Source organism: Prionailurus viverrinus, chromosome B1 (assembly GCF_022837055.1).
Source record: "Prionailurus viverrinus isolate Anna chromosome B1, UM_Priviv_1.0, whole genome shotgun sequence".
Lineage (NCBI taxonomy): Eukaryota > Metazoa > Chordata > Mammalia > Carnivora > Felidae > Prionailurus > Prionailurus viverrinus.
Window position 1 is genome coordinate 25,492,334 of NC_062564.1, and position 144,179 is coordinate 25,636,512.

At 42.7% G+C, this 144,179-nt stretch overlaps 1 protein-coding gene and 1 long non-coding RNA gene across 7 annotated transcripts; one reads left to right on the plus strand and one right to left on the minus strand.

Annotated features, from left to right (window-relative positions):
* Positions 1-424: 424 nt before the first annotated feature.
* LOC125163983 (uncharacterized) lies at positions 425-31,841 on the plus strand. The gene is made up of 3 exons (XR_007151607.1): positions 425-926; positions 2,583-2,675; positions 31,169-31,841. It is a non-coding gene; the product is annotated as an uncharacterized LOC125163983 (long non-coding RNA).
* Positions 31,842-33,938: 2,097 nt separating this feature from the next.
* Positions 33,939-109,766, minus strand: TRMT9B (tRNA methyltransferase 9B (putative)). 6 transcript variants are annotated; one of them, XR_007151763.1, is made up of 6 exons: positions 109,146-109,766; positions 65,415-65,614; positions 53,364-53,572; positions 47,388-47,561; positions 39,868-40,956; positions 33,939-36,246 (listed from the first exon to the last, which is right to left on the minus strand). XR_007151763.1 is itself a non-coding variant. In XM_047857154.1 (5 exons), the coding sequence occupies exons 3-5, from the start codon at positions 53,515-53,517 to the stop codon at positions 39,926-39,928; spliced, it is 1,359 nt and encodes a 452-aa protein (XP_047713110.1). In that variant the 5' UTR covers positions 53,518-53,572; positions 65,446-65,614; positions 109,146-109,766; the 3' UTR covers positions 39,591-39,925. The 6 variants fall into 6 exon arrangements, 5 of the variants coding, with proteins under 5 accessions (XP_047713110.1, XP_047713108.1, XP_047713109.1 ...); XM_047857154.1 differs by lacking the exon at positions 33,939-36,246 and having other exon boundaries at positions 39,591-40,956; positions 65,446-65,614; XM_047857152.1 differs by lacking the exon at positions 33,939-36,246 and having other exon boundaries at positions 39,591-40,956.
* Positions 109,767-144,179: the final 34,413 nt, after the last annotated feature.

A 144,179-nucleotide genomic window follows, 5' to 3' on the forward strand; every position in this document is an offset into this window, starting at 1 on the left:
TTCTAAAGTGGCATTTTAGTGGATTTCATAAGCAATGGGTGGCAAACTTAAGTCACCACTGTTATCCCAAGGAACTCGCGGCGCTTTGCAGACAGGGGCACAGAAAAGCGACATTCAGGACAACACAGCCTCAGACCTGAGAGCTGTAAGGGCCCCGGGATGGCGCCAGCCCCTAGCGTAAGAACGAGGAAGCAGGGCTCGGAGCGCGGCGGTGACCTTGCGCGCCCTGGGTGGAGAAAGGAGACGGAATTCCGCACCTGGCTGCGAGCGCGTCTGCTCCGGAGCTTCCCCGACCCGGGCGCGTGGAGGGCGTGGGAGGCCGGAGGGGAGGCCCCGCCCCGCTTCGCCTAGGAGACCCCGCCCCCCGGGACGCCCGGCGGCCAAGCGCGCGGACAGGGGCGCCGGCGGGGCGGCGAGGGGCGCGGCGAGCGCGCAGTCACGTAGCAGCCCGAGGATCCGTTCGCTCTGCGCCACGTAGCGCGCCTCCCGAAGGTGAGCGCTTTAAGATGTAAGCGTGTTACAGAACGGGAAGGATCCTCCTCTCCTCCCTTGAATTGCACCGTTCTAGAAACTGACAGAAAACGGGAAGCTGGCACATTTGAACACGTTAGACTTTTTTGAAAACCAGCGCCACGGCATGAGAGACAGCAGGGGGCTCAGAGAGCACGACTTTCTCTTGCTTGGCACAGAAGGAACCAGATTCGGGCAAACCCGACAGGCTGGGATGCCTCTCTTCACTTTACCTGCGCCCTTCCCTGGGCCTCGCTTCCCACGACTCACCCGCCCCCATCCGCCCGTGCCTCGAACAGCCCTGCTGTTCCACAATTTTCATCTGGTGGTTGAAGACTTTAAACAATAGTTCAAAGTCCGAGTCCGAGTCCGGGGAGCTAACCCCGCCTCTGCAGCTGGGTGAGGATGTATGTTTGGTGAGTTGCTTCATCCCCTGGGAAGCAGAGATTGAAACAGGAGCTAATGACAGGTGTGCCACGGGGAAGCGTGACTCAGGAAGGGCCGCACTGCGGCAGTGTCGTCCTTTGCGGGGCCTTGGTAAGGTTTGAGCCCTCGCCGAAGCCCAAGGTCCCTTTCTATTCCACGTTGCCACTGAAGCTGATCCAGAAAACCTGCACGTTTTTGCAGGTGGCCCTCAGGGCCTTGCCCGCCCTCCTGTGTGGTGAGAGGACGTGATCCCCTCTCCTTGAGCCTGGCGCTTCTCTAAGGCCACGGCTTCCATCGCCAACACGGCTGGTTTTCAGAATTCTGGCCGTGGAATACAGCCTCCGAAGGAAGGACGAATCAGAAGCACAATGGGTTTGAAAAAGGGAGTGGGAAGGTGGAGGCTAGAACCCACCTCACCATCCCGCCCGCCCTCCGCCATCAAGCAGCCTGGCAGGTGGGAAGCCCTTGGGCTCTTCAGGGGACAGTTCAAAAATCACCCTCTTGCAGGTTAAAGTTGCGGATCTTTCAGGGCGTTTTGGTGGCTGAGTCCGTTAAGCGTGGGACTCTTGGTTTCAGCTCAGGTCGTGATCTCAGGGTTTATGAGTTGGAGCCCCGCACTCTCAGTGCAGAGCCTGCTTGGGATTCTCTCCCCGCCCCCCCCCCCCCAAAATAAACTGAATTTTTTTAAAGGCTCTTTAGCATGCTCTCCCTAAAACCTTTTGCCATCCGGCCTCACCATTGCCCACCTCCACTCCCATCCCACGGTCCAGACACACCTGGATGTGAAATCCCTTTCACTTGTCCACTTCCCCAGCTCCTGGAGTCTCCACTCAAATGTGGCTCGTTTTTCCTGCCTTCTGGGGCACTTTCCCTGGCACTTTGTGCACACCTCACTGTAGTCCACGGTGACAATTCCAGTACCTGTTTCTCAGGCCTTGCTTGACTTCTTTGCTGCCTTTGAGAGAGAGAGAGAGGCCACCCCCTCTTTTTTGAAACTCTTCCTTTAACTTTTAGAACTCCATGACACTCTTTCCTAGACTTCTGTAGTTTTCATCCTCTGCTCACCCTTTCAGGGTTTTCTCTCAGCCAAGGCTTTCCCATCAGCCTGTTGTTTTATTTAATTTATTTTATTTTATTTTTATTTTATTTTATTTTATTTATTTTAGAGACAGAGCACAAGCAGGGCAGGGTGGGGGCAGGGAGAGAAAGAGAATCTTAAGAAGGCTCCATGTTCAGTGAGGAACCCGGTGTAAGGCTTGATCACATGACCCTGGGATCGTGACCTGAGCCAAAATCAAGAGTCGGATGCTCAACCAGCTGTGGAGACTGCTGTTTTTCTTAAGAGACACATTCTTCCTGCGTGACCTCATCCAGATATTCCCCTAATACGTGAACGGTATTGGTTCTGTTGGCAAAGACGAAGGAGTATCTGGCCCAGGCATTCCTCTCTGTTTCCAGCTACTTCTGTTCCCCCACATGTTACCTTCTCTGAGGTCACTCCAAATATCTCCCATATTTAAAAATTTTCACCCATGCTTAGATATAGTGTGTTAAATTAACTATTGTTGAGAAACAGATCACCCCAAAACTTTTTAGTGGCTTACAAAAACAGTCATCACTTATTACGTCTCTTGGTTCTGGTTTAGGCTCCCTCATGAGACCTCAGTTAAGGTGTTGGCCGGAGCTACCTCCCCCTGGGTTGAAGGATCCACGTCTCAGGTGCCTTATTCATGTGGTTGGTAAGTTAGCACTGACTCTTGGTGGGAGGCCTCAGTTCCTCTTCATGTGTGTTGCTTGAATATCCTCATAGCCTAGGAACCAGCTTCCTCCAGGACAAGTAATCCAAGAGGACAAAGTAAAAGCTTCAGTGCTTTCTGTAATCTAGCCTCGGAGTTCAGACAGTGTTATCTCTACCATTCTCTCTTGGTGACTCAGAACAGCCCCAATCCTGTGGGAGAGATTGGCTACACAAGGGTGTGAATACCAAGAGGTAGGGATCGTTGGGGGCCATCTTGGATTGGGCTACCCCATTTAGTTACCCACTTTCTTAAGTGTAACTTAACTCTGACTCCTGTCAAAACTCAGCTCACTGACATATGGCCACTTCCTTTAAGAAGTCTTCCCCGTTGGTGAATTTCCTCTTCTCCCATTAGACCTGAGGCATAGCTCCATTCCCTTCTGCACTAAGCTGCACTGAAATGTTGATTTACTTGCTTCTGTCTTTCCTAGTCTTTGGGTTTCCTGAGGGATAAGAGAGTATCTAAGTTCGAAATCAGTGTCCAGAACAATGGTGCATAGCAGAATCTTAGTATAATTTATATAAAGAATAAAGGCATAGGTAAAGAATAAAAAATAGGTAAAGAATATGTAAAGAATAAAGGAACAGGTAAAGAATAAAGAATAAGGGGCACCTGGGTGGCGCAGTCGGTTAAGCGTCCGACTTCAGCCAGGTCACGATCTCACGGTCCGTGAGTTCAAGCCCCGCGTCAGGCTCTGGGCTGATGGCTCAGAGCCTGGAGCCTGTTTCTGATTCTGTGTCTCCCTCTCTCTCTGGCCCTCCCCTGTTCATGCTCTGTCTCTCTCTGTCCCAAAAATAAATAAACGTTGAAAAAAAAATTAAAAAAAAAAAAGAATAAAGAATAAGAAATAGGTAAATAACATTTCCTTTCTCCAACTAGAAGCATTTTGCATAGCACTTAATTTTTATCACACCTCACTTCAGTTCCCTGCTGATTGGTTTTCATATTTCAGCTTTTGCATTACATTTCCCACCTGCTTCACCCCTGACAAGCTCTGTTCTCCTTTGATCTTATTCTTATTCTTATCTTAATCTTATTCTTAGGAAATAATTATACATTTGGCAGAGATGTAGCTATAGTGACGTCCATTGCAACTTGCTTATGATGTTTAGCTCTGTAGAAAACCGAATGTCCAAAAATAGATTTGACTAAGTAAGTGATACAAAAACAAAAACAAAAACAGACCGTGGTGTAGCAACTAAAATAATAATATAAAAAATGTTTATTGATATGAAAAGACGTTCACTTGGTATTCTTAAATGAAGTAAAACAAAATTATAAACATTTTAATGTGGAATTTTTAATTGCAGTAAAATACCTGTAACATAAAAGGTATCGTTTTAGCCAGTTTTTAAGCGTCTAGTTCAGTAGCATTGAATACATTCACCTTGTTGTACCGCCAATGTCCAGAATACCTCATCTTGCAAAAGTGAAAGCCCATACCAACGCACCTGGGTGGCGTTAAGCATCCGACTCTTGATTTCAACTCAGATCTTGATCTTGAAGATCATGGGATTGAGCCTCGCATCTAGCTCTGCACTGACAGCCAGGAGCCTGCTTGGGATTCTCTCTCTTCCTCTCTCTCTGCCCCTCCCCCACTCTCTCTCTCTCACCAAATAAATAAATAAATAATAAATAATTTTTAAAAACTCTGTACCAGTAAAGCAACATTCCTTCCTCCCCATTTTCTTTCCTTTCCTCAGCCCCTGGCCACAACCATTCTATTTTCTATCTTGATGAATGTGACTGCCCTGGTACTTTTTATAAGTGAAATCACACAGTATTTGTATTTTTGTGCCTGCTTGTTTCACTCGGCACAATACCCTCAAGGTTCGTCCGTGTTACAGCATGTGTCAGAATTCCACTCCTTTTCAAGGCTGAACAATATTTCATCGTATGTATATGTCACATTTCGTTTATCCACTCATCTGTCGGTAGAATGGGCTGCTTTTAACCTTTTGGCTGTTGTGAAGAATATTGTGATGACCATAGGAGTGCCAGTATCTGTTCGAGGCCCTGCGTTCAGTTCTTTTAGATATATACCCAGAAATAGAATTGCCAGGTAATATAGTAATTCTGCTTGTAATTTTTTGAGAGACTGCAGTACTGTTTTCTGTAGAGGCTGCGCCATTTTCCATCCCACCAACAGTGCGCAAGAATTCCAATTTCTACACATCCTTGCTGACGCTTATTGTTTTCTATACGCGTGTGTCCTTTTTTTTTTTTTTCCCCCATAGTAGCCATTCTGGTGGGTGGGGTGGTATCTCAGGGTGGTTTTGATTTACATTTTCCCTAATGATCAGTGATGTTCAACATAGTAGGAGATCTTTATATATTCTGGATGTTAACCTTCTATACATACATGATTTGCAAATGTTTTCTCCCATTCTGTGGTTGCTATTTCACTCTGTTGGTTGTGTGGAAAACATTTTTTAAAGAGAAATGTCTAGGCAGCCATACATGCACTCAGGAAAAAACTGAAAAAACATTCTAGAAACTTAGGGGTATGGATTATGCAATTAAGAGTGATTTTAATTTTCTTATATTATTAACAATTCTTTGGCATAAACATATTACTTTCACAGAAAATTTTTAAGTAAATAACATCTCGATTCTAATAAAGCATAAGTCATAGGTCTGTCCTTTGAAAGTCTAATCAAAAAGGTCTGAAATCAAGAGAATATTCAGATTGTCAGCATCCTCCCAAAGGGGTACTGATTCAAGGAGTGACAGGTTGTTTTACTTTCCTGAGTTTCACTTTCCTCTTGCTTAAAATGCAAGATTTTCCCGCTATTGGAATTCTTTGTTCCGAAGAATTGCTAGACACACCATATACATAACTGATTGTCCTTAGGTAACTTTTCCCAGTACCCTTTCTGCTTCAAAAGGCATTTGTTCCTATTTCTATCAGATCAGTCACCCCACAGAATGCCTGGTCCCATGTCAAGGTTGGGGTGTCCTCAGAATCCAGGGCTCACCCCTCTTTGGAACAGCCACAAGCACGGTGCTTGGCATAGTTGCTGAGCAACGTTGCCAAAGCCAGAGGCGCATTTCTGTTATCAGCTTCCAGGAGCATTTGACGCAGGAGGATGACTACCTCTTTCTGTTGTGCTCATCTCCTGTTGGCCCTTCTGTGACACCACACTATCTTGGTTCTCCTCCTTGGTTTCTGGCTACTTTTTTCCAGTCTCCTTTGCAAAGTCCTCTTTATTCTCCAGCTAAACTCTAATGTTTTTTTTTTTTTTTTTAATTGATTAAATTAGAGAGAGAGAGAGCAAGCATAGCAGGGGAGGGGCACAGAGAGAAGGGGACAGAGGATCCGAAGCCAGCTCTGCACTGAGAGGCTGACAGCAGACTGATTTGGGGCTCGAACTCACGAACCGCAAGATCGTGGCCTGAGCTACAGTTGGATGCTCAACCGACTGAGCCACCCAGGTGCCCCAGCTAAGCTGTAATAGCAGCGTTCTTCACTGCTCCTCATTTGCTCTCCTTCCACGATGCTCTCCTTCCATCTATGACCAAAACTTTAATTCCTGCCTATTTACCCACTCTTTCTAACCAGCTCACGCGTCTCTGTAGAGCTCTAACTTGTGTATCCAGCTGCCTTGTGGTGTGTGTATTCTGTTTGTCCTTCCAGACCCACTCTGTACTCTTGGTGACCCTCCTCTCTGCCCTAGCAGTTTGACTTTTGTGAACGACATCAGAAGGCTCTCTGACTTCCAGCTGGGCTTAGCCAATAGAAGTTTCCAGCAGAAGATTGAAAGGTAGGAGGGTGAGGTCAATAAGTCGATTAGCGCAGCTCCCTCTTTGTGGTTCACCTCAGACCGGCTGTGTCTCTCCACTGAAGGCCGCAGACACTTTCAGAAGGTCCTCTCCATCCACCTCTAGTCCCCCAGCCTCCTCTCCCAACCAGTCACTACCCCTTTCCCTTGCTTCTTCAGGCCCAGGCATGGGAACGCCTCCCCTCTGTCACTAGCTTCAGGGCACCGCACTGCCTCTTTGCTTTTCCTAAACTCTGCCCACACCTTTGTAAAGAGCCTTTTGATGAAGCTCTCTTCCCCTGGCCCTGGTTTCCTGCCAGGACCCTGACACGCACACGCCTACCCTACATCTCCCCTTGGAATTCTCGCGGTCGTCACAAACAGGACCTGTCCACAACGTAGCTTTTGATTTTCCTCCCCATCTCTCCTTCTCCCCACCGTCTGCCTTCTCTGTGAACGTCAGCACCAGCAGGCCAGGCGCGCGGGGCAGACGCCATGGGGGTGGCACGCGGTCCCCACAGCTCCTCAGCCACGCTGTTGTCCATCTTAACTGTCACTACTTCCGTGAAATCAGTTCCCCACGGCCGGCTGCTCCCGACTCTTCAGTTCTCAGCCTGGACGTTATCTTCTGAAAAAAGTCTTCCTTGGCACAACCAGTTAAGGGTCTCCCATCCCTTTATTGTCTCTCTTTGTGCCGGTTTGTTTGCTTCTTAGGAAATAATATCACTTCCTAATATCCCTCAGGGGGTGATTATGTATTTCATTTGAGAGCTATAGCTCTTTGGTAGAAAAGGATGAGCCTGAGATATAAACGGTAATGACTATGGCTCTTAAGGTCACCCGATTTGGAGGCTAGTGTTTTTTGAGCTTGATCCAACACAGCACAATAAATTTTTTAGGTTCCAGACCTATGTCCCTGTTAACCTCTTTACAGTTCAGTATCCCCTCAAAGCCTCATGGAATACAAACCATTGGCTTTATGCATCTATTCTACATTGGCAGAAATAAACTACATGACGTCCAGGGTTTCATCAGAGCCCAGTTCTACTGGCTCCAAGTCCAAGGACTTATCCTTGACTGTGCATTTGTTTCAAATAAACTCCACATATAAAAACAACTGTCAAGAGATGTAATCTAGATGCCTAAAATGCCAGATTCTTGAGTTGGTGACTTGGCTCAGTCAGTGAGCTGCAAATTCAGAAAACAAAACAAACAAACAAAAATCTAAATGAAAGAACGCGTTTCTAAAGCAAATTGCCTTCCTCATGTCAAAATCCTCATACACATGGAGTCAGACAGAAAACAGAAATAGGTCTATGTGTTATCTGAACTGAACTAAAGTATTTGCTTTTTTTCCTCCTTGTGGAACATTGCCTGAACGAAACGCCCATCCTATTTGATATATGGATTCAAAGCTGAGGCACCACGATGGTGTTTAGGGTCTCCAGTATATTGGTTTTATCTGCTTGAAGCCTTGGGGTTGAATCGAGCAAAAGGAATCATGACCCTGGATGCTGCCTCTGGGCAGGGGTTCAGGAAAATAGAGATGGAGAAAGGATAAAATGAGAGGATAACTGGTCCATTCCATGATTATTATTATTATTATTGAGAGAGAGCAAGCAAGGGAGGGGCAGAGAGAGAAGGGGAGAGAGAAGGGGAGAGAGAACCCCAAGCAGGCTCCATGCTCAGCACAGAGCCCAACATGGGGCTCAATCCCAGCACCCTGAGATCATGCCCTGAGCCAAAGTCAAGAGTCGGACTTCAACCAACTGAGCCACCCAGGTGCTCCTATTCCTTGAACATTACTGAGTGTTATGGACAAGGCACTGCTTTAGGGTTGTGTGTTGACTGTGGTTTGACTCTCATTCCTCCTCATGGACTCTTTTCCAGTGTCCAGTGACACTGGACATTATTTCCTTCCTCGGCTGGTTAAAAGAAAAAAACAACAAAGAGACCAGGAGTCAAGGATGGATCTCGGGCCTATTTTTCTAGAAGCTTCTCTGTGAGCCCCCAGTAACTTCAGAAGCATTTCCTTCACCCGTGCATTCTAAATTCTTAAGCAGCCTATTCACTGTTAGAGGAGGAGCCCTTTTCTTCTGGAGAACTGGTGATTTGGACCCCCTAAGCAGCTTGAGTCCTGCCCCTGGGTGTGGTGAGGCCTGAGAAAAACAGGACACCAAGAAGACAGCTCATGGGATTATAGAACTTTGTTCCGTAGCCCCCACCATCTGCGGTTTGCTTTTCACAGTTCCAGTTACGTGCCATCAACCATGATCCAGAAGCAGTGACCCTCCTGCTGACATGTCATCAGAAGGTCAGTAGTAGCCCAACATTAGTTACAGCGCCTACGTCATTCACCGCACTTCCTCTCATCACATAGGTATTTTATCATCTCACATCATCACAAAAAGAAGGGTGAGTGCTGGACAATAGGCTATTCTGAGAGAGACACCAGATTCACGTAACTTTCATTACAGTGTATTATTATAATTGTTCTATTTTATCGTCTATTAGTTATCATTGTTAATCCTTATTGCACGGAATTTCTAAATTAAATTTTATCATAGGTATGTATGTATAGTATATGTAGGGTTTGGTTCTATCTGTGGTTTCCAGCATCCACTAGGGGGCTTAGTATCACCTGAGGATAAGGGGGGAACCACCGTATAGGATTTATTCTATTGCTGCCAATACTGGGGGCAGCCACAATGGTGAGGGAAGGTGTTATCATCTCATTTAAAGCTGTTCAATTTGTGTGAAGGGACCAGAGGTCACACCTTGTCTACATTCTCAAGACTTACGTTTGTAACCTTGGCCTAGCAGAATTGGAGGAAGGAAGTCCAACCCCTATATCATTCAGCTGAAGAAGTAGTGGCTCAGGAGCATGTTTTGTCTGGGACTGCATATCAAATCAGATCATTTCGTTGAGCACTTACTATGTGCAGATGGTTAATTTTATGAGTCATCTTTGCTAGAGTGTGGGGTCCAGTTTGGCCAAATATCAGTCTGTATTTGCCCAGAAAGGTATCTTTTTAGATATGGTTAACATTTAAATTAGCAGACTCTGAGTAAAGCAGATATGTGCCACAATGTGGATGGGTCTCATCGATGGGTTGAGTTGAAGGCCTTAAGAGGAAAGAGTGAGGTCCCCCGACAGGGAGGGAATTATGCTTCCAGCCTGCAGCATCAGGTCTTGTTGGCCTTTCCAGCCTGCCAGCCTGCCCTACAGATTCTGAACTGGCCACCTCCCCCAAATTGTGTGAGCAGATCCCTAAAAATAAATCCCTTTCTCTAGATACATCTTCTTGGTTCCACTTGTCTGCAGAACCCTGACTAAATACATACGAAATGGGAAAGGTGGGGGAGGGCCAGGTGATGAACACCTGGCTTCCAGGCACCTGGGCTCTGCTTTGGGGGACACCTAACCAGACAAGAAACCAGAGTGGGTGTTCAGTTCATGGCCATGTAATCCATGACATTTTGGGGGAACAAGCACTTGTCTTCTTCACACATTCAGCTTCTAGAGTGACTATTTTATTTTATTTTATTTTATTTTATTTTTTATTTTATTTTATTTTTGAAAAATGTTTTACTTTTGAGAGAGAAAGAGACAGCATGAGTGGGGGAGGGGCAGAGAGAGAGGGACACAGAGAATCCGAAACAGGCTCCAGGCTGTCCGCAAAATGCCCAATGTGGGGCTTGAACTCACAAACCGCAAGATCACGACCTGAGCCAAAGTACGGGACGCTTAGCCAACTGAGCCACTCAGGTGCCCCTGGAGTAGCAATCTTAAAGCACCGTAAGCCAAAACCAAAATTAAATCCACCAAGATGCCTGTGAACGCACAGTGTTCCTCTTACGGAGGAAATGGCCTCACCAAACCCGGGCCGTGTATTGCTGAAGCCATCCGTCTGCTCTCCGCGCGGTAGCAGGGCCCTGTGTTTCTCAAGTACACACGCCATGTTCCTGCCACATGCTCGAACTCTACATTCTGGGAATTAAGCTGAGGACAATTTCCTCTTCCCTGACAGCAACCGCCAGAGCCTGCTTGCTTTCGTACACGGTATAAACGCAAAGTGGGTGTTTGCAGGAAAGCTGTCTGAATTCTTTGCCCTTTGGCTGTGCAGAGCCAAACAAAAATAAGCAAAATGTGAAATCTCAGCTTTTAACGAATGTTATCAATGCTTACTACCTTCCGTGGGGGCCTTAGGTGGGAGGTGACAAAGCGGGATACATTTCCATCTAAAAATAAATGAGCTGACATTCCACAATGGAAATTACATTAGTTACGACTTCGGCTCCCTTTATTTCTGCTCTCCGTGAGCTTAGTTATACTGAAAAGTAGAACTTGGAGGAAGATATTTGAACAGTTAAGATTTGGAGCACAAAGACAGCTTGCGCTGTGCCCCGGAGTTTCTTTCTGGTGGCAGTCTTCTCCCATGCCTGGTGCTGCTACCGGGTCAGCCACTGGTGATGGAGTCAGTGGTTCAACAGGTTCCCAGAGGATAAAAGGAGACGCTCAAAGCAAGGGTCGATCAGACTTAATGAGACAGAAGGAACATTTCAACAAGCTAAGAGGTGGCTCAGAGGCTTGCAGAAACCAAAGATCTGGAAGTAAGGAGAGAAGCTGGCTATAAAGCTGAGAATCTGGGATGGGCAGGGATCAAGTGGCCAGTTAGAATGCGCCCCGGTCTTCCTGCCTCACCCTGCAGTGTATAAATTTACCGTAAAGCACGAGGCTGTCGGGAAAACCGGACAGCTCTTCCTCCGCTTTCCTGTCTTCTCTAGGATTTCCTGCTAGTTGGGCCGCCACCCACCCCGACAGCTACCATGTACCCCCATCCTAGTATGGTCAATAGGCACGCAAGGCAAATTACTCATGCGTCACTTAGAGTGCGTGCTGGTGGCCTAGAATTGGGGTGGGCAGCTGTGAAAGCCTACTGGTTCCCTGTGACTGACACCCCCTTTCCTTATTAAAACGTGTTGTTCCCCCTCCAGGGTTCCCCAGGGCCCCAAGGGAAGGCTCACTGTGATTCGTGTGACTTTAAAATGGGAAAAATCGTCCTGTGGTGGAAATGCAGGACCCACTCGGTAAAGTTCATATGGGGGTCTATTTTCAGGAGTTCAAAGGCAAAACAACAATGATGAAGACGTGGTCGTCAGGACATGGCAGCCAGGAAACCTATGTATCTCATTCTTTTTTTTTTTTTTTAATTTCTTTTTAATGTTTACTGTTTTGAGAGACAGAATGAGAGTGGGCAAGGGGCAGAGAGCGAGGGAGACACGTAATCCGGAGCAGGCTCCAGGCTCTGAGCTGTCCGCACAGGGACCAACTGGGGCTCGAACTCATGAACTGCGAGATCATGACCTGAGCTGAAGTTGGACGCTTACTGACTGAGCCATTCAGGTGCCCCTGTATCTCATTCTTAAGACACTTGTGAGAAGATGCTGCAGAGTTGCTAAATGTGGCATATGTATTTGGCTTTAAACACCTCAGAGCCAACCCCAAAGGGACCGTGTCATAAGTTATGTGGTTGCGGGAGGGTGGGCACCATGGAAGTACTGTTGCTGTCAGAGTAGAGATTAGAGAAACCCTCGTGGTCCCACTACACGCATGCCCACCCCACCCCTGCCCCCAGCTGCTTCTGAGGAGTAGAGGGAACCACCTTTTCTAACACCCTTACAATCAAAGTGTCAACAGTCTGTAAAGGCTGTGGTTTTAGGGGTATGGTGACAGACAATAGTCCCTGCCCTCCAGAATTTTACGCTTTACTAAGAAGGGGGAATCTGCTCTGATTTAATGAGTAGAGGAGATTGAATGGATGGCCTTGGATGGGCACTTTGAGAGGAGAGACATTTGTCACATTGTAAGTCGACTTTACACTGTATTTACACAGTACTCTGCACCGAGACCTGTGACCTGTCCGGTATGTCCCTTCTGAAAACCATGAAGTGGTTGGAAAAAAGGACACACGGAAGAGGTAAATTATACCTGTTTTGGGGTTACAGTAATTCATACTTACAGGAAAAGGTGAAACTCAGGAAACAAAATTGCGGCTCTCCTGTGCAGCGTGGGGGAAGGGGCACTGACCCAGAGGAGCGGGCTCATGGGGAAGAGAAGGGAAAGGTGGAGCTCCAGGAGAGAAGAGACGCCTCCCCTGGACTAATGAGAGGAGCTTCAGCAGAAGAAAACACCGGAAACGTGCCCTGGAGAGGCAGAGGACACATTCCTTCAGTAGGAACAGCGGGGACACCTTTCTAGGGGAAAGGGGAGAGGAAAACAGGGCAAGAACTGATTCTTGCCATCTTGTAGAACTGATTCTACAGAGCTCTTTCAAGTGAGTGGCATAGAATTTCCTCCATCGCAAGGTGCTTTTTGCAACAAGACCTACAAGCCCTTCTTTTGAGTTTTGTGGGATTTCTATGTTTTTATTTTCATTCGTTCGGTTTTGCCCCCAGATAGCTGGCTTAGGTGAATACGGATACGAAAATTGTTAGTGTGCTCTAGTCGTGGATTTAGAATACCCTGAATCAGAAGTGACAGCCGTGGGTGCCTGGTGACTCGGTTAAGCATCCACTCTTGATTTCCGTTCAGGTCATGATCTCATGGTTCATGGGTTCAAGCCCTGCCTCAGTCTCTGTGCTGACAGTACGGAGTCTCTTGGGATTCTTTCTCTCTCCCTCTCTCTCTGTTCCTCCCTGCCTTGTGCTTGCTCTCTCTCAAAATAAATAAATAAACAACCACAACAAAAAGAGGTGAGAGCCAGCCTCTGGATGTCGATGTCGGCTGGGTATCACAACCAGGACAACCAAAATTTCATGTTACAGATAAATCCAGTTCCCTCCTTGGCCCCTTCTCCCACCAGCCTCTAGAAGGAACAAGCAGCAACCAGTAACCTCAGCAATCCTGTACCAGTCGCTGCCTGGCTATTTCCCCCAGAAGGCTGGTGAGGTACCGTCCTCCCCAGAAAGGATAACATGGCACTCCTTCAAACACAAAGAACCATGCCTTCTTCCCTCTTCCCTGTCCGAGCTTTTCAGGGGAATTCCAGTTTTACCCCAGCGAGTCTACTGGAAACTTCACCCGTCCTCATTTCTTCTCATGAATTACCGTTATTCACACCAGAGCACACACTTGACACCCCTCATTTTGGAGCCATCTCACTACAAGCTCGCCTTTGGTCACGTCAGTCTATTTTTAATCATTACAGGGCTTATGTCTCATGCATTCATTTATTTACAAGTTTATTGTCTATCTTAGAATATAAGGGCCATGAGAGCAATGACTTACCTGTCCTGTTGACTGCTGTATTTTTCATGTTTAGAATAGCGTTTGACATGCAATAGATATGCCAAATCATTTATTATTGTTAAAAATAGAGGGTAGAATCAATTACAAAGCAAGAACTTGGGGAACAAAAATATTCTAATATTAATACGAAAATAGTTTTTACCTCACAGACTCAGAGATACCCCCAATCTACTAAGTGCTGCAATAGAATTTGGAGTAGCCAGAGGTCACTGGGGTTGGAGAGCTGAGGAGAGAGGAACACTAAGGGGTGTCTCTGAGACCCTTTCAGAGAGTCTGTAAGGTAAAAACTATTTTCATAGTAATATTAAGATGTTGGCTTTTTCACTGTGGTGCCCCTTCTGATGATGCAAAAGCAATAGAGGGCAAAATGGCCGCCTTCTTGGCACATGGCACCAACTGTCACCACATACACACAGGAAAACAGATTCCAGTTTCACTTAAGAATGTCCTGGAAGGTTAGTATTCAAAATCTGTAAAGAACTTACCAGACTCAACACCCGAAAGACGAATAACCCACTTAAGAAATGGGCAGAAGACATGAATAGACACTTTTCCAAAGACATCCAGATGGCTAACAGACGTATGAAAAGATGCTCAACGTGACTCATCATCAGGGAAATACAAATCAAAACCATGATGAGACTCCACCTCACACCTGTCAGAATGGCTAAAATTAACAACACAAGAAACAACAAATGTTGGTGAGGATGCGGAGAAAGTGAAGCCCTCTTGCTCTGTGGGTGGGGATGCAAAGTGGTGCAGCCACTCTGGAGAACAGGATGGAGGTTTTTCAAAAGACTAAAAATAGAACTACCCTACAATCCAGCAATTTCACTGCTAGGTATTCACCCAAAGGATACAAAAATACAGATTCAAAGGGGTACCTGCACCCCAATGTTTATAGCAGCATTATCAATGATAGCCAAACTATAGAGAGAGCCCAAATGTCCATCGACTGATGAATGGGTAAAGAAGGTGTGGTATACACACACACACACACACACACACACACACACACACACACACAATGGTATATTACTCAGCCGTCAAAATGAACGAAATCTTGCCGTTTGCAATGACGTGGATGGAGCTAGAATGTATTATGCTAAGCGAAATAAGTCAATCAGAGAAAGACAAATACTGTATGATTTCACGCATATGTGGAATTTAAGAAACAAAACAGATTAACATAGGGGAAGGGGAGGGGGAAGAAGAGAGGGGAACAAACCACAGGAGACTCTTAATGATAGAGAACAAACTGAGTATTGCTGGAGGGAGGTGGGGGGGATGGGCTAGATGGGCGATGGGCATTAAGGAGGGCACTTGTTGGGATGAGCTGTGGGTGTTATAAAGAAATGAATCACTGAATTCTCCTGAAACCAATATTGCACTGTAGGTTAACTAACTAAAATTTAAATGAAAAAAGAAAAAAAAAGAATGTCCTTAAGGCGCTCCTCCTGGTTCATTTGGTGAAGCATGTGACTCTTCATCTCATGGTTGTAGGTCTAGCCCCCTATTGGGTGTAGAGATTACTTGAAAATAAAATCTTTTTTTAAAAAAAGAAATGTCCTTGGGGTGCCTGGGTGGCTCAGTCGGTTGAGTGTCCGACTTCGGTTCAGGTCATGATCTCATGGTCTATGAGTTCCAGCCCCGCGTCGGGCTCTGTGCTGACAGCTCGGAGCCTGGAGCCTGTTTTGGATTCTGTGTCTCCCTCTCTGCCCCTCCCCCACTCATGCTCTGTCTCTCTCTCTCTCTCTCTCTCTCTCTCTCTCTCTCTGTCAAAAATAAATAGACATTAAAAAAACTTTTTTAAAGAATGTCCTTGATAAATCAGTAAAAATTATTAATTTTGTTAAATCTTGACCTCTGAGTACATGTGCATTTAATATTCTCTGTGATAAAATGGAAAACACACAGAAGGCATTTCTGCTGAATAATGAAGGGTGTTGGTTTTCTTGAGGAAAAACGCTTGGCAATTGAATAGTGAGCCAAACTAGCCTTTCATTCCCCATGGAACATCATTATTCTTTGACACTCTAAAGAATGGAAGACAAACTATAGTTATTTAGAGTTGGATATCTGACAGGTATTTTCTCAAAATGAACAAAGTGAGCTTGTCCCCTCCAGTAAAACAACTGACAGTTGTTGCCAATGATAAAATTTTAACTTTCAAGAAAGAATTAGGATTATAGAAAGCCCATGTCCATCACAGTGAGCTTGACAGCTTCCTTATAGAAATCATTCTGATGAGATTGGTGGCAATATATTAATAATGTGATTTTTTTGCATGTGTAATAAACTGTTGAAATTTGGAAGATCTACGTAACTCAGTGAGTCAGTATTTTCCAAATGTTACAAAAGCATGCGTGCGTAAAAGAACCACTGAAAGTGCAAAATAGATGAATGGACCTCATGTAAGAGCATTTAAAAAGTTCATTGAAAACGTTCCAGATTCCACATTAAAATCAACTTAAAGAAATTAGCCCTTAGTGAGTTTGGGTGTACTACCAAAGAATGTGCGCACCTATCTTTAAAAACTATTAAAATACTCCTCCCTCATACAGAGGCTGATTTTTCTTCATAGGCTTCTACCAAAACAAGACATTACAAGAGACAATGTAGGAGCAGAGTAGATAGGAGAATCCAGCTGTTTTCTATCAAGACAGACATTAAGGAGATTTGTAAAATGTAAATGACATCACTCTCATTAAATATTTTCTGTTTTGGAAAATAGTTATTTGTCGTAATTTACATTAATATGTAATACATTATTATTGTCACTCTTAAATATTTTTAAAATTTCTCGGTGTTACTTTATAATATGGTAAATACTGATAGCCCACCTTTTATTTTTTTTAAGAAAAATTCAGAATCCTCAGTTTGTAAGGGGGTCAGTGGGTTTTGAGACCAAAATGTTCAGAGAGCCACTGGCCTGGATAAAACTTGAGAGAATTCAGCAGTGGCTCCAAAGAAAATGAGACGTTTTTCTTCTCTTTGCTGAAGGCCAGGTTCACAGTGTAAGTGACGAAGGGAATTCGAAAATTAAACTGAAGGAAAGAGGCTGATATTTAGGGAGGCTCCTCTGTGCCATAGGACATCTTCTCTCATGCCCTCCTCAGAACTGTCCTGTGAGGTAACAGTGATTCGGTCCCGTGTTGACAGAAGGAGGCTCAGAAGGGTTGGTTAGGGAACAGCTACTATAAGTGGGGGCGGAGCCACAGACCTGCCAGCACTTCCCATCCCACCAATACATCCGACAATCACCGGAGATGTTTAGGTCCAAAATACCTTCAGCTAAAATATCAGCACAACTGAGGTAAAACATGGCTTTGATGCATCTGAATTATCCCAGGGACCGCCTTGGTGTGCCACCTCCCCGGGGTTGGCGAAGACAATGGCATCACAGAATAGTCACTAGATTTCCTGCAAAACGCTGTAAACCAGATGGGCCTCTCTTGAAACTTCTTGGAGTCGTTCTTCTTCCCAAGGAAAAAGGTTGGGAGTATGTTTTTTGTTGTTTTGGGGGATTTTTTTTTTTTTTTTTTTTGCCTTCGGTTTTTGTTCTGGCATTCTTTTGTGAGCCTGGAACTGATTACTAAATAGGGTCAAACAGCTTGAGTTGGGGCTTCCTGTGTGAATGTGAACAGTGCTGATTTCCAGCTTTTCGTTTGATATGTTATCTGTGTTGGCCGCGGCCGCCGCTGAAGTTTCAGATGGCTTCCTTCAATTTCCTGTATTGTGAGGACGGTGGATGTGTGCACATGTGCATGCAGGGAGGTGGCGGGAGGGCGCTTCTGCGTGGATTTCCTTGGATTTTGTGAAAGGTTTTCAGTGAGCCGTTAAGAGGGCCACGCATTTTAGTGGAAAGAGTACTGGGTCGCACAAACGCAGGTCTGGTGCCTGTCTGCCATTCATGATCTGTGTGGTTTCCAGCAAGTTCTTTCTCAGGCCCAGTCCTGCTTCCTTACAAGGCTCCTTCCAGCCTTGAAATTTTGTTAACTCTGAGCTCCACTCCAAGCCACACACTGCCTGACTCTCCACACTTTGTTGGTGTGAAAGCATTTGTTTTTCTTCTTTCTTATAGACGTTCCACGTGTTGTCATCTTTCATTTCCCCGTCTTATCCCTGCATTATAGCCTCTTATATTTAAGTTCTTCTAGAAATGGCCCTCAATCACCAGCTCTCATTATTCAGCTCCCATGGTCTCTGAAATACTATGACAATGGTTGGCCTTTTCTTAGAAGATCCAGAATGTGTTTGCTTCCTGTTTCTGTTACTGGGGATGTCTAGAGCTTGGAGATTGCATTCTGTCAGGATCTTCCCTCGGCCTGAAATACAGGCCAGATTTGCTGGGCTGGCAGCCGCTTCTCCAGCTCTGCTCTATTTTTATCAAATCCAATTAGATTTAAGTATGCGGGATAATGGCAAATTTAATTCATCTGCTTTCATGTCTGGGTATGAACATTTAAAATGGAACCAGGACGTTAAACTCCTCTCTTCCACCAGCTTCCTCCTCCCGCGCACGCCATGGCTTCCCCGGAGTGGGTGTAGCGCCATCTAGTGGTGCGATGGGCTAAGGCTTTGCTGCCCGGTTCCTGCAATGCTTGAAGAAAACCTGTTGAGTGAAAGGCACGCAAGCAGGGATTGAAACAAAATACTGGGAACGCTTGCAGCAGATCACTTAGGACGCCGAAAGTTCAGATTTGCTATTCACCATGCAAATGTACATTAAGTTACAAGAATCCCTGGAACCGTGCAAAGCGGAGATTTGGGGGTGTGTTCACTTCAGATAGGAGTCCTGTTCGGTTTTTAACTTCTTAGTGAGGTTTTTGTGCCCTTCGTGTGGGATCCAAATACTGAGTGTTGGTAATTTATGCTCCTGTGAAAAACATGGGCAAATTGCTTCATTTTTTCTCAGCCTCCGTTTCTCTTTTTGTCATCCGTAAAAGAGAATTTCTAAGAACCTTTACAATCCTTTAAAAAATGTCAACCAGCTACAAATACTACGGTTCCGTGACTTACTCTAGTGACTGCACATGCTTAAGATCCATGACTTTTTCCATCTTCCAAGAGTGTGATGTTAACAGGAAGTGTGGAAATAATTCCAATAGCTGGCATTTAGTGAGTACTGCTACATCTCTGGCATTGTTTTCAGCACTTTACACACATTCACTTTTTTATTTGATGATTCCAAAATTCTGGCTGGCAAAATTCTGCAGGATAAATATGATTCTGCTTGCTTTACAGATAAGGCATCTAAGGCTACCACACCCTGCTCTCCATGTTCACAGACTAGTAAAGAAGATGAAAGAGAAATGAAAAATATGGTACTCTCATTGTAATTCCTCACACCAGTACTCGTGGCATAGAGCACAGTGCAATTTGCTGTGTTCCGACAATCCCAAATGTACTCAGGCCGTGTAAGAGGAGCTATTTCTCTGTCTTTCACATACTCATGAAGCTGCTGTCATAAGACGATTGTTAGAGAAGTAGTTAAGATGTATATTCCAAGGATTCAGGAGAAACTCACATTTGTTAAGCTCTAATATGGTGCCCAGACCTCTTCCTTGTGGGGCAAGCAGTGAGGAGAGGTGGAGAATCCGGTCCTCTAAGGATGGCAGGTGGCAGAGGCCCATCAGGACCGATGCAGGGAGGCCACCGGGGCGGGGGCAGGGGCAGACATGATGCAATAATAGCATTCTGTTGCTTTCATTGATGCACTTGAGTATTCCCTTTGAAAGCTCAAGAGCCTTTCCCAACGTGTATTGCTTAGGGTGCTAATACACTTGATGTGGAAAACAGAGCTTCTGGGTCAAATACGACAGCAACCACTGGCCTAAATAAAGTTAAATGGGTTTCAGGCTCTCTAGGAGGACTTCTTGAAGCATTTTGTATGTCCGTGTGTACTTTTTATGTAATATATACGTTAAATGTATTTTAATATGTACAATCAAATAACCTCCAATGGCTAGGGATTTAAGGCAGATAATAATTCTTGTCTCTATACCAGGAACCCTGTTGCCTAACTGCTGTTAATTCCTGTGTGTGTAAATTTCTGTATGTGCTACGTGGTAGTAGCATCATTTTGCAACCCTGGGCTGCAGTCCCACAGAGCAACCAGAAGCCCAGCAGCTGCTGCCCCCTGGAGGTGGGGTTGCAATGCCCATCTTGCAAGCTCCTCCCAGCATCCTGCCCTTAGGTGTTTCCTTTCAATGGTTTTGATTAATGATCAACTCCACCCTGGTCTGCTATCCCGATGGACTTTCCTATGTTACAGAAATAGTCATGAAATATTAGGACATAAATTGTATGTTTAAGAAGTCTGTTAGGGGCCCCTGGGTGGCTCATTTGGTTGAGCATCAAACTCTTGATTTCAGCTCAGGTCATGATCCCAGGGTCATAGGATCCAGCCCCACATTGGGTTCTGCACTGGGCATGGAGCCCACTTAAGATTTCTTCTCTCTCCGTCTACCTCTTTCCCCTGTTCACACGCTCTCTCTCCCTCAAAAAATATTAATTAATTAATTAAAAATAAAAGTCTGTTAAGGGGGTGCCTGGTTGGCTCGGTCGGTTAGAGCATGCAACTTTTTATCTCAGGGTTGTGGGTTCGAGCCCCACATTGGGTGTGCAGATTGCTTAAAGAAGAAGAAGAAGAAGAAGAAGAAGAAGAAGAAGAAGTAGTAGTCGTCATCGTCGTCTGGGGGTGCCTGGGTAGCTCAGTTGGTTAAGTATCTGACTCTTGATTTCAGCTCAGGTCATGATCTCACGGTTTGTGAGTTTGAGCCCCGTGTCGGGCTCTGCACTGGCAGGGTGAAGCTTGCTTGGGAATTCTCTCTCCCTCTATCTCTGCCCCTCCCCCACTAGTGCACACACACACACACACACACACACACACACACACTCTCTCTCTCTCTCTCTCTCTCTCTCTCTCTCTCCCAAAATAAATAAATAAACTTTAAAAAATTAAAAGAAAAAAGAAGTCTGTTAGGAATAACTAGGGTGCTGAACACTTTTTTGGAAATCCTATATCCTGACTCATGAAATCTTACCATTTTAATAATATCTTTTCTGTGTGCTGGGCACTTTACATATGCTAATTTGACTAACCTTTCTAGCAGCCCTATAACAGAAGGTGTATGCAACATGTATGATTTATAGAAGAGGAATTGAACTGAAGATTGATTAAGCACCTTTTGTCCCCAGACCACAACTTCCAGAATCTCTTAGCACCTCCTTGCTGTCTCCTTGCATTGGTCTCTGACACCCTGCAGGACCTCTGCTTCTGGGAACTTCAGCTGATCATGACACAGCATTGTTGAGCATTTACTGGCCCACGACTTCCCTCTTTCCACCAGCTCTCCCCTCCTGCCCCCTGCTCACTGCTCTGAGCGTGACACATGAACAAGCTTCTGTGTCAGACTTTGTAAGATGTTTCTGTATCAAGATAACAAGTGGAAGAAACAAAAAGCAGACTTTTATGTACACTCTGACTTCAGTGTGGGAAAAGTGCATAGAAAAGTCTCGAAGGAAAGATGGTGATTAAGTTAGAGCTGCAGGGTAACGTAGGACCTTTTCCTTTTGTGTTAGTTTTCGGAAATATGGTTATATGCATTATTAAATGAGAGAATGACCCTTTTCATACATTTATAAGCATCTCTTCAAAAACTGAAAGACATCTATCAGCTCAGATGGTTACCATAGAATATCATGAAATGTGAAATAATCTTTACAGTAGTTACTATTTATGAATTGGTTAATAATTGCTATTTACCTTACAAATACAAGGTTGAATTCCCATAAAAACTTATCAATGAATGGGGCACTTGAGTGGCTCAGTCGGTTGAGCATCTGACTCTTGATTTTGGTTCAGATCATGATCCCAGGGGCATGGGAGTCAGCCCCAGGTTGGGCTCTGTGCTGAGTGTGGAGCCTGCTTAAGATTCTCTCTCTCTCTCTCTCTCTCTCTCTCTCTCCCTCTCTCCCCCTCTCCCCCTCTGCCCCTCTCACCTGTTCACGCATGCATTCTCTCTCTCTAAAAACAAAAACAAAAACAAAAAACCTCATCAAAGAAGCTATTGTGGTTTTTTTAAAGCTTATTTCTTTATTTGGGGTGGGTAGGGGCAGAGAGAGAGGGAGAGAGACTCCCAAGCAGGCCCCACACTGTCAGCGCAGAGCCCGACATGGGGCTCAAACTCATGAACTGTGAGATCATGACCTGAGCCAAAATCAAGAGGAGGATGCTTAACTGACTCAGCCACCCAGGTGCCCCTATTATTGTGCTTTTTATGAGGTTGAGGAAACCGAGGTATAAAGAAATCCAGTGATTTTTCCAAGCCCACATTGCTGGAAGTAGAATTTACAATTGCCAGGCTCACAAAACTTCAGAGTGCCCTCTCAAATAGACATATGCCTGCAATGTCTGAATTTCTATAGGCTGTTTTCACACACAAACTCTCTTGGTCATTTTGCCAGTATATAATCATCATTCATCTGGTTGACATGGTTATTACCTAAGATCCTTATTTTCATGGTACCCAGAAATTTTGCTACTGTATAAAGATCATATGAAGAGTGGCAAAACAGACCAGAGTCTTCAGCTTCTGACAGTGAGCCTAAGTCCAGCCTCTGACATTAATTCATTAGCAGGTGGGTTGGCCTGTCTCCAAGATGGCCCCCAGTGAGATCTGCCTCCTGGATTCATGCTCTTGTGTAGTCCCCTCCCATGTCATATTAGAGTTGTCCTGTGAGACCAAATGAACACAGCAGAGGTGATGGGCTGTCACTTCTGAGATTGGGTCATAAAAAACATCATGGCTTCCATCTTGCTCACTCTTGGATCACTTACTGTGGGAGAAGCTAAGTTCTGTGACAATAGGACATTTAAACAGTCTATGGAGAGGTCTACATGGTGAGAAGCTGAGGCCTCCAGCCAACAACTACGTCACTCAGTGATCTTAGGAGCAGTTCCTCCAGCCTCCTCGAGCCTCCAGATGACTCAGACCCAGCTGATACTTTGACTGAAACCTCATGAAAGAAACTGACTCAGAACCACCCAGCAAAACGATTTCTGAATTGCTGACCCACCAAAATTGAGATGATAAATTTCCATTGCTTTAAACCAATAAGTTTTGGAATAACTTTCTACATAGTGATGAATAACTAATGGATATTTTGAGGTGTTGGGAGAGATGAGAGTGTTTTGCATATGGGAGGAATATGATGGTTCAAATTATGTCCACAAATATTTAATATTCCTTCAAAAAGGTGGAGCCTCATTCCCCTGTACTTGAGTGTAGGCTGGACTTAGTGACTCACTTCTAATAAATAGACTAAGGCAGAAGTGACAGTGTGTGACTTTAAAGGCCAGATCTAGGGGCGCCTGGGTGGCGCAGTCGGTTAAGCGTCCGACTTCAGCCAGGTCACGATCTCGCGGTCCGTGGGTTCGAGCCCCGCGTCAGGCTCTGGGCTGACGGCTCAGAGCCTGGAGTCTGTTTCCGATTCTGTGTCTCCCTCTCTCTCTGCCCCTCCCCCGTTCATGCTCTGTCTCTCTCTGTCCCCAAAATAAATAAACGTTGAAAAAAAATTTAAAAAAAAAAAAAAAAAAAAATAAAGGCCAGATCTTTTTTTTTTTTTAGTTTTTTTTTAATGTTTATTTTTGACAGAGAGAGAGACAGAGCTTGGGCGGGGGAGGGGCAGAGAGAGAGGGAAACACAGAATCCGAAGCAGGCTCCAGGCTCTGAGCTGTCAGCACAGAGCCCCACGCGGGGCTCGAACTCACGGACTGCAAGATCGTGACCTGAGCTGAAGTCGGACGCTCAACTGACTGAGCCACCCAGGTGCCCCATAAAGGCCAGATCTTAAAAGTCACTGTGCTCTTCCTTTTGGATGGCCTACTCTGGAAAAGGCGTGAGCAGTTTTATAGAGAGGCCCACATGACACCGAGACCTGCCAACAACGATTTGTGCGAACCTTATGGGAAGTGGCCCCTCCAGCCCCAGTCAGACCTTCAGATGACAGCATCCCCAGCCAGCATCCTGACTGCAACCTCTTGAGAGACCCAGAACCACTCAGCTAAGTCACTCTCAGAAACTAACGCTCAGAAACTGAATAAGAAAATAAATGTTGCCTTACATTACCAAGTTTGCAGGTAATTTGTTCACAATAGATAATCAATATATCACTGATAAAAAAAATTACCTGATAATATTTTCATATTTAGATTAGAAAGTTTTGGATAAATCTAACCAAATTTTCTTCATTCTCAGGTCATAGAAACTTGAAATGCTCTGCAATTATTCTTGCTCCTGTCCTTCCAATATACGCTCAAAAATTCCTTTTGTCCCTATTATCTAATTTTTACAGATTTTCTATGTCTTTGGTAGCTCTTGCAGAATTAGAGACAGAAAGAGAAACCCGATAAACATTGGAGAGATGGAAGCAATATTACACAAAGGTAGCCCAGCTGGTATGCATATATACTATATTTCATTACATACATATGCAGTTGAGGTCAAGTACAAGTAATCAATCTCTAAGAATATACAGAAGATACAAAATAGTCTTTAACTTTAGGTTCATATTAAATATTGCATCCTTGAAATTCACCCTGGCTGTCTGGATTTGAAAGTGGCTCCTGTAACGTATTCAATTCCATTGTGCTCAGCTTCTCCAAGGAGAAGGGCATGGGGGAAGGCCGAGTAGGAGCCCAGGAAGCCTGGGCAGGGGACTGTTTCTTTTCCTGATGGTGGAAGACCTCTCCTCACTGCCCTGTTCTCTCTTCCAACCCCTGGCCCTTCCTTCCCTTCTCTCTTTTTCCCACCCTTCTTGCCTCTGACTCAGATATTTGGCCCATTAGTTCTATTCCTTGATGCTTTGTGTGCGAGTTGTGTGTGTGTGTGTGTGTGTGTGTGTGTGTGTGCACGTGCACGCGCGTGCCCAGGAAGGAGGCAGGCAAGGTAGTGGCAAGGGTGATATCTGCTGCCCAAATAAATAATTGCAATCTTCTGTGATGAGTGTATTGCCTGTCGACTGTCTAAAAGGCCACCAGAAAAATTTGCTGATTCAACAAAGCCAAGTTTGTTAGATCTGCGAGGAGACGTCACCCTGATTGCCTTAGTCATGTCTCAAAAAAGGAAATTAGAGAAAGGTGTTCCTATGGCTCCAGGGTGTGGGCTGGGTGATTTTAAGGTGAGTCTTGCAAGGTGGAATCTATTGGGATTGGGCAGAGTCCTGCCTTCATAGCTTTCTCTGGATGGGCGGGCACGGAGAAGTAAGGGGTTTGAGGCTACTCTTCCTGCACAAGCCATGAGTTTTGTAAGTAAACTGTTCAGTTGGTTCACAGCCTTTTCTTCTGGGAACTTGTATTTCATGAAGCAAGCAGCGAGGTGGTTTTTGTTTGATCCTAATACTGTGTAATGCAGGTGCAAGGAATTATTGGTTTCAGCTCTTGGGTGCTATGAAAGTGGTAGCGTGAGGGAGGGAGGGATTCCTTCCTTCCGGGAGAGGGCTGGGCGCAAAGAGGGCGAGGTTGGGAAAGTCTTGGTGGAAGAGGCGCTCCCTGAGCTAAGGATCTAGGGATCCAAGCGTGAGTGTGGATTCCCCAGGGGTGCAAAGCAGGAAAGAATCTAGAGTGTTTCGCAAACTTGAACGTTTGTACAAGTCAGCTGGGATCTTGCTGAAATGTGCATTCTGCTTCTGTGGCTCTGGGTTCCCAGGTGAGGCTGACGCTGTCCATCTGCGGACACACTTTGAGGAGTTCGGTCCTAGACCCACAGAAGGACGTACAGAACCCTGAGGGCATGAAATGCTGAGGTGCCTTCAGGGAACACCAGCGCTGGGGCATTGGCGTGGGTGTGGGGAGAGTGTGGTGAGGGCTGAGGTGGGAGAGAGCACCCCACAGGGGGCTTTGTGTGCTGGAAAAGGAGTCGGGGGCTTTATAAGCCAGGCTTCAACCCCCCTGCACACTAGCCGGGCCCGTGTTAGTGGTTCTGGGTGGGTCTTGTTCACTAGCGTGTTCATTGTTCACTAGTGTGTTCAAAAAGCTGCACAGATGTTTCTCACCTGCAACCAGGCTGGGAAACACTTGTGTAAGCAAAGGAGCACCCTGGGAAGGTCTTTTTTTTTTTTTTTTGAAAGAGAGAGAGAGACAGAGCATGAGCAGGGGAGGAGCAGAGAGAGGGGGAGACAAAGAATCTGAATCAGGCTCCAGGCTCGGAGCTGTCAGCAGAGCCCGACGCAGGGCTCGAACCCACGAACTTTGAGATCATGACCTGAGCCTGAGTCAGAGGCTTAACCAACTGAGCCACCCAGGTGCCCCCGGGAGGGTCCTTAAAGCCGGTTTGCATCTAAGGTGGCTGATAGCTGTGTGGAGCTGCAGCTGGTGAAACAGCCCAGGAGAGCTGAGTTCAACCACAGGGGGGCTTTGGGGATCCCCAAGGACTATTGAGTCCATGTGGACTGAGAGGCTGTGCCTGAGGAAGCGAGATTGCCTGGTTTGGTGAGGTGAGGGGCCAGTTCTGGAAATTTGCCACCGTGGGCTTGACATGTCTCCCAGGAAGTTGGTCTACAGCCCAGTCCCAGTCTCCAGGCTTGTAGGAACACACAGGACACAGAGGAACTATGGTGGGCACGGCATGGGGGTGAGGGGAGCATGATGAAAATCGGAGACAGTTTCCAGGTTTACCTAAGCCTGGCCCTGACCTGGCCCTGACCTGGCCCTGACCTGGCCCTGACCATCTGGCAGTTAGTTCCTCGTTGGATGTGTTAGCAGAAAAATGCCTTTGTACAAATTAGAAATTTGGAACTTGACTTATTGGTGGTATAAGTGCCTGCTTCCTATCTGTTTCTTTCAACCTTAAGTTTTTTTCCTAACCAACAGAGGACTATGTGTTTCATTTTATAGTTAGAAAGAGAAAGGACAAATGTAATTTCATTACTTGACAGTCTTGTGGTCCTATCTGTCCCTCAAAACAATTTCTGTGTCACACATTTGGTCAACGTATTACATTTTGCCCTGCGTAAGTGGCCTTCTTTGATAGCTGTTTCCTTTCCTGACACTTTGAAACTCAGACTCCGTTTATGTCTTATTTGATTTGCCAGGACTGTTATCGTTAACCTGATTTTACAGCTGAAGAAACTGTACAGATGAGAAAATGGATGCTCAGGAGGGGTCAAGCAACTTGATCAAGTCAGTCAGCCTTTTTTTTTTTTTTTTAATGTTTATTTTTGAGAGAGAGAGAGAGAGAGATGGAGTGTGAGTGGGGGAGGGGCAGAGAGAGAGAGAGAGACAGACAGACAGACAGACAGACAGAATCCGAAGCAGGCTCCAGGCTCCGAGCTGTCAGCACTGAGCCCAACACAGGCCTCGAACGCACGAACCATGAGATTGTGACCTGAGCCGAAGTCAGATGCTTGACTGACTGAGCCACCCAGGCCAGTCAGTCTTAACAGCAGCAACAGAGCTCCCAGGAGAGGGGAGTAACACCAAAGAAAGGAAGCCATTTGCTTCCATTATCTCTTCCTGGTCCAGGCTCACCATGCTGTCTATAGGGGTTCACTTGGTCCCTGAGGACTTTCTCTCCAGGCAGAAAGCCATGGGGAACCACACTCACCTTTGGAGAAAGAGGTCCCTTCAAAACCTAAAATCCAAGGTGGTCAGGTCTTGGTTTTTCAACTCCAAAAACTCCTGTCTAGGTAAAAGGCCAAGTTTTTTTTTTTTTTCATCCCCACGCTAGACTCCCCAGTCTGGGAGGAAAGGCATAGGTCATTAAAGGCTGCAGAGATCCCCCTGGGCCTCGCCCCCCCACCCCCACCCAGTCAACTCAAGGCTGACCACATTGTCCCTGTGCGGGAGACACTGGATACTGCGAATCCAAGAACCAACAGTAACCCATCACGTATTTATTGTTTGCCTTATGCCCAGCACTGTTCTTGGTGTGAGAGACGGAGCAGTGGAGAAAAATGACAGACAAAATGCCTGTTCTCTTGGAGCTCTACATCTTGGGGATAAGGGGAGCCGATAACCTATACAAGTAAAATGTCATATTTAAAGATGATAAGGGCCATGGAGAAAAATGAAACATGCAAGGGGAACAGAGAATGTGGGGGGTGGGGGTTTGTGGGGGAGGAATGTGGTGTGCAATTTCCGATAGGTTCATCAAAGGAGGCCACTTTGATAACATGACATCTGAGCCAAGGCTGGGAGAAAGTGAGGGAACATTGTTTATACTTCAGGGAAGAGCACTTGCAGTAGAAGGAACAGTAAGTGCACAGTATCTGAGGTACCTGAATCCTGAAATGTTGGACGAACAGGACAGAAGGAGTAAATCTAGAGCTGAGGGAACAAGGGAAGCTAAGTAAGGGAGAGGATGAGAAGGTAGTGGGGCCAGTGCTGTAGGTCCTGGAGGGCCATTTTCAATTTTATTTTTTAATTTTATTTATTTTGAGAGAGAGAGAGAGAGAGAGGGAGGGAGAAAACGAGTGGGGGAGGGGCAGAGAGAGAGGGAGAGAGAGAATCCCAAACAGGCTCCGAACTGTCAGTATGGAGCCTGATGTGGGGCTCAAGCTCACAAACCCTGAGCATGTGGACAGCCACATTTAATGGCCCAGGCCAGGCATATGCCATGGGTGGATGTGGAGGTTGGGGGGGGGGCGCTGGGTGGGGAGGTAGACCCCTCGCTGCGTCGTGGTGCATAGGCTGCGAGAAAAGCCCTGGAGCCCTCCCACTGAGTGAGTCCCACCCATTCAGTCCTGTTTTCTTCTCCTGAGGTTGGTCATCTTTGCCAACTTCCACATGTAACAGTTTTGAGTTGTCTGAACCCTGCGCATCTCAACAGTTGGTAGTCTGAAGTATTCCAGGGTAGCTTCAGCAGCTGAAGATCCACCATGAGTTCAGTCCTTTAATTCTTCTAAACATATTTAGTATTCCCCGAAGAATTCTGCCTTCTCTTTTCCTCCACAAATAAATATCTACTTTCAGGCAAGTTCAATTCAATTCTGTTGTCCCTAAACTGCTTCTAAGGCTGGGATAGTATGTGTTGGAAGATGCAACAGTTTGCTTTGACAGCCTTTTGTTTCCGCACAGGCAGATGTGTTGGGTTCACAGCGTGTTAGTTAGCAGGTGTTTGTTTGAAAGACCCGCTAGTGTCCACTGGGCGGCCTCAGCGGGTTCTGCTGACGGCACAGTTCGGCAGCCTGCTCCCTTCTCCAGAAGAGGGCGCCCGAGAGCCACTCTGACTGTGGGGGCCTCCGAAGCGCCGTCCTCCGCCGGCCTGGCGGGGTCTGTTTAACCAGGAGGAAACCTAGGAGCCATTTTTTCCTTACCTTCAAGCAGCTCTCTAATCGGATTCTAGTTCATTCTACCTTAGGTCTGCATATCTTCTTCTCATTTCTAAACCTGCTGTCCCAGCTCCTCGCTGTGTCTCCACTCCCTGCCACAGATCCCAGGCCCCCCTCCCCACCCACACCTCCGCCGGTTTCCAGAGTAATCTTTCCGGAGCGCCTGCTCACAAATCTTGAAAGGCTCTGTAGCATTATAGGTTAAAGTTTTTAAAACCCTTTTTAAGGGCATTCAGGCCCTTAAAGGGTCTGCAACCTGCTTCTCCAGGCTTCTCTGCCCTTTACCTCCTCTCACAAAAGCCACCTTCCCATGTAGGGAGTATACCAAGGGGGTTTGCACAGACAACCCGAGCTGAGAGCCTTTGCCCCCCAGCTCTGTGACTGACAGGAGCCAGACCTCTTTAGGCCCTAGTTTCGACATCTGTAAAGGGGCTTGGTAATTCCTTCCCCTCAGGCTGTTAGGCACTGTAGGCTTCTGCCCTGAGAGGGGCAGACCACATCCTGGCCCTTGTGATATGTGTACTCTGGTAGACAAAGGAAATGCTAAGGAAATGAGTAGGTAGGATGAATTCAAAAGAAAGACTACACAAGGCTCTGAGACCATAACTTCTATCTGGTCTGGGTTAGGGCAGGGGCACCAAAGGCCCACTTGAGCAGTATACATTTCAGCTGAGGTGGAACCATGATTAAATCGGACCAAATGGAGAGTGGAAGAATATTCCAGAAAGAGAGAACTGTGCACATTGGTCCTGCTTATTTTTAATTTCACAGGACCAGGAACTGTATCTTATTCTCATAAGATCTCTAACAGTATCTAGAATTCCCCTTGCCCAGAGAAATTGTTCAGAAGTTGTTTAACACAAACCACAGAGAAATGAAGAGATTTTGAATCACTGTCTTTATTTTTTAATTAATTAATTAATTAATTAATTAATTAAGAGAGAATCTTAAGCAGACTCCAGGCCCAGAGTGGAGCCTGACACAGGGCTTGATCTGAGCTAAAATCCAGAGTCAAACACTTAACTGGCTGAGTCACCCAGGTGACCCTAAATCACCATTTTTTAAATGATGGAAAAACAAGAGCTTTCTGTTCCCACGTTTTTAGTACCTTTCTTGGGTGAACAAAGTAGTGAAAAAAGACAAGTTATCCATATATCACCCGGTTTTGAGGACTGAGGCCTCCGAAGATGGCTTGGGTGAGTTTCTTTGGGATGGCTGTGTATCAACCCCCCGCCCACGGAAGCCAGAGCTCTGCAGGTTCGGGAATATGCAAGTCACTTCAGCTCCCCACCCCTCCCCCCCGTAATAAAACAGAGGAGTGTGGGATTCGATTAGGATGCCCTAACAATCAGCTTCACACAGAGTCTTCTTATTTCGTCGAAATTTGGGGATCCAACTGCATTTCTTTTGATGAGAATCTTTCAGTTGCCTCTGATGCTGATGACCACCCGCAGCTCACCACCCTCCCTGCGCCCAGGATGGGCACACGGGTCTCACATACCTCGCGGGAACCAGGCCTATGGAAGAGGCCTGGGCATAGGAATCTTTGCCAAGGTTCCCAAACGTGGGCTAGTGCTCTGGCTTGTGGTACACAGGGGGCCAGCCCCTATCATGTCAGGGGCCCAGCTCACTGCCCCATCTGGCTCCCTGGGAGTGGGGCCGCTCCAGCCTCCTCTCGATACAGCATCCCCATTGATAAACCCTTGGAGGCTCTGCCCTCTCAAAGGCATGGACAGGCTTGACTTCACGGTCTTGTTCTCCTCCGGAGCGAGCGAACTCTGAACACAGAAGGGATTTCCCTCTGAACCTCAAAACGTCACACCCTTCATTGTACACTTAACCAAATCCGCTGGCCCCTTTCTTTTCAAGGGAAAGAAAAAGGTGGGAACTGAGGGCTAAATATTAGTCACAGGTGATTTCATTTTAGCCCTTGATCAGTTAACGCTGAGGACCAAGCACACATCATCGATTTCACCTGTACTCAGACACAGCCATCCCCTTATCCGAGGTTTGGCTTTCCGCAGCTTCATTACCACGGTCAACCTCCGGCCAGAGCGGGCGCTACTGCTTCCTACCCTCGTGCTGTGTCACAAAACTTACGTCAGGAACCTCACTTCATCTCACCGTGTTGGCAGTTTTTCATCTCCTGTCGTCACGGGAAGGGTGAGTGCTGGATTTTGATAAATATGGGGGAGACCACTTTCACATAACTTTGATAAAAGTATATTGTTAGAGTTCTATTTACTATTAGCTATTGTTAATCTTTTACTGTGTTTAATGTATGAATTAAACTTTATCCTAGGTGCATATGTGTAGGAGAAAGCATAGTATACGGAGGGTTCGGTACTATCCGTGGTTTCAGGCATCCACTGGGCGTCTCAGAAAATATTCCTTGCAGATAAGGGGGGAACGTAGTTACAATCTCTCGAGTAAATGAACACTTATTCTTCACACCTGGGAGTCTTAGAGGACGATGAGAGCAGGGACTTAGACCTGCAGGATCTAAAAGGAGAGCTTCTCTTGGTGGAAGACAAAGTGAAGTTGAGACATGGCCCTCCACAGCCAGCTGATCCCAGGAACTGAATTCCATCAGCCAGAGCCAGACCCAGATCCTTCCACCCCAGAAGGCAGGCCGGGGTTCAGTGGTGGGTGGGAGAGCTCCTTTATACCCGTTTGCAGCAGGCCCTTTAAAATGGAAAATGCGAGGGGCGCCTGGGTGGCTCAGTGGGTTGGGCGTCTGACTTCGGTTCAGGTCATGTTCTTGTAGTTTGTGGTTCGTGGTTTGAGCTCTGCGTCGGGCTCTGTGCTGACAGCTTGGAGCCTGGGTCCTGCTTCTGATTCTGTGTCTCCCTCTCTCCCCTTCCCCCGCTCAGTCTCACTCTCTCTCTCTCTCAAAAAACATTAAAAAAAAATGTTTTTAATGGCAAATGCAGGGGGCTCCTGAGTGACTCAGTTGGTTAGGCATCCAGCTCTTGATTTCAGCTCAGGTCAAGAAATCGTGGTCGTGAGATTGAGCCCAACGTTGGGCTCTGTGCTGAGTGTGGATCCTGCTTGGCATTTTCTTGCTCCTTCTGCCCTCCCCCACTCGTTCTCCCTCCCTCCTTCTTTCTTTCTCTCTCTCCCTCTGCTCTTCCCCCACTCGTTCTCTCTCACTCTTTCTCTCTCTGTCTCAAAAAATAATGCAAATGCAAGTTTGTTCCTAGAGGTTGGGGCTGGGGCTGACATGGAGAACAAAGATACCAGCCAGAAAAGTGACTGGAGTTGGAAAGGTCTTGGTCAACTCCCCGGGGCCCCACCCCCCCTTTTTTTAATTGGAAAAACATAAGGGAAAAATTGTGGGTGATTCAAGATGGTTTGGGGGCACCTGGGTGGCTCAGTTGGTTAAGCATCCAACTTCAGCTCAGGTCATGATCTCACGGTTCATGGGTTCAAGTTCTGTGTCGAGCTGTATGCTGACAGCTCAGGGACTGGCACATGCTTTGGATTCTTTGTCTCCCTCTCTCTCTGCCCCTCCCCTGCTTGTGCTCTGTCTCTCTCAAAAATAAACATTAAGAAAATAAATAAAAAGAAGGTTTTTAATTGCTAAAGGTAAATATGGTATGTAATGCTGTAAAATACCCTATGGGGAAAGGGCTATATAGGATGGTGAACAAGAAAATCAACACAGGGCAGTGATTCAGGGAGTGCTTCTGAAAGATCTGTGGGGACGCAGAGGACCACAAGGAATGCAAACAGTGTGGCGTGGTGGGGGATATGCAGGTCTGGGTCCTGGCTTGGGCAAATCCCTCCTTGGAGTCGGTGGCAACTAAGGTCCCTGGTGGTTCAAACATCTGGCCATTTTCCACTGGCTGAGGCTGCTCAGGGGTGCAGCTTCGTAGGGACTGTTCTCCGTGCCGTGTCCCTGGGGACTGAGTAGGGAGTGATGTGTACAGTAAAAGCCAGGTAGTAATCTTTATTTCCTTCAGATCTAACCATGGAAAAAACTAAAATCTGACAAATCTGTTAAGGAGATAGCTCTTCATCTGAATTTATGCTTAAATATTTTTTAAAAATGGAAGATGAGCACAAAGATGGACAAAGTGATGGTTTGTAAGGACAATAACTAGCAATTTTTTTGAGGGGCAGGGGGAAGAGCGAGAGAGGGAGACACAGAATCTAGAGCAGGCTCCAGGCTCTGAGCTGTCAGCACAGAACCCGACACAGGGCTCGAACTCATGAACCCGTGAGATCATGACCTGAGCTGAAGTCGGACGCTTAATCGACTGAGCCACCCAGGCGCCCCGTTAGCAATGTTTTAAAACGGAGATATTTCTGCCAAAGAGTGCAAGACACATGCCCGAGGTTCCACGGATTCTTGCCAAAAGTTTGGCACAGAGTGTATTTTGTTCTCAGGACTTTATAGGTTTGCCTCTGAGCAGCCACCATGAGGGGCAAACTAATGCTCAGGGAAATGTAGCTGCTTCCATCCTGTCCCAGAGAATGGGAGGAATGGGAGTTGGTCAGGCTTGCGCCACCCGCCCCCCCCAGCCCAGCCAGGGCACCATATGCTGCTAGAACGCACCCCCGCCAAGCTGCATTAGGGCCACAACAGTGGCGGGCACAGAGCCCTGTTACTTCACACCTGACTCGGAGAAGGAGCTGACAGCCTGCAGGTGGCGTGGGGCAGTGAAGGTGCCGGCCTTCCGAGAAGGTAAAACATCAAGTTATTTCGATATCGATACCATGTTTCCACACACGCTTTGGGATAGTCTAACACACTTTTATTCATCTTAAAAGATGTTTTTTTAGTCAATGATATTCTTTTACTGACCCTTCCAAGACCATCTCTTATTAAATGGTTTGTGTCGCTTCCTTTGGACAATAATAGAATTCAAATACGAATCTGCCCAATTCTTTTGAAGTATAAGGAGAGGTGGCTGGCTGAGTTGACGGGGGACAAGGCCTGTCCAGTCACACTCAGAGTGGAGATAAAAGGCAAAATTTTGGTCATCTAGTAACAGTTTTTAAAAGTACCCTTACACATAATTTAAACTGCCTAATATATGTCATGGGCATACAAATTACACCGTTTTAAATAATATTGATTTCAAAAAAAATTCTAAACATCATTGGTTAATGAAAATAAAAGATCTTCAGATTATTACAACAGTCAAGATATTTTACATCAGTTTGTGCTTGTAAAACTATTGCTAGCTGCTTCTGGGAAAACCTACATTTTAACTGTAGGAAAAAAAGTTTTTGCACTTTTGATACAAATAGACATGCCAACATCAGAAGAAGCGCAGCAATATTTAACAATTATTTTTCAATTTCCCTGAAAAAAAAGTCCATTAATGAAATGCATTTCTACGGTAATTGATAATTTAATGTTTGAACAAGTACGAGGACTACTTTTTCTTGGTCACTATTGACAACTAACACTAAATATGTATACACATACATTTACAGAACACATACTTAGAAGAACATCTAAAGAAAATGGGTCAGTTTTCACATGTGTAGTTTCTCAGAACCTCCACTAGAGTGACGCTAGTGAGCCTTCAGAATGGAGTGAGTCCTTCCCTAATGGAGTCCCTCTACCAACGTTACTAGAAAATCTGATGGAAGTGGTATGGTTAGCTCATTACAGAAATGCTGGTCATTCAACCAAATTCCTTGCAGGGTGAGTGTAAATATAAATGTCACTTCTTCAGTGACCCTGGAGACAGGTTAACCGTGGTAACCCACCGTCTTTTCTATGTGGGGGTAGTATCCAGAGAAAAGCAAATGTTTCCCGTGGAGAAAATAGATTGTTTCATATGGATTAATTACGAATTAATTGGGTTGAGGTAAGCTTTATTTTTCCCAGCTGCAGTGGAAGAAGAGACAAAATATGTACTTATTTGCCAAATGAGGGATCCAGTTTGACAATCGGTTCTCACAAGTGACCCATCAGATTGGGCATATGGATGGCATGTTAGCCCTAATCCCACCCAGATAGGCCATCAAGGTGCTTAGTCACCTGAGGAAGACTTGCGTCCAGAGGGGGACAGAATATGAAAGGATTGACGTTTTTACTAATGCATCCCATATTGGGGGACCCAATTTTTGGGGAATCAAAAATAGGACAAATCACTGTTAGTATTTTCTCTTTGATCAGCTCTCTTAGGTTTCTGTGTGTATGTGTGTGTGTGTGTGTGTGTGTGTGTGTGTGTGTTTCCATGCCATGCCTGAGTGCTTTCTATCAGCATTGTAATTTCCGTTCTTGGTTGGTGAGAGGTCTTTTCAAATGTCCCTGCTCCAGTTCTGTGGACAGTTGATAGGGAGTGTGTACAGTGAAACCGGTAATCATAGTTTTGAGTCGAGGCTGGGAAAAGAGGCAGGGAACATTCTGGTTTGGGGTCTGAGGAAGCTGCTGTAACGCCTTTCTGCTCCCATGGTTTTTCCATCTGCTGGATGGGTGTGTGATAACACTTACCTCATATGCCCTTTGAATCGGTGGAGTGAGGCCCATGCCACGCATTTTTCTTTGGAGAAGGATTACAATGATGGCATGTGAAATCCAAGTTTATATCTAGGGGATGCGTTAATTACTTGTCGTCATATAATTTCTAATAAAGAGGTTGTTTAAAGCAGCAGATTGCAGAACAGAAAAAAGTGGGTGCGACCGCAGGAGATCAGGCTGAAAAATAGTTGGCAGTTTACAAAGAGTCTGCATCTGATACCATCCGAAGGAGTCTGCATTTTTTTTCTGTCGGACACATTATTTTCTTAAATATGCTTCTCAGAATCCTTGTGTTGGAGGATGTTCATGTGCCAAGGGCAAGCTCCGTTAAGTCCACGATTACTTTAGGGTAGGCCTTACATATGCTAATACGCGTGGTGATTCTTTAAGAGGGGGTTTCATATATTAGTTCAACTAAACAGTACAACGTGGTCGTAGGTATACAACAAACACAAACCTGTTCCAACCTGGCACTTTCAGGTCACTTAATTTTAATGCCCTGCGTATACTCAACACACCTACCTGACCCGCATTACCTTATATCCCGTGTATCTGGCACAAAGCAGGGTGCAGTCAACAAATAAAAGGAGCCTCCCTGAATAGCCTCCCTTTTCTGACCTATAAATGGAAAAACAGTAATACAGTGATTGAAGGGTGGGAAGAGTTGGAGAGACGTGATCACAGAGCATTTTGTGACCAAAGACTTTTTTTTTTTAAATTAAAATCAAATTGAAACAGACTCACAAATGAAAAAAATAGGTGTAAAGGAGGGGGAACTATGTAAGGGATTGCTGTCGAATTATTGTGTAACTGTGAAATCATTGCTTAACTCTGCTGAAGTTCATTTGTAAAGAGGTTAATCCCATTTACCTCGAAAGGCTCTTATAATCTGCGTTGACCATGACTGGGCGTATATGGTGTTGTGCTTGCGAGCTCAGGCTGGGAGCCAGCCTACCTGCTTTTGAATCTCAACCCTGCTGCTTACTAGATGTATGATACTAACTACGCATGTGATATTAGGCAATTCATTTCTTTATGCTTCAGTTTTCCTTATCTGCAAGATGGAAACCATAAGTATATTTATCTCAGAGGGCTGTGGTGAGGGTTGCAGATAAAATAATTGTTAGATTTTAGGAAAAGTTAGCTGCTCTTATAGTTATCATTTCATATTTTCTACACGATAGCAGAGAAAAGCTCAGGCCTGCCCTGATTTGTATTTCCTAGGATGCGTCTGCTTGGCCAGTAGTTAGACCTCCATGCCTCCATCCCTTCCAAACTAAGTGCTCACAGCTCCCGACCAAGTTCAACAACTCAATTAGTCCCTCAGTCCTCCTCCAAACCCATTTATTTTTATTTTGAAAAAAAAAATCAGTGCTTATTTTTTTGTGTGGCCATTAATAGGCAATGACATTAATGTTCCTGGATGGTTTGCATGTGAATTGTTTTCTCTCTGGATTACCTCCAAGTTTTGCCCATTCAATTGATGGTCAGTTAAAATACAGAGGAATTCTTGACTGACCTCTAGAATTTGGAAGAAACAGAAGGGAAAACTACACATAAGAATCATACACCATCCTGCACAGAACAGTGTGATAGGTAAGGAAGACCAGACCAATAAGATAATCTGAGATAGTCGTCGCATGGTTTGGTAGTTACATGACACTCTAGTGATAATTTAAAAAATAATTTACATAGGTCACATGCATGATTCCCACGATAATGATATTTTGATCGCATTCTTTCCCTCATGTTAATGCAGTTTACCCCAAATCATTTGCCTGTTTGCATGTAATCCTTAAATAGGTCAGCGAGGCATCAGTAAGCCAGCAGAGGTGTTTAAGGAAGAACCTTCCAGTAATCTCCCAGACCTTTCCGGTTACTTCAGATAGTGGGACTCTGTAGGGCCATCAGTGAACAGGAAAGAAACTGATACAGTATTAATAATGGCATCCAAGTTTTCATATTACTTCAGATAGAGCAGCAAAATTTATAATTAAGCAAGTTAAGGCAGACTGAACACTCGTAAGTAAACTGTGTATGCTTACACTCGCTTATGACTTGTATTTCCTTTGGAGGACAATCCTTAATGAAGAGCAAGATTTTTAAATGATTATGATATTTACATTAGCTTGGCTCTTCAACAACATATATGTATATATCTCCAAAGGCAGAAGTTGGAGTTGAGTGCTTTTCACATGAATATACCAAAGAGAGGTTATCAGCCACAGAGTTCAGTATTTGCATACAAAATAATGTCTGGATGCATAGAATTCTTGTGCTCAGCAGATGAAGAACGAAAGATTGCTATTATTAAGTGGCTTCTTATTTACATTCCTGTCAAAATTATGTGAAACTCTTTCTCAAGAACCATTCTAGAGAATCCTCTTACGTAAAGAAGGGTGTATGCATAGGTGGTCGCTCACACAGGTTAGCGCAAAGCTTTTTTGGTGCACTCTGATAAACTGAGTTCTGTATAAGTGGCACACTACCACCAGAAAGAGAGGACTTCAAGCAGATTTCTAGCAGAAGCCTGGGATTAAAGATGCATGTGACAACAAGCTTCAGGGAGAGGAAAAATCCACTCATAATAAAAAGGCCATCAAGCCTTCGTTGTAAGAACTTCTCCAACTCTGAGAAGATTTTCTTTCTACCAAGAAAACCGCTTATACTCATGTTTAATGTCCTAATTTAATGGAAGACACTAAATTAATTTATATCCCACTTCTAGGTCTGTTTTCATTGTCCCTCCAATGCAGACTATGCACTGAACAATACAAATCCCACGTGTCATTTCTACCAGACAACCTCACCAACCCAAAAGGTGATGATGTGGTCTTATTTTAGAGCCAAAAGAGAGTTCTATACATCAGTCATTTTCAGATAAACATTAAAAATAATCCCTTATGCTTCTTTGAAAGTGGTATCGTTATTTCAAGATGGAGCACAATCACTGCAGGAACAAGAACCCAAGACAGATGAAATGTTATACAAAACAAGAATTGGATTTTTGTCCAGGATTACAGAGGCCCATAAATTAAAAAGGCTTCTGTCAAATGTCGACTCCTGATTATATCTGTCTCCTGATCCCCCATGGACTTAAACAGACCCAAGGTTAAATCTGAACAGGCGTAGTGACCATACAACATCTAATCTGTTTGTCTACAGAGTGTCAGAAACCCAGCCTTTCATTCGTAGGACTTAATTCTGCCTAAATCCCTAATATGGCTAATAAAATGTGGCTTGCAGTAAGATAAGTGCCCAGATTTTAAAAAATCCAACAACAGATCCTCTGTCAAGGACAAAAACTTGCCCCTTAACCATCTATTTATATTGAGAGCCAAAATAAAACAGCGCTTCAACCAGATTCTCATTTCCTAAATACTCCTTCAGTTCATAAGAAAAGCATCATTCTAGGTGAAAACTCCTTAGTCAATCTTGGTCTTATCCTAAGTAGACATTCCTGCTTCGAATAAGGTCAGAAAGATACCACTGGGGTACTTGCAACAACTTCTGATACATACACATAGCACTCCCTACCTGCTGACGGTGCCTTTAAAAACCTTCTGAGCAACACTGAAAGCCTTGTCATTTACATATTTGGAAGCAAGTTTGCTTACCATTTAGAAAAGTCCTCATAACAACTTGTCTCTCTCTACCGTCTCTGGCTTTTCTGAAGTATGAGGAAGGCCTTGGCAACAAAATAATTTATCACCTCGTTCAATTTACATGCATGCCACGGAAAAGGTTTACCTGTTATCTTGCAGACAAATCGAAAGTATAACCAGAGAAGCAGAAATTACCCCCCTTCATTATAAAAATGCTGTTCTAAAAAGGTATACTTAAAAAGAGAATCTTGTACAGAATTGTCAAATCACTACGTTGTACACCTGAAACTAGTATGTCGTAAGTTGACTCTCCTTCAATACTAATTAAAAAAAAAAAAAAAGACAACAACCAGAATCTGTTAGAATCTGCGTGTAATACTGAAAAATGATACACATGTATCTTTATCATAACTTCGCCTTTCAGGGAAAAGAAAATCCTCACCATATTGAAGTTCATTTTATACTGCTGCTTCTTTTATATTAATGATTTATGAATACCCTTTGTCAAATGCTTTACATGCCAGGCTCTGTGTTCATCCAAATATTTAAAAGATGATCAAGTCATCATCTCTACAAAGCAAAGTAAAAATGCATTAAAAATAATAAAGTTGGATGCAAATTCAGGTAACCATACCAAACCCTGTGAAAAGACCACGGTCCATCTTTTGGAGGAACTGTCTAACATGATCTGGTCAATCGCAGTTGTCCTTTTTCTCGGCAATGATACACCAGTTGCCATGATCGTTCCCGGAGCTCAGAACATGCAGCTCCGACACGTTCTCCTTCAGCAGGCCGTAGAGCTCGCCCTCTCGAAACACATGGTAATAGCGCATCAAGGCTCTGGAATCCAAAACGTCGGGCTGTTGTTCTTCGACAGAAATTGTGGCATCTGGGTTGGAATCTGTGGAGTCGACTGCAGAAATCCTTCTCAGTATTTTACTAGAAGGGTCGCCTTCTTCTACATCACCTGCATTCACACGATTCGCATTGGTGTTGGTGCTTTCCAGAAAATTCCCATCTCCATTTCTCCTAACTTCTCTTTGCTGGCCTCCACGCAGATGTTTCTTTGTGGCTGGTGCTCTCAGCCACTCCAACTGTTTTTGCGAAGTCTCCACAAACACATCTTCATCTGAAGTTTGCTCTCTTGTTGACAATGGCTCTTGGCGATCTAAGTCTAAACTGGATTGTCTGGAAGGCTGAATCGATATGGTGCTACTGGCCCAAGCCTCTGTAGTCTTCAGGGGCCTCACTCTCTCAACTTGCTTCCTCAGAGTTGACTCATCCAAAGACCTAGAGAAAAACCAGGAACGAAAAGATTTTCCGAATGTGTTATAGAATCCATTTTCTTCCTCTCCTTCCTCAGAGATATTTGCACAACAGGCTCTGGCCATCATTGGTTCATAGTCCATGCTGTGGGACCGTTTGGAATGACCTTGCTCTTTAAAACAAACAGAGCAGCTACAGACAGAACAAGGAGGATGGTAGGGATGGCTTCTTTCTGGATGTCCACACTGCTGTTTTCTCCCAGGCTGGCTGGAGTCTGAGAAGAGCTGGGAGCATAAGGCCCTGTTCCACGGGACAAGCACATCTTGCTTCTCAAAGTGCCGGTTCTTTTGTTCCATGGCCCAAACATAAATCATCAGCTGGCCTCCAGGAACTAAGACCCTGGCCATTTCTTTTATTGCTCTGATTCTTCTCTGTTTTGTAGAAAAATGATGGATGACTGAAAAAGAAGAAACGAGACTTCAATGTGTACACATACATAAACTCTCAAATTTATACGCTAGTATTTTACATATAATGCAATTTCATACAATGCAATTTCAACACACAATAAAACCTCTTTATTTCCTACAGGGCAGGGCACATGGTGGGTATAGCAAAGCCTTGTTTAAGGGGAGATATAATTCTTATCTTTGGCTCCTATACTTCCTACACAATCTTAGGTAATTATGTAACGTATATGGATTTCAAGTTTGTTCATTTTTAATAAGACAAATAATGTGGGGGCGCCTCTGTGGCTCAGTTGGTTAAGCATCCAGCTTCAGCTCAGGTCATGATCTCATGGTTCGTGGGTTCAAGCCCAGCGTCCGACTCTGTGCTGACAGCTCAGAGCCCAGACAGAGCCTACTTCAGATTCTGTGTCTCCCTCTCTCTCTCTGCCCCTCCCCTGCTTGTGCTCTGCTCTTTCTCTCTCTCTCTCAAAAATAAATAAACATTAAAAAAATTTGTCTAAATACATAGATAAATTGTAAGTTCCAAATCCTTCCAGTTTCTGAATCCTATGAATTTGTTAAGTAGAAGGATGACCAATGTGAATTAATGAAATTTTCCTGGGAGCACTGTTAGGTAAGTGTTCTCAGTGGAAGACTATGAGATAATTCTTTACTTTAACAAATGATTGGTACTTCTTATGCACCAAAAGATTAACACCACTAATCAATGTTAACAAAATTAATACAGCAAATAGAAGTGGAGAAAAATGCTAAAGATTGTCTTCTTAGATAATGCAAAGATAAGCCAGCCTAGCAAAAGTCCAAATGATTGCTTATTATTTTTTTAAATATTAATATAAAGTGGCTGTGGATGTGTTTTTAAAAATCAACATATAGAGGTCATTGTTTTTCTTCTAATCCCTGCAAAGTTAAAGTGGAATTCAAGTAAGACTGTCTTTATCCAATCTAATGATGAAAATATTAGGCGTGTTTTCATCAAACATGGAAAGTGTGGAAAGTGCCAGTCTATGAGTTCTGAGAGGAGTCCAATCCCAGTACTATGTCAAGAGAAAAAACCAGATTGTTTTTCCACATGGAGGGGTAAGGCCTACCCCGTGTCTCAGGAAGGAAGTTAGTCCCAAGGGAAGTCTGGACACTACGCTCAGGTATGAGTAGTAAGATGAGAGATAGAGGATAGGAGGGTTCCTGAACCCCTCACCATAGTCCAGCGGGCAGCGGTGGTGTTAGGCAAATAAATCTCTAGTTTACCTGCCACGGAGAGATGGTAAATATCTAAAATGAGATTCTTGTATAAAGAAAGCTGTCAAAGGAAGATCAGTCAACAGGCACACGCGGTCTTGTTACCAATCAGGTTTCCGTCCCCACAGTCTCACACAGCACACATGCCCTGGCGTCCGCTGTCCTGCCACGCAGAGGCGTGAGAAGCCAGACGTGCGATGACGCGAAAATGGGTTGGACAAACAGGACGCCAGCGTATTTTATCCTAGATCTGACAGCAACTCACCTTGTGATCTTTGACCAATCACTTGACTTCGCTAGGCCTCAGACTGTTCCTCACTCCAATTCCCAAAGAGCCCCCACTTTTTTTACTGTTTGTTTATTATTGACACAGAGAGAGAGAACACGAGTAGGGTAGGGGCAGAGAGAGAGCCACAGAATCCAAAGCAGGCTGTAGGTTCTGAGTTGTCAGCACAGAGCCCAACGCAGGGCTTGAACTCAGGAACCGTGAAATCATGACTTGAGTCCAAGTTGGACGCCTGTCTGACTGAGCCACCCAGACGCCCCACCAGAGAGCCCTTTTTAATGGTTAATTTGAAAGCTTACATTTCTAGAGGCAGAGTCTTGGTGACTGAGCTAAAAGGAGGCACAGAGGTCAGGAGAGAGGTAGGATGATCCTAATGTTCATATCTATGACTATTCATGGCCGTGAATATCTCCCATGACTTGCACCTAATCCACTCCAGAATGTCTATGGATGTATTTTCTACATATGGTCATCCCTTGTTATCTGCAAATTCCATATTTGCAAATTTTGCTACTTGACAAAATATCTCCCATGACTTGCACCTAATCCACTCCAGAATGTCTATGGATGTATTTTCTACATATGGTCATCCCTTGTTATCTGCAAATTCCATATTTGCAAATTTTGCTACTTGACAAAATATTTGTAGCTTCCACAACAGCACTCTCAGTGTTTTCCTGGTCATTTCTTGACATGCGTGTGGTGGCACAGAGCTCCCAATGTGCGTGTTTCCATCTAAGGTTGAGCAAGGTGACCTCTACTTGCCTGTTTTGGCTTTCTCCCTGTCAACAAGTGTCCTTTGGTGGCCTGTTTAGTGCCACGGTCTTTGCATTTGGTGCTTTTTGTTGGTGATTTCGCTGTTTAAAATGATCCCTGAGCATAGTGCTTAAATGCTGTGTGGGGTTCCTGAGTGTGAGAAGGCTAGGGTATGTCTTGTTAGATGAGCTTCGTTCGGGCTGTTGCCAGGAGTTCAAAATTGAATAAATTGTCTTTAAACGGAAATACATGTAAAATAAGGTTGTGTACAAATCAGTTGACAAAAAATGCAGCGACGAGAGGCTCACAGGAACTTAGTCCTTTATTTCCCCTGGGAGCAATGCCTCCGTATTCGCTAATTAAGTGTTTGAGGAGACTTCATAGAATATAATTACTGTGAATAATGACAGTTGACTGCGTTCCTTTTGGGGGCCAAAAAAGAAAAAAAATCATTAAAATAGGACCACTTTAATATAGTAATCTCTTTTTAGCAGATTCCTATGTCTTCAACATTTTAGAATTCCGGGCTTCAAAAGAAGTCTTTTTTTAAAGGAAGAAAGTCTTTATACATAATAGTTCCTTAAACATCTGTTATGTGATGATTCACTTTAATAGCATAATATCACCCAGGAAATACCTGAATCTTTTATATTGTTTAATATTTATATTTAACATGTAATACTAAGTAACTTTTAGGCCAATTCTTTTTTGAAAAACTTTACAAATGAAGATTTCTTCATTATATAAAAAATGTATTATATATGCATCTGTATATTCTATGTAAAAACATTATAAATGTAACCAAAATGGGATGTGAAGATGCATTTTTATGAATTATAAATGTCAGGAAACTATATTGAGTTTTTTTTCTTTTATTTTAATTTTTTTTTAATTTACATCCAAATTAGTTAGCATATAGTGCAACAATGATTTCAGGAGCAGATTCCTTAGTGCCCCTTACCCATTTAGCCCATCCCCCTCCCACAAGCCCTCCAGTAACCCTCAGTTAGTTCTCTGTATTTAAGAGTCTCTTATGTTTTGTCCCCCTCCCTGTTTTTATACTATTTTTGCTTCCCTTCCCTTATGTTCATCTGTTTTGTCTCTTAAAGTCCTCATATGATTGAAGTCATATGACATTTGTCTTTCTCTGACAAATTTCACTTAGCATAATCCCTCCAGTTCCATCCACGTAGTTGCAAATGGCAAGATTTCATTCTTTTTGATTGCTGAGTAATACTCCATTGTGTGTATGTGTGTGTGTGTGTATATACACACACACACACACACACACACACACACACACCACATCTTCTTTATCCATTCATCCATCAACGGACATTTGGGTTCTTTCCATACTTTGGTTATTGTTGATAGTGCTGCTATAAACATGGGGTTGCATGTGTCCCTTTGAAACAGCACACCTTTATCCCTTGGATAAATACCTAGTAGTGCAATTGCTGGGTGGTAGGGTGGTTCTATTTTTAGTTTTTTGAGGAACCTCCCTACTGTTTTCCAGAATGGCTGCACCAGCTTGCATTCCCAGAGACTATATTGAGTTTTTAAAGGCTAAAAAAAAATCCCCTTTTGTTTAAAAAGCATAATCACAACTTAAAGGCAAAAATAGTATGCAATAGGGGCACCTGGGTGGCTCAGTCGGTTAAGTGTCTGACTCATGATCTCGGCTCAGGTCATGATCTCACAGTTCGTGAGTTCAGGCTTTGTGCTGTGTGCTGACAGCACAGAGACTGTTTAGGATTCTGTCTCTCCCTCTCTGTGCCCCTTCCCTGCTTGCGCGCGCTCTCTCTCTCTCTCTCTCTCTCTCTCTCAAAATAAATAAATAAATAAATAAATAAACAAACTTAAAAAAATACTGGTCAATATATGTATACTATAGCCACATGTTCCTGCTGAGACCCCAGAAAATAGGTAGGTTGAATTCAAGTACTGGATTCTAGAATTCGATGGGAAGTTACAGAAGATCATCTTTAAAGTCTTGTTAATTCTTGATATTTTATGATGTGCTGTCATTTGACTTTTCCAATGTGCAGGTCTCCTTTAACTGAAAGCGTAAAGCAGAGTTTTGCAACCTCAACACTACTGACATTGTGGGCTAGATAATTCTTTGTTGCAGGGGGCCAGCCACTAGATGACAGGAGGTTGTACACACATCCAGTTGAGCCAGCGAAAAATGTCTCCAGACATTGACAAGTGTCCCCCAAGGGTGAAAGGGGCACCATAACCCCATGCCGAGAATGACTGGCATAAAATAAGTAGTCGATTGGCCCTGTTGTAATATATTGCTAAATTTTGTTAGAATTGTCAAGCTATTCTCAAACTAAGTGGAAAGAGTGTTTCTTCCTCCAAGCTGTCAGAAAAACATGTGGAATGTATAATTAGATACGGTGTTGACCTCTCAAATTATTATTAGGAGTCATAGAAAAAGCATGTCTCTTTATATATATATTTCTTCATGCTAAGATTAGCAAAAGTGCCAGCATAAAATTCTAAATAGGGAAGTAAATATGTATGGACATAAGAGAGACAGACTATCAAAATTTTTCATAAGATAGTTCTAAATGTGAAACCTCGCTGAAAATGACCACGTTACATTAATACAGTTACAGTTCCGAAAAATACATGGTGTGTTTCCACCTAAAGAAGCATTTTTCTTCAGAAGACGGCAACCAGGTATGTTGCATTTCTTCTGCGGACAAAGCAGGAGACCTAAACTGGAAGCAGAGAAGCACCTAACCACGTACACATGGAGCATTTGCCAGAAGTCGGACAGCTGGGCGCTATCCCTGTGCCCGCCACAGTGGCTCATGGCACAGCCTTGAAACTCATGTAAACGAACATTTAGCCTCTGAAACTAATGTAAAGGAACACAAAGAACAAAGAACACACTTCTCTGACCTCTCCCCGATTTCTCATTCTTTGGGTGGAATATCCAACCCAAAAGCTTTCTTTCCACTAAAGATTCAAAACACTTTAATGAGTTTCTTGGTGTAACAAGACTCCCTCCTCATAATGTTTATGCCCAAAATGGACTTGACCGTTTCATCTGCAACTAAGTAGGGCTGGCCTACAGCAGGTTTCCACGGCAACCACGTCCTGCCAGTCCTGACTAGTTTCAAGGCTGTGGCCTCCAGGCCTGCATCCCCTCACTGTGCAAAGTTATAGTCCCCATCTATTGTTGAATAGATTAAGTCCTCATTTCCTGCAGGAGAGAGCAGTCTCCTCGTGAATTTTTATCTCCCAGTTTTTATCTAGTCAGTAAGTTTTATATAGGATCACCTTGCTTTGTGTGTAATCTATAGTCAAATAGATTAATTTTAAGTGTATTGGAGCAAATCCTTTGCTTTGCACAAGATTTTCCTCTTTGCAAAAGAACTTGGTGCAAGGTTCCCTAGCACGTCCCATTTTCAATGGGACTAAAAGTCTAAGTTTCAGGATTACATGTATTGAGTAAAATGAGCCATATCTGTGTATATTTCAGGCACAGGTCTTTGTTGTTTCTTTTCATTTGTGGACTGTGTTTTTATGGGGCACACTTGTTGGGAAAATATGAGGAACATATTCCCTAGAATATAAACAATCTCTAGCAGTAAGAGAGCCGAGTGATGTGAAACTAATGTAGTCCGGGACCGGGTGAGGCCATCTTCCCCGGTGCCCTCATGCACCAGTGAGTAGCAGATTGGATGACACATCCTGCCGGGTGACATTCAGTGCATGAGTTTTACAGTGTTCTGCTAATAAAGGACACAGTCATGACCTAAAGTAGGTAATGAGACTTCTAAAGTTCTACTTCGCATTGGGAGAGCCTGGCTCTATTTCAGTATAACAAGAGTATGAAATATTTCAATGACTAAAATTCCTCTAATACTTATAAGTAAAAGAAATTGGAATGAGTCATGAGAACACAGTACCAGTTTGAAGGTTTAGTGAAAACAATCCTATGTAGCACCTTATGTACATTTGGGATTAGTCAAATGATCCAGTTGAAATATTTTTAAAAATTAGATGAAATGAATCACACTGACGTTTCTACAAAGAATGAATGTTGAGTTGTGAGAATGGCCTCCACCATTCATGTAATGTCATTGTCCTGGTGAAGAGGGAACGTGTGACCTGCCTTACCTCCTATGGAGATGATGGCATCGAAGCCCTGATCCCTAAAGGGGAGATGAAGGTTGTCACATACCATGACTTCACATCCTCTACTCCGGGCAATCTCTACCAATGGCCCGCAGTAGTCACAGCCCAGGGTGTACACCTGGCTGTTCACTTTAAGATACTTTCCAGTCCCACAACCTGTAAGAGAAAAACCTGTGTTACATACTGTCCTCCCGGAAAGTGGAACACGGTGAGTTTGTCTTACAACAAGGAATAGAAACAACTTTGTATTAACTAACCGAGACAGACTACAATGTGGTTTGAAGATATTCACAAAAGCCAAAGAAAGATCTTCAGAGGGCACTTACATATGTTCATCCATAACAGAAGATGGAAAAGAATAGGGAAAAAGAAATAACATTTATTGAACATTTAATGAGGTAACGTCCATAGGGATTGGCCCACTAGCACAACCAAAAACTGTTAGCTGGCTCATGACAGTGGCTGAGTTTCCTAGTACCCTAGGAATGGTGCCCAGGCCTTTACAAAACTACCTTCACATACATATTTCATTATGCAGAAGTCCGTACGTGATGGCATTTATTCTCATGTTATCTCTCCAGACATTCTTAACATTTACTGGCTGCATAAAACAAACTACTGCCAACCATTTTCACTGGATATAAACAAAACAATCTATACCATAACACACGTTTTTCAAAAATTTGGAATTTGAATGAAAAGGGAATTTCGAGAAATTTTTATCCAATCTATTGTCAGTTCTTGGTTTTAAATGATCTCTGTTGACTCAGCATACAAGCTTTAGAGCTATTTTTTTCTTCTTAAACAGACCACTTATGACATTCATTTGGCAGAAACCCAAGTAATTCAATATTTACACAACCCAAAGATCTAGATCAATCAGATCTGATACTACGATGAAGAAGGAAGTAACAGGAGTGAGTAACCATCTTGAAACAAGACCTTCTGGGGTCTGATACCTAGTATTATATTGTAACACAGACATAGCAGTGAATTCCTTTTTCAGAAATATTTAAAGATATCATGGGAGCTGATATCCCTGAAAAAATATCTACCACTCTTCAAGCATGATTAGTGTGCTGCTTCCAAAATGGCAGGCCATTCAAAATTATATGAGACACCAAAAGTATAATTAAAGTTCATCGATGATGCCATCTGAGACAGTGGCAAGTACGTGAATAAAAACAAGATTTCCAATGTCATCATTTTAATGTGATTGGGGTCTTAGAAATATTTTAGATGTCATAGCCACTGTTCCTAAGAATACTTATGAGGAAAAGTAACCAATATTTGAGGGGAGTTATGAGGAAAATAGGATTCACAAAGTACTTTAAAATTGCAATCCTGAATATTTCAAAGATGATGGTCCTGGTTGAAGGAAAATAATCTGGCAAATGTGTTTGCTTTTTTATTTTTAATTGGCTCAGAGGATACATTTAGAAAAATGAAAGAGAAAATTACCTCCGACTAATAAGAACAGGTTCATGACAAACTGGTGGTTATCAGATGGGATGGGTGAAACAGGTGAAGGGGATTAAGAGTAACACTTATCGTCATGAACGCTGAGTAACGTATAGAACTGTTGAATCGCTGTGTTGTTTTTGTTTTGGGGGTTATTTGGGGGTTATTTTTATTTGTTGAATCACGACACTGTACACATGAAACTAATATAACATTGTACATTAATTCAGGAATTAAAAAGTAAAAACAGAAAGAACAGGTTCATGGACCACTAGAGCTAGAGGGAGGTGTTCAGAGGGCGTCTGGCAATACTGAGGCAACCCAGTCCTTGTCAAATCTCAGCATCACCATCTAGGGCCCATGGCACCCTCGATTTATCCCATTTTCGTTTCTGATGGCATTCATTTTGAAGCATAGTGGTGGATCTCGCAGACATGATGCAATTATTTATTTTCCAACTGCATACACTGAGACGATAGAGAGGGGAAGATTTTATCCTAATGAGGAAATCAGAACTCCTGCCAAGCCTAGTGACCCCATTATCTTAAATGTGCAAGAAGTATATCAAACATTTTTGATACGGCAGCAAGCTCCAGTACACAAGTCATGTGGCTTTACAAAATCTCATTAAATGATAACCTTTCACAGTATTGAAGAGAGCTAAGAGAGTGCGTGCTTACATTCCTCTCTATTTTCTATTCTGTACCACACTCAAAGAAGAAAACATAATTGCCTCAATTCAACGAAATGTTTTGGTGCATGGTGGGCGAGTGTTTGCTAGAAATAACTAATTTGAATGTTTCCTCTCGAGTTTGCAGGAACAACTACATTTTTTAAATTAAGAGTTTTTGCTAAGACCTTTATCTGAAGCAGAATTCTCTTTTCCCGTAGGAAAGACAAGAGTAAAGCCTACTTATTTCCCATTTTATATACATTTCTTGAAAGCAGAGATGAAGGGATACGTTTTATTCTGTAGGCATGGTGCTTGCCACCGAGCAAGAGTTCTAAATTTTTATTGACTCGATGAAGGAATGGTAAATAGGGAATGACTTAGTAAATTAAATCTTACTACAGAGATTGGGAATAAATACATAGAGTTAAGAGGCAAAGGGAATCTTAATTATTGAAAAGGAAATTTTTGTTATGTACACAAAAATACCATTTTTAATACTATTAGGACAGACGGTTGTCTCTGATGTCAGGTAAAAAGGTAACCTTGCTCAAAAAGAATCTGGCTCTGGTCTTCTTCCTATTTTCTAAACTAATCTAAACAAAGATCTCAAACCCCAGAACACCCTCCATGAACCATCTAATGTCCTTAAGCGACTAGCCCATTTGAGGTAGCCATATTGTCATGATTGAAGAGATCATAGTATTTCCTGAGAGTACTTTGGATTTCTGCTGTCTTTGAATCTTCGAAGTTCTTTTCACTTAGGCTGTAATTTCTGCTCACTTGATTCCTGTTACTGGCCCAGACGACTTAGTTTCCATCAGGAACTCTTGGTGATGGAATGATGGGGAACGGGGTGATGTGGTGAATAAAATCTAAGTCGACTAAAAGTTGCACCACTTAAATAGTGAAAACAGCCTAGAAAATTGTAGGCAACTGGAACCTGATTATGGCCAGATGTTGATTATTTATGCAAAGTTTTACTGGTAATTAACTATGGATTGCTAATATAGTAACCAGTCAAGTTAACCAATATAACAAACCATTGATTTTAGCCAATTGGAAAACCTGGAAAGAAAAAAAAATGTCCTTTTGGAGATAGTCGTGTTAGCTTACTTTCTTCTCTTCTACTCTCCTTGGGCTTTTGTCTTTCTTCTTCATTTACTTCTTAACTTCACTCTTATTTTAAAACCTATCCCCTTGTGTAATCAAAACAGTACCATTGATTTATTGAATAGTAAAAATGTAAAAGCACAAAACTTGAAAGATACAAATGGGTAAACAAATATTTACTGGATATGATTATGAATTTGCACAGGGCACCCAAGGAATATTATTTGTACCATAATTTGTAGTAGCAAAATATGGCAAACACCATATATCTGTCAGTACGGTGCTATTTATCAGAGAATGGTGTGCAGCTTTAATACTGGGCAGCTCTGTAAGCACAAACATGGAATGATATCCACCAGATATTAAAGGAAACGCAAGTTAGGTGTCTAACAGTTTGTAGAACATACCACCATTTGCATAATCAAAGAAGGAAACTCACCCATATATATACCGCTATGCACAAATATGCTTATACTTAAGTGAACTCTCTCAAGATTATACAAGAAGCCAACTGCTCCTGGCATGGGTTACTTGGTGCCACAGGACTGGGACAGGATGCTCTTTTCACTGTACGCCCCTTTGTACCTTTGTTACGGAGCCATGTAAGTGGGTTACCTATCAAAAAATTTTTCAGCAATTGGGATTCCTCCTTTTTTTCATCGTTTGTTCCTATCATTTCCTCACTATTTCTTTTGAATTGTTCACCATATTCTTTTGTACTGACTTTGAAGAATGCTCTGTAGGTGAAGCAAATGATCCAGTATTTTTATTAGATAAGTTACAGATATTTTTACTCAGTTGTCTGTTTTTTTTTTAACTTCAGTTATATATTTGTCTAGATTTTTGCCTTGTTGAACTTTTAAATTTTTATATGGTCAAAGATATCGATGCAGTCCATTTTCATTATTCACAGGTTCTGTATTTGCATGTTCACCTGCTGGATAAAATTTGTTACCCCCAAATCAATACTCAAGCACCTGCACGGTGGTTACCAACAAGCCAGCGTATAGAACAGCAAAAATTTTGGAAAAATTTGAGTTGTCTAAGGGGCCCATTACCCATGTCTTATTTTGGTTCTCACCCTACCAACAAGGGTCCTTTATGTGGTCTATTTAGTGGCACTTTTTTTTTTTTTTTTTTGGCATTTTTGTGCTTTGTGCAATGATTTCATTGTTTAAAATGGCCTCTGAGCATACGGCTCAAGTGGTGTGTAGGGTTCCTAAGCCCAAGAAGGCTATCACGAGCCTTATGGACAAGATATACATGTTAAATAAACTTTGTTCAGGCTTGAGTTATAGTGTGTTAGCCTTGAGTTCAATGTTAATGAATCTATATAGTAAATAATGTGTCTTCAAATAGACATACACATGAAACAAGGTTAGGTATTGATCAGTTGACAAAAGTGTGACCAGAGGCTCACAGGAACCCTAATCCTACATTTCTTTTAGGGACCATAATTCAGTATTCACGAATTCAGTGTTCATGGCAATTTTATAAACTTGACATAGGGACTGTGAATAATAACAACTGTATTTTCTTTTATGATTTCTGACTTGGTGTTACAGAGGGGCCTTTGTCCTAGGTGGATATTAAAAAAAAAAAAAATCTAATTGTCAGTCATCTAGTCCTTTAATGATTTCATTTTCTTATACCCAAATCTTTGTTTGGAATTTTTGGTGTAAGATATGAGAATGTAGCATGTGATGATACTGTTATCCCAAAGTCACTTATTAAATGGTTCCTTTTCTCCTATTTTAATATTCTGGCATTTTGCTAACATTGTGGTTGGTAAGAGTTCCAAACTCGAGGTATCTTCTGAAACCACATTTAATTACAAAAAAAAAAAATGACATGCTAGATTTTTCAGAGACTCTCCATTTCTACGTGATATGCACCCCTTCCCCAAATTCCACACTGCTCATACCATCCTTAACATGCTAAAAGTCCTGGGCACTGGGACTAATACTAATATCTCTTGCTAATATTTAGAATAAATATTTACAGTAAATGGCAAATCAGATGGAATTTACAACTACAAAAATTTATGACTTCTGGGCACAGTCTGCATGCAGTTGCTGGAAATAGTTTTAGATGGACATGCCTCAAATAGAAACCCTACCGTGTCTTAAACTTAGTCTTAGATCTACTGGGTTGTGGTTTACCACTGATTCAGAAAGACACTCAGCCAAAGTCTTCCAGGCAAATCAGTGATTATGAAGGTATGACCTAATTAAAGATATGCTCCAATAATGAAAGACCTACAGAATAGTGAAGGGAAAGGATCTATGAGATTAATAAGAGGTTATAGGACTTCTTTTGTAATCCCACAATTCTGGCTCTTCTGTAGAAGGCATGAGAGCCGCTCAAGGTGAGCCACCAAAACATTATTTACAAATGTGAGTCGCTCTACATTTCAAATGGTCAGTTTCACCCGCAGTCATTTGTCATGATTTATTCATTCAATGTCAGGTCGATTTCGCGGGAGGATGTATGCAGAGGTTCTTGAAAAGGTCACCATTGTATAAATGTAGATTTCAGGAAGTTTCCTAACTTTCTGACTTGATGAATTTCTGCTATAAAGTGAATACTCTAGGTCCTGGCAGGCCAAGGACACAATTTTCAACTTCTGGATAGAACAAAAATGTAAAATGAATCTGAAAAGGAAAGGCACAATAGAATATATTTCAGACTATGTGGCACAACCCCGGGGTTACCTATGTCAGCGATGAGGCTGCCCGGCTTCTGCTCCTGGAGGAACTGACGGACGCGAGGCCAGGCTTTGCTCTGCAGGTCATTGAAGTAAGGTGCGGTGCCCTCATACACATCATGTACGTGCTGCTTTTCCAGCTGGGCAGCTTCATGATCCATCCTGGGAATGGGGCCACCCCCAAGAAATGCCGGTCACAGTATACAGCAGAAGGAGCTGAAGGAGGATGCAGATTTTTCTAAGATTAGGAACCTACAACTGCCAAGGTCATACTGTCCTTATACTTCTTTTTTTTTTTAACTGAAAATAACAAAATCTGCACTGTAACCCCACCATAATTGTCCAAAGACTAGCAAATGCATAGTTTTTACCTGCATATCTTCAGAAAATAATGGTTTGGAAATGAGCCAGTCAGTGTAAGTTCCTGTACAAGATCAATTCTTAATTCTGGAAGCATATACAAAAGGTTCACCAAATGGTTCACCCTGGATAAAATCATTCTATTTAATGCTACAGAAGTTTTAAAATTTTATAACAGGTAGCTCATCACTCCAATCCAATCACAAAGCCCTATTGATTCGACCTTTTTAATGTCTTTGGATGCTAACCATTTCTCAATCTCCCTACTGATCCAGCTTTAGAAAAGGTGCTCGCCTCTTGTCTGAATTACTTTCATAGCCGTAAACAGATTTTGGGGGGACAGATTTTGGTTGCCCCTCAATCCCTTTCCTTCACTTATGGAAGGAACTATCCACAACTGTTTTCCTAAAACAGAAATCTAATAATGTTGTTTTCCATCTTAGATTTCTTCAAAGGCATTTTATAGCTTGTCCAGTCAAGTTCAGGTGTCTTACTAGGGCATACAAGGCTCTTTCTGATCTGGCCTCAACTTATCTCTTAAAGCTATTTCTCACCGCCCTTCCCTAGCATCAGATGAGGCTGTATTGCTCAGTGCCCCATGGTTTCTCAGACGCGACACACTCTCTCATCCAGGGGTCTGAACGGATACTTATGCTTTGCCTGGCTAACTTCCGTTCATTCTTGACATGAGCATCACCTCTTGCAGAAAGCCTTCTCTGACCTCTCATGCAGGATCAGGAAATCAGAAAGGAGTGAGAAAATGAAAGAGCAGTCTTAGAGGCCCCTGCTGGGTTAGGTTTAATCTTTGAATTATTCTCTTGTGGCATGTGAGTGAAGAGTATCCCAGGGAAGTGGCCAGGGGCTCAGCTTGTAGCTTTTTACCAATCAATATGAAAGTATTTTCAATCATTTAAGAACCCATTTGGCCCCACTGGTGCGTATCAGCTAGTTTGCTCCTGCCCCTTTTACTCCCGTGCATCCCATGCATGCTGCCACCAACACAAAGGGCTATAATCATTGATTGGATATTTGCCTGTAGCACTGGCTGGAAGATGCTAGAGTTTAAGGATTCGCCTTATTTAATGCCGAATCTGCCAGAGTTTGCACACGGCAGATGCTCAATAACGAACAAACACAAGCAGAACTGACTAATCCTGAGTCCAGAGGGTGGCACTGGGTTTGGTAGAAAAGGGAGTGACCCTGGGGGGTGTGGGAAGAGATACACTCACAAACTTGAAGATGAAAGAGTGACAAGAGAGGGGTACAGTCTCTAGACAGCAGACAGCCTGTGTGTCCCGCTCCCCACCCTCCGTCCCCCTCACCAGTCCCACCCTGGAAAGTAGAAAGCGCTTGAGCAAGATGGTATCTGATTAGTTATTGCAAAGTACCTCCCTTCTTACCCTCCTTTGCATTTAAGAAATCTCTTGTGGAGAGGGGTGCCTGGGTGGCTCAGTCGGTTAAGCATCCAACTCTTGATTTCAGCTCAGGTCATTGATCTCACAGTTCGTGAGTTTGAGCCCCACATAGGGCTCTGCACCGAGATAGCAGAGACTGCTTGGGATTCTCTCTCTGCCCCTCCCTACTTGTCTCTCTCTCTTTCTCAAAATAAACATTAAAAAAAGAAAGAAAGAAATATCTTGTGGAGAGATACTTTGAGACAACATAAATACCCTGTTTCTCATACTCTCATCCACCAGTTGTAGCATCCTATCCATTGGTGATGCTTGCCCCAAACAGTTATTACTATAATTATCACCAAATGATGCTATTTCAATTCCCTCATCCATTCTATGGCAAGGAAGAGCTTTTCAGGATTGACTCTTAAGAAAACAAATGAGCAGTAGACTATCCTTAATTACTACGGGCTGCCCACAGCCCCTGCAGAAAATCTGGCAAACTCCTAACAGAGTACAAATCTCATTTGTGAGGTCTGACAAAACTTCCACCCAAACTGAAACAGCTTATATTGCACCCTCAACTGGAATTTACAAAGTAAACATATGGCCGGCTATAACTGCCTACACACCAGAAAAACCCAAACACTGAGCGCTTTTCTTTTTAATCAACATCTCAGTAGACTTACGTCTGCTTAAATTTTTTTTTTCCCTCAAGGAATCAGATCCGGCAATACAATTTGGAGGAACCCTAAAACAAATACATTTTACTTTCTTTTACTTGCACATGGTAATTGGCAGTCAACATAAACACAATTATCTTCAATCTGGCTCTACCTGCAAGATCAGAATTTGTAGTATCTGAACAGTACCTCTTGGAGACCTTTCACTACGTCCTCTCCCAAACTGCCTGGCCTCTACCGTAAACAAGGAGTTCTTTTAAAGTGTGTGAACAATATAAGTCCACTTTGTTTTTATTGTATTTTACAGTTAAGAGTATATACTGCAGAATGATTAGCTGTGAAACTGATTTGTGGAGCTGGGGCTATCCAAGGTGACATTTTTAACACTGGATTTAAATTTCCTGCAATATTTTCCATATGAATTTTATGCATATAAGCAAATTCCTTGTGGATTAGATCATGTGATTAAGCTAGTGAGGTTGGTACTATAAAATACGAGTGGGGTTCAGGGTGAAGCTAGGGAGATAGGGTTAGGTTTAGCCAGGCTTTTTAACCTGTGGGCTGTCAAATTCTAGGCCCTTGTAGCTAGCTGATGCCTTGTTGGTGAGTCATGAGAGAAGGGAAAATAATTTGAAAGGTAAGGAGAAGTCAGATGTAGTAATACACTGAAAATTCAAAGCACTAATTGAGATTTTATTTTAAGTGCAATGGAAAGTAGAAAATAGTTTTAAGTTGGTAGATGGGTTGGGGGAGGTAGGTAACATGATTGGATTTACAATTTAAAAATATTTTTTTAATTTTAATTTTTATTTTTTCTAGAGAGTGCACACATGTGAGTAAGGGAGGGGCAGAGAGAGGGAGGGAGGGAGAAAAAGAAAGAAAGAATCTTAAGCAGGCTCCATGCCCAGTACAGAGACTGACTCTGGGCGTCCTCCAATGACGGTGAGATCATGACCTTAGCCAAAATCAAAAGTCCAAGGCTTAACCAACTGAGCCACCCCGGCACCCCTGGTTTTATAATTTTAAAAGATCCCTCTAGGCATATCTTTTAGAGTAGCTATTATTTTATTTGTCACAACCCCCTTTCTTTCGATAATTTGTATCTTGTCCTCCCTGGATGAGCAGGGGACCCAGGCCTGGCCAATCATGGTATCTCTATCCCGGGACACAATCATTGGTTCAAGGCGATGCAAGGTGAGCCAATCAGAGTCCTTCCTTGAGATAGCTCCTGTGGAGCTAAAGAACAAGTGGCCCCACCTCTGGCATTACAGAGCTGTAAAGATGTGAAGGTCGGGCTGCCAGTGGCTAACTTTCCCCACATAGCAAAGATCTGTCTTTAGGTAGAAGAGAATGAAGTGAGGCAAAGTGAATAGACGAGAGACCAATGCGGTGGGAAAAAGAATCATGGCAAGCATAAAATCCTGGTTCTGTTCCCGGAAACTTTGGTTCCTGCAGTCCTGGGGGCTACTCCTCCTACCCAGCTCAGGGTCAGTCTGTTCCCGTTTGTGCTTACTCTTGTTGGGTTTCTGACCTGGCCAGCACAAGAGTCCTCTCTAGTTCAGCATTACTTCTACCAAGAGCTTTCTTTTTCTGTTCTACTTCTAGTTTGTAGTCCTTAGAAAATGGAAGAGAGGAGAGAAAGTGATAAGAAACTAACAAAAGAGGTCAGTGCCTTGATGTATTTCCCATGTATTTCCCTTCCCTTCCCAAAGAGAAGGACATCAGCAATTCTTCTAGCCACCGGGTCATCATTAAGAAGTCACACATGTTTAGATGTCCTGTTCTGGGCATGTGATCAGGATAGCACTTCCCCACTCAACTTCATTCAGGCAAAGCCATGTGTCTTGTTTTGACCATTAAATATCAGAAAAGATGTGGATTACACCTGGGGAGAAGCTTTATGAGCTGGCCTATAGCTCCAGTACCCTTTTCCGTGTCTCTGCAAAATTATGGAAATAGCGATGTAGGACACACACACACCCCCCCCCGCCCCCACCCCGAGCGATTTCTCTTGATGGACAGACATGATGTGTGTTTTAAGCCAAAAAAGGGGGGAATAAACAGCTCATCATAAATGCCGAATAAGTAATGATAAAACAAAGACTATCCTATGCTATTAAAAGGGACCTTGTGACTATGTGAGTCTATCCTACTTTTTTCTTCATAAACATTAACATTTTCCTCTTTACTATAGATGTAACAAAATTGGGAGAAAACAGGATATAGTACTATATCCCACTTTTTAAAACTTAATTTAATATTGTGAGCCAAGAAGTGACTTTTGCCTGTGGTTTTCTCCAAACTTCTCAAATAAATGTAATTTCCTTCATCCCTAAATCGATGTGTTTCATAGTCTACCAAGTATTATAATGACTTAAGTAACTCTACCAGATTCTGAACTACTAAAGAAACAACGTTAAATATACATCTTTGCTTAGCACTAGATTTAAATATAACAGGTCTAACAACATTTAATGAGTAAATGGAAAATGAAACTCCAGCCAAATAAACTATATATTTTTTTATTTTATTTTTAACAGTTTAGGTACAACTGACATATGACTAACTGCACATATTTAATGTGTGCAATTGGGTAAGTTTTAGATGGACATACCTTGGGCACCATGAGACAATTATGATAATGAATATAGCCATCACCCACACAGTTTCCTTGCGCCCCTCTGTAAGCCATCCCTCCCACCTTTTCATTTTTCTTAATGCCATGTTTCTGGGTAAAGAAACCGGGATGTATGGGTGCACACTGAGACATATGTCCAATACCCACAATTCCAAACGCAACCTTGAGATTTGATGTGAGCACCAAAAGATGAAATACTTCTAGCGATTGTTGTCAGACTATACACGTACCACACAAATGTATAAACAGTAAAAATATTCAGAGGAGTTGAAAAGGCTTCACGAGAAAAGATTTTCCTAGCATCTCATCAAGGAGATGAGACATTGCACTTGACCTACAGAGAACACAGGGAACGCTGAGAGACCTTGTTTTATCCCCAGGAGTGGCTCCTTGTCCCTAGGGAGGAGTCACTATAGCTGCGTATCGTCAGAACAGTGTCTATAGTAACCATTCCTGGAAAGTCAGCTCAGAGACTGAGGTAATAGCCTCTAAACTCATGGCCCAATCACCAGAAGGGATTTGTCTTTTGTTTGTGACGGGAACTTCTGTTACATTTTATCCTGAGTTTCTTTCTGCACCATTATTTTCTCTGCAGTCAGTGTTCCATGTTTTGGCTCAATGGAAAACACACTTGTTTTTGTTTTTCTTATTTAATTCCATCTCAAAATACCTACTGAGTATATTTCTGAATTAAAGCCTCTTGCTATGAGGTAAAACAATATAGCTTTTAGAAGAAGAGAGAGAACATCTATAGAATCTTGAGGTAGGTTAAGATTTCTTGAACAGGTCCTTGAAAGCACTAACCATAAAAGGGAAAATAAATAAGTTAGACTATATTAAAACTAAGACATTAGTAGGAGAGTGAAAATTCAACCCACAGGATGTGAGAAGATAGTCACAGTACGTACATCTGACGAAGGACTTGTATCCAGAATACAAAGAATTCTTCCACATCATTAATCAAGAGACCGATAAATCAATATAAACATGGGCAACCCTCCCCCCACCCAGAACTTCACAGTGGGCAGGAGATGGGCAGGAAACACATGAAAAAGTTCTCATCTTCATTCATAACAGGCAGTTGCAGAAAAAACCACAGTGTGACACTTACATGAGAGAATGGCTAATATGAAGAAAAATGAGAATATGAAGTGTTGGTGAGAACATGGGGCTGCCAGAATTAGAATATGCTGCTACTAAAAGTGTAAACTGTGTCAGCCTGTTTGGAAGATTATTTGGCAAGTGACAACCAAAGCCAAACCTATGCATATCCTGTGGCTCAGAGATTCTACTCTTTATATATGTGTATACATATCCAAAAGAAATGCACACACATGTTCACCAAGAGACAGAATTTCCACATAGCACTCTTCAAAACAGCGCAAACATGGAAACTATCTGTATGCCTAATATCAGTAGAATGATCAAATAAATTGTAATGGATTCATGAAATGAAATATTGTAGAGCAACAAGAATGGAAAGTCTGTGACTATATGCAATGAGATGGATCAATCTCATAAATGTAATGTTAAAAGAGAAAGACACAAGGAGTATCAAGTGTAGGATTCCATTTATGGAAAGTACAAAACCAGGTAAAACTAATCTTTGCCATTAGAAGTGGGATAATGGTTACCAGGAGATGTAGTAATTGCAAAGGAGCATGGGAGAACTGTCCTGGGGTGCGGATAATATTCTATTTCTTGATCTGGGTTCTGGTTACACAAGTGTGCTTATTTTGTGTACACTTACATGTACTTTTGTCTATATTTCAATTTAAGAAAACCCTTTCACTTTCAGACGGTTGTCTTACTATGTACTTTAAAGCATTTTAAAACTCAAAGCTGAGCAGAGTATTCTTTCTCAGCTGTGTCCTGCCACTCCCAGGATGAATGAATGCCATTCATTTAGTGCCTTCTTGGGGACACCTAGAAACTGGAGATCACTAGGTTCAAAGATGAGTGGGGATTTTATTTCAAGGCAGTATCCCCATGAAATTAGATTATGTAATAGTATGTACAAAAAACTGCGGAGCGCGTTTTTAGCTCAGAAGAAATTTGAGGATTTCTTTTCTCTTTTTTCTTGGAATAAAATTATAAACTTTATTGAAGAACGTAAAAAAGACCTAAAGAAACACAGATAAACCCAGTGCTTGCGATGTGAACCCAAGCACTATGACCTCAACAACCCACACAATAATTCTGGTTCACAAACACCTTGCTGGCAACCCTTATGGAGACGGTATAGGGAAATTAACTGAGGATTTCTTAATAATTTAAGATGATGTCTGATGTCAGATTATCCAGTAACCAGTGAAAAAAAGTATATTTGCTCTTAGAAAAGATGTGATATTACGGCAGCAGGTCAGTGACCCCATTGGTCCACTCAAGAAAAGAAACTCATTTTACCAACATTAGATTCGTGTGTTTACTAGATACTGAATAGCTTTCTCTAAACATTCGATGTGAAATTAAGGATGAATTATGTTAGCTACAGCCTCCAAGTCACAACTAATTGATATATGAGGATTAGAGATCTCAATAAATGGATGGAAACAGAAATTATGTAAAGAATCCAGGAAAGATGCTGCCTTATCCTCAGCTTATAACAGTGTGTGGGTCCTATTCTTACTTACCATCATTCTCTAATTACCTCGTCCTGTTGTGACTGTCAGTCATTAGCATACTTCTCAGCTACTTCAGTACTTTGTTAGAAATGTTTGGACAAACTGAAATTCCCTGATTTATTACTCCTATGTCGATCAGCTGGAATGTTTAGCCAGTTGTTTATGTGGCTGTCTGTGAGTACACTTATTGGAAAAACCTGCTGAGCTTATTGGAGAATAAAATCTTTCTGAATGATTTCACAATATTTATAAGCCTTGGAACCAAGGAAACAGCAATTTGGAGCCTGATACTTGGACAGTTAATCTCCTGAACAACGCATACGTAACAGAAGAAACAGGGCTCTCCCCAAAAACAAAGAAAGGAGCCAGAAATATGTGCCAATACAGTTTTTCTTTTTAAAGGAGAAACACGGAATGACAAGGAAAAGGAGAAAGACACTAGGGGAAGAGAAAAAGAGAAGAAAAAGGAAGACAAATATATATCAAATGATGACCGTGTGCTTCCTATAGGTTAATACAAAAGAATCAAGACATGGAAAGGAGGAAAAGTAGACAAAGATCTAAGAGTTCCAATTTTATAGGGATAAAAATAAGAAAGAAGAGGGGTGCCTGGGTGACTCAGTCGGTTAAGCGTCTGACTTCAGCTCAGGTCACGATCACTCAGTTGGTGAGTTCGAGCCCCGCATCGGGCTTTGTGCTGACAGCTCAGAGCCTGGAGCCTGCTTCGGATTCTGTGTCTCCTTCTCTCTGCCCCTTTCCTGCTCATGCTCTGTCTCTCTCTGTCTCTCAGAAAATGAATAAACGTTAAAAAAAATTAAAAACAAAAATAGGAAAGAAGAGATAGAATATGGAATTTTATGTTTTTATTAATTTTATATCTATTTCAATTAGGGCTCAGAACCAAGTTAATACATTCTAATATTTATTGTTCATAGAATGTATTACCATTAATCATAGAAGTTAGACTCTGACAACTTGTTACTGAGATTTGCTTAGACCCTTGTTTTAAAAAATTAACGTTCAAAATAATGCCAAAGAAGCTTAAAAACCCTTGCTCTAGAAGTCTGGAATTGTATTACATTGGCGTTTAATATATTATGTTCATTTCCAGTGTAACTGGAAATTGTTAAAAAGGAAATCGTGAGCCCTGCTTGTATGTAAAGTAACACTTCCCCAAATGAGTGCACTAGAAGTGGGGATCGCCACCCTAGAACTCAGTTAAAGTGCACTTACAAGAAGCATCAATTGAAAGATCACCCAAAGCTGGGCACGGCACTATGTTTCTTAAGGCCCTGTTTCTAATACCACTAGGGCATAAAAATCAAATCGCTTCAGGCCACTTGATGTGTTTGAAGAATGGACTGCTACCAAAGGAAAAAAAAGGAGAGTGGGAGGGAGAAAGGACACTAATGTGTGGACCCTAAAGCATGAAGGGATTGCTGGAGGTAATTTTCTAGTTAATACTTGTTTATTTGTCTGTCTGTTTTTTAATAGTAAAACTTTAGTTTGGAAGAGCTGAGGGTCTGCCAGAGGTAGTTGTGGAAAAATAATATTGGGAATCTGAGATTCTGCAAAAGAGCTGATTTCTCCCCAAGCCTGAAGCCATGAACTTATGACCATTATTTGAAATCCCACAACTTTTAGAAGGTTAAATACTTTTTTTTTAATGTTTCATTTATTTGTGAGAGACAGAGTAGTAGCAGGGGAGGGGCAGAGAGAGAGGGAGACACAGAATCCGAAGCAGGCTCCAGGCTCTGAGCTGTCAGCACAGAGCCCCACACAGGGCTCGAACCCACGAACCGCGAGATCGTGACCTGAGCCGAAGTCAGATGCTCAACTGACTGAGCCACCCAGGCGCCCCTAGAGGTTAAATACTTTTAAAAACTTCTGCTTATCCTTTCTTCCTTTGAGAAACTGCCCCTCTCTCAGATTCCAAGTGATGCTGGGGTCCACTGGTCACATACACCAGGGGTGGACATGTGATGCGATCTAGGACAGTCATTCTCTCTCCCCTGGGACACTGATAAGAGGTAGTCGGAGCCCAATCACTTAGGGCACAAGGCTAAAGGAAAGATCCTCGGGGTTTCTTCCAAGGGCTGCCTTTCCTGAGGTTTGGTTTGCAGCTCTTTCTTCTATCAGCTATTCAATACACTCACAACAAATCCGTCCTTCGTGCCTGAGGGAGAGTTTGTTTTGACGTTTGCTGCCAACAGACTTCGTTACGGACTTGAACGTGTCTTTGCGACCACAACACGCACCTCGGGGTGCCACAGTGGAGGAGATGCACCGTGCTCACCGGTGTTCCGACAGGACTTGCCACAAACAGATGCAGAGACCCTTGTCGGAGCCCTGGGGCACTGGGGACACTGGGATAGCAGCGTCCTGTGGGAACCATGATAGCCTAAGAGAAGATCACGGGTGCAGTAGTCCCGCCATCTTTGCCGTCTCCTGCCTTTCTGTTTTGTTCTGCCACAACCTAGTATATGAGTTGCTGTTACAACCTTCCGGTCTCTCTGTCCCCCTTGCCTCCCCCCCCCCCATCTCAGGTGTCCATAACACTGGGAGTTGCACCCCTCCTCCTCATTAACTTGCTGGCGACACTTTGTGTTCTTGTAGTAAGAGGTGACTTCAGGGACCACCCAGCATATGTGTTACTCCTGGCTTCATGGCTGCAGCTTGTCGTTTTCCCTCCATGAACCCAAGAAAAGCAGTTTAGAATCTCTGTTTCATGCCAATGCTGGATAATTTTCTAATAATGGCCATTTAATAATATCCCCTCCCTGTTGAAAACTTTTCAGGGCCTCTGCTCTCTGTAGGAAAAATCTTGCACTCCTTAGTCTGGCATTCAAAGCCCTCCATGACCAGGTCCCAGTCTGTGTTCCCAGATCTTATATCTTGGTGCTACCATATCTCAAATTCTCAGATTCTACCCAGAGACCTCTACTCGCCCTTCCCTGAGTGGGTCTTAAAAGAGCTCCTCGTTCAGGTCTTTGCTAAAGCCAACAGACTGTTCTCTGTCATCTGAAATGCTCTATCACCTTCCCCTTCCAAAATCTTACCTGGCCTTCAATGTCTAGCAAGCTTTTTCCGCCTCCATAAAGACTTCATGGAGAGCCATAGGTATAAACCAGCTCCCCCACTCTTTCTGTGTTCTGCATATTTATTATCTCTGTCACTCTTAGGACATTTCTCCTGATACCATCCTGAACTCTCAGCTTTGTACATGTGCCCAACTAGATTAGAAGCTCTTGGAAGGCAGGAACTAGAACATGACCTCTTGTGTATATCACAGAGTGCTTGGGATAATGCTCAGCACAGAGCAGACACTCAATATTAACCGTAGAATCAATGTATCATTAAGCTCTTTCCTTCGCTCCTTCTGCAAGACAACAAACAATACTTTACTCCAGACAAACAGGTGCTCGAGTCTTTGATCGAAAATCATAAATGCCCTGCAGGGGTCAACAGGCACTGGGAGGAAACAGGGCTAAGACCGAGCTTTCCCAGTTGTGTTTTGTATTTCAGGATTTCCTGTCCTGGTAGACCCTTGTTTTACAGACCTACCGTAGGCATGCAGAAGTCACATTTTTGTAACTAAAAGCAAGCGTAAGCATTTAAATTGTTCTCCTATTTCTAAATCCCACAGAAGACACAATATTAAAAAAGAGAACACAATGCTGCTTTAAATTTCAAAGACCTACTCAAACTGCAATTCTCTTTTTTTTTTTTTTTTAATATTTATTTATTTTTGAGACAGAGAGCATGAACGGGGGAGGGTCAGAGAGAGGGAGACACAGAATCTGAAACAGGCTCCAGGCTCTGAGCTGTCAGCACAGAGCCGATGCGGGGCTCGAACTCACGGACTGCGAGATCATGACCTGAGCCGAAGTCGGCTGCTTAACCGACTGAGTCACCCAGGCGCCCCTCAAACTGCAATTCTAACACAACAACACAAGTTGGTCAGGACAGTTCAAAGACTTGATTATAAAAAAATACATGAGTGTTTGTGGTTTGTTTTTTTTAACCTTTTAATCCACAATCCTTAAAACTTAACATCTACATATTACCTCCAAGTACAGCTTGCAAACTTTTCTATGATAAAAATGATCATTTAATAATGCTCTTTATGAGAAAAGCATTTTCCTCTCTAAAAAAAATACTAAATATATTCTTGCAATTTTAACTTACCCTGTACAACTATTTTCAAACTGGTTTTTATTGCCTAGTGCAAAAATAAACTCCAGCTTCCTTTATATCACATCATCATAAATTTAAAAGTAGAGACACGGGGCCTAATTAGGTTTGCATAGTGCCCTACACCCTCATGTTATTTGAATTGCAATAACAAAAGCTACTAACCTGAGTCATCTTGTGATGACAGGAAACTTACTTCTTGTCTTTGTGAATCATGGTAGTTTCTACCCTCAGAGAGTGACAATTTTTGCTCGTGACTTTCTCGGTGTGTGATGTAAAGGAAAAGTAGTAGGAGGGAAATCAAACAGCCAGGTCCTTCACGCGATGAAGCAATTCTGCATGAGTCGTTCAAGTGAACACAAGCCCTATTAGGAAAAACACAAATACTGAATGTCGTTTTACGTAACAAAAATATTGAACCAGCTACAGCCCAGGGTGACCTCTTGACCTCCACATAAACTACCCAGGGAAGATGGGATTAGAAAGAACTGTTCATACATGGAGTATGCCAGAACTGTAAGAGCAGTTTCTGAATTAATTCCTAAGCTCTCTATAAAATATACAGTACTGTCTCCCCAAATTACATGGAATGATTTCATCTGGTTCCTAGAAAAATTACCAGCCTGGAGAGTCAACTCTGAATCCCATGGCTTAATGAAATGGATACTATTTCAGACAGTATTACTAAACTGCATTAAATCATTCCAGTACTGTTTGCTCAGTATTTGTTCAGAATACCAGCTACTTCCGCATCACTTTAAGAATTACTCCTATTCTTCGTTGTTCCCATTTATTTTTCTTTTTTCATAGTATATAGTACAGTGGGTCTGTCATGAAACCCATCAGAAGACTTAGTTACTTAAAAAAAAAAAAAAGAAAAAAAAGGACCTTGTATGCCAAAAAGCATTTTGCAATGTATTAAGTCTTGGGGTATAAAATAAGGTCTGGAGAGATGCCTGGTGTGGCAGAAAAGCCAATTCTGTAATACCTCGGGCCGGATTCCTTATCTGTAAATGAAGCAAATGGACCTTAATGTAGCTCACAGTTCTCCACCATTTTCCCTAGTCTTCGTATTCTTTGTGTGAATACCTCACTACCACACGCTGCACCTCTTATATACAGTGATTCTCAGGATGGTGGGGGGTGGGGCATGCATGTGGCTTCCCCCAACCTCCCCCTGCTCTCCACTCCACCCCAATCTTGGTCCGGATCTAATTATCACTGATCGGGATGTGCTCTGGAAAGCTTCTGGGTCTTCAGAATATGCCTATACATTTAAGCCACAGTCATCTCTCAGTCATATCAGGTATATGCTCTGTGCCACCAAGAACCACAAAGCCTGACTTTTAGGAAGAACATTTAAGAAGGGTCTTGAAAGAGCTATTAATCAAAGGATCTCATCTTTTCTCATGCGGTTTTAAAGCCTACCTTTATCCTAAAGGAGATGACGTTTGTTTACCGAGCCCTCATGCGGGTCCCCAAAATAAATGCTCTCTGCTAGGATTCACCCTTCCATGTCCTGACCTAAGAACTCCATTGTCATCAGCCAACTTGGCTGGCTATGCCTTTCCTTCAGGCATTAGTGCCTAAATGAACTAACCCTCTCAGATACACCACTGAAGATGGGTCAGTAAAAGTAGCTAACGAAAGGAATTGTAGACAGTGCAGAAGGCATCTGTTAACTACTTGGGTGGGAGCAGGGGTGGGGAAGATTTCTCTATGCCCAAATCATCCTTCCAACACCTATACATATAACTGACTTTCCTCACGTTTACTAAATTATGATCCAAATCTGCTTCTGTTGAAAATGTGTGAATTATTTTATCTTCTCCAAGAAGTTGCTGGGCAAAGACAAAAGAGGTTAGTATATTCCGTTTAAAATGTTGAATTCAGATGAGTCCTTTAACTATATTAGCCATCTATCTCTAGAGTAGTTAGTATTAAAAAATGTATTATCTTCTCCTTTTTTCCTGAATAAATAGGAAACTATCTTCTAGGGCAAAGGTTTGTAACTCAAACCTTCTGAAATTTTGCAGTTAGCCATGCGTGCTCTTCCCTGGGGAAATGGCTCAGCACCTCAAAATTATGGCTTAAGGGCCAAGTCAGTTTTGAGATACATAAAAATTCATTCTTTTACACATTCACTCAGCAAATATTAGTTAAGTTTCTTGTACATATAAGGCACTAGGGATAGAGATAAAACAATCTGTCCATTCAGGAACCCAAAATTTAATATGAGAAACAATACAAAGAAATAGAAAACTAAAATATGGTAGAAACTTGACTTTGGGAATGGATATATCCTGAGAGCTTCTGAATCCCCAAACGTATGTTGTAACTTATTTAATCCTAATAGTCTTATGATGTATATAATTAACCCCACTACAAATTACTAAACATCATAGCCCTTTAGGTAACTTAAAATTCTTCAAAACCACAAATGCCTTGGTCCCATATCTGGTGTAATGAATATTATGATCCAGGTACTATAGGAGCACATAGGACAGGTAACTCGTCCAGCCTGGAGCAGGGGCAGACAGTGAGGGTTCCCTTGAAAGGCTGGCATCAGAGCAGGAGTTCAGAAGAGAGAGGGTAAGTCAGATAAAGGGGGACTGGGTGATTCTAGGCATAGAAAACAGCATATGCAAAAAAGAAACAAGACCTATTACACTCTCTTTGATGAACTTCAAGTAAATTAATAATAGCAAGACACGCACACACACACACGCATTCATAATTTACTATCATCCAGGCTGTTTTAAGCATATAACCTACGTTAACTTTTAGAATCTACCCAATAAGGAAGATGGCGGCGTAGGAGGACGCTGGGCTCACCACGTCCTGCTGGTCACTTAGATTCCACCTACACCTGCCTAAATAACCCAGAAAACTGCCAGAAGACTAGCAGAACGGAGTCTCCGGAGCCAGGCGCAGACGAGAGGCCCACGGAAGAGGGTAGGAAGGGCGGCGAGGCGGTGCACGCTCCACGGACTGGCGGCAGGGAGCCGGGGCAGAGGGGCAGCCCGCCGGCCAAGCAGAGCCCCCAAGTCTGGCTGGCAAAAGCGGAGGTGCCAGACGGAGTGTGTTCTGACAGCAAGCGGGACTTGACATCTGGAAGGTTATAAGCTAACAGCTCTGCTCAGAGAACAGGAGGGCTGGAGGACAACAGGAGGGAGAGTTGTTGAGCCCCGGACGACAGAGCTTGGCTTGGCGGGGAACAAAGGCACTCGCCAGCGCCATCTCCCTCGCCTATCCCCCAGCCCAAATCCCAAAGGGAACCAGTTCCTGCCAGGGAACTTGCTCGCACCGTGCAAACACCCAACGCTGTGCTTCTGTGGAGCCACCCCTCCGGCGGCGGGTTTGACTCCCTCCGGCCGCCACCGGGCCCCTCCTGAAGTGGATCACCTAAGGAGAAGCGAGCTAAGCCTGCCCCCCCCCCCACCTTGCACCTTGCCTACCCACCCCAGCTAGTACGCCAGATCCCCAGCACCACAAGCCTGGCAGTGTGCAAGTAGCCCAGACGGGCCACACCACCCCACAGTGAATCCTGCCCCTAGGAGAGGAGAAGAGAACGTACACACCAGTCTGTGGCCCCAGCGGTGGGCAGGGGGCAGACATCAGGTCTGACTGCGGCCCCGCCCACCAACGCAAGTTATTCAAGACAGCACAGGGGAAGTGCCCCACAGTCCCGCACCACTCCAGGGACTATCCAAAATGACCAAACGGAAGAATTCCCCTCAAAAGAATCTCCAGAAAATAACAACAGCTAATGAACTGATCAAAAAGGATTTAAACAATATAACAGAAAGTGAATTTAGAATAATAGTCATAAAATTAATCGCTGGGCTTGAAAACAGTATAGAGGACAGCACAGAATCTATTGCTACAGAGATCAAGGAACTAAGGAATAGTCAGGAGGAGCTAAAAAATGCTATAAACGAGCTGCAAAATAAAATGGAAACGACCACAGCTCGGATTGAAGAGGCAGAGGAGAGAATAGGTGAACTAGAACATAAAATTATGGAAAAAGAGGAAGCTGAGAAAAAGAGAGAAAAAAATATCCAGGAGTATGAGGGGAAAATTAGAGAACTAAGAGATGCACTACAGAGAAATAATCTATGCATAATTGGTATTCCAGAGGAGGAAGAGAGAGGGAAAGATGCTGAAGGTGTACTTGAAGAAATCATAGCTGAGAACTTCCCATATCTGGGGAAGGAAAAAGGCATTGAAATCCAAGAGGCACAGAGAACTCCCTTCAGACGTAACTTGAATCGATCTTCTGCACGACATATCATAGTGAAACTGGCAAAATACAAGGACAAAGAGAAAATTCTGAAAGCAGCGAGGGATAAACGTGCCCTAACATATAAAGGGAGACCTATAAGACTCGTGACTGATCTTTCTTCTGAAACTTGGCAGGCCAGAAAGGAATGGCAGGAGATCTTCCATGTGATGAACAGAAAAAATATGCAGCCGAGAATCCTTTATCCAGCAAGTCTGTCATTTAGAATAGAAGGAGAGATAAAGGTCTTCCCAAACAAACAAAAACTGAAGGAATTCATCACCACTAAACCAGCCCTACAAGAGATCCTAAGGGGGATCCTGTGAGACAAAGTCCCAGAGACATCGCTACAAACATAAAACATACAGACATCACAATGACTCTAAACCCGTATCTTTCAATAATAATACTGAATGTAAATGGACTAAATGCGCCAACCAAAAGACATAGGGTATCAGAATGGATAAAAGAAAACAAGACCCATCTATTTGCTGTCTACAAGAGACTCATTTTAGACCTGAGGACACCTTCAGGTTGAGAGTGAGGGGATGGAGAACTATTTATCATGCTACTGGAAGTCAAAAGAAAGCTGGAGTAGCCATACTTATATCAGACAAACTAGACTTTAAATTAAAGGCTGTAACAAGAGATGAAGAAGGGCATTATATACTAATTACAGGTCTATCCATCAGGAAGAGCTAACAATTATAAATGTCTATGCGCCGAATACGGGAGCCCCCAAATATATAAAACAATTACCCATAAACATAAGCAACCTTATTGATAAGAATGTGGTAATTGCAGGGGACTTTAACACTCCACTTACAATAATGGATAGATCATCTAGACATACGGTCAATAAAGAAACAAGGGCCCTGAATGAGACATTGGATCAGATGGACTTGACAGGTATATTTAGAACTCTGCATCCCAAAGCAACAGAATATACTTTCTTCTCAAGTGCACATGGGACATTCTCCAAGATAGATCACATACTGGGTCACAAAACAGCCTTTCATAAGTATAAAAGAATTGAAATCATACCATGCATACTTTCAGACCACAATGCTATGAAGCTTGAAATCAACCACAGGAAAAAGTCTGGAAAACCTCCAAAAGCATGGAGGTTAAAGAGCACCCTACTAAAGAATGAGTGGGTCAACCAGGCAATTAGAGAAGAAATTAAAAAATAAATGGAAACAAACGAAAATGAAAATACAACAATCCAAATGCTTTGGGATGCAGCAAAGGCAGTCCTGAGAGGAAAATACATTGCAATCCAGGCCTATCTCAAGAAACAAGAAAAATCCCAAATACAAAATCTAACAGCACACCTAAAGGAAATAGAAGCAGAACAGCAAAGACAGCCTAAACCCAGCAGAAGAAGAGAAATAATAAAGATCAGAGCAGAAATAAACAATATAGAATCTAAAAAAACTGTAGAGCAGATCAACGAAATCAAGAGTTGGTTTTTTGAAAAAATAAACAAAATTGATAAACCTCTAGCCAGGCTTCTCAAAAAGAAAAGGGAGATGACCCAAATAAAATCCATGAATGAAAATGGAATTATGACAACCAATCCCTCAGAGATACAAACAATTATCAGGGAATACTATGAAAAATTATATGCCAACAAACTGGACAACCTGGAAGAAATGGACAAATTCCTAAACACACACACACTTCCAAAACTCAGGAGGAAATAGAAAGTTTGAACAGACCCATAAGCAGCGAAGAAATTGAATCGGTTATCAAAAATCTCCCAACAAATAAGAGTCCAGGACCAGATGGCTTCCCAGGGGAGTTCTACCAGACGTTTAAAGCAGAGATAATACCTATCCTTCTCAAGCTATTCCAAGAAATAGAAAGGGAAGGAAAACTTCCAGACTCATTCTATGAAGCCAGTATTTGATTCCTAAACCAGACAGAGACCCAGTGAAAAAAGAACTACAGGCCAATATCCCTGATGAATATGGATGCAAAAATTCTCAACAAGATACTAGCAAATCGAATTCAACAGCATATAAAAAGAATTATTCACCATGATCAAGTGGGATTCATTCCTGGGATGCAGGGCTGGTTCAACATTCGCGAATCAATCAACGTGATACATCACATTAATAAAAGAAAAGAACCATATGATCCTGTCAATCAATGCAGAAAAGGCATTTGACAAAATTCAGCACCCTTTCTTAATATAAAAACCCTTCAGAAAGTCGGGATAGAAGGAACATACTTAAACATCATAAAAGCCATTTATGAAAAGCCCACAGCTAACATCATCCTCAATGGGGAAAAACTGAGAGCTTTCCCCCCGAGGTCATGAACACGACAAGGATGTCCACTCTCACCGCTGTTGTTTAACATAGTGTTGGAAGTGCTAGCATCGGCAATCAGACAACAAAAGGAAATCAAAGGCATCAAAATTGGCAAAGATGAAGTTAAGCTTTCACTTTTTGCAGATGACATGATACTATACATGGAAAATCCGATAGACTCCACCAAAAGTCTGCTAGAACTGATACATGAATTCAGCAAAGTTGCAGGATACAAAATCAATGTACAGAAATCAGTGGGCATTCTTATACGCTATAATGAAGCAACAGAAAGACAAATAAAGGAACTGATCCCATTCACAATTGCACCAAGAAGCATAAAATACCTAGGGATAAATCTAACCAAAGATGTAACAGATCTGTATGCTGAAAACTATAGAAAGTTTATGAAGGAAATTGAAGAAGATATATAAAGAAATAGAAAAACATTCTGTTCTCATGGATTGGAAGAATGAATATTGTCAAAATGTCAATACTACCCAAAGCTATCTACACATTCAATGCAATCCCAATCAAAATTGCACCAGCATTCTTCTCGAAACTAGAACAAGCAATCCTAAAATTCATATGGAACCACAAAAGGCCCCGAATAGCCGAAGTAATTTTGAAGAAGACCAAAGCAGCAGGCATCACAGTCCCAGACTTTAGCCTCTACTACAAAGCTGTAATCATCAAGACACCATGGTATTTGTACAAAAACAGACATATAGACCAATGGAATAGAATAGAAACCCCAGAACTAGACCCACAAATGTATGGCCAACTAATCTTTGACAAAGCAGGAAAGAATATCCAATGGAAAAAAGACAGTCTCTTTAACAAATGGTGCTGGGAGAACTGGACAGCAACATGTAGAAGATTGAACTAGACCACTTTCTCACACCATTCACAAAAATAAACTCAAAATGGATAAAGGACCTGAATGTAAGACAGGAAACTATCAAAACCATAGAGGAGAAAGCAGGAAAAGACCACTCTGACCTCAGCCGTAGCAATCTCTTACTTGACACATCCCCAAAGGCAAGGGAATTAAAAGCAAAAATGAATTACTGGGACCTTATGAAGATAAAAAGCTTCTGCACAGCAAAGAAAACAACCAACAAAACTAAAAGGCAACCAACGGAATGGGAAAAGATATTCGCAAATGACATATCGGACAAAGGGCTAGTATCCAAAATCTATAAAGAGCTCACCAAACTCCACACCCGAAAAACAAATAATCCAGTGAAGAAATGGGCAGAAAACATGAATAGACACTTCTCTAAGGAAGACATCCGGATGGCCAACAGGCGCATGAAAAGATGCTCAACGACGCTCCTCATCAGGGAAATACAAACCAAAACCACACTCAGATATCACCTCATGCCAGTCAGAGTGGCCAAAATGAACAAATCAGAAGACTATAGATGCTGGAGAGGATGTGGAGAAACGGGAAGCCTCTTGCACTGTTGGTGGGAATGCAAATTGGTGCAGCCACTCTGGAAAACAGTGTGGAGGTTCCTCAAAAAATGAAAAGTAGACCTACCCTATGACCCAGCAATAGCACTGCTAGGAATTTACCCAAGGGATACAAGAGTACTGATGCATAGGGGCACTTGTACCCCAATGTTTATAGCAGCACTCTCAACAATAGCCAAATTATGGAAAAAGCCTAGATGTCCGTCAACTGATGAATGGCTAAAGAAATTGTGGTTTATATACACAATGGAGTACTACGTGGCAATGAGAAAGAATGAAATATGGCCCTTTGTAGCAACGTGGATGGAACTGGAGAGTGTGATGCTAAGTGAAATAAGCCATACAGAGAAAGACAGATACCATATGGTTTCACTCTTATGTGGATCCTGAGAAACTTAACAGAAACCCATGGGGGAGGGGAAGGGAAAAAAAAAAGAGGTTAGAGTGGGAGAGAGCCAAAGCATAAGAGACTCTTAAAAACTGAGAACAAACTGAGGGTTGATGGGGTGGGAGGGAGGGGAGGGTGGGTGATGGGTATTGAGGAGGGCACCTTTTGGGATGATCACTGGGTGTTGTATGGAAAACAATCTGACAATAAATTTCATATATTGAAAAAAAATAAAAATTAAAAAATTGTAAAGGGGCACCTGGGTGCCTTAGTCAGTTAAAAAAAAAAAAAGAATCTACCCAATAACTATATGAAACAGGAACTAGTATGTCCCCCATTTTACAGTAAGAAAACCAAGGCACAGAGAATATTAGTGACTTTCCAAAGTTACTGTGCCAGTAAGTGGCAGAGCCAGGATCTCAACCTAGAAAGTTAGATTCCAGAGTTCACACTCTTAACTCTCCATCTTGGGGAAAGGAGAAAGGACAGGAGGGGCTGGAAGAGTAGGTAGCAGTCAGATCTCATAGGTCTTAGTTTAGCATTCTAGGGAGTCTGGATTTTGTCCTGAACATAATGAGGAACCATTTAAGTATTTCAACAAGAGAAACGACAAAATTTTATTGGAATTTGAAAGTCTCCTTCGGAAATCTAAAGTAATGATCAGAAAGGTACTCAGTGGACTTGAGAAAAGAGTGGAAGACATTGGTGAGACCCTTCACACAGAGATTAAGAATAACACAGCAGAGAACGGGTTCAATAAACAAAACAAGAAACAGGCTTGATGGAATGAATGGCAGGCTGGAAGAAGAAGAGGAACAAATTAATGATCTGGAAGACAGGGTAATGGAAAGTAATCAAGCTGAACAAAAGAGAGAAAAAAGAATTAGCAAAACAAGAATAGACTTAGGGAATTCAGTGACTCCATCAAATGTAATAACATTCCTATTATAGGGATCCCAGAAGAAAAAGAGAAAGAGGGAGACAATGTATTTGAAAACATCATAGGTGAAAACTTCCCTCATCTGGGGAAGGAAACAGACATACAGATCCAAAGGCACAGAGAACCCCCCCCCCCACAAAAAATCAAGAAAAGCAGATACACATTAAGACACATTGTAATTAAAAAGGTAAAATGTAGTGATAAAGAAAAAAAAATAAAAGCAACAATACAAAAGAAGACATTTACAAGGGAAAACTAGCAGTTTTTTCAGCAGAAACCTGGCAGGCCAGAAGGAAGTGGCATGATATAGTCAAAGTGCGGAATAGTAAAAACCTGCAGCCAAGTACCTATCCAAAAAGGCTATCACTCAGAATAGAAGGAGAGATAAAGAGTTTCCCAGACAAACAAGACCTAAAGGAGTTCATGACTACTAAAGCAACCTTATCAGAAATATTAAAGGGAACTCTCAGTGGAAAGGGAAGACCAAAACTGACATATAAAAGGAGGAAAAGCAAAAGCAATGAAAATGTATATTTCTGTAAAAAATCAGTCAAGGAACCAGCAAAATAAAAGATGTAAAATATGAAACCATATACCTAAAATCTGGAGAGGAAAGGAGAAAAGAATGGATTCAAACTTAAACAACCATCAACTTGATGCAGACTGCTACATGCCAAAGAGGTTATATAGAAATTTAATGGTAACCACAAATCAAAAATCAGCAACCATAAAGACAAATCTATCACTAAAGACAAATCTATTACTAAAGAAAACCAGCAAAGAATAAAGACAAATCTATCACTAAAGAAAACCAGCAAACCATGAAAAAAGGGGAAGAAAGGATCAGAGAAAAACTTCAGAAATAACGACAAAACAAGTAATAAAATAATAACCTTGAATGGAAATGGACTAAATGCTCCAATCCAAAGACACAGGGTGAAAGAATGGATAAAAAATGAGACCTATCTATATGCCTCCTACAGACAACTCATTTTAGACCTAAAGACACCTGCAGATTGAAAGTGAGGGGTGGAGAAACATTTATCATACAAATGGATGTCCAAAGAAAACCAGAGTAGCAATACCTATATCAGACAAAATCGATTTTAAAACAAAGACTGAAATGAGACAAAGAACACTATATAATAATAAAGGGGACAAACCAACAAGAAGATATAACAATTGTAAATATTCATCCAACATGGGACCATCCAGATACATAAAGCAGCTAATAACACACAAGGAAGTAATCAATGGTAATGCAATAATAGTAGGGGACTTTAACACCCCCATTTATATTAATGGAACATCAAAACAGAAAATCAATAAAGAAACAGTGACTTTGATAGATTGGACCAGGTGAATGTAATAGATATATTCAGAACATTCCATTCTAAAACAGCAGAATACACATTTCAAGGGCACACGAAACATTCTCCAGAATAGTTTACATGGCAGGCCACAAAACAGTCTCAACAAATCCAAGAAGACTGAAGTCAAACCATGAATATTTTACAGCCACAACACTATGAAACTAGAAATCAACCACAAGAGAAAGTCTGGAAAGTACCCAAATACATGAAGGCTAAATAATATGCTACTAAACAATGAATTTGAATATACTGATTACCAACAAGGAGATTGAATCAATAATCAAAAAACTTCAAATGAACAAAAGTCCAGGACCAAACAGTTTCACAGGCCAACTCTACCAAACATTTAAAGAAGAGTTAATACCTATTCTTCTTAAACTATTCCAAAAAGAGAAGAGAAAGGAAAACTTCCAAATTCATTCTATGAGGCCAGCATTACCCTAATACCAAAGCCAGATAAAGACACCAGGAAAAAAGAGATTTACAGGCCAATATCTTTGATGAACATAGACAACAAAAGTCCTCAGCAAAATACTGGCAAACCATATCCAACAATACATTTTTTTTTTAATTTTTTTTTTCAACGTTTATTTATTTTTGGGACAGAGAGAGACAGAGCATGAACGGGGGAGGGGCAGAGAGAGAGGGAGACACAGAATCGGAAACAGGCTCCAGGCTCTGAGCCATCAGCCCAGAGCCTGACGCGGGGCTCGAACTCATGGACCGCGAGATCGTGACCTGGCTGAAGTCGGACGCTTAACCGACTGCGCCACCCAGGCGCCCCCAACAATACATTTTAAAAAGGCATTCACGACCAAGTGGGATTTATTCCTGGTATAAATCAATATTTGCAAATCAATCAACATGAGACATCACATCAATAAGAGAAAAGACAAAAAGCCATATGATCATTTCAATAGATGCAGAAAAAAAAATTTGAAAAAGTGCAACATCCATTCATGATAAAAGTGCTCAATAAAGTAGTTTTAGAGGGAACATATCTCAATATAAACAACCTAACCTTACACTTAAAGCATCTGGGAAAAGAACAACAAACAACCCAAAACCAGCAGAAGGATGGAAATAATAAAGATTAAGGCAGAAATAAATAATATAGAAAATAAAAACAAAACAAAAAAAACACAGAGTAGAACAGATAAAGGAAACCAGGAGCTGGTTCGTTGAAGAGATAAACTAAATTCATAAACCTCTAGCCAGACTCATCAAAAAACAGAGAAAAGATTCAAAGAAGTAAAATTATAAATGAAATAGGAGAAATAACAACCAACACCACAAAAATACAACTATAAGAGGACATAATAAAGGCCGCATATGAAAAACCCACAGCAAACATCATCCTCAAGGGGAAAAACTGATAACTTTCCCCCTAAGGTGAGGAACAAGACAAGGATGTCCATTCTCACCACTGTTATCCAACATAGTACAGGAGAGAGTCCTAGCCACAGCAATCAGACAAGAAAAAGAAATAAAAGGCATCCAAATTGGTAAAGAAGTCAAACCTCCAGTATTTGCAGATGACATGATACTCTATATAGAAAACCCTAAAGACTACACCGAATAATTTACCAAAGTTGATAAGTGAATTCAGTAAAGTCTCACGATACAAAATCAATGTGCAGAAATCTGTCGAATTTCTCTACATTAATAATGAAGCAGCAGAAAGAGAAATTAAGAAAACCGTCCCACTTACAATTGCACCAAAAGCAATAAAATACCTAGGAACAAACAGGTGAAAGACCTGTACTCTGAAAACTATAAAACACTGATGAAAGAAATTGAAGACGACACAAAGAGATGGAAAGACATTCCATGCTCATGGATTGGAAGAACAAATATTGTTAAAATATCTTTCTACAGATTTAATGCATTCTCTATCAAAATACCAATAAGCATTTTGCACAGAGCTAAAACAATCTTAAAATTTGTGTCGAACCACAAAAGACCCTGAACGGCCAAAGTAATTTTGAAAAAGAAAAGCACAGCTGGAGGTATCACAACTCCAGACTTCAAGCTCTATTACAGAGCTGTAGCAATCAAAACTGTATAGCACTGGCACAAAATAAATAGTGAAGAGAATATCCAGAAATAAACCCACAATTCTATGGCCAATTAGTCTTCAACAAAGGTGGAAAGAACAACCAATGGAAAAAGACAGTCTCTTCAACAAATGGTGGTGGGAAAACTGGACAGCTACATGCAACATAATATAACTGGAGCACTTTCTTACACCATACACAAAATTAAACTTAAAATGATTAAGGACTGAAATGTGAGACCTGAGACCATAAAACTCTGGGAACAGAGCACGGGCAGTAATTTATCTGACATCAGCCATAGCAAGATTTTTCTAGATCTATCCCCTGAGGCAAGGGAAACAAAAGTAAAAATAAACTATTGGGACTTCGTCAAAATCAAACAGCTTCTGCTCAGCAAAGGAAATGATCAACAAAACTAAAAGGCAGCCTACTGATGGGAGAAGATAATTGCAAATGACATATCAGATAAAGGGTTAGTATCCAAAATATAAAAAGGACTTATGCATTCCCACACCCTAACCCTACTGACTCTAGCCCTAACCCCACCTCCAAAAACAAATAATCCAATTTAAAAATGGGCTGAAGACCTGAACAGACACTTCTCCAAAGAAGACATACACATCACCAACAGACACATGAAAAGATGCTGAACACCCACTCATCATCAGGAAAATGCAAATCAAAACTATAATGAGCTATCACTTCATACCTGTCAGAATGGCTAAAATTAACAAAACAAGAAACAACAGGTGTTGAGGAAAATGTGGAGAAAAAGGAACTACTTTGCACTGTTGGTCGGAATGCAAACCGGTGCAGCCACTGGGGAAGGCAGTGCAGAGGTTTCTCAAAAAGTTGAAAATAGGGGTGCCTGGGTGGCTCAGTTGGGTAAGCGTCTGACTCTTGATTTGGGCTCAGGAGATGATCTCAAGGTTTGTGGGATCAGCCCTGTATTAGGCTCTGCACGGACAGCGGGGAGCCTACTTGGGATTCGCTCTTTCCCTCTCTCTCTGTCCCTTTCCAGCTCACACATGCTCTCTCTCTCTCAAAATAAACATTTTTTAAAAGTTAAAAATAGAACTACCCTACAATCTAGTAATCTGAGTAAATCTAGTAATCACATTAGTGGTATTTACCCAAAATGTACAAAAACACTAATTCAAAGGGATACATGCACCCCGATGTTTATAGCAGCATCATTTACAATAGCTAAGCTATGAAAGCAGCCAGTGTCCAGTGATTGATGAATGGAAAAAGCAGAATATACACATAATGAAATATTACTCAGCCATAAGAAGAATGAAATCTTGCCATTTGCAACAACATGGATGGAACTAGAGTGAAGTAAGTCAGAGAAAGAGAGATACTGTATGATTCATTCATATGTGGAACTTAAGAAAAAAACAAAAGACAAAGGAAAAAAAGAGACAAACTGAGATACCAACTCTTGACTATAAAGAACAAAGTTTGCCAGAGGGGAGGTGGGCTGGAGGGGATGGGTTAAATAAGTGATGGGGATTAAGGAGTGCCCTTGTGATGAGCACCAGGTGATGTATGAAATTCCTAAATTACTATATTGTACAACTGAAACTAATATAACATTGAATGTTAACTATACCGGAATTAAATTTTTAAAAATCTCCTTCGGAAATAGTGTAGGCTCGTGTTGCCTGGCCAGGTTCACCACGAAGACAGAGAAAGTTAAATATTTGGTTAATTATTTGAAGTATTATGTATGTAAGGTCAAATTCAAGAGATATTAAGAAGGAGGGATCAAATTAATAGGACTGGGGGACTGATGAAGAGTTAAGGCAAAGAGCACGGTGAAGAGGAAGCAGTAATAATAATAATGCTTACACAGGAAGATGTACCATCCCCATCCTAAAACAAAGTGGGAGAGAGAGTGAAAGGCAAACAAATTGAAACTTTGGTAATGACCATATATAAACTGATAAACAGTTCCTTTGGAACACATGTGAATATATCAAGGTTATTTAAGATTCACGTGTCTGCAGGAGCTCAGTTGGTTGTGCGTCTGGCTCTTGGTCTCAGCTCAGGTCATGATATCGTGGCTCTGTGAGTTCGAGCCCTGTGTTGGGCTCTGCACCGATGGTATAGAGTCTGCTTGGGATTCTCTCTCTCCCTCTCTCTCTGCATCTCTCTCTCTCTCTCTCAAAAATAAATAAACTTAAAAAATTTACCTGTCTGCAGGAAATAGGATAAGAAGGACTAGACATTGGTAACTGACTTTGAAATGCCATGATCAGTAACACGTTGTATTTCTTATATTGGCATGGGCTGTTTGTACATATTCCTTATGTTCTCTTACTGCAGCATTTTCTAGGTAGGGACAGTGGAGCTTATGATGGCTGAATCTTTGCCTGATATTGCAATTTACACAGTGCTGAGTAAATATCTCTTGTATAAATATGTGTAAAAAGGAATAGAAGAATAAAAAAGATGGCCCTTTAGACGGTGCTAAGGTCCACCATCATAGGGAATAATCAGAGGGAGCGTTCCGACCTGGATATATTGTTTCTGTGGTGTTTGGAAGACAACAAAGTAAGGTGGATATGAAGCTCCAGACAGAGCACAGGCTGGACTACAGATCATTTAAAAATCATTATCCTAGGTCTTGGCAGTTAGCACCAGGGGAGTGGATTAAATCAGAAGAGATTATGCAGAATTAAGAAATGGAATGAGGTTAGAACACCAAGGAGCCCCAATATTTAACCCCCACACAGGCTGGTATTAGAGGAAAGGCTAGCCATGGGCTGCTGTTAGAGCTCCACCATAATTAAATTTAATTCAAGAAATACTGACTGAGCCCCGACTAGGCAACAGTTGCTTTGGTAGCTATGAGAAGAGCAGAAGATGGGTGGTCCCTCCTCTCAAGGAGCTATAGGCTAACACGAGAGTAACACAGAACAGCTAAATGATAACAGTACGAGGCAGGCACATGCTTTACTGATAGAAAAATATAGACAGCAAGCGGTGTTAGCTTTCATGATTTGGAGTGACACTTTGAGTATTATTCCCTCTCTGTAATAAGGCAAATGAAACAGGATGCTGTTCTCATGAATATTCCCTACCCTACACAGAACCCCTTAATGATACACCAGAGAGATTACAGTAGAAATGGTAGGAAAGGGAACAACAGGCATTTCTAATTAAAATCTCATGAGCAGAACAAAGTCAGGGCTTCCAAATAACACAATGTGTAGCATTAGGAGAATATGACCCTCTCTGTAAGCCCAACAGGGTCCAAAGGTTACCCCAGAGTAAATGTATGTTGAAAGAATGTGGACATGAGGGAAATATATCTAAGAAGGGGAAAGAGGGCAAATATTCCCAAAGAATACTTTGTTTTCCTTGAAAATTTTCAAAGATTACATGTCTAAGTTGACTTCATTTAGGAGCAAGATACTATCTCCAGCATCTCAGTGAAGGAAGGGAAGGTGATATCTGGATGAGGAGCATGAGTATGCGAGGGAGAGGGGTGGTCACAGGAGGAGAATACAAAGTAGGAAATAAGAACTCACAGCACAATATTGATGATGAGATCCATTGTCGAAGATTGCTCGTCTACAGGCAATGAACGACTAGGCCAGATTCATTGAACTCCATTACAGTTCATTTTGATTTTGTAGATTAGAGACTGCCAGGAAATCAAGTGTGAGCTTTAAGAAAAAAGGAAAACACAGTACCCTGCTTCTGCCAGGCATTTGCTGCTACTGGTGGTTTGACAAAACCAGCTCTAGTCTGTGTTCAGATAAAGGTAATATAGGATCTCCAGAATGGCAGCTTGCAAGAGGATTGTTCCAGAGTTACCGAAGGCAACACCAGTGGAGAAGTGGAACATGACCCATCTTCCTTCCTCTAAGAAAAGAAGGTTTCAGCAGGTCAGGCGATGAGAAATCCCACACTCCTCTTGCTGTCAAATGACTGTGCAAGAAGGAGTTTGACATGAGGACCACAGTATCAATATAAAAGAAGACAACATCCGATGACTTTCTAAGAACAGAATTAAGGAGATAAATGTGAGGACAATTATATAGTCTTAAATATGTTTATCATATAATTGATTCAAAAGAGGTATGCATGAGGTTGTTCTGAAAAGAAATCTAATTATTTGAGGTTCAGGAAGAGAGTTACATGCATAGGAAGTATAGTAAGATCTGTAATGTCAAACATCTTATCCTGTAGATTGAACCTGAATCTCTCCTCTCATGTGCCTCCCACCTTCTCCATTGCCTCAGCTTGGAGTTCCCACTCTTGTGGATTTCACAGACAACCCCCCCCCTTCAAAAAAAATCCACAAAAACTCAGAAGGGCATCTGGAGAACAAGAGGGACCAGTTGGTTCTTTACTTGAAGACTAGGACACACACACACACACACACACACACACACACACACATTTTTAAAGCCTATTATTTACTGTCACCATAATTGCACAGAAGAATGGATAATTTCCCCCCCCCCAAAAGTTGGGAAGCCATAATTTCGAACTAAAGAAGTCCTTTAAAATTGAATAAACTTTAGTTTTGTGAAAAACTGGCTGAACGTCCTTTAATTTTTTCATTCTGCTACTACAGATTGATCGCAAACCAACACTGGAATAAAGAACTGAGTTTTGGGGATCAGATTAACACAACGGTTTCCAAACCCACCAGACCCTCAGCCTTCACAGCTCTGGGCTCTGAAATTCATCCTCAACAGTACAATCATGGTCATGTCTCACTCCTCTTCAGACTGGAAGAGAGAGTCCAAATACCTCAGCATGTCCCAAAGCCTTCTGCGATCTGACCCCAGCCCACTCACTACCCTGCTTTTCCCCCCATGATGTTCCACTCAAAGTAGCCAGTCAGCAAACTGTTACCATGAGATAGACTTTGTACCAGAACGTAGATCAATGATTGTTTCTTTCATTGAGAAACTTGCTACGATAAAGGTTAAGGGAATCGGTTCAGTGACTTAGCTTATTTGTAGTCAAGGACAAACTCCTTATTGAGTGCCACTTCTCTACCTTTAGGACCTAAGAGTCTCTGAATGCTTTAGACCTTTGATGTCTTCATGCTTTTTGTGCATCTGTTCCCTCTGCCTGGATAAACCTTGCTCCCATAGACTTCCTGAAAGACATGATTATCTTTGAAGGGTCAGCTTGTGCCATATTCTCTACGAAGCCTTTCCTGTTCCCCAGCTGGATTTACCTCCCCATGCTCCCTTGTACCTCCCCTTATTACATAGATACACATCAGCACTGGCCCCATGGTGGCCATTGTTTGGTCCACTCTGGGTGCCTCACATGGTGTTAATGAAACAAATACATGGTATTTCACACAATTTTATGGACCAAGAAATTTACCTTACAGTAAAAGAAGTAAAATAATAAATGATACCCCATCACTGATCTTACCATGGACCCAATCACCTAGAAATCCTTGGCTATTCTAATGGGAAGATGGCCTAAGAAAGACTCATTTAAGGTACAAGTGGAAAACAACATCTTCTGACCTTGAGATGTGGCTTTGTATATATTATTCTGATCTATGTGATATGTGGCACTCTTTTTCCACTGGGTCTTGGGTCCAGGAAACGTGAGGTAGGAGTGGAGTGAAAATGGAGAGCAATGCCAGTAATAATTCAATCTAATTACTTTTTAAATTTTTTCTCTCCGTTATGCCTCTGGGTTTGCGGGTTTAGAGGTTTTCACACACAAGGGATTACCATGGCAGGGGAGCCTCGTGTGGCAGAACTCTGCATCTGTGGCAGTAGGTCCCGGTCACTGGTCACGCTGACAATTGGACCTCACGGTCTTGAGTTCTGGAGCTGCCCTAAGGTGTACTTACTTTCTAAGTCTGGTTCTCTTTCTAGGACGTTCATATGCTTTCAATAAATTCCTAATCAGTGCCCGAGCCAGCTTCTATTGCTTACAGTTAGGAACCATGGGTCACATGGAACTGGAAAAACCTGGCACTCACTAGTTTATGTATTTGTTTCCTCCAACTTGACTTTCAGCTCTGTATGACCACACCTGACTTATCTCTTCATCCATAAGATCTCTTTACACATAATACTGTATCTGGCAGATCTGGTGGTGGCAGAAAATTGCCAACTGAAGGAATGAATGAGCTCCCAAAACAGCTAGAAGCGTCAGTTAAAAAGTGTTTTGTTTGATTCACACCTTTTTTCTTCTAAATTTTTTTTAACATTTATTTATTATTTAAAGACAGAGAGAGACAGAGCGTGAGCAGGGGAGGGGCAGAGAGAGAGGGAGACACAGAATCTGAAATAGGCTCCAGGCTCTGCGCTGTCAGCACAGAGCCCGACACGGGGCTCAAACGCACAAACTGCGAGATCATGACCTGAGCCGAAATCGGACGCTTAACCAACTGAGCCACCCAGGAGCCCCTGATTCACAACTTTTAAAAAGAAAGAGGCAAATAGTAAGTTATAAATTTTAAAAAAATCTTGTTATTATTTTTAGTTGTGATGGAATCATGTAAAATTTATCATCTTCACCATTTACAAGTGTACAATTCAGTAGTGTTAGTACATTCACATTGTTCTGCAACAGATCTCCAAAACATTTCATCCTACAAAACTGAAAGTCTCTACCCATTAAATAACTACCCTTTTCCCCTACCCCCAATCCCTAGCAACCACCATGCCTTCTTCTAAGAATTTGACTACTTTAGATACCTAATATAAGTAGGCGCATACAGTATCTGTCTTGTTTTTTTTTTTTAATGTTTACTTATTTTTGAAGGAGACAGAGAGACAGAGCATGAGTGTGAGAGGGGCAAAGAGAGAGGGAGACACAGAATGCAAAGCAGGCTCCAGGCTCTGAGCTGTCAGCACAGAGCCCGATTGGGGGCTCAAACTCATGAGCGTGAGATCATGACCTGGGCTGAAGTCAGACGTTTAACCAACTGAGCCACCCAGGCGCCCCTGTCTGGTAACTGGTTTGTTTCACTTGGCATGATGCTCAAGGTTCATCCATGGATTTCCTTCCTTTTTAAGGCTGAATAATATTTCATTGCATGTACATGCCACAATGTTTATCCACTCATCCCTTAACGGACATTTGAGTGACTTCCACCTTTTGGCTATTGTGAATAATTCTGCTAGAACATGGGTGTACAAAAAGCTCCTCAAGATTCTGCTTTCCATCCTTTTGGATAAATACCCAGAAATGGGTTGCTGGGTCATAGGGTAGTTCTATTTTTGACTTTTTGAGGATCCTCCATACTATTTTCCATTGTGTCTGCATCATTTTACATTCCTACTGATGGTGTGCATGGGTTCTACATCCTCCCAACAAGTTATTTTCTGTTCTTTTTTTTAAAAAAAATAGTATCTAATTGGTGTGGAGTGATACCTCATTTTTATTTGCATCTCTTAATTTGTGATGTTGACCATCTTTCACATGCACATTGACCATTTTTATATCATCTCTGGAGAAATGTCTTCAAATCTCTTGCCCATTTTCAGTCAGGCAATTGAGGTTTTTTTTTTTTTTTCTTTCTTCCTTGTTGAGTTGTAGGAGTTCTTTATATATTCTGGCTATACACCTCTTAGATATGTGCTTTCCAATAATATCTCCCATCCTACCGGTTGCCTTTTCACTCTGTTGTCTTTTTTTTTTTTAATTTTTTTTCAACGTTTATTTATTTTTGGGACAGAGAGAGACAGAGCATGAACAGGGGAGGGGCAGAGAGAGAGAGAGGGAGACACACAGAATCGGAAACAGGCTCCAGGCTCTGAGCCATCAGCCCAGAGCCCGACGCGGGGCTCGAACTCACGGACCGCGAGATCGTGACCTGGCTGAAGTCGGACGCTCAACCGACTGCGCCACCCAGGTGCCCCTGTTGATTGTGTCTTTGGATGCAGAAAGGATTGTGTCTTAAATTTGATGTAGTCCCAAATGAGTTCTAAATTTTAGACTGGGGAATACATATATTCGACAGTGGTATGTTCAACAAAATACTTGCTATCCATATGAAGTAACTTGTTTGGGTGTGCGTGTGTAACATTCCGATTTCCATGGGCTCACGGAAGTACAGCTGCTAACCTACTTGCATTTGTTCTAATAAACTCCTTCTTCCTGGAAGAGAGATAAGGGATGAGCTGTCCATACTTGCCTATAAAGCAAACCCATCAGCTGTATGCTGACAGCTCAACGCTTCCTTCCTGCAGGTCTCTCCCCTCGCTTCCCAACCATCAATTTTCCCTCTGCTATTGTATCTTTCCCATCGGTATAAAAATATGCTTCAATATCTCTTAACTTAAAAAAAAAACAAACCCTTCCAGGCATGACCACAGATCATTGCCCAGTTTAAGCCCTAATTTCGCTGCTTCCTTTTATGGCAAAGTTCTTCAAAAACACTGTGTCTGTCTGTTGGCTTCCCTCTTATTGCACAATTTTCTGCCATTGTGCTGATCATAAAACAACTGTCAATCCTGTCAATACTAGAACCAGCAAGTGGAGTGGTCAGGGGGGCTACTTTCAGGGAAAAAAAAAGCTTTGCTACTGTTGTCTCCCTTTTATGCAAGCAAGAGGTTAAATGCTTTTGTTTTACCAATAATGCAGTGGCATCGAAGTGCCATTCACTTTCCACTGACCCCAAGTCATTGCTTTGACTACAGAGCAGACAGCACTGCGGACGGCAACACTCTGCTTTGTTACGGCCACAGCCTTCGCCACCACCTGAAACATTTACTTGCAGAACTGTCGGGTGGGACATGGGGGATTTGCAGGTGACTTGATGTCCCTGGAGACCCATTCTGTGGCACTCATACTTCCGCTGCTCTCGTTCTCCAAGCCTCTTTGTTCTCAAACAGCCTTACTTCTGAAATGAAGATTCCTCGTCCAGTAGAAGATCACGGTCCACATTTCATTCCAATCTGAAGCTTCTCATGGCTGGCTCGGATCTGCTGTCGTCATGAGGCCAGTGGCAGGAAAGATGGAGCGTGGTGGCCTCTGTTTTGGAGCTCCTCTGTTACTCCCAGGTCTAGCTTGCTTCACACCTTTAGTGCTGTGGTGGCATCTCCTGGCAAGAAGATGTCAGGGAGCCAGAAAAGTTCCTTTCTGACAGGGACTGGTGTGAGCCGGTGTCTGTGATCTCCTGGCATGGTGGGAACTAACAGCTGCTTCTCTATTTCCTGGAGCATTTGATGGCCTCCATGGAACACTTCCTTGGTTCTTTGCAGACCCTCGTTGCTGCAGACCTCAGACCTGCAGTTTCCCGACACGAGTGCACCGTCCCACTGGCAGCTTATGAGGGTCCCTCGGCAGCTGGTCACCTGCTCTGCGCCTCCTGCATTTTCACCTCTGGATGAGATCATGTGCAGCCAGTGGGCCAATGCCATCTGTCTTGTGTGGCCCACATCTGGTCCAAGGAAAACACCTTTTTTAAAAAAATTTTTGAACTGTTTGTTGAATTAAAATTTTTAATGTTTATTTTTGAGAGAGAGAGAAAGAGAGAGAGCAAGCGCACACAACCAGGGGAGGAGCAGAGACAGAGAGGGAGACACAGAATCTGAAGCAGTCTACAGGCTCTGAGCTGTCAGCAGAGAGCCTGATGCCGGGCTCCAACTCACAAACCAAGAGATCATGACCGGAGCCGATGTCCCACCCTTTAGTGAGAGAGCCACTGAGGCACCCCTAAGGCAAACACCTGTGATCCACCCTCAGGGAGAGCGCTGGTACTTCCCAAACAGTCCCCCTTGGCCTGCTGCCACAGGCTGCTTCTACCAACCTTTCTATTGCTCAGGCTTACGCTCGACCCCAGACGCCGTGGCCTCGCCAAGAGATCTGTGTCCCGACTGCTCAGGGGCCTTTGTAGGACCTCTTGAGGTGTCAGCCCTAGCTGGCCAGGGCCCCCTTCTCGGAAGTCTTGGCCCCGACTCCGGGCCCCTCTGAGTTCCCACCCAGGTCTGGCCCCAGGTCCAGGGCCCTCCTCCAAGCTGCCGGGTTCCGAAAAGCCCATTCCCTTCTCTTTGTTCCCCCAACACTCGGTGGCAACTGCAGGTGCTCTTGCTGTCCTACCTCATTTGTCCCCACTGTGCATGTCAAGCTCTCTAATCTCTATTTAACCAGCTCCCTGTATCAAATTCCCTCTGTTCACGTAAGTAGTGCGGCCTCCATTTTTCCAACCTGACACCGGTACTTCTCTATTCTCACACTAGCGAAAACAAGAACATTCCATTTCCACACCCTGCTGGAGTTGTTGCTTGCCTGCCTCCCCCAACTAGTTTGTAAACACCATGGAATCCAGTGTTTTTGGTTCACTGATGGATACACACAGCACTCTGCACATGGCCAGGCGTATGGCAGGTGCCCAATCATCTTGGTTGGATAAATGAACAGGAAGTATTTCATTTAAACATAAGACATAAAGTAAATCTGATCATGAAAATAGGCTTATAATATATAAATGTTATAACTACCTGCCAATAGATTCAGGGGAAAATAAAGAGTTGACTTTTATAAAATTCTCCGCAATATCCATTTCCTCCTTCTTTCCCACCCCATTTTCTTGTTTAGTAATTTTGTAAGTGGGGGTTTCTCCAATTTTTTTTTCTTGTACGTTAGGGCATATAATCCATGAGATAGTCATTCGGTGTGATATTGTGATTTATAATAAGAAACGTGGCTCAGTCGGTTAAGCGTCCGACTTAGGCTCAGGTCATGATCTCACGGCTCCTGAGTTCGAGCTTCCATCAGGCTCTGTGCTGACAACTCAGAGCCTAGTGCCTGCCTCAGATTCTGTGTCCCTCTCTTGCTCTGCCCCTCCCCCGCTCCTGCTCTGTCTCTCTCTCTCTCTCTCTCTCTCTCTCAGAAATAAATGTTAAAAACAAAAAACAAAAACAAAAACATATACTTGGTCTTTGACTACTGTTCCTGACACATAGCTCCTAAAACCATTGTAACCTCCTATATAAGAGCCCTGCGGACATCTTTTGTTGTAGTATTTAGTTTTTTTTCCCTAGATATTCCTGCAGTGGCTCCAGAGCATAAAGGTGAAATGGGTATCTTTTGTTATTAATAAATACCAAACCCCTTTCAACCACACCTGAGTTTATGTTAACGAGGTAACCTTTGGAAAGCCCCTAAGGAAGGGCTGCTTGCCAGGGGAGGCGAGGGTTGGAACTACAGGCCCATCCCCCAGACCACCAGAGAAGAGAGAGGGAACGGAGGTTAAGTTCAAACATCAGTGGCCATCCATGTCACTGCAAAGGGCAAGACTGCATTCTTTTTGACGGCTTAGTCATTTGCATTGCACATACGCCACATCTTCTTTATCCATTCATCAGTCACCGGACACTGTGCTCTTTCCATAATTTGGGTTATTGTTGATAGTGCTACTGTAAACATTGGGGTGCATGTGCCCCTTCAAATCAGTATTTTTGTATCCTTTGTATAAATATCTAGCAGGGTGATTCCTGGGCCATTGGGTAGTTCTATCTTTAACTCTCCGAGGAACCTCCACACTCTTTTACAGAGTGGATGCACCAGTTTGCATTCCCACCAGCAGCATAAGAGGGCTCCCCTTTCTTTGCACCCTTGGCACCATCTGTTGTTTCCTGACTTGTTAATTGTAGCCATTCTGACAGGTGTGAGGTGGTATCTCATTGTTGTTTTGATTTGTATTTCCCTGATGAGTGATGTTGAGTATCTTTTCATGTGTTTGTTGGACATTTGTACGTCTTCTTTGGAGAAGTGTCTGTGTCTTCTGTCCATTTCTTTTTTTTTTCAATAATTTTTTTAATGTTTATTTTTGAGAGAGAGAGACAGTGTGAGCAGGGGAAGGACAGAGAGGGAGACACAGAATCCAAAGCAGGCTCCAGGCTCCTGTCAGCACAAAGTGGGGCTCGAACCCACAAACTGTGAGATCATGACCTGAGCTGAAGTCAGACACTTAACTGACTAAGCCACCCAGATGTCTCTCTTCTGCCCATTTCTTAACTGGATTATTTATTTTTGGGTGTTGTGTTTGGTAAGTGCTTTACAGATTTTGGATACTAGCCCTTTATCCGATATGTCATTTCCAAATATCTTCTCCCATTCTGTAGGTTGCCTTTTAGTTTTGTTGATTGTTTTCTTTCCTGTGTAGAAGCTTTTCATCTGATGAAATCCCAATAGTTCATTTTTGCTTTTGTTTCCCCTGCCTCCAGAGACATGTCTAAAAAGAAGTTGCTATGGCCGAGGTCAAAGAGGTTGCTGCCTGTGTTCTCTATGATTTTGTTGGTTTCCTGTCTAGAGTGTATTTATGCTAAGTGACATAAGTCAGCTCAGAGAAAGACAAATATCATAATGATTTCACTCATATATGGAATTTAAGAAACAAAACAGATGAACATAGGGGAAGGGAAGGAAAAATAAGATAACAAAGAGGGAGGCAAACCGTGAGACTCTTAACTATAGAGAATAAACTGAGGGCTGCTGGAGGGGCACTGGGTGGGGGGATGGGCTAGATGCATGATGGGCATTAAGGAGGGTACTTGTTGGGATGAGTACTGGGTGTTGTATGTAAGTGATGAATCACTAAATTCTACTCTGGAAACTAATACTACACTATAGGTTAACTAACTTGAATTTAAATAAAACCTTAGAAAGAAAAAAAAATACCAATGGCCAATGATTTCATCAATCGTGCCTTCAAAAAAACCTGAAGGATACAGTTCAGAGAGCTTCCATGTTGGTTGACAAGTGTCAGGAGGGCATGTGTCAGGAGGGCACGCACCTCAATCTCCAAGGGGACAGAAGTTTGGCGCCTTAGTGAGGTCTGGGCCATGCCCTCAGTCTCTCTTCTATCTGGCTCTTCCTGAGTTATATCTTTTAAAATAAACCAGTAATCTAGTAGATAAAGTGTCTTCCTGAGTTCTATGAGCTACTCCAGCAAATTAATCTAATCCAAGAAGGGGTTGTGGGAACACCTCACGTATAGCCTGTCAGAAGCACAGGTGACAAGCTGGACTTGTAATTGGCACCTGATGTGGGGGACAGGGGATCTTGTGGGACTGAACCCTTAACGTGTGGGATCTGAGGCTATCTCCAGGTAGATGTTTTTGCAGCTGAGTTAAATTGTAGGGCACCCAGCTGCTGTCACAGAATCACATCTGGGGAGGAGAAGTGAAACGGTGAAGTCATTGTACTCAGAGTAGAGAAGACTTCCAGGAGCGTGTTTTTCCTTTACATTCATTCAGTCAATAACATATGCAGCTCGAAAACTGGAATATCAATACATTAAACCTCACAAATAAAACTTCAGAAGTAGAGCTCAGGGCATTTTGGTGTGATGGAAAATACTGTACTGCGAGAATACCCAGGGCCCAGATCTGTCACTTCAGCGCGACCTTGGGCAAGTCGCTTAGCTTCTCCAGGCATGTGTTACTTTGTCTTAGGTATAAAGTGCCCTTCTCGTCTAAGACTGACTGCCATATAGAAACGTACTTTAACATCCCCAAAGTGCAACTTTCAAGCACTGACATTCTATGCCAGACTCGAATTTCTTCTTATGTCCCCAGACCTCAGAGTAGAGAACAGGTAGAGATTTGGGTAGTGAACTAGGAGCTAGAGTAGCTCTCTAGGACAAATCAATCAGAAATTTCTAAAGGATTAATGTTTGCCTGTGAGAGGAAAATTCCACAGAGCAAGCCAGTGGCTTTCTAGATTAAAGGAACCGAAATCAGGAAGGTCTGTCCACTCTGTTCCTCTTCCCAGCCTCATCTTCTGCAGGCCTTTATAGTCTTTTAGTGTGTATGTCTTTTGTGTTTGGGGTGACATCTCATTTAAAATAGAAATTCATTAGGGGTGTCCGAGTGGCTCAGTGGGTTAAGCATCTGACTCTTGGTTTTGGCTCAGGTCATGATCTCACGGTTTGTGGGTTCGTATCCTACATCAAGCCCCGCATGAGGCTCTGTGCTGGCAGTGGGGAGCCTGCCTGGGATTCTCTCTCTCTCCACCCCTCCCCTCCTCACTGTCTCTCTCTCCCCCTTTCTCTCAAAATAAATAAACTTAAAAAAATAAAATAGAAACTCATCTTTATCATTGTCTTTTTTGAGAAGCTGTATTACACGCAAGGTCCTTCAGCCTATACAATGACTTGTAACAGTGCTTCAAAACAAATTTAAAATTTGTTAGCAGCTTAGTCCCCGTTACTACGTTCATATTGACAATCATTCTATGGAATTAAGACAGTGTTCTGAAAATGTATTTAATACTCTTCTGGCATTCTGAGTGGATTCGTGATTCTAATACTATGAGAGTGACAGCTTCCCACTTAATTAACAAGAAAAGTGGAAAACTCAGGAGGCCTTGTCTTCCCGAGAAATTACCACCGGTAAAGGGCAGCTTTCTGTAGAAAGGAATACACTTAGGTGTAGTGCATTAGTGAAGAAAAGTTCAAAATAATCGAAATCGGTCAAATGTTAACATTTTAATGTCAGTTCTATCACAAGAAAAACCTCTAGGGCGAGCACGTCGTCACTGTCCTTGTCCCTATACCTTCACTGTGGTCTGATGAGCTTCAGGCTGTGTGCACATGGTAGGGGAAAGCAGGAGTCGAGCACAAGACTTTGATGCCTTAGGGTCCTGAGGCGAAGACAGAGCTGTGACAGTGCTTGGTCCCATTATGGAATCCATGTGTTCCTGAGCCTTTAGGTGGTTTTTTACATATGCTTTTGCCCAACATACCCACAATTGCCCAACATTTTAACTCGGCAAAGATTTCCGGGCACCACACATATCTCTTTAGATGACCATTTCAGAGAGAAAACAAATACAGGATATGATTTACTCAGAACCCTAGAGTGAAGCAGTTTTTTTTTTTTTTAACATGAAACACATAGAACATTCCTGCTTCTTGATCCGATTTTTCATGTACCTTAAGTTTATTTTCATGCTATCTAGAATTTTATTACGGACACCTCCCATACCTCAGGAGCATTAACCACTGGTGTCTGTACTGATGAGGAATGCTACATGATCCTAAAATGCGTTTTGTTGTATGAGGATTATATTCGCATAATGCAAAAATCGAAAGAGACACTGTAAAAGGTAAACAAGGTAATGAACATGTTGTGAACTCAATTTCTCGCTCCTGTGATCTGGAGAAAGGAGGCCCTGAGTCCTCCAGCAGGCACCTTCCCACTGTGCCCAACTCCTGAACGAACAGACTAAGCCCATCTCGGAGAGGATGATTCATCCCCCTGAAGCCAGAGTGGTGGAAGGGATTAGCATGCGCCATCCATCTCCTGTGTTAGTCTGAGAAGTCCTGTGCTAAATAAATACGGACTGAACTCCAATGTAGATCAATTAAAAGAAAAGGTTGTTTTTAATGTTTATTTACTTTTGAGAGAAAGAGAGAGAAAGACAGAGGTATGAGTGGGGGAAGGACAGAGAGAGAGAGGGAGACACAGAATCCGAAGCAGGCTCCAGGCTCCGAGTTGTCAGCACAGAGCCTGATGCGGGTCTCGAACTCACAGACCATGACCTGAGCTGACTGATCATGACCTGAGCTCACAGGTCACTCACAGATCATGACCTGAGCTGAAGTCGGAGGCTTAACCGACTGAGCCACCCAGGCACCCCCAATGTAGATCAATTTTAATAAAAACCGATATCACATAATGTAGCATTAGAAATAGCTGAGGTTCAGGTGCCCGGGTGGCTCAGTCGGCTGAACATCGGACTCTTGATTTCGGCTCCTGTCATGATTCCAGGGTCATGGGATCGCTGAGCTTGGAACCTGCTTAAGATTCTCTCTCTCCCTCTGCCCCTCCCTCCCTGTAAAATTTTAAAAAATGAAAACTAGCGGAGGTTGACAAAGATATTATTTATTTTAATCACCTTTATGTAAATCTTACTAACATGTACCACCTATTTTTATTGTCTTTCTAAATATCCTACAAATAACATTTTTTTAATTGGTCACATAGGGGCTGAGTATGAGAACTTTGCTCTCTGGGGCTTAGGAGAGTGTCTGCATCTACATTAAATGAGATTAGGTTTTGAGTACTTCTTGACCGTTTCTGGATAAGCCAATTTGGTGACATCTGTACTGACCGCTCTTCCGCCTCCTTGGTTCTGAGTCGTGACCTGGATGCTGGCAGAGGCTGGCAGCACGGGTGACCTCCTGCTGAGTCCCCGGGGCCTGGCCCTCTGAGCCTGGCCTTCTGATCGGCAGGCTTTTGCTTTGTATCCAGAGCTCCCTGACACTCTCCTTGCTGTGCCTTTGCTTCAACGCTAGCTTTGTTTCTTTGACACTGAGCTCCTAATAGCTCTGATCCTGGAGTTCCCTGTATTGTGGGCAGTGACCCACCCCTGCTTCATGCATATGAAAAGTGATGTGGTGGTAGGGTTTGGATGTTTACACCACGCACAGAGGCTCTCCGTTCTAAGTGCCGCAATTATGAAAGATGCACAGAAATAGGAGACATGCCAGCTGAAAGAATGGTCTAATTTGCAGGCAGCTTGCATTGTGTTTTGTAAGAATATGTTTGACATTTTAAGCTTTGCTGTGGCAGTAAATTGTACCTCTCCTAGCAGCAGGAGTTATTAAGTCTGTGCCCAGAATAAACCAGACTGTTCTGGAAAGTTTCATTTTTTTCCAATTTTCATCCCCCATTTTATAACTGTGTTTGTCTCTTCGGAGATAAGCCTATAAGGATACAGTCTATTATTTCTCATTTAGAATTAGAAATACCATTTTTTTTAACCTTCGCAGGGTTTTATCATAATCTCCTTAAAAAGTCAGTATGAGTTCTGATTCTAAATTTTAAAAAATTAAAAATAAATACGACAAAAGATTTAACCTGAAACTCCTATGGTGGATGGAGTTATCTCCATCTTAGTGCTGGCTGTATAGCACCTAATGGAATCTGGGATGCCATCTTCACGGCCTAAATGTTTGTGTCTCTCCCAAAATTCATATGTCGAAGTTCTAAGTCCCAATGTGGCTGTGTTTGAAGCTGGGGCTTATATATACGGAGGTAACTAAGATTAAATGAAGTCATAAGGGTGGGGCCCTAATCCAATAGGATTAATGTCCTTATATCTTTATAAGAAAACAGAGCAGAGGGGTACCTGGCTGGCTCAGTCAGTAGAGCATATGACTCTTCATCTTGGGGTCAAGAGTTCAAGCCCTATGTTGGGTGTGGAGCCTACTTAAAAAAAAAAATCCAAGAAAATACACTGAAGAACTCTCCCTTGATGTGCACATAGAGGAAAGGTCATGTGAGGACAAGCAAGAAGGTGGCCATCTACAAGCCAGGAAGAGGGCTCTTACCAGAAACCAGATTGGCTGGGACCTCAGTCTGGGACTTCCAGTCTCCAGAACTGTGAGAAATAGGTATCTGTTGTTGAGGCCACCCAGTCTTATGGTAGCCCATCCTGACTAAGACACCTTCTATTTTGTCATAGGCACAATTATTTTGCCAAGAAAGCTGATGGTACACCATCAGCTGTAACACGCACCCCCAGTTCCCATGATGTTGAAACACGAAAGGTTAAAAAAAGGTGAATTAACAATATTTTACAAAGGTGGTTTTTAAAAAGCACCAACGGTGAAAATGACAGTAATGAGTGGAGGTTTTTGGTTCTGTTTTTGTTTTTAGAGAGTGTGCTGTGCACAAGCGAGGAGCGGGGGAGGGGCAGAGGGAGAGGGAGAATCCCAAGCAGGCCTCATGCTCGGTGCAGAGCCCCATGCAGGGCTTGATCTCAAGACCCGGGGATCCTGACCTGAGCTGAAATCGGGAGTCGGACGCTTAACCGACTAAGCCACTCAGACGCCCGACTGGGGTTTTCTAATGTAGCTTTTCCTCAGAAAAAGGCCAATAGTCTGCTTCAGTCACCTGATCTTTGTTTTATGGCCTCCTAAATTGTTAGAAAATGAGATAGTGCAGAGCTCATGCACAAGAAAGTGAGGGCCCCAAATGGGTAAGTAGATATAAAACCAAAGCTTAAAGTTTTATTGTTCACATTGGGAACCTAACTCAGTTTCCCTGGAAAAACCTGAGATACTGACAAAATAGCACCTTATCAGGCTAACTCTGCTCCTACCTTGCTGAGAAAAATGCACATTTCTTCAGTTTCCCTCCTTGCCACCCCAAGTCTTGTCCATCCCGCGCCCCCCACAATTACCAGCTGCCTCTCAAAGGCCAGCATCTCTCTGTTGAGCTCCTCTTTCCTGGCCGTCAGCCAACCCTCTGTCTCTCTGCAGCCTCCCCCCCCCCCCCCCCCCCCCCCCCCCGTGGCCTCCTGTCCTCGCCCACACAGCCACCGTCTCCTCTCCTGAACCGGGAACAGAAAACCACACACCAAGACAAGCCACGCCCAACCCTGCATCCGCCTGCCAGCGTTAGACGCCCCTTCTCCTCCTTTCCAAGAGGGGTCCGCGAGCCTTGCCTACTTCCTTGGCCTTCCTTCGCCTGTCAACCCGCTGCGGCCTCCCCGTCCTGGAACACCACTCCATTTCAACAGTCTCTTGGGTTTTCCTGCCACAGGCTTCCATCACCAGGTTTTACAGCAGCATCACAGGCCTCAGAACAGCTGTGGTTGAACTGCACAGGATGATCATTCTGCTGGCACCCCCGGGACTGACCGTTAGCACACGGACCAGAATGTACTCTTTCTGAAGCCGCTGGTCATCCAGCAGGCAGGAAGCCTGGCACAGCTAATGTGCTGCCCCAGTGAAGGGCCCCGATCCTGAGCAAGACCTGGGAGGAGGGCGGGCAGGGTATAAAGGCCAACAGGGAATAGCATCGTGCTGAGGTGGGGTCGAGGAAAACGTCAGCTGCGTGTGGAAAGAGGTTTAGGCTCTATGTCATCGTAGGTGAAAACTAATGCCATTAGGGTCACTTATAAATACTTGAGACCCAACTGTTTAAGGAAAAAAAAAAAAAACATTTGTGAGTTTTTAAAGGACGCTTAGCTGACTAAGCCACCCAGGCGCCCTTGTGTTTCTCAAGGACGAAGGACTAGAATCCACATGTACTGATTCTCCAAGCCCAGCGGCCCAGCTTACCACACTGTAGTCTAGTTTAAATAAACAGATCCAGGAAAACAGGCTTTGTCCGGAGTAGTTGGTGCACAAAGTATTCAATAACCTGCATAAATGCTTTAGTGATTACTGTTTACCTATGATCAAAATTTCCACGTCAAAATAGAACAGAGTTTTCCTCCACTGCTTTATTGTTCAAGTATTCTTCGATGTCCTGTTTCAGTGGATGAATCATAACACACAGAGCACTGGGAATCATTCAAAACACCAAACTGTGTGCTTGAAAGTTTACAAGCTCACTGCTGAGTCAAGAGGGCATACCCTGCCTGCAGCACAGAGCCAGTATTACGCTGACCTGCCTTCAGCTCTACCAGTGGTGCGATTTCTAGTGGCTTCTGCCTGTCAAAGATCCACTGTCACTGTAAGGTGATACGCGCCCCATAAAACCATCAGTTTTACGCAAGGCTATATCATCTTCGTAAGAACAAAAAGCTTTTGTATGCACGCACTGCCAGTACATTTCAAGAGGCCCAAATGTGCATGAGTAGAACGAATTATCAGACAAAAGGTCACAGATTACTTTGGCTAAAAAAAATATCTTTAAACATATCCAGCTCGACCTGCTCGCTGGTTTCTATATGCTGCATACATCTGGGTGTGCGTGGGTATCTATATAGCTTTTTTAAGGTGTATGGTCTAGCCCACTTTGCCATAGTTATGTAGGAACTACAGCATGCCTCACTACAAAAGCAAGAAGAGCTCGGTCTGCATTTCTGCCAACTTGATGCAAGGCCTTAAGAGCTTCCTGTGGAAGAGAGCCAGCATGGAGAATCCAGTCAATGTCTGCAGTGGGGAAAATTAATGGCAGACAGTTGGAAGGACTAGGTGATTGGCTGTGCAGCTTCAGGACCAGCATTTCCTCTGGTTTCAGGTCCATCGATGGATTCTGTGAGCGCGGACCCAAGTCTTTTTTAAATTAAAAAAATTTTTTTAATATTTATTTATTTTTGAGAGAGAAAGAGAGAGCAGAGGAGGGGCGGGGGGGGGGGGGTTGGTGGTGGAGAGAATCCCGAGCAGACTCCATGCTGTCAGCACAGAGCCCAATGCAGGGCTTGAAACCACAAACTGTGAGATCATGACTTGAGCCGAAATCAAGAGTCAGATGCTTAACCAGCTGAGCCAGCCAGGCGCCGCACCCCCCACCCCGCCTCCACCGACCCAAGTCTTTAACCACTATGGAAAGGAAGTAGTTTGTTCAGAAGTCTCATTGCGTGCATCCTCCTCACCTGCTGAGAGCCTGGGTGAACAGCCTGCACTTCAGGTTCAGTGTAGCTGATTAGCTGTTTCAGCTGGGAACAAATGACAGAACTCTCATTTATTCATTTCAATGACTTGGAGCTATGTTCCCTACACTTGACATGCCATCACCTGGACCCCTGAAGGTAACAGTTTCAGCATCTTCTATTCTAGCAGCAGGCAAAGCGTGCATTACTTTTTTAAGACGTAGTTTATGCAATTTCTAATTTAACATCTTGCATTGCTGGGAAGCATCAGTTAAAACTCAGGAACCAATATTGATACATTATTATTAACAAATGCCCATAGTTTACATCAGGGTTCACTCTTTGTACTGTTCTGTGGGTTTTGCTGAATACAAAATGTCACGTGTCCATAATTATAGTACCACTCAGAATAGTTTGACTGCCCTAAAAATCCCCTGTGCTCCATTATTGATCTCCTCTCCCCCCTCAAAAAATCCCTGGCAATCACTGGCCTTTTCATTGTCTCAGTCCAGAATCACACACTATTCTTTCCAGAATGTCATACAGTTGGAATTATATCGTATCTAGCCTTTCCAGACTGATTTCTTTTACTTAGCAATATTTATTTAAGGTTCCACCATGTCTTTCCATGGCTTAAAAGATACTTTTATCTTTGGATATCATTCTATCATATGGATATACCACTGTTGATCTATTCACCTGCTGAAGGATGTGTTGGTTATTTGCAGTTTAAAAGTGTTTATAATACAAACGTCCGTGTGCAGGTTTTCGTGTGGACTTGCCTGTTAATATTTCAGTCCCCACTGATACAGCTGCCTTCTGGTGAGAACAGACTTGTGGGCACTGTTCATTCTGGAAAGCTGTAAGATATTCACTTTGGGTCCATTTTTCTCAAAGCTCCTTAATACCTATTGGGCTCTCAGCTACCATTTCTGAGAGATTGGCAGATTTACCTCTGCAGATGTATTTTCTGAAGCTTGGTTATTACTAATGACCAAAAGTTTATCAAGTTCCTTCAAAGTGTTACAAATGAATTCGTTTTTTTATTGACTCCAGAGAGGGCTGACATCTGCCACAGAGACTTAGGGAGAGGTGGCAATCCCTTATTCCTTCCAGACATGTCAACATTACTTTCCAGGACTATAAATCCCTAGTGGAAATAAAGGTGCTTAAATTTTCAAGTAAAAAGTTATACTTTGGGGGCGCCTGGGTGGCTCAGTCAGTTAAGTGTCTGACTTCGGCTCAGGTCATGATTTCACGGTTCGTGGGTTCGAGCCCTGCGTTGGGCTCTGTGCTGACAGCTCAGAGCCTGGAGCCTGTTTCAGATTCTGTTCTCCCTCTCTCTCTGCCCCTCTTCTGTTCACACACCCTCTCTGTCTCTCTCAAAAATAAACCAACATTAAACAAATTTTTTTAAAGTTATAAAAAGGGATTATCTAAGCTGAGATCAGATGTATCAATGTTCTTGACATTGACTTTCTGATATCTACTTCTACAGCCAAAAGAACATTTTTCTCAGTATCTGGAAGGCCCACAGTCCTGTAGCCTGTCTCCTTTCATCTCAGCTTCCAAATCAACAGATGGCTGTTGGTTGGTTCTGTTGCCTGTTTCCAGGAAGTTCATTCCCCTGTGTTACAAAGATGTTCTTGGTCACATGGAGCCTTCTGTTGTTCGGTCTCCTGCTGCTGATTTCCTGGTTCTTTGTGCCCCTGAAGGCCATTGACTTGACTCAGATTCTGATGTTCTAGATGCCAGCCCTTTTCACTTGCAAAATCCATGATCAATGCATATGGTAGTGAAGACAGAAAAACTAGCTTTCTTCCTTGTGCGGAGATGGAATTTGAACCTGTGCATGCTTTTTTTTCCAGCAGGCAGTTTCTTTAGATTATCTGCAACCGCTGATTTTTCTGCTGAGTTCTATAGAGGCATAGCGGGACTCCAGTCTGACAGAAGGATGAACAGAAAGAGCCTGTCAAGGAAAAGAATGCTCTTTTTCCCTCCATTTTTAATTTCCTCATTTACAACTCAATACTGTGAATGGAAAAGAAGGGAAAGCAAGGGCTCACAGAGATCTTTGCACAGGCTCACGAGAGCATTATTCACAATCGCCAAACTCGAGTGTTCGCCTACGAATGAATGGATCAACAAAATGTGGAAATACGTACCCTTGGAAAAATATTCCTCATTAAAAAGAAAGGAAACCCTCATACATGCTACAACACGGATAAGACCTGAGGACGTTACGCTAAGTGAAATAAGCTCGCTACACGAGGACAGGTAGTTTATTACTCCACTAATGTCAGGTCCCTGGAGTAGCCAAATTCACAGACAGGAAGTAGAATGGTGGTTGCCAGGAGCAAAGGGGAGAGGTGAGCAGGGACTTACTGCTTAATAGGTACAGTTTCAGCGCTGCACAATGATCACAATGATAAAAATTCTAGAGACGAATGAGGATACTTGCACAACAATATGAATATACTTAATGCCACTGAACTGTACATTTCAAAATGGTTTAAATGGAAAGTATTATGTATATATTTACCACAATCTCTAAGAAATCAATATTGCAGTTAATGCAATAATGTTATACAACGAGCGTCTTAATCTTGGGTGACCATGAATCCTGGTTTGCTGGCCTAAGTCCCCATTTCTGCTTCTTTGCCCAGGGCACTCGTTAATAGTACCCCTTTCACCTTTAACAGTGTCCCAGATTGAACAAGAAGTCATATAGTCCCCCTAGATCTGTTTCATAATCGCATAAATCATCGCATAGCCATTCTCATTTGCAAATGTCTGAACATTCAGAATGCACCTGCATTTTCTCAAATTACTCTATAAATTCAATGGCCTACAGAATGTTAGGGGTTCTGATCTTTGTTTTTTTTAACTTAAAACAACACCCATTTATTAGCTGACAGTTCTGTAGATCAGAAGTTTGGAACAACAGGCCTGAGTTTTCTGCTCAGGATATGACAAAGCAGAAATCAAGATATCGGCCAGGGTGAGCTGTCATCCAGAAGTTCTGGGGGAAAATCTACTTCCAAGCCCATTTTTGGAATTGAATTCAAATTCTTGTGGTCGTAGGACAGAAGTCCCTGATAGGACGGAGGTCCCCCTTTCCTTGCTGCCACCCTTAACATTTTTTAAAGATTATATATTACTTTCTTTTTTTTATTTTTAATTTTTATTTCTAATAGATTTTGCCCCCCCCCTTTTTTTTTTTTTGCGCGCGCGCGAGAGAGAGAGAGAGAGAGAGAGAGAGGGCACAAGTGAGCAAGGGGCAGAAAGAGAGAGAATCCCAGGAGGGGCAGAGGGAGAGAAAGAGGGAAAGAGAAAGAGAGAGAAGCAGGGCTCACGAGAAGCAGGGCTTGAGCTCACCCAATGTGGAACTCGAACTCAGGAACTGTGAGATCATGACCTGAGCGGAAGTCAGATGCTCCTGACTGAGCCTCCCAGGCGCTATGTAGATTACTTTCTGAACGCTGACTAAAGTACCAAAAGCAGTCCTCTTTCTTTACAAACTCATAATTTCTTTAAACCAAAACCCCCTAACTTTTGACAAGCTCCTTTCAATTTCTGCAGGTTCAAGGGAGCAGACAAAAGGCCCAGTCCGAGACAGTTGCCTCTTTTGGCTGCCGTTTTGTTGTTTTGCTGTTGTTAAAGATAGCAGCAGACAGTCTTTGAAGTCAGAGATATGTCTATTTCAATTAACTCTGCTTTTCACCTTACTTTCAGAAAATACCCCACTTTTTCTTTGAGAAAGCCACAGTTCTCCATCCTCACCATAAGAGCACCATTTTACCTGCCAAAACCCTTTCTGACTGTCTCCCCCAGAGTGCGTGTCAGTCTCTCAAAGGAAGAGTTGCATATCTTTAGCACCCAGCACCAATCATGGTACAAAGGAGGTTCTTAATAGATACATCTTGAGACAGTGAGTAAACAGATCACTCAATGATGTTCAAATACTCGTCTTGCTTGATTGTACTCAAATTCTGCTTTAAAAAATACACCAAAAAACCATGCCTTCTCTACCCACTTCCTGCTTCAATTTGGTCCATTGGTGATCCAACCAGAGAGTGAGTTCAGGTTTGGATGTTCTACTTTATAATACACTTAGAAAATCAAAAGATCATTTTGATTGTTTTGTTTATTTTTGAGAGAGAGAGAGAGAGAGCGTGAGCACGCGTGAGCAAGCAGGGGAAGGGCAGAGAGGAGACAGAATCCGAAGCAGGTTCCAGGCTCTGAGCTGTCAGCACAGAGCCTGATTCGGGGTTCGAACTCAACAACCACGAGATCATGACCTGAGCTGAAGTCAGAGGTTCAACCAACTGAGCCACCCAGGTGGTCAGATCATTTTGACTTTAAAAAAAAAATTTTTTTAATGTTTATTTATTTTTGAGACAATGCGAGAGACAGAGTGCAAGCAGCAGAAGGGTAGACAGAGGGAGACACAGAATCGGAAGCAGGCTCCAGGCTCTGAGCTGTCAGCACAGAGCCCGACACGGGGCTCGAACTCACGAACCGTGAGATCATGACCTGAGCCAAAGTCAGACGCTTAACCAACTGAGCCACTCAGGTGCCCCTGATTTTCAGTCCATAAAAGGAGTTGTGTCCTACAACTTAACCTGCCACTACGCTCCACATAGCTGAAGACAAGAACTCATCCCCCTTATAACCCAGGGGGAGGGAAATCCAGATTTTTCTCTTGAATGTTTGCTCAAATAGGAAGGAAAGAGAAAAACTGTGGGAAGCGGGAAGTGGAGATCATAATGTGTTACTCTAACATAGATTAATACTACTTACTTTCCCTTATAATTAATCAAGCAATAGTGTAATATTAGATACAAACACTTCCCTCCTGAGAATACACTGTGTGTGGGGCTTCGGTGGGGGCTCAGGAGGGAGGACACTGGATTTGTCTTGAAGCTTCATTTACAGAGTAACAGCCCTGTGTTTATTTTCATAGGTTTAGTTTTGGTGGCTTGGGTGGGATGGCTAAACTTGGTGTCACCACTGGACTTGAAAGAACATATTCACATTATAGTGTGGTTTACCCCAGGCAGCATTTGTAATTCTGCATTTAAATGCTTTCACCACCTACCAGATATCTGAATGGAGTGTTGCCTGTTGAGACATAAAAATCAATTAAAAATAGATATGATAGACTGACAAATTCACTAAGTTACCCTATTTGTTTTTGCTACTCTGCTTTCATTTTCTAACTCCAAATATCAGAGGCAAATATAAAATGATTGCATTCAGTAATCAAGATTAAGTCTTAGATACGCCAATGGAATTTCTGACTGCCGATAAATGATCATTTATGACTTAGTAATAGTAGAGAGTCCATCATATTTACTTTAATGGTTTGCAAAAACAGAATCTGACAAGTAGGGTATGAAACACGTTATTACAGTCAATACTCTTATTTAATTTCCAATTAACAGGTCATTTCTATCTTTATGATCCTTAAAAAAAAAGCACATTAAAATTATAGAGGAAAGAAAGATTTAGTAGAAACACAGAGACACAGATAACTCATCTAATGAAAGAGCCAGCCTGCCAGGAGCTATAATTTCTGTTATCATGCCCTGAATTCTTCCTTTGTATTGCTATGCATTAAACATAGCCTATCTGGGACTTTGGTGGGGAGGACTTTTTTAGAAATCAATTCTCCTGGTATTTGACTTTGATTACTAAACCAGAACAAAGGAATATTATTTCGTATTCAGATAGAACCACATGCAGAGGCAGGCACTTGGTAATTTTTAGTTATTTATTTGCTTGATGCTTTTTCCAGCAATTTCAACTATAATGACTATCATATCCATCTGTTTGAAATGGAAATTGGTTAGCAACCAGATCCTTTTTGGATTCTTACAATATATCATCTACCTGCTTTGAATGAAATATGCTAGCTCAGGCTCTGATAAAATATGTTTTAGATATGTAAGACGTGATGGGGATGTCACTCGGCTTTCATTCCAGTCTCCTTCAAGTGTACGTTCCTCAATTGTGGAGGCTGGAAAGGTGTAAACTACATTTCCCAGAGTTCCTTGCAGCTAGGGTTCTGGGCACAGATCAGGTTCTGCCCATGGGATGAGCTGGATGAGAAGGGACGGAGAGGGTATATAAAAAAAAAAATATGTTTGCTAGCTTGTTTTTGTCATTAGTAGCTGTGTTCAGTCACTGGCTTCCTGTGTGGAATTGCACTTTGTAAGCAGCTAATCTGATCACTTGTGCCTTGGACTGTCAATAGCTCCAGTGGTGGCTCTGATTCCCAACTTTCATCCCTTGGCAATGACAGCAGCAGCCCTAGGTAGGGGGCGGGAGGGGGGGGGGCAGTTCCGCTGTGCTGTCTGAGTGTCACCCCTAGAGCTCAGCCTGGATCCTCTTCTCCCCTTTCAGCTGCAACCTCTTCTTCCAACCTTGTCAACACCTAACTCCCATACAAAAACCGTTTTGCTTACAGCAACTAGGATAGTTTCTATTATCTGCAGCCTCCCTCAACAGGGAAGAAGGGAGAGATGAGGGAATTCAGTGCACAAGACATTAGTTCTGATGCCTGGGAAGAACTGCCAAAGGGACAAAGTCTGTGCCCATCTGACATATACAGTTATACATTAAGAACAGGGAGGAGATCAAGGGCCATACCATCCAGAACTACCCAAGTGAGGGCCAACACTGCAGGGCCTGAGGTTAAAGCCAAAGCATAGTTATGAGGGCTGAGAAATAATTCTGGGGACCCCTGGAGAGAGAAGAAAAAAACATTAAGGAAAAAAAAATGACAGGGGAAAGAGGAAGGAAAAAGAAGGGAAATGAGAACAGGGAATAACGGTGAATAAAAGCACGCATATGGTGAAGAGAAGCCTATGCCAGATTTTTCCCTGACCTTGCCTGGATGGTGCTGGAGAGCGGTCCACCAAGGATACATGCTGCTTCCTGCCCCTGCTCTGCAGGCCTAGCTCACAGCTTCTCAGAGCTGGGCTCAGGCTTCTCACATACACACTCAGGAGGCCTTTCCCTGGGTGAAATACACGTGACTCTGTCCCTATAGCTATTGAATAGACATATAAATTCAAACTGGGTAAATATGTATAACCCATAAATTTTTGTGTATATATGCATATAGAGAGAGAATAGCTGGAAATACACAAAATGGAAATGCACAAATAAATTTGTATATAGGACACAGATGTGTGTGTAGGATAGCTGGAAATCTACAAAATGTGTATATTAAACAAAAATCTGTTAGATTTTTCAAGAGAAAATTAATCCCAGTGGTTTTCAAGTCAGACAATTAGTAATGCAAAGAGCTGACAAACTAGTCAATCATGGTACATATCGGCTTAGGCTCTGATCAGCTTCAAAAAAATGATTGTAAATATCTTTTGTATAATGCGTTAGAGTAGTCTGAGAGCCTAAGATGCTTGCTTACACAAAACAAGAGTTCTGAGACCATAATCCTCAGTATAAAAGACAAGAAAATGTGTGTCAGGGCCCAGGCCTGCTGTTCCAGCCTCATTCACAACATTGTCCCTTCCTCATAGATACCTGGCTCTCCTTGGCCCACCCCTACAGTATACATGTGCATGCAGTCTTCACAGGTGCTGTTCCTTCCGTATCAAATGCTCTTCCTTCCTCAAGGACCTTCCTTCACAACCCCACCGCCACCGCCTTAAGCAAGCACTCCTGACATCCCTCCCTTCACAAGTCAAATTCCCTGTTTCTGCCCTTGACATTCTTCCTGCCTAGCACGAGCACCGGTGTAATTACAGGTTTACGTATGTATGCCAGCAGACAGGTGTTCCCTGAAAAGTTAGGTCTCTTTTTCTTGCTATGGTATTCTGAAGGCTCAGCATAGTGCCTTAGGTGCCTAGACAGTGCTGAACAAGTGAAAAGCTAAACGAATGCTATGGCTGTTTCGCCCCCAAAGTCGAAATGCTCCATTGTAAACTATGTAACTGTCCATGGGAAAACTAGAAACTATTATCATTTTACGAGGCCCATACTTTTTTTTTTTTTAACGTTTATTTATTTTTGAGACAGAGAGAGACAGAGCATGAACGGGGGAGGGTCAGAGAGAGGGAGACACAGAATCTGAAACAGGCTCCAGGCTCTGAGCGGTCAGGACAGAGCCTGACGCGGGGCTCGAACTCACGGACCGCGAGATCATGACCTCAGCCAAAGTCGGCCGCTTAACCAACTGAGCCACCCAGGCGCCCCAGGAGGGCCATACTTCTAATGGCATTAACAGAAACTAGCCAATTTAATGTTTAAATTCTATTTTAGAATTCCAACTGGTCATCTCTCCCTCCCTGTACTGTCTCATCATCATTTCCAAACACCATGGCAGGTAATGTCTTTAACCCTAGATAAGCCAAAGGCCTGCGTAAGGTAGAAGATATGCAGGCTTGACAGGGTGAGCCTCTAGCTCCCAAAAGACTAACTACTAGGAGCCTAGCATATACTATAGTGTATACTGTGAGAGCATACAGAATATACCAGGACAGGAGAATGACCTGTTCGCCTGCACGTTCGGTTCTCCTGTCAGTTTTGCAGCAACCCCTCCATAGCCCCCCGGAGATGACATTTAGGGCAACACATTTCTCCTCCTAATACGACTGCTCACAGCGTGCTAACCGCACACTCGATATGACAAATTACTCCATGCGCTTCTCCCAACCACATCGGGAAGGCTCATTATCGCCATTTCACAGGTGAGGAAATGGCCCCGAGATGGGATTCATTCCAGGTATTCCAGTGCACGCTCTGAATTCCTTCTCTTGAGTGGTCAGAAGTTTGCCTGATTGGGAAGTGAGTAGCCAGAGAGAAAGCCGTCGACTCCTCTTGGATACCTCTTAGCTAGGGGTTCTACGCAACGTACTCTCTTACGACATCAAGAGAAGAAAATCACAAAAACCGAAGGACATTCAGTTGGCCATGTGGCACCACCACACTTGCAGACCTTCCAGGGACCAAGCTATACCACAATCAGGCTCCATTTTTATTTCCTTCAGTGTGGTCTTAAATAAATCCCTGGCATCTTAACACTTCCATACCTGTCTTCTCAGAGCGCCTTCTCACTGTCCCTACAGGTAGAAACATAAGATTGCACAGACAAGTGCTGACAGCCTCATACCAACAATGCATTATACCCAGGGCTAAATGACAATGAGAGCTTGACTCAATTCCTATCTAAAATACAAATCAGAACATCACCATGCAGTAAAGAAAGATTTAGTTGCATTTTTTTCTCCTGTATATCGCCAAGCTTGACTGGTCCTTTGTAAAGGATAGAGTGATAGAACCTTCATCATGTGTTTCAAATTTTGGATACTAGTTTTCTAAAGGTGCATATGAATTATTTATAGTGACATGCATATAAGTATTCACATATCTACCTGCCAGAAATACCTTCTTTAGAGTCCTCTTAACCTCCAGCAAGATTTGGCTTTAGAAAATACACATAAACAGAGACTTAAGATTTATTTGGGAAGCACCTCTGCCCCTCCATTTTAAAACAGAATTAACCATGCAGACATAGTATTTTCAGTTTCACATCCCGCTGGTAAGTAAAATCTTTGTTAAAACCTTGACTACCTTGGTGATTTAGCTACAGCAACACACACACACACACACACACACACACACACACACACACACACGGACAAATAATTTCCAGAGAACGTCATACAATACTTGAACCTTTCTAGAAATAGGCTTTCTTTTGAATGACAAGAAGAGCCTATAGGGAGCTCCAGTTTCAAATCTGACCAAATGCATTCACAAAGCAGTTGTCTCTGGAGTGGTCTCCTTAGTGAGGAAACACTTTCCAACTTGTCAAGGTCTCCTTTAAAAGAAGTTATGTGCAATCTGTGGCCATCAGGGAGTCGCTTTCATTCTCTGCAAACAACCCTCTCCTCTGAGATCCTCTCAAGATCCCTCACCAACACTGGAGAGTCCTTTACACTGCATGTTCAGTCAGGCATCAAGGACAGAAAAATCCACAATCTAAACTTCAAACGGAATTAACCATTCATTAGACAGTAACGCCAAGGATTCCATAGTTAATGAGCCACACGAATAGTATTACATTCAACAGCTGAAAGGAGGAGTTAAATGTCAATCATTTGCCTGTAATATTGCTAATAATCTTAACCTCAAAACGATGTAGATATCGTTCTAGCTCTCTGCCCACCGGAAACGTTCAATGTACATTTAAATCCATGCATACCAACTGATATAAAGCTTTGCACGTAGATATTTACAGCCTTACCCTCTTTCTACATAAATCGTTTCTATCCTTATGATATTTACCACCAAGAACCCAGGTAATACCACGAGATACACCTAGAGCAATATTACACAAATCCTAGCATCCCGTTTTGAAATTCCTTCTTAAACTGTGTTTTTTGTTGTCAGCTTTGACTATGTCCATAAGTTCTTTCACATCACCTAAAAAATATTCTGACCAACTTTCTGGGGTTATTAGCTGTCTCCTGCTAGTTAAAAATCAATTCCCAAGTGGTAGCTTCTAAAGGGAGAGATACACGTGTACTCCGTGAAAACAGAAATCTATTTTCACCTTTAAGACACTAAACATGTCCCCTGAAGCTCTGAGTTCTGACTTCTCCGATGTTAACATCTGAAGCACATCCCGCAATCCCCTACCGCATGGCAGGCTCGCCTGTTTTGATCACGTCTAAGTTTTCAAGGTAAACAGGTCACTCTCGGCGCCCGGAACGACAGAGGAAGAGAGCACGAACTCACCTAGGCGGTCAGACCCCGGACACAGGGGGCCCGAGCGCGCGAAGCGACCTGTCGCGCCCCCGACTCCCCGCGTGCTGGGGGAGGGCGGGCGCAGGGCGGGCAGAACTAGGGTGGGAAAGAGGCTCGCCGCCGCTCCCCTCTGCGGACCATTGTCAGCGCCACGGTCGCCGGCGCTTTCTGCACGGTATGGGGGCGGGAGACTCTACCGAACCGAATAGTTGCAACGCTCTCCCGGAGCCGGGGAGAAAAAGCTGCTTTTGCATCAGAGCCGGGGGCCGTACCAGGTGTAACTTCCACCCCTTGACCTATTTTAGAGTGTGAGAGCGAAAGCGGTAGGGAAAAATAGACGGAGCGCGCGCGGGGGGGAGGGGGGCTCCGGGACGCGCGTGCCCGAGTGGGAGCGCGCGCCCGCCCTGCCGGGGCTTCCAAAGAGAAGTTACGCCGAGGGCCCCGCGGCCTCCCGGGCCGCGGCTCGGCGGCGGAGCTCGGGGCTGGCCCCCTCCGCGAGCTCCTCCCGCCGCCGCCCGGGTCCAGGCTTCGCGCGCCCTCCTCCGCGCGCGCGCCCTGCGCGGGAAGCTCCGTTCCCGGGGCTCGGGGGCCTTCGGGCGGGCTCCGCGACAGTAGCTGGGCGACCGCCCGCGGCCCCGGGCGCGCGGTTCCCCGCCCCCGTCACCGTCCCCGCCTCCCCGACCCGCCCTCACCTCTCCGGAGGCGGCGCTTGGGCTCCGGCGGCGCCTCCAGGCCGGGAGGACTGACGGCCTCGGAGGGGCGGCGGAGCGGAGCCGGGGGAGTGTCGCCTCCCAACCCAGTGCCCTGGGGACGCCCCGCCCGAACGTTCCTGGGAAGTGAGGCTCTGCCGCTCCCGCCCGGCCCAGGGATGGGGGTGACCTTCCTGCCTCCTTCCCAGGCTCTGCGCATCAGCCTTCCCCGGCGTGGCCGATCCTACGTGGGAGAGGACGCCAAGGGGAGTACACCTGGCCGCCCCGGAGCACAGCAACGCGGTACCTGGGGGTGACAACAACGTGACTCTTTAGCGCGTCTTTTCTCCTTTGATTTTTGCAACCACCTACTTCAACGGAGATGTGCCTGTTGGGTTTCTGGGATAACCGAAGTCCGAGGTGCCAATGCTTAGTCTCCAGATCTTGTCATTGAAATGGGATGCTTAACCTGTTCAAAGAGTTTTGCAAAACTAACCCTATCAAAATAGCATCTATCAGAAGGAGGGATGGAATTTAGGTTAGAAGTTTGTGTCTAAAATTCGACACGTCTGCCCCATGCACACCCTCTTGCTTCTGTAACAATAGGGTTTAACTACTTTCTGCCAAGTCCTTGGTGTGATAATCTTCAACCCCTATTAGTAAGCAACTCACTAGTCGTCAGAAGCCTGTGCATTACAAAAAAAAAAAAAAAAAAAAAATTCTCGGGGTGGGAGGGGGCGCTACTCTAGGGCTCCCATAGACACTGGTATATTTAAGGTACTACTAAGAGGGTGGGTGGAGATCAGCATACATAGTTTGTGATTCTGAAATAATTTGCCAGTGCAGCACTATATTGGGGTAGGGGAAGGAACCTTTACTTGGGTATTTACATGCTCAGGAGAATCAAATCGACGTTTCCTTTTTCTGTAGAAGTTCCCCTTTCGCATTTAAAAGGGGGAAAAATCATGAGACTGATTTCACATGTTTTTCTTGAGCTGGATCCCTGCCCACTGAAGTGCCACTGGTGATTTTTATTTCTATTCCACGGAGATGCAACCGCAATACATCCTTGAGTGCAAGATACATATATTTGACACTGTGATGTCCCGTGCCATCTTCTAGCGGTGCACTAGGGGACAAGGCACACCTAAATGAGTATAGTGACTTAAACATAGCAGGTACCTAGTAAATACCTGTCCAGTGAATGGGGTCTCAACAGTATGTGATAAATACAAAAGTGGCCTGTTTCCAATTCTGCGGGAAAGCATGAGGGAAATCAGTTAAAAGTGACGCGGTCAGGGAAGGCGCCCTGGAGGTGGTGACAGGTGCAGGATTTTGCTATGGAGAATCGGCTAAGGGATGAAAGTAAGAAAGTCTGTTTACTATGTTTCTGAGATATGGCAGGAGAAGAGGTTCTTAACATTTTGTAGGTATTAGGCTCATCTAAGAATCTGAGAGAAGTTTTGGAACGCTCCCATATAAAAAACAAATGTAAAAATGTTTGCCTATATTTTTCTGGGATTTCACAGACTGGCTAAGGCAAATCTACAGAATCCCTAGAGTTCTGTGGACTTGAGTTACCATTTCCTCATTTGGCGGCAGGGAGAAAAATAAGGAGATTATTCTACTTGAGGCCATCATAACAGGCATTTCCATGGCCACCACCAGAATTTGGGTAATGACCAAGGGAATAGAAAGAGAATTGTGCCGTAGAGGAAATGTGTACACTTGACAAGTAGAGCCCTCTTTCTCTTGAAGCTAAAACATAGCATTTGTGTTCTTTTTGTACCTGAGAATTTCACTTTCATCCCTCAGCAAAAAGATAAAATAAAATATGGCTGTCAAACATGGCTGATGCAGGGCGGGTACATGGAAGGGAATGGCAGGCAGGGTATTGAATTGTCATCTCCTTACTTGTGATGTTTGACATTATTCGTGAACAAAGGTAAGTAATCTTTGCTCTCAAATAGACCAATTACCAATTCTATGATATTTCTTTTTATTTTAATTTTTTAAGTTTATTTATTTATGAGAGAGAGAGACACAGCATGAGTGGGGGAGGGGCAGAGACAGAGAGAAAGAGAGAGAGAGAGAGAGACAGAATCTGAAGCAGGCTCCAGGCTCTGAGTTGTCAGCACAGAGCCTGACACGGGACTCGAGTTCACAAACCATGAGATCATGACCTGAACCAAAGTCGGATGCTTAACTGACTAAGCCACCCAGGCACCCCTATGATATTTCTTAATTTGGCTGGTTAAAATAGAAATTTGATATTAAAATTTATTTTTCTTTCTTTCTTTCCTTCTTTCTCTCTTTCTTTCTTTCTTTCTTTCTTTCTTTCTTTCGAGAGAATCTTAAGTAGGCTCCACGCTGATTGATGCAGGGCTCTATCTCATGACCTGAGCCAAAATCAAGAGTCAGATGCTGAACTGACCAAGCCACCCAAGTTCCCCTGTATTAAAAAAAATTTTTTTTAAAGAAATAATACAAGTCTGGCAGTGATCCCACACAGAAGATTCCAGTAGTCCTGCTTTACCCACGTTTTCACTTTCTGTGGTCTCAGTTACCTGGCTGTCAATTGCAGTCTGGAAGCAGACGTTCCTTCTCATATATCAGAACATTAGTCGTCAACAGTCACCTAATGCTACGTCACAACACTGCGGTCACTCACCTTACTTCCTCCCCTCTCCAGGGCATTTTATCATCTCATATCTTCATAAGAAGAAGGGTGAATGCAGAACAATAAAATAGCTTGAGAGAGACAGAGACCACTTTCCCATACCTACTATTACAGTATATTTGTGGAATAATTCCATTTTATTATTAGTTATCGTTGTGAGCCTCTTACTGTGCCTACCTTATAAATTGAACTTTATCAGAGATATGTGTGATAAGAAAAAACATAGTATACCTAGGGTTCTGTCCTGTCCCCGGTTTCAGGCAACCACTGGGAGTCTTGGAAGGTGTCCCTTGTTGACAACTGTTTTATTAAAACGTAGAGTCTAGGGGCGCCTGGGTGGCTCAGTCGGTTAAGCGTCTGACTTCAGCTCAGGTCACGATCTCGCGGTCCATGAGTTTGAGCCTTGCGTCGGACTCTGGGCTGACAGCTTAGAGCCTGGAGCCTGCTTCCGATTCTGTGTCTCCCTCTCTCTCTGCCCCTCCCCCGTTCATGCTCTGTCTCTCTCTGTCTCAAAAATAAATAAACATTAAAAAAAATTTTAAAAAGTAGAGTCTATATAGAAACAATAGGTCTTCTCTTACAGTTAATTATGAAGTAAGTGTTGGTGATGGCCTCAACAGAAGTTAGATCACTGTGGAACATGTAACAAGTGTTCTCCTGTTTCTTTATAAATTTGCACTTCATTTTGTATTGCTTAGTTAACTAAATTCCTTTATTATTATATATATTTGTATATCATATACACTGTATGTAAAATAGATATGTGAATACATTATACATAATACATGTAAATATATAAAATATGTTATATTGAAAACGTAACACAAATATATAACTATATATAATATTGTCTATAGTATATATTATTATGTAACACGTTATGTACTTTGTCTTATTGTCATGTTGCTTAGTCAACTCAGTTCCTTAGTTCGTGAACTCTGGGTCTGGCACGTGCCTCTTGAGCAGATGGGAGGCCACGTTTCTCTGAGTATCTCCTCTGTGCCTTCAGAGAAAGGCAGTGACGGTGGTTCTTCACACAGAGGTACGATATTTGCCATCACGTGACTTACCCAACAAAGGGTTCGTGTCCGCCAGTCAGAGCTGTCTGGTTTGTCCTGTGGCCCACAAGGCGGTGGCTGGAAGCATGCTGCCCGATAGAGATACGCAGTACGGAGGCTGAGACCTGATGAGATCCTTTCCTAAGTGGCTTAAAGGCGAGGCTTGGATTCGAATCCGAGCAGTGAGTGCTCTAGATCCTGTGTCTTAACCTGTCTGCTCTCTGCCCCGAGAGAGGCAAAGACCGAGTTAAACTGGGCCACATACACATGGCCAAGTCACAATGTAGGAGTGATGGGTGGCTTGACGGCTGAGAACTCACCCTACTATCCTACCTGGAGCTGGGTTTCCTCGTTAACCTTCCAGGACCTTGGGCTTCCTTACTTTGTCATGTGGCTTCGTGATAAGTCTTATCGACGTAGATAACCGGCTTCTCTTCTTTATAACCTGAATGAACACAGCATACTGGTGGTCTGTAACACTGCCATGACAGGAAACAGAGACATAACCATCCCATCCGTGGCTCCATTTTTTTAGTGGTCTCCTTTCCTCCTGATAAAATCAGAAGATTCCTTCTTAGAGATGTTATCCGAAATCAACTGTCTACAAATCGAATCACGTTTTTTACCAGCAAATTTTTTTAGTGAAGTGAATCTTTTCCTACAAAAAATAGCATTTCTTTTCTCTGAACCATCATGAAAATTATATCCAGAATTTAGCAGTTGTTATTTTTAACCACTTATTTAGTGGAAATATGGGGGAAAATACAAATCAATAGTTACTAAAACCAAATTATTTCACATCCCTTCTGCTTGAGATTCAATACCAGCTCTCCTTGGCTTTTTAAATACCACACATCCCATAGAATAGGCCAGAGTGCCCCTCACGGCCTGGCCCCAAGCTACCTTTCTGGGCTCAAGGAAAATCATGAGATTTCTCCAGCTTATACAGCCCTAAATTCCAGGCCTCTAATTAAAGTTACAGCACTTACGTAGAAATTCATAGAAGCTGTTTTCCTAGAGCTTGTGACCATTTATTCAGTTTGTCCTCATTGCCTATCATAGTTCTTAGCATTTAGTTAGAGCTCAGTGCATACTTTTGAATTAATTAATTTGCCTGTATTGCGATAAGCCTCGGATTGTGCTGTATGATACTTAGAAAACTATTTCATTCGTTTCACCTTTGGCTGTCTACTACATAAAAAGCCCGTGGTCAGTACTGGCTTTAACCACTTGGGTGCTTATTTGTTATTACCACAATAGAGACAGACTTTAAAAAAAAAAAAAACATTGCTGCGTTTTTCCCTTCGTTTCTCCTCCTTTCAAAGTCATTCTGTATTTTTGAGCGATCCTAACTAGTTTAGAAAGATAGCATCTTGGTGCATAAGAAAATCAGACCTCTCAACAAATGGAATGGTAAACTGAGGTGAAGTTACCTACAGATTATAGGAAGAAACTGATAGGTGCTCCCAGAATGATCTCTGAAGGAGACCAGAGCTAAAATAGTCTGACGACAGGGATAGAAAAGGCTCAAGCTTTTTCACCTCATTAGTTTCAAAGCCTTCCCCATAATAAACCAGTCAGACTGGCCTGGGGATCAAGGAGCTCACGGCTGTTGATAATATAAATCAGCACATCCTAGGAAGAGAAGCACTAACCAAAAGCTGTCCTTGGCATCTGGGGTGTGCATGGGCTGGGGTCCGGGACGCCATCCACCTAGGTCCTAAACCCTTCTCCAGCCGCCGTGGTGCTAACAGAGGCTAGAACTGCTCTGCCTTTTTCCAAGGAACTGGCATTCTCCAGACCTGTGAAGCCTTCAAGGCCTCTTTGGGGTAAACTGAATTTCCCAGCATGAAGGAATCAATGGTTTCTTATCTGGTAGGGTTTTATGGGCTTTCTGTCTTCCTGAATTACAGAAAAAATAGCCCTGCCAAAAATTGCAATACTTCCCAAGCACCCGTCCTTGGTTCTCTGCTTTTCTCTCTCCGTAATCTTTCCCTGGACAGCTTCATCCAACTTTATAACTGCAAGCAGAATTTCTGCGTAGATGGATAAAAAAAAAAAAAAAAAAAATCTGTGTCTCTGAGTTGGTCCTCTCCTAAAATTCTGGATCCACGTTGCTAGCATTTTGCTTGCCCTCTCTGACCTCGGTACATTTGAATCAGAGATCCGATGCCCTGTTGAACTAATCCAGCTACTCTCTGCTTTCTTCTATGAATCCCTAGCACACCTGGCACATCCTTAAACTATTTGCTTCTTAGCCCTCCGGCGCCCACCAGCTGCCCGTTGTATCTTTGTAATACTTTTACTTATCTACTCCTCTCCCTGCGTACTGTTTCTACCCTCCATGTTTATGTCCCATTACTTCTCACCTGGATGATTATAATAATTGTTCAATCTGGTCTCCTGACTTCCAAGGCCATCTCTTTCCCCAAACCTTTTAGCTTTTATCTGGAATTCATCTCTCTGTCCTGAGAATTTTTTTTTTTATCTAAATCCTATTTTTCTTTCTCTATATCCTATTTGAGACACATATCACGAACTTTTACAAAAACGATTCGTTCATTTCTTTATTCAACACGTATTTACCGAACCGTTGTTATGTGCCAGATAGTGTGCTAGGAAAACACTGGTGAGCAAAACGGATAAAATGAAACAGCTCTCCTCGTGGAACCTGTGGTCTAGTGGGATCTCTGCCGTTAATCGAATTATTACAGACAGTACAAATAAAATGTGTCGTTCGCAACTGAAACGTGTATCTGGAAGGAAGATTACAGAATGTCATCAAAACTCACGCGTCCCGCCTTTCCCTAAAGGGAACACAGGGGTAGCATTCATCCTGTGCCCTCAGAGTCTGGCCCCGAGTCACGACTGTGGAGGTGTTTAATAAGTTTTTGTTGAAGGAACGGATACATCCTCTTCTTTCTGATGTGTGAGTATGTGACGCTTTCTGTATTGCACAGTATTGGATAAAATACACAGCAGGTATGTCCTCAGATGCTGATCTCAGCACACGGCCACTTAAGCTGTTTGCTTTCGCTTCTATAACCACAAATCCATGGGTCATCTAGCTCCAGATGCACCTTCTCCTTGCCTGCATAACAACGTGTAGATTCTTGTTATTCTAGCAAGAGCGTTATCAAGAACAGTCTTTGCTGTTCTTATTCTCACTAGTAATATGCTGTGCTTACCAGCACAAAGCCCATTGTTCCTTACAGTTCATAATGTTTGCCGAAGATGGAAAACAACGCTGTGTCTTTTGCCCCAAGGGGCAACAGTGTCATCCTCCACTATCGTTTGTGTCGTTTTCCTGCTTCCTCTCCACCTCTGGGGCAATTTGGGTGCTGCTTCTGTGTGCTGCTTCTCCTAACTTCTGCCCTGTTGCTCTTTCCTGAGCTTTTATTTGTCATCTTGTGATTTTTGGAGTCAGCTTTTAGCTGGAACAGTGAGTGACACATGTCTCCTGGTATATCCCCCCCCCACCTCTCTCCCCCACCCCCACCATGCTGTTATATAATTCTTTTGCAAGAAGCACTCTCAGACACAGAATCTCAGGTATGATTTTTTGTGCGTCTATGTGTTGTTTGTTTTTGGCTTAGAGTGGGCAGGGAACAGGAGAGAGGAACTTATTAGTCATGGTAGACAAAGAAAGACTGTAAAAAATAAATTCCAATAACAGAGAACGTGCTACGTTAAAAAAAATGGAATATCTATCATGCAGGGAAAACATGGAATTATGATTTTGAAGACAATGTTGTCACCTGGAAATTCAACGTAATCTTAAGTGGAAAGGCATTTTTGTCACTGTTTTGCAAATATTATATTTACATCTTTGTATGGGGAAAATGCCAAAATGTTAATAGTGGTTTCCTCTGGGTGGTGAAACTCTCATTTTTACACTCTCCTATACATTTTTTGAAGAGCAAGGGATTGTATGTAGTTTGGGGGCAAAACATACTCCTATTTGCAGCCACGACGGAGCCTATTTGCAGTCCTCATGGATTTTATTGTCACTGCATCCCTGCCATTACCGATCAAGCGTGTGAGAAGCAGGATCGACATGCGGAAAGCTGTCCTGTTCCTTTTCTTTAATATTATTTTAAATTCTCAAGGGCAGTAGTGAGAGAAAGTCCAGTTGTTTTAAATATAGATTTCCCAATTACCACAGCATTCACTTACCGACAAGCTATTCACAGCTACGTCACAGACACAGCCATATGTGCCCCATATTGTATTGTAGCTAACTTACTTGTCGTGTTCCATCCTGTTTGTGAGGTAAAACGAAATGTCAGCTCTCTGGCTAAGTGTTTTGATTGCATCTACCTATTGGTAATGGTAATCTTGAGTTTATATGAAAGTCAGTTCTGGGAAAAATGGAGTAGATCTGTGTGTACGTGTGCAAATGTGTGCACTTGTGTGTGTACGTGTGTGTGTGTAGTTCCTGGAGATTTAATAGTCTGGGGAAAAGGAAAGGTGAATTTTTATGTGGTTATTTTTCTTTTTCTTTGATGATATTTTTGGAACTTTTAGGGGTACAACTTGTTTTTAAGCTTATTTATTGTGAGAGAGAGAGAGTGAGCAGGAGAGGGAAAGGGAGAAAAAGGGAGAGAGAGAATCCCAAGCAGGCTCTACACTGTCAGCAGGGAGCTTGATGTGAGCTTGAACCCATAAACTGTGAGACCGTGACCTGAGCCAAAACCAAGAGTCAGACGCTCAACTGACTGAGCCACCCAGGTGCCCCTGAGGGTATAGCTTCTGAAAAAAAAAAAAAAAAGTGTTTAAGATTAGGTACAAATATATGTCACCAGAAGTTAACTTGCTATAAAATCGTTTCTGAAAACTATGCAATAAGAAAATTTTGTTAGAAAACCATTTGCAGTTGTCAAAGTACAATTATTATCTTCTGAGAACAAGATAATACTACTCTACCACAATCCTAGTGAAAACCAGAGTTCTTTGACCCTGATCTGAATAAAGATCTCTAAGTCTCAGATTACTTACCTGCAAAGTGAGAGAGTTCAGTTGTAAGATCCCTGAGGGTTCCACACAGTTCTTAAAACAGAAAGCATTTTTGTTTGTTTTTAGAAAGTTTTAAGTTAAGAAGGGATTTGGTGTCTTCTTTATCTAATTCATTTATGATCAAGTCAGTTGTAGGAAAAATGGGGAAGGAGATTGGGTAGGAGAAGGCTGAGTAGGAGGTTTCTATTTTCCAAGCTGGATTTCAGAGGTTTGGAAGGGGAGTTAACAGTTGGTCATAGCTTCCATTTAACTTACGTGAAGAATTTAGGAAGGACTTGCGATAGGAAAGAGGAAAGAGACGTATTAGAGGATCCAGAGGGCAAACTTGGGGCCAGCCAAGGTGAGTAATAGGGGAGAACATTTAGACTCAAGAAGAGGAAGATATTTCTGAAGTCTGAACTGCCGGAAAGCAGGCACCCTTCAAGAGGTACAATTCTTTGTCACTGGACAGGCAGACAAGGAGGCCAGCCCACTTATGGCTGATGTTTGAAGAGGGAATCCATACATCAGATAACACGCCGTGCTTCAAAGACACCTCAGAGTCCTTTCCAGAACTGAGATTCTTTGATGTGCTGTTGACAAAGGGTGTGGAGACATGGCAGAACACAAAGTCTGTTCAGGTGTGCGGACAAAGAATGAGGCTGGTGTCTACAACACAGCCTTTGCAAATCTTTCTCTTTCCTTCTCTTTCATCTTCTCTATTACAGGAAAGACCCTGGTTATGTGTGGAAACAGCAGTCAAGCCAAGGTATAAAATAACATGGGAAGGGGTTTGCAATGATTGGTTTCAGCCCATTATTAGGAACATGGCTGAGACCAGAGCGGGAGTATGCTTTAGAGACGGTGGGGCACCTGTGCACAGGTCATCAGGGGAAACTGCGTTCTGGGTTAAGCAGAAGACTTCTCATACCGCTGATCTGGAATTTGTACTTCCTTTTTCTCACTTAACATGAAAGAAGAAAGGAAATAAAATAAGCAAATAAAGATCATCAGTAGGAAGGTGATTAAAAGCATTAAAAAAAAATCCAACTGAACAATTAAAACAACCACAAAAGGCCAAATAAGGATATTTGGGGGGGGGGGTGCTTCATTCTGTTTTGTTTTGTCTAAAAGCGAAAATAAATTGCCATCACCCAACAAGAATCAGAAACCAGGCGAAAATGCCTTTCTGAGGGGAAGATTGCATGTGAAGTGGACCAGAGGTTAAGTCACTGCCAAGGGGCAGACAGGTGTGAAAGTCCTCTGCCCATGCATTTTCTATTATTGCAGGAGAAAACTCATTCATCATTTTGGACAGTGGCTCTTTCATCCCCAGGGCAAAAGCTTTTCTGCACTATTCTGGCCGCACATAGACAAATGTAGTGTAATATAGGCAGACTTTCCTCATGAGCTCAGTTTTATCTGATCAGAAATCAAATCAGTATAGCCTAAAGAGAACAACATAAGAGGAATGTCAAACACAATTTCCTGTATCCAAACTGAATACACGTTAAGAGAATTTTCTTTACACAAGAGTTAAATTGACTGAAGAAACAAATGTTCATTCAAAAGAGAAAGCCATCTTATGTGGAGTAAAAATGAACTTTTTTTTTTCAAAATTTCATTTTATACCTGTATTCATAAATTATATGTATAACGTTGGTATATCAAAGCTCCAGCTTTGAAGAAAATCTGAAATAGCTTGGAGTTCTAGAGTTCTATATCTCTGATTGTCATGTTCAACTGTTAGTGAAATTTTATGTTAGAATTATTTAGGGGTGCATGGGGGGCTCAGTTGGTGAGTAAGCACCTGACTTCGGCCCAGGTCATGATCTCATGGTTTGTGAGTTTGAGCCCTGCATCGGGCTGTCTGCTGTCGGCACAGAGCCGGCTTTGGATCCTCTGTCCTCCTCTCTCTCTGCTCCTCTCCCTCGTGTGCGCGCTGTCTGTCTCTCAAAAATAAATAAACATGAAAAAAATTATTTGGAATTTTTCCAGCGTATATTGATCCAGGACCCCGATGCATGTAAGAGAAAGAAGGGAAACAACAAGGATTTGAAATGATATTTTAGCTCTTTACTATTGAGCTATTCCTAAGAGAGGAAAACAAAATCTAAAAGCAAACGAAACAAGACAAAATTATTTGCTTCTTAGTGAATTAATTTTTAATGTTGCTGGCCAATTATTCTAACACAAGAGTAAAGCAAAGAGTTTCCTTAGGGAGGTCTTCTTGTCTTTATGAGAAAATAACATAAAAGAATCGCATCATGTTAATAAAGCAATTATGTGTGCATACAAAGTTTAAAAACTGTAAGGGATTTTTGAGACAATAGAGAGTGTGTGAAGGAAACAAATGTTTATTCTAAAAATATCTGATAATTTAGAATTACATGAAAAGCAAAACAAAACAAAATCCGTAACTGCACCAATTAAAGACATCATTGTTAATTAACGTTTTAGGGCATTTCCTTCCTGTGTGTCCCTGTCCGTCCAATATTTTGAAAATCAAAATTAGGTTGATATTATATCTATTTTTGCTTTATATTGTATCTTTGTGCAACATATCCATGCTGTTAAGTAATCTCCAGAAACACTGATTTTAGCATCATCATCATAGGTCCTTTTTAAAAGATGTATCATGAGCCAGCTGGTAGACAAAATACGATGATGCATTAACACAGGTAATCCACAGGAGAGCCCAGGGCAACATTATTATACTTACTGATACTGTCCTTCTTTTGTTTGTTTACAAATAAGGAAACTGAGGTAAAAGAGGTTGAGTGACTCACCCAAAGCCAATGAGTGATATGGCTGTGCCTTGAAACGATTTGGTTCTAACTCTAACGCCAATACTCTTAGTGATTATGATATACCACCTCTACGTGAGAAATGTAAATGATGCAAATAAATTGGCAAAACCTTTTTTTAAACCTTGTCAAGCAATCAAATAACATCCTTCAGAGAAGCCTTGCTGAATAAATCACCGTGACAGCTACATCAACCGCATCTTCCCTCAGAGAACAGATAATTACTCTCTGGACAACATCTTCCATTTGCTTTTTCAAAGCTCTGAGTTTTATTTTTGTTTGTGTGCGTGTGTGTGTGTGTGTGTGTGTGTGTGTGTGTGACAGAGAGAGAGAAGGGGAGAGGGGAGAAGGGGGAGAGAGAGAGAGAGAGAGAGAGAGAGAGAGAGCGAGCGAGCGAGCGAATATCCCTAGCAGGCTCCCAGCTGAGTGTGGAGCGTGGAGCCCAACGCAGGGCTCCAACCCACGACTCACGACCCTGGGATCATGACCTGAGCCAAAAGAGTCAGATGCTTAGCCCACTGAGTCATCCAGGTGGCCCACAAAGCTCTGAGTTTTAAAAGGGCAATACATTTGTCTCTGTGTTTGGGGAAGACTATAAGCCTACCTTAAATTATATATGGAAACCCAGAGAATACAATACAATTTTTTATAGTAATATTACATGAATTGTAAACTAAAGTGTTCATAAAGTGCTGCTCTGTTTTTTGGTACTTACCATTCCTTACACTGTGTTATTTTTCTTATTATATGTAAGTGCTGATCTCTGCCTGAGTTGACAACCTCTTCAGTAAATTATATCACTTCTTGCATTTCAGAATCTAACACTTTATCTTGCAAAATATTCAACATTTATTTGCAATACACGTGATTGTATTCTGTTCAGTGTATCGGTTCTTAAATACTAAATATTTAAATGCTACACAGTAGTCCCCTTATATGAATTAGCCTTTATAGATAATCTTGAGTCTAGCAGAGATAATGCTAAGTGTTCAGGACAGGTCCATTTACCTCCTTGGCACATGGGGAAACTGCAGAGCCCAGCCTCCTTTTCTATTAAGTGGGACGATGTCTGTGTGACTTAATCCTGGCCAAAAGAATGTGGAAAGAAGTGATGTATGCCTTTCTAGTGTTAGTCCTTACCCCCTACGTCCTCCTCTAGATATGGTCTCTCTCTCTGTCTTTCTCTCTCTCTCTCTCTCTCTCTCTCTCTCTCTCTCTCTCTCTCTCTCTCTCACAGGTGCACACACATACACACATGCAGAATTCATATGGAAAACAACTCCTAGAATCATAGGTCCATGAATCTCCATGTGAATACTAAACTGGACTGTGATGTGAGCTCTTGAAATTTGGGGGTTGTTTGTTACAGCATCTAATATCCCATCGTGTTATCATGTCCCGAGTTTCTGTTATGCACTACGCCAGTATATACTAATGTATTTCTCTTCCCTTTGCTTCTACTCTTTCTTCAACCTGGTGTTCCCTCCTTCCACATCTTTACCTATTAAAATGCTACATATGACTCAGCACCAATATCCCCTGTTTGAAGTTTTGTTTCATATGAGAGGCAGAATAATCTTGCTAAACTGTCACACAGCTTCATTGCCTTACTGTAGGTTCTTAGCTGAGTGTTGGTCACCACTATATCCCCAGTGCTTTGTCCAATGGTTGGCATTTATTATCACCCAATAATTCTTGTCAACAAATGGATGGATGGATGGATGGATGGATGGATGGATGGATGGATGGATGGACGGACAGATGAGTGCATTTCATTTCTCCCACAGGTTTGATAAATTCTTTGTGTGTAGATCATGGTTCATTTATCTTTATACTTCCCAGTGACAGACAGAGAACTTGGCACATGGGAGGCACTCAAAAAGTTTGTGGAATAGCTAAAGTGCCATTGACAATGATAGAGGTACATTTTTTTTTCTTAGAGTACGCGTTCATCAGAGTTTTATAGTTCTTCAAATATTTAATAACTTTCACAGATGGGAAATTTATCACTAAATTTGACCCAGATTCCCCCAATTGCACTTTCAAGTCTTCCACGAGTCTCGGTTACCCTACATTCACAGCACTTTTGAGCAGGAAGAACTTCACTTCTCATAAGCTACTTCTGTCTGATTGATGTATTTACAGAAGAGATCGTAATGATTCAATTGCTCTAAATCAATACTGCTGCAAGATTTCAGGAAAGACAGGGTTTCTTTAGAGTCTTCTATCATATATTCCTTTTCCTGCGTGGTTTCTATGATTGATCACAGATTCGTGCTCATATGGAGGTGGAAAATGGAGATGTAATTGTTGGGGAGAAATTAGGAAGGTGGTAGTAGGCGATGCTGACTCCATTACCAAAGGCTCAGGAATGACTCCTACAAACAGAAAAGAAAATATAAAGCATTTTGCAACTATGAAATCAAGAAATAGGTATCTCATGAGTAAGTAAGGTGGAAATCTGTATTTCTTGCCAAATATTATACAAGGGCAGCTAACTGAGCTTTTACATTATAATGGCACAACTAATACCCAAGTGTGTTTTGGTAAAACTTCAAATAATAAGTACAGGAACAGAAAGGCTCTTGCCACAGCCTCCTTCTCAGAGTATACACTCTTCTTCCCAGAAGTAACCTTTGGCGAGAGTGTAGGTCATCCCCCTAGGCTTCTGTGCCATCACCAACACGCATTCGTCTATGCAGATGTGGTGTGTGGGATGGGGAGCAGCTCTTCCCTAAATGTCCGACTGGATGGATCAGTCTGCCTCTTGCTTTACTTGTTCTCCCACTGTGTCTTGAAAACTCCTTGAAATCCATATGCATAGCTTCACCTGTTCTTTTTAACTGCTGCTGTGACATCCACTGTGAGATTTACCACATTTCACTTAACCACGTCTCTGTTGGTAGAGATTTACATGACTTCTGAATTTATCATTATGCACAGTCATAATGGCAATCATTGCATTTGACCATCTGTGCGCACGTATGAGTTTTCCTGCAGGGTGAAATGTGAGAAGTGGAATATCTGTATCAAAGGATATTTATAGTACATTTACAATTTTGATGAATGTTCTTCAGGGCCCTTCCACAAAAACCCCACCTATTTATTGTCCCAACAGTGTATGACGGTACCGCCTTGTCAATGCTGGACACTGAAAATCTTTGTTGGGGAACCTGGGTGGCTCAGTCGGTTAAGCATCCGACTTCGGCTCCGGTCATGATCTCGCGGTTCGCGAGTTCGAGCCCCGCATCCGGCTCTGTGCTGACAGCTTGGAGCCTGGAGCCTGCTTCGGATTCTGTCTCTCTCTCTCTCTCTCTCTCTCTCTCTCTGCCCCTCCCCTGCTCGTGCTCTGTCTCTCTCTCTCAAAAATAAAATATTAAAAACAATTTTAACAAAAAAAAAATCTTTGTAATTTTTTCTGCCAACTCTGTAGATTAAAAAAATACCTCCTTGTTCCTTTATTTCGTATTTCTCTAATTGGTAAGAAGGTTGAACAACTTTTGCCATCTATAGTTCTTTTGTGAGTTACCTATTCTCGGATTTCATACTTGGATTTTTTTTTTCTTATTGATTCGCAAGAGACTTTTATGCATTCTAGATAATCCTTTGTTTGCTCTAAATGTTGCAAATATTTTCCCCCAGTCAGTTACAAGTCTTTTTAATCTTGTTTGTGTATTTTTTGTCACACAACTGCTTTACAGTTTTAGGTAGTCAAAACTGTCCATCTTCTGAGCTTCTGGGATTTGTATTTTGCTTATAAAATCTTTCTCCTTCCCAAGATTATAAAAATCCTTGCCTGTGTTTTCTTACAATGCCTTTGTTGTAGTTACCGTTGTCGCTGCTGTTACGGTGTGAGATAAGGATCGTGGTCGACACCGTGAAATGCCTCACTGGATGACCATCCCACCCTCCTTCAAGCCTTCCATATAACTGGGGTTTGGGGATGTGAGTCTGGTTCTACCAACAGGAGGCACTTACAACTGTATTTGAACTGAGTTGTTTAGAGAGAGAGAAAAAAAGTGCATGGGCGTTCTTGTGCAGGCTCGAATCATGGCAGAGGCAGCGACTTCTAGAATCAGCAGCTATGGTGGCTGCCTCTAATCGGGCAGACGGATGCCTGTTTTGGCAGCTTGCGAGATGGCAAAGGGGTGTGGTTCTGAAGCAACAGCTGTGGTACAACTTTCTGGTTTTGCAGCTTCCTCTTGTAGTTCATGCGTCAGTTCCTTGGCTGTTTAGTTCCATGGTGTGGTTTTGGTAGTCATTCCAGGAGATGCAGCCTTCGATCTTTTTCTTCGCTTATGCGCTGCAGCATTTTGTGAACTCCACATCCTCCTTGTTTAAATTCCTTTTATCGTAAGCTAGTTTGAGAAAACTTGATTGCCCAGAACTCAGAGTCTTAACCAAAGCGAGATCTAACTTTCTGCTTTTCTCCCAAATCTGTCCTGACATTTGAGCACACTTTTCTCCTTTTGTTTGAAATATCTCTGTCTTAATGACTTTCCTTGATTACATTTTAAGGGGTAGTTTCTGCAGGTTTCTTTTCTGTTCCATTCGTCTTTCTCCTCTGTACCAACTACACAGTTAGAATTGCTATAGTGTTATATTAGGTTTTAACAAAATTGGGGTGTCCCTTTTCATTGGTATACTTTTCAAAGGTTTCTTGGTTGTGCATGCACCTTTTCTTTTCCAAATGAACTTCAAAATTAACTGGTTGAGTTGCATAAAATAAATCATTAGTGTTGTGATTTCATTGCCATTAAATTTATATATCAACTTGATAAAATGCTTTAAAACAGTGGTTTTCAAACTTTTTGTTCTCTGGGGTCCCTTTATTCTCTTAAAAATTAAAGGACTTCATGGGGCGCCAGGGTGGCTCAGTCGGTTGAGTGGCCGACTTCAGCTCAGGTCATGATCTCACGGCTTGTGAGTTCGAACCCCCCCGTCGGGCTCTGTGCTGACAGCTCGGAGCCTGGAGCCTGCTTCAGATTCTGTGCCTCCCTCTCTCTCTGCACCAACCCACTCGCATTCTGTCTCTGTCTCTCTCAAAAATAAACATTAAAAAATTTTAAAAAAAAAATTAAAGGACTTCAGAGAGTTTTTGTTCCTCTGGGATTTGTCTATCAATATTTACTGTGTTAGAAATGAAAAAAATTAGAAATATTCATTAATTCATTAAAAATAACCATAAGACACATTATGTTTTAACATAGATTACAGGTTTATTGTGAAAATAACTAGATTTTTTTGATACGACTCCTGGGGGCTCCCCTCTGCTTGATAGATGGGATGCTGCCTGATTCACAAATTGTTTAATAAAGCCAGTTACATCCCCAAATTTACTCAGCTGAATTTTGTTTTTGTAACAATGCATAAGTATATGTTTTGAGCAATGACAGTTGAAATAAGGAATTAAAATTCTCCTTAATCCACTTGTGATTATATAAAAATAATGCAGGAAGCAAACCTTGTGCTTTCTCACTAGCCTAAAGGAAGGCGTGCTAACACACTGCCTAATCTCCCCCCAGTTGGTGCTGCTGGGCAAGTAAAACGGAGCTTGAGGCAGACAACAACAGATTCCCAGCCTAAAAAAGAGTGAAAAAAGTCCTCTTACATAAAATTTTTAAAAGCAAAATAAAACTATATTTTCCAAAACAAACAAAACAAGACAAAAAACAGTGAGAAGAGTGGCATTCTTTTACATTTTTAAAATGTAACGTTATGTTTCTGAAAAGCTCTTTACTGCCTGGCTTAATAAAAGAGAGTTGGATTCCCGTATCTGCTTCTGCATCCAATCTGTTGCGATAGGCTGTTTTGATTGAAATATATGAAAAAACCACTTGGCCTTACATGGATATGTAGTTGAGAAAGGAAAGTGTTGAATAACATTTTCAGATAAGTGTGGATATTTTTCCTTTGATACGACACTACAACTTGATATGTAGCAGCTTTATGAGGTTAGGAAAAATGCGGAATCTGAAACATTATCAATGAAAATTTTGTAGTCTAATTCATTAAAATCCATTCATCTGCCTTGGACTCTTAGTACATTTTTACCCATACATTTTGCAACTTGATGTATTGGACATTTGGCAAGTATTATGGAGCTATGGTGACCTTCCAAATATTAACACATTCCATTAAGCAAAATCTTAAAATTCCATTCATTAATATCACCACTGATTTCATCAGAAAAGCCATCAAGTATTGGAGAGCTGACAAGGTCACTATAGTGAATATACATTCTCCAAAATTCTAGTTTTCACGTAAAAGCTTAAATTTTATCATGAGCAATAAACACTGTCAGTTATTTTGTTTGGAGCGTTAGATCTTCATTCCATTTCCAAGAAAGTGCTTGCCGAACACCCAAGTCTGAATAACCACAATTTTCCGTAATTTGTTCTTTCAGGTAAAAATGGTTCTCCATGAACAAAGTAGATGAGTTATTTTTTTTAAATCCATCTTTGAGTTAATAGAGCATTTTGGGGTTCAGAATCGAAGATAAGGAATTGTAGATCTGAACTGCATGTACTTCATTACTGATACCCACATGTCTTAGCGCTCACGTTTCGGGGATTATCTCGATGGACTGAACCATCAGTTTATTTGACAAATATATATTGAGCACCTGCCACGTACCAGGCACTGTTGTTCTTGGTCCCAAGGATAACAAAACAAAGCTGTGAAGCTTACATTTCAATGAGGTGAGGCAGATTTAAACAGATAATTATAATCCCAAATAGTACAAGAGCTAGGAGAAAAACTGAAGCACAGTGCAGACATAGAAAACAACAGGGGTGTGACAGAGGGGCTAGGGTGAGGTGGGAGACGTGTGGATGGAGGGCGAGGGGCGGTGCTATTCAACAGGGTACTCAGAGGAGGCTGCCTTGGCCTTTGGCCAAGAGATCCGTGTGAAGTAGGGCAATAAGCAAGAGAAGTCTCTAAGAGATACTCTCTGGGCACGGTGAACAGCAGGTGATCTAGAAGCAGGCATGTTCTAGCGTGTTTGAGGAACTGTGAGGCCAGAGTGGCTGCAGGAGAAAGAGCAAGGAAGAGTTTGGAGGGAGAGTCTGCCGCCAGATTGAATCGTATAAGGACTTGGGATCCTATCCAAGCATGATGGCAAACCATTTGTGAGGGTATTGAGCAGGGGAGTGGCAAGGTGAGGTTTATGTGTAACAAAATTACTCTGGCTTTTGAGTGGTGCAGTAGGAGATTGTAATGGGTCCTGGGATCTGGTGCTCAATATCTATCCCAGCCTCCTTCTAGAGAACCCCACCCTCCCATCCTGCAGAGACTAGAGTGCTAAAAACCACATCCCCTGTGATAGACGTTCTGCCGATCGGGTACATTTGCATGAGATTTCGTCAGGTAAAGGCCCTGAGTCATTTGGTTTTCCTATTTTCTGCTGGCAGGCATCATTGCCGGGAGAAGCGGCTTCTCCTGATCATGGCAGCTTTTAGTTTGTGGTAAAGCAGCATGGTGTGGGATGCGTGTGCTTGCCTGTTGAGTGATTGGAGGAGTGGCGGCAGCTCCCTTGGTGGCCTGGTTCTACAGTGGATCACCAAAGTTTTTATTGGGAGCTCAAACTGGCATTTGTTTCTTCGGTCTTCCCACTGATTCTGCCATTAAAGTGGCTTCTAGTAAGTTTCTTTTCTGCTACACTAACCAGATTCCGGTCTCACCCCAGTAGAGGGAGCCAAGGTAGAGACTAGAAAGGGAATTAGGAGGCCACTTGTTCTTGCCAGCGAGATGACAGTGGGATGTCATAAGTGAGGCTGGTGAGAGGTGTTTGAATTCAGAATATATCTTACAAGTGGAGCTCACAGGATTTTGATGGATCGGATGCTCAGTGAGAGAGATTGAGGATTGTTAAGGGTGACTACAAGGCTTCTGGACCTGGGCAACTGAATTAACTGTGGTACCATTTTCTAGGATGGCAAACCTTGGAGGTGGGACAGATTTGAAGGGGAAAAAATCTAGAGTTAATTCTGGGCAAGTGTGAGATGCCTGTTAGATATTCACATGGATATATAGTATAGACAGGTGAACACAGGAGACCAAAGTTTATGGGAAACTGGAATACATAAATTTGGGAGTCATCAGTATGCAAATACTGTGGATGGGATTCCTATAGAGGAAGTGTGGAGAGGAGAGAAGAGAAGAGAAGCGGAGGGGAGGGGAGTGTGCAGCAAAACTGAGCTCTAGGCAGTCGGAAGAGGAAGGTGATCAACAAAGAGCAGAACAGCAGTGAGGCAGGCAGTGTCCGTGCTCTCCAGGAACATGCCTGTAACTGAGCAAAGTCGAGTTTGTTACTTGATGCGGCAAAGGGAAACATACCCTTTAGGGAACCACGGACGTCTCAATAAGAGTGTCAGAATGACTCCACTGTGAGATCTGGGTTTGTGTCCGGTGATTATGGGGAGCAATGCAGGGCTCTTTGGTTTAGACTAGATGCTGTCAGGAAGGGAGAACAATTCTATGATTGGATTTCTGAACAAGTCTATGGAGAAGAAGAGAAGACTAGAGCCAGGGTCAGGCTATAATTGATCCCAAAGCAGCGGTCCCTTGAATTAGCCAGGAGAGAGGGATGTTTGTGACTCTGTAGGTTTGGACAGTGTTCACAGGTAGGAGGACTGTGTTAAGATAGCATCAGGAAGCAGTTGTTTGTTTGTTTGTTGTTGTTTGTGGAGGTTTTTTGTTTGCTTTTGTTTGTTTGTTTGTTTTATGCCTAATGATCACAAAGTGGCCTCGTATGAGGTTGATGTTCTGTGAAAGTGTCCACATTTGAGAGAAGAACCAAGGCTCAGCTGTGAATGCAGGGTGAGCTCCTAAACAGCACCAATGCCTGACCATCGTCAGCAACAGTCTGGCTCCTGGTTTCGGAGGGAAACCAGGAGAGTGTGGTATATCAACAAAGCCAAGAGATCAAGCTGATTCAAGAAGGGAGGACTGGGGCGCCTGGGTGGCGCAGTGGGTTAAGCGTCCGACTTCAGCCAGGTCACGATCTCGCGGTCCATGAGTTCGAGCCCCGCGTCGGGCTCTGGGCTGATGGCTCGGAGCCTGGAGCCTGTTTCCGATTCTGTGTCTCCCTCTCTCTCTGCCCCTACCCCGTTCATGCTCTGTCTCTCTCTGTCCCAAAAATAAATAAAAAAATGTTGAAAAAAAATTAAAAAAAAAAAGAAGGGAGGACTGACCAACTCCTTAAAACACTGCCGAGAGTTCTGGTTAGATGGAACTGAGAAGTTCCTGTTGGACTTGGCAATATTGAGTTTTTTGGAGACTTTGACAAAAATGTGGAAAGTTCACTGGATTAAAACCTAAAAAAAAAAAAAAAAATCTGAGTCCTGGTTTCAGCTGTTATTTTTAAACTAGCCATTTGACCTTGGACAAATCAATTCACTTTTCTGAATCTCAGCTCTCTGTTCGTAGGATGAAGAGGTCAACCTTGATGGTCCCCAAATCCCTGGGGAAGACAGTGTAGGACAGAGTTGACTGTAGAACAGTGGTTCTCAAACCCGGGCACGAATCGGAATCACTTGCGGAGCTTGTTAAAATACAGGTTGCTGGGGCCCACCCCCAGAGCTGTGATTCAATAAGTCTGAGGTGGGGCCTGAGAATTTGCGTTTCTAGCAAGTTCCCACATGAGGCTGCTTCTGGGGTTGGCCCAGGGACCACTAGTGAACCACTGGCATTGACAAAAGAGAAAAGGACTCTGTGATCATACAGATGTGATATCAAATCCTGGCTCCACACCCTACATCTGATATCTCGAAGAAGTCACTAAAACTCTTGGAATCTCAACTGCCCCAGCCCTGTGAATTTCCAAAGTCGCTGCTCCCCACCCCTTGGCCTTGGCAGCCTCTGTTCCCACTCCATGCCCTCTTTGAGGCAAGATTTAACATTTGTCCACAAGGCAAATTCAGTGTCAATTTTATTAAAATAGGTTTTTTTTAAAGGGCAGTGTGTAGAAATGGAGGAAATGATTTACAATGCAGTCATTTAGCAAGTAAGTTACCATCTTAAAATCCTATAAACATTTCCTTTCCATCCTGATATCTCTCCTCAGTGGCCAGCCTCTCGGTTTCCTCCCCTTCCTCCTTGGATGGTCTCCCATGCAGCCTTTTCTTTTCCTTCTCCTCTACTCTTCTTATCCTTTCCATCTTTGTTTGTTTGTTTTTGAGAGAGGAGGGTGCAAGTGAGCAAGGGGCAGAGAGAGAGAGAAGCAGGGCTCACTCACTGTGGGACTCGAACTCAGAAACCGTGAGATCATTACCTGAGCCAAAGGCAGATGCTTAACTGACTGAGCCACCCAGGAGCCTCATCTCTGTTTTTCTTTTTTTCTTTTTTTTTTTTAATTTTTTTTTTCAACGTTTATTTATTTTTGGGACAGAGAGAGACAGAGCATGAACGGGGGAGGGGCAGAGAGAGAGGGAGACACAGAATCGGAAACAGGCTCCAGGCTCTGAGCCATCAGCCCAGAGCCTGATGCGGGGCTCGAACTCACGGACCGCGAGATCGTGACCTGGCTGAAGTCAGACGCTTAACCTACTGCGCCACCCAGCCGCCCCATCTCTGTTTTTCTTAAGCGGAGCATTTTTGTTCTAGCGTTTTCACTTTATACTATAGTATTTCCATCTCCTCACAAGATGAGCCAACATTGGACTCTCAGGTGACCAGAATTTGTGCTAAGTAACACTTGAGGGGTTTAAAAGGACATACGCATTTGGCTTGCATCCTATAAGTAAGCCTATCTACCTTTGTGGGTGTTTGGAGGTGTAAATGAGGTAGGAAATGTCATGCGCCTAGCTTCGTGCCTGACGTATAGTGTAAAAATCACTTGTCGCTCTTCCCTACAGCCAGATCTCAGTTTTTGTGATTTATGGTTTTCTTTTTTTAATGTTTTAAGAACAGTCTTAGCAAATATCTAATTCACAGTTGGGTAGCACTCCCAAATAAGCAGTCTTTCTCATCCTGGTGTCCTTTGCCCTCTCGACACGGTTGATAAGGACTCACAAGTGGGTTCTGATTACTTACACCGGTTGCCTCGGGAGCCAAGCATCAGGGAATGTGGGGACGGATCAAAGTACAGATCTGAAAGGCTCTTTGGGTATATTTTCATTTCCATCTCACTGTCCTTACCACTCAGTTCCTACCCAGTAGCTAAAAGATTGAAAAGCTTAAACTTAATGTTCTAGCTTAAATTCAATGTTCCAAGAGACTTCCAACCTGACAGCAGTAAAATATTTAAGTCTATTCGTCTTTTGGTTCCAGGAATTTCATGAAGATGCTTTTGTCAGATGATTTCCAGCAAGGACATATTTAAATGCATATATCTTATCTGTCTGTGAAGACCTTGAACTTAGAAACAGTTTGTTGGAGGGACTCAGCAGGAGGGGTCAGATGCTTCTTTTAAGCCCTCACCAGCCATCTCTTTGTTTATGACATATTAAGCACTTACTTGCCAACAGAGATGGGAGGTAACTATTGATTCAAGGTATTGACAGTACTGGCAGGACTCAGTATATGTAACCCGGACACCGAAATGGATTTTTAAATTAACCTTGTTACTCAAGCTTGTATTCAGCCCCCAGATCTGGGAAAATACTCCATTAACAGTCAGATGCTGAGACAGTATTTACACGCTGCACCTACCTATGAGGGTGCCAATATGGAATTTCTGGCTTGCTCAGTTGTATTCGGCCGCCATGCTGCATATATCTCTGCCCGCCCTCAATGACCCCAAATTACCCTCCTTGAATTTCAGATCTTCTTCTCCCACATTCCCTTTGGAGATGAAGGCCTCTGATTTTTTCATTTTTCTAGTCTCTGGAATGTACAGCATAGTGCCTTACACCTGGTAGAAAGAACTTAGCAAATATTTAAGCATAAAGAAGAAATCAAATACTTATGAGATTTAAAATTTGGAGTCCACGGAAGTTGTTTTGAAATAAGATTCTTGCACTTAGGTCTGAATATCTCAGGAAGCAAGCTGAAGCTGTTTGTGGAGGAATACTCAAACCATGCTTTCCACCACCACCCCCCACCCCCCAGATCTTCTGTCTTCTCACAGGAAACAGAGTATCCTCAGAGACTGCCTTAATAAATTGAAATATGGTCCTACATGCAGGGTTACATAGCCCAGTTCCTAAACATCGCCTTTTCAAATTTAGCACATTCCTCCCTTGAATCCAGGGTCCACAGATTTTGTATCAAGGGACATCATCTTTTGGCATTTGCTTACTAAGGAAACTCGTAGTTCAGACAACGTGTCCCTTGGGCCATCAACCAAACTTCGTATGTATAGACAGGTCCACAAGGATGCATCTGTGTGTGATCATAGAATCACACGTGGGATAGTCAAGGGACATAAAACTTCTAGGACATTACACTGCAATCCACTTTCACTAAAGGGCTGGATTGCGTGAGGCATAATTTTAGCTACATCAATCAATAGTTATGATGGCTAAGAAATATTATCTTATCTGAGTTCTTTCTTTTTCTTGATTTCCTCCCTCAGCATAGTGTCTTAGAGGGGAGAAATTTCTTCTTTCCTGACTATATTTCCAAGTTAAATTTTACAGTGAGCATATAATATTTTGTCTTGATTTGGTTTGGGAATTGATTAATTGATTGATTATTCCTTCCTTCCCTCCCTCCCTCCCTCCTTCCTTCCTTCCTTTCTTCCTTCCCTCTCTCCCTCCTTCCTTCCTTTCCTCCTTCCCTCTCTCCCTCCTTCCTTCCTTTCCTCCTTCCTCCCTTCCTCCTTCCTTCCTCCCTCCCTCCCTTCCTTCCTTCCTTCCTTCCTTCCTAAATCTGTAAAAAGGAACAAATAAGACTGTATTACTGTGCTGTACCAGGAGCTGTATACATTCAGCTGGGTCATATCTCATTATTTTGATGCAGTTTTTTTCATTAGCAAATGACATAATAGTCCTGGTTGATTCCTCTGCCCAAGATTTCTATTAAGTTAATAGAAGAGATTAAATCAAGGTAATTGAAAAGATTTGTAATCCCTTTAATGCAATCCTTCATCTCTAAATCTAATTACAGTGACAAGCCTTGGGTCTGACTCATCTTCCTTCTCTGATAGGGAAGTTGTGTCCTGGGCGGGACCCATGTCTGAAATATCATTAGTGCTTTCAGGCTTTGACTTCGGTGAAATAGACTCAGTGAGAGCAGATCCGCTGCCTACAGGTATGCAGGTACAGTAACCACTGCAGAGATCACAGAGGACGTTTGGGGGAACCTTTCCCTCCCTTTCCCCATACTCTTTGTAAATGGATAGGCAGATATACGTTGGTAAAGAGAGTCCCAGCCGATGCATGAAAAATTCCCACACAAATGACCAGCCCACCCAAGCAAGAAGGAACATCACAGAACGGATGATGTGAGTTTGAGAGGGATGAGGCTAGATTCCTCAGGGGAAGAATGTGGAAAAGCCTCAGGGAAGGGAGACTCCCTCCACTGGATGGCCTCGTGTCCACAACTTTTTAAAATATTTTTTCATTTCTATCCCTTGGAAATCATTTTGTACCGGGAGGCAACTAGATGTGGGAGTCTATAGTCATCACACGTCAGTGGGACTTACTCTACTCATTGTAATTTCTCAATATACTGGAGCACTGGAGGCAGGGAGAGGTTGTGGCAGGTCGGATAAATGCATTATATTTCTCATCTTTCATAGAGATATCAAATTGTTCATCTAGGAAGCAAATCAGTAAGTTATGAAATTATGTGAAATTATGAAGTTAACCCACCAGAAACACTGTCAGTTAGAAGCTGGCAAAGGTGGGTACCACAAGGGAATGGAACTAGGTAGGGTGGGGGTGGGGGGGTGGGATCTAACTTCCCATTTTAGGAGCTTCTGAATAATAGCTTGAATAAATTGCAGGACACATGCACCATGAAATAGTATGTGGCCATTGGAAAGTATGAGGTAAGGAAGACCTGTCTGTTCTGATGAGGAACGATTCCACCAGGTAGGGCTGATGACAAAAATAGTCCCACTACGATGTAGATAACATGATCTTACTTAGCAGGGAAAAAAAGGCCTATACATATACAGACAACCTTCTTTCTCGGTGGTCTTTGCCTGCCATTTCTCCGAGTGTAATTATTACTTGTGCTCCTCCCATGTTCGAAAGTGTCCCAGTTTGGGCAATAAATTCTGTGGTGACCTGCGCCGTCGGTTTGTGCAAGCATAGAGAGCTGTGTGTGAGGGTCCACTCCACGCTGCGCATTGGAGAAGGCAGAGGGGAAAACTTTTCTTCTTTCCTGACTGTACTTCCAAGTTAAATTTTACAGTGAGAATGCAATGTTTTCTCTTGGTTTGGTTTGGAACTTTATTTATTTATTTATGTTTGTTTATTTTTGAGAGAGAGAAAGGAAGGGGAAGGAGGGGCAGAGGGAGGGGGCGGGAGAGAGAGAATCTTAAGCAGGCTCGCACCCTCAGCACAGAGCCTAACGCGGGGCTCGAATTCACGAACCAGGAGATAGTGACCTGAACCAAAATCAAGAGTCAAATGCTTAACTGAGCCACCCAGGCACCCCTGGTTTGGGGATTTTTTTAGAGTGGGATTTGCAAATAATTCAAAAATGCATCCTCCTCATAAAAATTCAAATAATTCGTATAAAACAAAGTTGATCATCTCTCCTAGGCCAGCTTCTGCTCCTGAGGTGGAATCGATACTCTCAATAAGCAGATGCTGTTTAAGCAAATGGGATCAATCTGCCTTTGAAGCTTGACTTTTACATCTTAAAGAACTATGTCTGTACACATATTCTTTTGCTTTTTTTTTTTTAAGTTTATTTATTTATTTTGAGAGAGACAGAGAGAGGACATGTGGGGAGAGGAAGAGAGAGAGAGAGGGAGAGGGAGAAGCCCAAGCAGGCTCCACACTGCCGGCACAGAGCCTGATGCGGGGCCTGAACCCGTGAACCCGGGAGATCATGACCTGAGCCAAAACCAAGAGCCAAGGCTTAACTGACTGAGCCACCCAGGCGCCCCTGTGTTTTGCCTTTTAACTGTTGTATAGCATTCAATAGTGCTGTGAGCTTAAGTTTCTCCCCTACTCCCCCCAAATTGGTATGTGGAATTCCTTAGCTCCGGGGCCTCAGAATATCACTGTATTTGGAGATAGGGCCTTTAAAGAGGTAACTGAATTGAAATGAGGTCATTAGGGTGGGCGTGCCTATAGGCGGAAGAACACAGGGGAGAGACACATGGTGGAGACAGCCATCTGCAGGCCAAGGAAAGAGGCTTGAGAAGTTGCCCAAGCTGACATCTTGATCTTGGACTTTCTGCCTCCAGAACTATGAGAAAAATGTCTGTTGTTTAAGCTGTGCAGTACACAGGGGTATGTACTTACACAGCCTGAGCAAACTATTACACAAACTAACAAAGTACCATCGTTTATCTAACTACTGCCTTGTTGGATATTTAAGAGGTTTTTTTTTTTTCTTTCCTTTTTTTTTTTTTTTTTTGGCTATTACAAATAATGCTGCAGTGAGACTTCTCGTACACTGTTTTATGTGCACAGGTGTAAGGCTTTCTCTTTGTGCACATGTGTGAGAATTTCTCTTTGAGATGTACCAGGAGCGGAATTGCTAGGTTGAAAGAATATTCGTCTTTGAACATTTTTTTAAACCATGCTAAATGGCCCAAGAATGTCTGTAATAATTTTACTACGAGAAATACTAGAAGAGAATTTATTTCTTCGCATTCTCAGCCATGTATGATATTACCCATTTTTAAAACTTGTCAAAGTTGGAGGCAAAGAGTTTCAAGTTTAGAATATATTTTATTATATAAATTTTCCCTAAATGTTTGAGGATTATTGTGTGGGGTTTTTTTTCTTACATAGTTAGTGAGTTTTGTATTTTTTAAAATTCATAACCTGTCTGCAAGGATTGTCAGGGAGGGTTGGGTGTATCACAGGGTTCCGAATGCCTGTAGCAGGACTTCTGGACATGGGGACAGATGATACTGTGCATTCCTTGGTGCATGTGGGAGACAGGAAGTGGCTGACCGGCCTGGATGCTCTTCCTGCTGTTCCCCAACCATTACCTTGACATTTGCACCAAGGCCACCTCCAGCTCTCCCATCAACCACTTCAAGGTGCATTTCAATCCAACTTCTGCAGTGCTCTCTTACTCATATTTCATGCTGTGATCTTTCAAACATCCCATCTCTTTTTAGCGATTTTTCAAAATTTCTGTTCATTTAGAGCAAACCGACTTGTTTCCTGGGCATGTTAAAAAAAAAAACAAAACATGCACACATATATATACACACTTAATGTCGTCTCTAGGGTCTTAGAGGTGGAAAGACAGGTTGTTCCATCAGCCATCTTACCCTAACCTGCTGGTAAAGTGCAACCCTATTAGGAGTGAATTTGAGATGGATAGAAGATAGATATTGATTTAAATAATTTCAGTCACATTCTCCTCAATGAATATCTGCATAAAAATGAGAGTAAGCTAGAAATTGAAAGCCACGTGGCCTCCAGAATGAACCCCTAGAAGTGCTCAGTGTGGGTTGAATATTTAGGGTGGGTGTCTTTGGGTTTAATAAGGCCGCTGAATGTAAGCCAATCACTTCATCTGATGCTTAACTTAAGAAACAACAATCTGTTCCAATGAGGGAGCAATCATTGTGCAGGACTTACCTAATAACCATAGGCTGGTCTTCAATGTGGTATCTTCCTAAAGAATTCTCAGGGGGAATTTTGACTACGGGGTATGTTACCTTACGTGTTAACGTTAGTACCCACTGCTAACAGAAAGGTGTAGGTCCATTGTATCAACAATGATTATTGAAGATTTCTAAAAATAATAAAGTATTTTAGAAGAGCATCTAGTTGAGATGGACTGGAAGAAAATTTTCACTTGAGGGGCAGTCCGTGTAAAGAAATGAGAGAGTAAGTGATTTTGGAGCATGGAAACGATGGGGTGGAAAGCGGTGGCAGGAAGAGAAGCTGGCTGACCTCAGGGAAGCAGGAGGCAGTGTTCCCACCCAGAGCCTCACGGGAGCACCATAGAACATGACCTGGGGTAACCCGTGGCCCAGGAACTGATCAAATAGGACTTTGGGGCTATCACAATCTTTGAAATCGTATTTATTGAGAAGTATACTCTAGGTTCTGACAACAATCTTTATTTAGTCGGAGTATTGGCTAATTATTTGTGTTTTTGTTTCCAGATTCCTGCCAACAATTTAATATTGATTTTTGCCATCTGTTACTTAGTGTGTGTCTCAGATTTGTTTCAATGAAATAATTGCTAAAAATGAACTTATCCAAATCTTAGAGAAAAATGTTGAACAGGGCAGAAAGATAAGAACTTCGTGGTGCTTTACAAGAGGGCCCTTCATCCCCTGTAGTTTATAATCCTTACAGTTGTGGAGATGAAAGGATTTTTCAGAATACCTAATGCAACATTCATATTAATGAGAAACAGAGACCTGAGAAGTGGGTTCAAGGACATACAATTTGTTTTTCATGTATTCAAGATGTATGTGTGTATGTATGTGAGTGGTGTTTAATCTGTTATGTGAGCTCACTGTTACTGGAAGAGCCCAGATCCTTCCCCGACTCCTAGATGAGTGCTCTTTTTCACTGTCCTTTTGACAATGAGTCATGAATCATCACTGTTTGAGTACAGGTATTTATGCAGCTCTTAGAGCCCCTACGTTACTTTCATCTATCTGCAAGGATATCACGGAATATTCTATAACATACTTTGTTGGTATTAAGATAAATTCAACCAGGGGCGCCTGGGTGGCGCAGTCGGTTAAGCGTCCGACTTCAGCCAGGTCACGATCTCGCGGTCCATGAGTTCGAGCCCCGCGTCAGGCTCTGGGCTGATGGCTCAGAGCCTGGAGCCTGTTTCCGATTCTGTGTCTCCTTCTCTCTCTGCCCCTCCCCCGTTCATGCTCTGTCTCTCTATGTCCCAAAAATAAATAAACGTTGAAAAAAAAAATTAAAAAGAAAAAAAAAGATAAATTCAACCATAGCGTTCTCCTAAGAAGGAAATGACTTTATGGGTTTAACTTGGCATTGTTTGTACTTTAATTAACTTGTTTGTTCGTTCCATCCATAGTCCTATCCCATGGTCCTTCTATTCACCCAATTTAGGACCCCTCATCCATTGTGATGACTCCCTAATGGACATCATCAGCCCCTACATCTCTGCAAAGTTTCAACCTTTTTCTTCCCATATATACCACAGAACTCAAACAACATATTGAAAACCACTTTTTATTCTGAACTTCTATTATGTTTGAGGTAAGCACACTTACCTTAATATTCTGGGCTGAAAACCTGAAAGATTCCAATTTCCTACTTCACCTATTTGTTCATCAAGTTATACTGATTTTATCTCTAGCTTAGAGGCTCATTTTGTCTTGTTTTGATAACCACAATAGCCTCTTACCCTATTTCCATGTGTCCACACCTGTGGTGTTTAGTGTGTTTTTTTCTACACATTCATGTCTCCAATCTCTAGAGTGTTCTTTCAATACACCAATTCAGTTTTTACCAAACTCGGTGGCCATGGAACATTAATTTGCAGTATCCTAAAAGATTTTTGATGAAAAAAGTTGCTTGTTGTAGTAGGAAGAACTCTAAAGCAGATCCTCAAGTTTCCTGGCCCCTAGTTATTCATCAAATACCAATCTACTTACAGCTGTGAAGAGATTTTGCAGATGTAATCAAAGTCCCACTTTAAGATAGGCAAATTGTCCTGGTGGGTCTGACCTAAGCACATGAACCCATGGTCAGAGAAGAGAAGAGAGAAATGTGCTTTGGCTGGGCTAAAAGAAAGCAAGAATCCATTCTGTGAACTGTCTGAGGGGGAAAGGAATACCATGTGGGATGGACCTGAAAGGGACCTCTAGGAGCTCCAAGCAAGTCCCGCTCAACAACCAGCAAGGAAATGGAGACCTCAGTTTTTCAAGGGCAAAGAACTGAATTCTTCCAACAATGAGCTTGGTGGTAGATTTTGCCCCTACCCCTGAGCCTCCAGATGAGAATTTATCTTGGACAACACCCCAGTTTCAACCCTGTGATAACCTGAGCAGAGAATGGAATCATTACACATCAGACTTCTGATCTGCAGAACTGTGAGCTAGTAAATGGGTTTTGTTTTAAGTTGCTAAGCTTGTGGTCATTTTTACACAACAATAGAAGGCTAATGTACGTACTCAATTATATTTTGGAAATACTGAACCCAACGAAGTTAACAAGTTTCTTCATTTCAAGAATTTTCAAGTGTATATAACACTCATTGGAGTTCTTGTGAATCTCCAAGAAGGAAATGCCTTATGATATGTTTCCTAAACCAGAGACATTGGCGAGGAACACTGTTCTACAAACACCAGTTTGGGAAGTTTCTTGTATAATCTTTGTACTTCCTTACTTTACAACCTGTGATTGCTTGCTATCATTCACCAGATAATGTTCAAATATCTTTTTTTTTTTTTTATGAGTGGGGGAGAGGCCGAGGGAAAGGAAAAGAGAGAATATGAAGTCAATGCAGGGCTTGATCCCACGACCCTGGGATCATGGCCTGAGCAGAAATCAAGGGCTCGATGCTCAACTGACTGAGGTACCCAGGTGCCCTAATAATGTTCAGACATCTTCATTTGACTTTGGGGAACTGGCACCTTGTGATCCCAACCTATATTTCCAACACTGTCTTCTGTAATTTTCCTCCATCCAACTTGGCTCATTCTTGTAGACCAAGTGATATTAGTTCAGGCATCTTTGACTTTGCCTGTGTCTCATTTTTTGAGACACACTCAGATATCTCTTCTGTGACGAGACCCTGTACTACAAACAGACATGCTTGCTATGCTCTTTAAACTCTCATTACACTTTGTTTATAGAGCCCTTAGGTCCCACGTCACTTTACGTGATAATCACTGTTCGCCTCCTCCTATGGAATCGTGAGCTACGTGAGCAAAGGGACTATCTTTATTCAGCACATGATCTTTGATGGCAGAAGTGAACCTCAGGCTTAGTTTTCAGAGCTCTCTGGCTGTATTACTGTTTTCTTTATAAAAACTGGGGCAACATTAGCCTGTCTCAAAACTTCTACATTTTCCCCCTTGGATTAAAGTTTCAATTTTTTTTTTAATTTTTTTTATTGTGACCAGTCAGGAGAAGCAGAGAAAGTAGAGAAATGGCAGGTGGAGTACTGAGGCAATCATAAAGTATAAAAATGAGGGCAGGGGCCATGTGCGAAGCAAATTTTCTAAAACTGAAAATCTACCGACTTTTGTTCCTCCCAGAAATCTCTCCTACTTGAATAGTGTTCTCTTTTTCATACACCAACACTGCTGCCTCTTTTCCTTTGGTTTCACTCTTTACAGGGGCCACTCGTGACTTTTATTCATTTTATTTATTTATTTTTTTAAGTTTATTTATCCCAAAAAAGTCAGAGACAGTGCGAGTGGGGGAGGAGCAAAGAGAGAAAGAGCATCCCAAGCACAGTCCACACTATCAGCGCGGAGCCCGACCTGGGCCGCGAACTTAGAAACTGTGAGATCGTGGGGTGCCTGGGTGGTGCAGTCGGTTAAGCGTCCAACTTCAGCCAGGTCACGATCTTGCAGTCTGTGAGTTCTAGCCCCGCGTCGGGCTCTGGGCTGATGGCTCAGAGCCTGGAGCCTGCTTCCGATTCTGTGTCTCCCTCTCTCTCTGCCCCTCCCCCGTTCATGCTCTGTCTCTCTCTGCCCCCAAAATAAATAAAAAACGTTGAAAAAAATTTTTTAAAAAAAAAAGAAACTGTGAGATCGTGACCTGAGCCGAGACAAAGAGTCAGACCCTCAACCAACTGAGCCTCCCAGGTGCCCCAACTTTTACTTCATTTTAAACTGAACCTGTCCTCACTGCCTGTTCCACACGTAGCCACCAACTACGATTGTTTCACATATTCTAAGAATCGGTACCCCCGTCTCCTCAGTGGAGTCCAGTAAACAGTGGGGTTTTTTTGTTTGTTTTAAATTTTGTTCTAAGTTTTTCTGCACCAGCAGCACAGAGCCTGATGAGGGGCTCAGACTCAGGCACCAGAAGATCATGCCCTGAGCTGAGATCAAGAGTCAGATGCTTGGGGCGCCTGGGTGGCTCAGTCGGTTAAGCGTCCGACTTCGGCTCAGGTCATGATCTCGCGGTCCGTGAGTTCAAGCCCCGCATCGGGCTCTGTGCTGACAGCTCAGAGCCTGGAGCCTGTTTCAGAGTCTGTGTCTCCCTCTCTCTCTGACTCTCCCCGCTTCATGCTCTGTCTCTCTCTGTCTCAAAAATAAATAAACGTAAAAAAATTTAAAAAAAAAAAAAAAAAAAAAGAGTCAGATGCTTAACTGACTGTGCCACCCAGATGCCCCAGTAAACAGTGTGAAAGCAATGTCAAACAAACTAAAAAGGCACACTGTTAAGACTATCCTCTTCCAGCTCTGTTTTTCTACTTTGTGGACTTATTTTAAACACTTCTAACTAAAGTAGAAACTGATGGTGCTTCACAAGTGTCCCTCCTCTCTTTGCCCTCCACCCACTGCTGCTTCTTTTGGATTAACCAATCTCCTACAGGTGCACAGCTTCTCTTACAGTTGGGTTGGATGTGGGTTTGCCAATTAGAACCTGGAGCAAAGTGAAGCAAATCACTTGACGTCCTGGCCCATGAAAGATCCCACCCGACCCCTTTCGTGGCGTTCCTCGTCTACCACATTGACCCTGCACACCCCGTACGCCAGATGGCCCCATTCCCAAGTGGAAGACAGCCAACTGATTTACCTCACTTTGTGTGAAAGTGCCATTAAAGCCACTAGAGTTTCAGGGTTTAATTGTTCGCGTGACACAGCCAAGCCGTTACCTAGCTGAGTCTGTTAAACATTTAAAACTTGAAAATCCATACAGATTCACTGGCTGCAAATACGTAACTGAAAAATAAAAGATGAATTGGGAAGAAGTCATTCAAGAAACTGAATTTTTTTCAAGCGAAGCTTTGTTGTTAAAAATCTAAATGTTAACACAAATGCTATAGACGCACAGATTATAATTAAAGGAATCGGAAGGAAATACAGTTCCCACGCACAGATATAATTTTATCCAAGAACTGGGTTGTACCCCTTCCAGTATTCTTTCAGAACTCTTAATTATAGAGATTACTAGCTCAAGGAACAGGAGGTTAAACATCTGCTTCCTAAAATGAAGCCAAAATCTCGAAACAAATAGGCTGAATCATACTGAAAGTAAAGAATGAGAGGCTAAAATTAAATATCTCTACCAGAAGCTATACTTCTATTGAAACAGTCCTGTATTAAGGAGTCAATGGAAGGGCCACAGTTAGGTAGTGAGGGCACCAAGACGGAAGTCTTCTCATCTAGCTGCCATTTTAGTTGGGAATTGAGACCCGGAGAGGTGAACTGTGCTAGAGACATCAGAGTTATCTGTAGCTGATGCTTTCACCATCCCCAGCAGAACACAGATTAGTGGGATTTGGGAGGGACTAGGAAACAAGCAGGATGGCTCTGTGCCCATCTCTGGAATGGAGAGGAGATGGATAGATGAGAATCTGTCGGGCCTCTGGTGGTGTCCATTGTTTAGTCCTTTGTCATAAAAACACAGGACTTTAAGATTCATTCATTCTTCAGGGTGAACTGAATCCGCACCTTCCTATTTCTTTGTATAGGAAACGTATTTATTTATTAGAGTTGTACTTTAGATCTTATTTTATTTAATTATTGGATATTTTTCAATGACCGAAATTTTACATGGTTGTATGACAGGTCTGTTCTGTGTTTT

Bases quoted from the DNA above. Each gene is read 5' to 3' on its own strand.
- TRMT9B (XM_047857154.1), bottom strand. From the start codon at position 53,517: ATGGATCATGAAGCTGCCCAGCTGGAAAAGCAGCACGTACATGATGTG. The intron at 47,562-53,363 runs GTAACCCCGGGG...TTTCTCTTACAG, and splicing joins CAGCCTCATCGCTGACATAG to GTTGTGGGACTGGAAAGTAT. The intron at 40,957-47,387 runs GTAAGGCAGGTC...CTTCTTTTTCAG, and splicing joins TGCCATCATCTCCATAGGAG to TCATCCATCATTTTTCTACA.